The sequence below is a fragment of the Patagioenas fasciata genome, chromosome 7, assembly GCF_037038585.1.
Source record: "Patagioenas fasciata isolate bPatFas1 chromosome 7, bPatFas1.hap1, whole genome shotgun sequence".
Lineage (NCBI taxonomy): Eukaryota > Metazoa > Chordata > Aves > Columbiformes > Columbidae > Patagioenas > Patagioenas fasciata.
In genome coordinates this window covers 20,089,196-20,196,951 of record NC_092526.1, presented here as the reverse complement: position 1 = coordinate 20,196,951, position 107,756 = coordinate 20,089,196, and the positions used below count along the sequence as shown (strand labels likewise).

Below are 107,756 nucleotides of genomic sequence, written 5' to 3'. Positions count from 1 at the left end.
TACATGATCAGTTTGTTAGCACGTTTACTGAAATACAACACCCAGGTAAGATGAGAAACTGGACCTGGGTCACTTAGCAATCGAGTGAGTAACACAAGCATGAACACTACCTGCCATTTCTGCAGAACTTAGACAAAAGGCAAGATCGCATTGTTAATTGACTCTGCTGACAGATTGGTGAGCCCGCCGAACCATCTTTATAGCAAGTGATGGTTACTATGACAGTGGCCTTAATATATGTCAATTCAAATTATGATTTACTAGCAGGAACTTCTTTACAAATCCAGAACTTTCTCACCTAAATGGTGTAGAGCTCATAAAAGAGTTATTTCTTTTTTTCCAAGAAAAGGAAAGAAATATTAGAAACTTATTACTGACCAGTTTTTAATTTTTTAAAGGATATTCCCGTGGGAATGAGTTACACCTCTTAGGAAATACTAGCAATTGCTGCAATTTTGCCAAAAAAAGTTAAAATTTTATGTCTAATCTCAAGTTAGTTAAAACTTTAAATATAAACTTTAACAGCATTTTCTCCAAGACAGGCAAAGTTCATATTATAGGCAAAATGGCATCCAATTTAGGTGCTGTTGTAGGGACCTTCTGTGTCAAAAGGGAAATGCTTTTGTTACTACTCACTTTTCTGACCTACACAGCGTAATCATAAACTAACTACCAATTTATTACTTGGCTTCTTAGGAGTGTGATTATCAGTAGCCAGCTATTCTTGCGAAATAAAGCTGATATAGCGACCAGTGTTATATTATATACTAGCCCAGAAAATAATATTAAAACATTTTCCATCCCGTGATTTATTTTTGCTTACATGAAAAGTACTTTTTTCTTCTAATAAAACATGGAAGTCTAATCAAGGGGTGGGAATCTTGACTCTTAGTGATTTCACAGTTTTTTCCCACTCTGGTCAACATACAACTGCTAGAAAGGCCTTAGCTTTGTTTTTGCTGGTGTGGAATTGTTTGGGCAACAGGTTTAGCCTATAGTGAAAAAAGAGGTTTCTGGGGGTTTTTCTGCAGTATGAGTGAGTTTATCTCTGGTGGAAGGCTTGTTGATATTGTTAGTGTAACTACCAGGAAATCTCCGTGAATTATAAAGACTTGACTTTGTAACTTGTTGCAAGAACTAAACAAGATTGGTATACTTTGTATCCTGACATCAAATCTTGACCACAAAATACCAAACGGGCTCAAAAGAAAGGTATTACTATCTGCATTATCACCAGCTAGTTAGGAATGTTTATTCAATATAATCTTTATTCTGCACATTTTAGTATGTGACTCCCACGAATTAGCTATTTTAAGCAAGGGAAAATAGTGTCACCTAAGTTTTTTATATAGTCACTGCTGTCTCTACCCTACTACTGCTTGTTACCCTGTGCTGCAAGCTTTAGAGAATTTATTAATAGCTGTGTTCACCCCCGATGCCCCAATGGCATGGAACATATACATCTAAGTTTTCAGAAATTTATACAGTTGCTCATATTAAGGAGGTCTGGGGTCTGAAGCCTGTGCCAATGAAAACATTAAATAACCATCATCTCAGTATTATAAAGCCAGCTGAGATGTATTTTACAGAGTTAATCACTTACTGTGCTTGCTAATATTATTAAAGATATTTTTCATGTGAAAGCGCAGGGGCCAAGAAAATTATTTCTTATTGCTCAGTAAGGAGGTGATTAATGAAACAAAATATTTCATTTAACTTTCCCCTGAGAGAAATACCCTGGTAAAGTTTGCATGATCCTCCAGTAGCCAACACCCTCTGAGGTTAAAAAGCTGCTACTGATTCACAGCTCCTGTCCCAGCTCAGGTAGAAGGGATTTGTGCTTTTGGTGTTGGTGCTGAGTGAGTGCCAGATTTCAGCTTGCTGCTAATGCAAGATGCTTGTATACACAGAGACTTGTTACACTTGCCCATGTCTTGAATAGAATAATACTATTCTTAGATGCAGAACATTTTTAAGAACTAATATATTTCTCTTTGAAAATAAAGATGGGTATTTGCTATATGGAACTGGAGAATACGTGTGCTTACCTGGCTACACAGCCTTTAGGGAAAGAGACTACAGTGTTCTGTGACCAAGAGGAGCAGAAGCAAAGGAACTGCTGTGCCGGGTAACCAACACCACTGCATTTTCCCAGGAGATGGAAGATGTTGCAAGTGCAGAATCCAGGCCCTAGAGAACTGGACTTTTCAATGCAGTTCATATAAAACACATAGGAATTCTTGTGGAAACAAGTAAATTAAAAAAAACCAAAACAAAACAACCTTTCCAGCTACTACATGGAGTAAAACCATTTTGCTAATTTAGCATAGAAATGAGAAATCACTTTGCCCAGATTTCATATAAAAACAATTAAGTTGGCACTTCTTTTTTTAAGCATATTTTAAATATGGCAGTTTTTCTATTGGAGTACTGTACATGTTTTAAAGAGCTTCTAACCAGAAGAGTCACTGTTAGAGAGCTAAAATTCGTGCTGTGTTTACATACATGCTGTTAACCATCTAGATTTGACACAGATAAAAACTAAGATACTGATTCTTACTTTGTCAAACAAGACAGGTCTACATTTCAACGCAATTGATGTATAATAAATAAAATTTCAATACTAGAAGAACAAAAATGTTAAATAGCTTTTGAAATAAAAATAAGGAGTGCAGAATCATCAGTGTAGAGAAAAGCAGGTTCCTATACCTCCTTTTCTAGATAAAAGCAAGGCTGGCTAATCAATTAAAGGTTGAGATACAGCCAGTATTTTAAAAGTAACGGATATCCACATGTGCTATTTTGCTTGCAAACTTTGGCAGATACAGAATTTCTGAAGCTGTGTTTTCTCACTGAATCTACTCATTCCTCATTAGACCAAATGACTCTGTAAATTTGAGATCCGGTCAGAAGTCCACAAAAGCCAGTCTCATATTTCATAAAAACTGCTAAATATTTAGGAAATCTAGACACTTCCATGTTTTCCTCCATGCTTCATTTAAACTTTGATCAGCAAGACTCTGCTTTTATAAATTACCTACTGACATTGATAAACTGGGTTGGAAAAAACATACAGGTTTTGTTACAAGGAATTTTAAGATCTTACATATACCTCAGAGTCTGGAGCTATGGCATTTCTCCAAAATAATTCACAGTTTCCGCAGTTAATACATTACTGCAAAATGACACTAAAGTGCGTAAGTATCTGAATGTTTGTTGGGCTAAAAAGGTGCTGTGCAAGCTTAAGCTACTGCTTTGCTATTATTACACACAAGAAAGATCATTTTTCTTTGGGGAGGGGATATTAGTTCTCGAATGCCACTGATTTTAATTTTAATTTTAATGGAGGATTGTCTACCTTTTACCTTTCTAGAAGATGTAAACGCCCCCTTTCCGACTCTTCTGGTTGTCAAGAACAGTAAAAGAGAAAATAGTACATTCTAAAAATTTCAAGATAATTGACCAGAAATGGCATTTTTTTTTAAGAAAAAAAGGAAAAATACATGGTACTGCAGATGAAATATGGACGTGTGCTTTGTAACTAACTATGGATCTTCTGCTCAAATGAACATGCTGTTCATTTTTATCAAAACATGAGTACTAAACTACCATGAATAAAATACATACAGTACAGAACAATTAAAACTTTTTTGTTCAGCAGTTACTTTTACATTAAACTTACCATCTTTTCACGTATGTTGAAAATTAGGACTCTAAACATGATAATTTCAAAGTATCATTTTTAACAACCTTGCACAGGCCCAACAATCAAAAACACAAAGCTTTGATTCAGATAGCTTGGCAGGTTTCACATACTTTGATAGGTAGGCTACTTTGAAATCTGTTGGGTGTGGTTTTTTACTTACGTGTTTTATTTTTATCAAAAGATAGTTTGATTATTTTTATTTAAATCTTTACATGAGCTGTTTTTGTGCAATACCACTGCCAGTGTAGCTTGAGAAAACAAAATGTGTCTGGAACCTTGACTATAGTCCAAGTGTTGCCTAGCTCTTAAAAAAGTAAGATTCTAGGAAATCCAGTGTGAGTGCATTTTAATACAGAAAGTCAGTCCTAGAATAATTTTAATATTAAACAGGTACCGTTTCTACCACTGGTGATTTGATGCACTCTTCGTGCAGTCTGCTCTTTTCTGGGAGGTTTAGTGAATTCTCAGCAGGGTGCTCTTGTACACAACTGTTGCCATTCAAAGCTGAAACAAAGCCATCTGGAGCAGGACCTTTCAAGTATGAGTGGAATTCCACTTGAGGGTGACTTGGCCTATGCTCAGGGTATAAACTGTTACATGGAGCACTGCTCTCTCCTTCAGAAGATGAGCAGCAAACAATCACTGAGGGGTTTGCAGAAGGATAATGAGGGCTGCTAAAAGTTTCCTCTGATTGCCGTGTGTAGTCAACAAACTGTTCGGAAGTCATGTTGTAAGGCACCAGAGAAAGACTACCATTCCTGACAGCATCCCTTTCTGAGTAAGTCTCACCGACCTGGTTAGCAGTGCCAGCAACATGGTTCTCTATTTGGTAATACAGATTTGAAGAGTTAGTATAGTACGAGGCATTTTTAGAATGGTTTTCATGCACAGCAGTTCCATCAGAGTAGCAAAGGACAGAAGGAAGAGGCACCATATCAGGATGGGAGCCCATACTTTCTACAAAATCATCTGCTTTTTCTTCCTCATCATCTTCCTCCTCATCTTCCTCTTCCTCTTCATCATCATCTGATTCACTAGGGGCTAAACTCTGTGTGCTAGAATCTGTAACTCCACTACAAAAGCTACTCCCATCTTCCTCTTCCTCCTCTTCCCCTGGGCAGTCCAAGTCCTCGGCTGCCTGAGGATGCATAACCGCAGCCGGAGGTTCGGTTTCAATCTCAAAATTTTCTGCAATTGTGTATTCAACTGGATGGGGTCCTGGGCTCATAGAACTAGTGTGTGCGCTTATCTCACTGTGGCAGCCATTTAGTGCCGGAACTTGCTGCTCTCTGTTTTTCTCCAATTCAAGTTTCATTATTGTGTGCAAAAAGTGAGTCCGTACACGGATAGGATTAAATTCAATTCTACCTGCCGTATTGCTACACCCTTCTTTAGTGCAACCGCACGGAAAAGACATACGATCCACCTTTTAAAAAAAAGAATACAGATTAATGATACGTAGCATAAGCCTGGTGATATGACAGAACCTAGACAGCCTAGAGAAACACAACAGCGAAACAGGATTCACGGTGAGAACTACTTGTAAGAATAGTCGAAGCTAACAGTCACTTGGAAGGTCAGCCCTGGAATTCAGCACTTGTGACAGGAACAGTAGGGGACCCATACATGCAACAACGCCGCAGAGTAGGAAAAATATGATTCTGTTCCATACATGAAAGCATTATGCAGTGGAACAAAAAACAGGTAGTTTTTCTATTTATGGATCTGCTACAGATTGAATTCATGTTGTGCTCAAATCCAGGCCAAAAGCATTACCAGACTCTTAACATTTGGTAGACATCATGGAAACTAGAAACCTATTGAAACAAAATGAATTATATCTAAAAACCTCTATAAGGTCACCAATGGGGACACCTGACTGCAGCAAGTAGGAATAAAACCTCAAGTACAATTTAAAAGATATTTCAGTCAATTGTAGATGCAACATTTTGCACTCAAAATGCTGGGGGCTGAACTTATTTATCCAATAATAGCCATCTTAAATTTCTAAAAATGTGACTGAACCCACAAAATGGAGAGTTTGATCAGGTAGTTTAAAGGCTATGATTTTCATCTGCACTATAATACCTAAACATAAAATATGATGCAGAGGAGAACCATGTAATACAATCTAGCACATCTTCCCCACATGTGAAGTTGAAAACAGGAACAGCAAAGAGAATATATTATTTCAAAAAGCAGAGAAAGTTTAGCTTGGATTTAAGAGATAGTGAAAAATGCATTCAGGAAGAAAACTTAGCTGCATAACAGCGACTCGGGAGAATTAGTGGAAACATCTTTTAGGGAACATTCTGGGACTTTTACAGGTGTACACAGGACACTATGTAAATGTTCAGTGCAAAACACCTTTTCAGTCTGCAGAGGAAAAACTACCTGCTATATTAGCAGATGTATTTTTTGTTGCCTACATGCATGCATTTTAAGTATCATGCATTTTAAATAATGGATGGTGCCACAGAGTTTCATCTATTGTTTCTCATTGAATTTGGATTGTACTTCACATTTGGACAGTATGTGAATTGTCTCTAAAATAAAAGGAAATATCCCTACTGAAATCTGCAGGCTACTGATTCTTCTGTTGTCTGCATCTGCATATTTAGATAAAGGCCAAAGAGTAATATGAGGAGTTGACTATTTGAACAAAAGAACAAAAAAATACCCAATCATAAAATAAGCATAGATTTTTGAGGAGATTGCTTGTATTGCACACTTTGTACTCTTAAATCCTGGCCTTAAAAAACTTGTTTGAGATCCGCAAGTGTTATGGATTAATAATTAACTTCTAGTAGTTATAACTTTAACAACAAAAAAGTACACGTGCATGCACACCCCCACCTCCCCATCCCCCTGGATAGGTAAATAACAACAATAATACAGACGTTTACCTGACATTTTATGCCTGCAAGACTGCAAGTGCAAGTTTCTGGATCACAGAACACGCGGCAGTCACAGCCACAATCCTCTCTGGACAGGCGGATGGCCCGCAGCTCGTGTTTTTCTTCCACATCAATCTTCTTCACTCCAGAAGCTCGCAGCAATGCCCTTCGCTTTTTTGTCGGCAGGGGTTGTAGAAAAAAGTACTCATCTACTTCAGTGTTGTCTAGATCAATATCATCATCGGAAATGTCATCCAGCGTCAGGGTATTGGCTTCTTCGGATTCCACTGTACCATTCTTTGTCATCTGTTACACAGAACAATTAGCTAAGTACTTAAACTATACTCACACATATGTATGTGCCATAGATGTAAATATGAGTAATGCATTATGAATGTGGAAAGCTGTATGTAAAAATGCTGCATGACTGCCACGAAGTTCCAGAACATGATTACAGATGGGGAGAAAAGGCAGTTCTTTCACATTTAACGTGTGAATTAAATACACTTTTTTAGTTTCATATTTGTCATGAAGCTAATTTTTTCCTAAGTTTCTAATTTCTTATTTGTTCTTACATTCTTTATCGCTTGTCATTGTTTGCCAGGTCTTGTGTCTTTCTAAAGTTCCAGTCTTTTCTGTATTGTTTCGTAAGATAATTTTTGAGGCCTTAATTTATTCTAGTTCCTGTCTCTAGGCTCTTTGAAATTCTTCAATATTCCCTTTGAGATCGTAATTATACTATCAACACTGTTTCAGATTACAGTGCACCACAGATCTGTAAAATGGTAAAGTCTATGTAGTATTTGCTATCCCGTTCCTCTTTAGCCTGACAAGTTTGTTTGATGTTTGTACAGCTGAGGTCACAAAGCAATATTTCCATGTCATCATTTGAGAAGATGCCTATATTTGCTTTTTGAGTTGACAATTTTAAGCTTGGAAGTCACTTAATTTTCCCCTTTTCTACCTACATTGCTTCCTGTTTATTTGCAAGGCATTTCCCAGCACTGAGGCATACAGCTCTTCTAAAGTTCTTCCTAGCCCTCTTTCATCCCAAAAATAACCCATTTATCTTTGTGTTGTCATATACTTAAGTACTTCACTAACCAGCCCAGATTATTCCTGGGTAGTTACTGAATCAATAATCTTAGTAAAAAGGAAATAAGTTGTTAACCTCTTGTGGAGGATCTTGAGAGAAGATTCTTGCTCCTTTCCTAAGGATATGAATTTTTGAGCCTCTGTAGATACAAGTATTCTGGCACTGTTATTATTACCTATGTATAGTCTAGCTCCCACAGCCTTCAAAAATTGTTTCAAAATTAAATGGCCATGAGCATCAACCACAAACATCCAGTGCCACTTTCATAAGATAGCACACTTCTGTGCCATACTCAGGCAACTCATCTCATATAGAAAGGGGTGTATATATTCAAAAAGAAAAGAAAAAAAAAATACTGCACTGAAGGAAGGTTAATTTTCCCATTCATGGTAGAGCTCACCAATTATATCTGCCAGTTCTTCTACAGATAAAATTGCTTAAGAATCAAAAGAATATCAATTGTTAAAACACAGTTCAGAAAGATGATGACATTTGCTACAATGTATTTTCTCAATCTCAAATTACCCAGATTGAGCATTGTACTACATAGCAAATGTGAAGCACATGCAGTTACATGATTTATTTTGTGATATAATAAATTATTTTTCTTTTATTATTGTTCTATGAAATAATTCTGCTTAAAATGGAAAAATAAAAACAGATTCCCAGTGTTCACCCCGCTCTGTGTAATGTTCTCAGTTGATGAGGTTGCTGACTTACACTAACCAAGCAGCTGGTCTCACACTTCTGTGAAAAAAAGACCATGGTGCAACTAGGTAATAATTATACACCAGTGAAGTCTGAAGTTGCATTTGGATTAACAGTTGCATTAACATTGCAGAAAAATAGCCCCCAGTGAATGGAATTTGAATGTTTCTTACCTATAGCCAAATTCTTTATCTGTTTTGCCTTATTTACTTGCAGAATATTTCAGCTTGGCCTGTTCGCCGAAATACATTTTTAGACACCAGTTTCAAATGCAGATAAATTGCTGAAGTCATAACTATCATTGCCTGGTTTTTGTGCATTTCAATGTTTAGACATTTAACAATTATCACTATAAAGGTAACTCTGCATTTTTCTGCTACTAAATCCTGTCATGCCTATCTAGCTATGTTTCTTATATGTAATAAAGCAGCTCTGAATCTTACCCATTCCACTATTTCTTCTTTTATTATATTCCCGGCTGCTTCATTTTTCCATTTAAATTAACAGTTTGTCTTTTCCACAATCGTTTGGATTCTGTCATTTATGGCATTACTGAATTACTCAATGGTGAACTCCTGCTGATTACTCTTTTTGTAATTGTGCAGTTTTGTGTTTATAACAACTGTGTAAGGCAATCAAAGAAAAAAAAAATCCTGACTTATACAGCCATGTTAAAAGTGATACTCTTCCCTGTGAAAAAGAAGAGCCTCAGTGTCGTGAGTAGTAGTCCTTACATATGGTGTATGTGTACATGTTACACTGCTCAAAGAAAAATTCTCCTGAGATCAGTAATTGTCTCTTCTTAGCAATTCAGCACCATATTTAGTTCACGCAGATGCACTCTGTCACTTCCACAACTCTGCTCTGTATTCTCAGTCTTTCTCCGCAACTGCACCCTTTGCAGTTTATTAGTGCCTTCATTTTATTTCATGTTTCAGTTTACTTACCATGTCTTTTATCCCTATAAAATTCAAATCCCTTTATGTGAATATACTCCTACCTCTTTCTTTATCTTAAATTCAAGCATTTTCAAAATGTCCTCTCAAACTTCCTTCAGATTGCTTTCTTATTCTGTTTTCTATTATTCATTTCACTCTACAGTGGCTAGGAAAAGAGGGGGTAATAGTTCCCTAATCAGTTCTGCCTGGCCCTGGGGCAAAGGAGAGATTACTTACGCTGGGTATTTCAATGTATTAGTTCAGTAAGGTAGGAGAGACAACATTTGAAGTCATCATTTTTCTGTATAATCTACAGGTATATCCACGGACTAATTAAACACATCTTGAATTAGCTGTCTGAAGCTAGTGGGAGGGAATACTCTACTGTACATACAACTCCACCTGAATGTTCAAATCCAGGATGGATTTTTTTTTTTTTTTTTTTAATATAGTAGGTGAATGACCTACCTAGGAATTCTGAATGCTCTAGTTTTAAATACGCGAGGCTCAAACCACTCCTTAAGCACTGTTACTTAATTGCCTCTCAGAATTTAAATTTGAAACTGGGGAAGGGGAAGAATACTAATCCCTGCTTCTGTAACTATTATAGCATTTTATTCAGTTAGTATTTAATAAAAACAGTGTTTCAGGGCTCTTACCCATGAGGTAAATGCTGTAACTGCTCAGCTTACAAAGTCAACTATAGCACCCTACCAAACCTGTCACGCATTTCTGCTCCTCCTCCTGCAAATCTTAACAGCTTTGCCACACAGCAGCAGTGCACTAAGGAATGGAATCCGTCCCGTGCTGAACACCGTACGCATCCAGCAGGCTGTGACGTCACAGGCCTGGGCATCCAGCGGGATTAGACAGCGGTTTGCCATTCCAAAGCACCTTAGTTCCCGACTCCTTTGCTGGGTGACCTCCTTGTTGTCTCCTGTGCTTTTTTTCTCAATTTTGTCACACAAAGAACAAATGAATTAATGAAATGACTGATCTGAACATTTCTCAGAGTAGCTGGGTAACTACAGAGGGAGGAAGATTATCAAGAACCATCAGATCCATTTTCTAATACAGAACTTCAGGGGAACATTAAGTTATCTTGATGGTCATAATATTGCTCATCTGAATTAAACTTCATATGTGGATGGGTAAAATTTCTCTCATAAAGCTAAAGGTTAATGTCATAACGACAGAACAAGGCAAGGGCCAATGAACGGGAAGTCTTTGGGTGAAATTCACTTCAACTCTGTGAAACGTGAAAAATTTAGCTTAGACACCTTTGCCAGCCATTATGAGTAAACAGTAAGGCCTATTCCAGCTAATTTATTGTGATTTCTCATCATGTTTTTCTCAAACGACAACAAGCTGAAGTAAAGCATACCTTGTGCCTTTTCGACAAGACGACTTCTATGTCCAGGTTGCCATCAGAGTTTTCACACTCTGCTGCTAACAAGTGTTTATGCTGCTGTCAGCCATATTTACACCAAAGTGTTAGTGGCAAGTGGCTAAAGTCACTTGAAGAGTATTTTAAAGTCTTTATCTGCTTTTAATTAAAAGAAGTTTCTTATTTGGCTCTTCACTTTTAGCAAGGAAAATAATAAGTATTACCCAATCTTATGGAGACTCAATTCCAATATATTCCCGCGTTTCTATTTTTTTTAACAAATTCTACAAGACAGAATTCTTTCTACCTACAGGCTTGCATATTTTAATCTAATGCAAAAAATGGGGAAACTGAAATTAAAAACTATACTGAAAATGCTACTTTCTGTTTGCATAATGGTTTTAAAATAGAAAAACCTTTTTGAACAAACTTTGCCCTACCTGGTTTTCTCATTGTCTTCAGTTTTCTGTGCAGATGCACAGTCACTTTGATCCAAATCCTGCTTAGGAAATTTTCATTAAAGATCATAATTGCTGATGTCACCGTAGAACGCTACAGCATTTTGTTTTTGTGTTCATTTAGAAACCATGCGAATGACCAAGCTGCTCTTCCATCTCTATAATGGGAAATCAGCAAGGCCCAGTTGTCTTAAGCAAACATAACATGCTTGGTGCTTTACAGTGAGTCTTCACTATTTCAGTGAGTCCTGGGTTTCCTTTTGGCAGGGAAAGTGGGTTTTGTTTTATTTTTTTAGCTCAAGTGTATAATCAGGGAATCAACCAAGCTGAGTTTAATGGACTAGTTCAAAAAGGAAGTTTTCTGTTCCCTATGTCTTTATACATGATCTAGAGTGAAGAGAAATATTTTACTCTAGTAAAAAAATTTAACATTAGTAAGATATTAACATTTTTAAGCCATTCTCAGGATTCTGAAGACCTAACCACAATTTCTTAATATTTGAACTGAAACGTCGGAGCCAGCTTACCAGCCTCAGAACATGTCAGTAAACTATTCCCACATCAACTGCTGAGAATCAGTGAAGAAAGAATCCCACCACTGCTGAATTAAGTGTAGGGGAAAGGACTTTTCTGTTTGGTAAAAGGAAACAATTAAAATTAGGACAGAGGGAGGAATGCAAAACAAGCTTTCCTTATTCACTGAATACTTATGAAGAGATTTTGCAGTAACTTAATAGTCAAAGGAAAGATTATCACCCACTCAAAAAAGTGTTTGGGAAGACAGAAGAATGTGTTGTATTTGGAAGAGGAGCAAATAGTAGAGTCTATGTCCCAAAAAAAGCGTGGCCTGGAGTTAAGCTAATGAAGAAAGGAGATCCATCCCAGCCAAGAGGAGAATTATGAAAGCACAAGGAGCCAAGCTCTACTCTATACAGATGAAAGCAAAAAAGCCTCATCCAGTCTTTAGTGCTAAATAGGATCTGTGATTTTCCTTTATTTACTTTCTAGCTATAAAAAGGAAAAGTGAAATATTTGCATGCGTTACTATTCTTTACTCACTCCACTGGGGATTCCTCTCTTTGAGCTGATTCCTGGAAGTCAGCCCAGGGGTCTACACAGAGTCATTGGTTACACTGACACAGCTCAATTTGCACTTGATGCTCTGAAGAGCCTGCGATGCGAAATGTTTAGAGGCATAATCTCTCTCTAGTGATAAGTCACTAAGACTCTTTGGTTTCCAACCTGTCCAAATATCTGTCTTTAATTTGCCTTTGTCCTGAGCGGTTTTATGTTTGTTTTCATTATGACAGTTCAAATTTTATGAACTACTTAAGAATATATTTAGCTATTCAAATAAAAAATAATTAGGAGACTGAAAAAAGTAATTACAACAGTAAGGGTCATACAAAGTTCTTCAGGAGTTCAGACATGGAACTTGTGAAGATAGTTCTATCTATGGGCATAAGCTAAAGGCATTTCTTCAACTTGGAAGGTGCCAGTTTACTCTGGGCAACTGTAGTAGTATCTGAAACAGAGATACAATATCACAAGAGAAGTGGCTATGGAGCACAGCAGTTTGGTTACAATTCTAAAAACTGCACTTTTAATTACTAGATTCATCTGAAACGAAGCCCAAAATACATATAACACAAGCTATACCACTATAAAAAACAGAACAGAAATTTTGCCAACAGTTTTAAAGAGGCAGAAGGGCCACTTCCAAGAACACAATCCCCTCCTCTGTTCTCCTCTACTAAATAAACAGTTTCTTTCCCCTCCTATGCTATATTTAAAAATACAGCTTCAAAACCATAGCCAAGATTTGTTCTGACTAGTTAAAGTGATATAGCTGGTTAATTTGTCTGACACATTTCTTCTATAACACAGATATCCTTTGGTGAAACATTAAAGGCGCATAATCATATAAATCAGCACTCTGAAAAAGGAAAACATTTTTAGTATTACTGTTCCTTTTTGCTAAATTTGCTCAAGTTAGTGAAGAAAAAAAGCTGTTTCACTTCCTGTACTTAGGATGTTACCATGCCCTTGTCTAACAGGGCACTGTGCAAGGGCTCAGGAGACTTATTCTCTTCCTGGCACATCCAAACTTCTGCTGGACACCCTGGTAAGAGCAACTTCCACAACTCTCTGCCTTTGTTTTCCTCTCTGTAGAAAACAGGAATTAAACAACCTCCCTGTAAAACATTTTGAGGTACACATCAATGAGAGCTACAGCAGCGCTTGGTAATTTCAAACAAGAATGTCTTCAGTAAAATTATATTAAGAAAAAAAAAAAAAAGAAGAAAGAAAACTGCTGTTGTTTCGACTGAAAATGTAGTTGACAGAAAGGAAATGGTGTTTTTCAAAATACACACATGGGGCACATATAACTCTGACACTGCTTGTTTAAATCAATAAGACAGGGATCAAAGTCCTGAAAAATTTTTACCTTTAACTTTAGAGAATTGAGTTTTTCCTCCCTTAGGTGTTCTCTTAACATCTCCCGGTGAAGCCTCTCCTGTTCCATTGCAAATTCTCCAAGCGTGTACTGGCGCACACTGTTGTGGCGGGTGGACATTCCCAGTGTGCTTCCTCCTTGGCTGGGAACACTGGTGAAGCCTTGTCTTCTTGTGAAGTAATACACAGTAACACAGTTAAAATGGACATTTTTTGTTCTCTTCCGCTTCTCTCTCTTCAAGATTGAAGAAGCTAGAACAGATGCAGATTACAGTATGAATAACTTCCAGTCATACAGCAAATTTGTCACTTGTGTAGTTCTATTTACCTTAATGGCACCTATGTACACACTGAAGTTCAGAGGTCTGCAGTCTAAATGAGGAAATAACATTGGAAATATTTACCATCTATGAAAACCTAGAAGCCATTATAAACTGCTATAATAATAAACAGAACAGAAATTTAGAACAGAAATGCTTGGCCAGGACAGCTGTGTTTTCCCACAGCATTATAAAAATATTTTATCCTTTTACCAAGGAAGCAAATAAGTCCCAGCAAAAGAAACTTTTTTTCACAGTGTCATCTCCAAGACAGTGATCCACTGACTTGCTCCTCCTCAAACCCCTGTGAAGAAAACAGTGTTGCATATGACAGCAGTGAGAACAGCAGATCCTGTCTCTCATAGGTCTGTGTACCCATCACTATTCTGTCAGCAAGGCTTAGCTGTAGAGATCCATAAATACATCTTTAGGCATTGGATCACATTGGCAGAAAAGATTCCTATCTCTTGTAATCTGAAGTGTGATAAATTAGCATTAGAAAAACTATAAAGGCAATATTTTTAGTGTTTCAGACTGTCTCAGAAATTCATACCACCATAATCGGGGAGTAATATTGGAATAATGAGATTAACAATCAGATCCACTTCCTTTTTCTTTACCTTCATCCTTTCTGCTGCCATCCACGGAGTACGTGTATGTATATATATATTCTAATGTGTCAAATTTTGACAAGAAATTTAATCTAGTCCTGTCTCATTCTTTTCTGATTTCTCTTCCACTTGTACTCAGTTTTTCTTACACATATATGCAGTAGCATATGAAATGGATTTGTTTAAAAACAAATGCCAACTTTTAACTGTTAAATGTTGTTCTTATTTCTACAGACATTTAATAACTCCTTCCAACAACACTGATCTGTTGTTTCTCACTGGTAACAGTGGTAACCCTTTAGAGAAAAAAACAAACCAAACCAGAAAAACCACAAACATTAGAGAAAGAGATTTGATTTTTAAGTTGAGCAGCCTGATTTACTTGCTTTATTGCAAAATGACAACAGGATGTTGAGACTAATTCCTAATTGCTTTGCAGTTTACAGGTAACAATTGGGCAGGTATGAATGAAAGACCTAACTGCCAGGATTCAGGTAGTAAAATGATTTAAAAGGTGCCTGACCACGCTTGAGAGACTTGGAACCATTCTGTAAAAGCAGTAAGAGCAACATGATGTACACTGTTCATCTCACATTGTACTGTCTCTAGAGTTTGGAAGTGCTTTGTCTTCAGCACTGGTTTTGTAACAGGTCTGGTTTATTGTCACAATTAAAACATAGTTAATTCTCTAATATTATTATGTACTGAAATGTTAATCAGCACAAATGTAAAAGCCCCAAACTTTTACATTAAGTAATTCAGTCCAAAAACCAGCATAATCTACCTAACTATATTTTTTAAAAAGTATATTAGAAAATATAGCCCTGTAACCAAATTACAGACAATATGCCCTACTGACATAACCATAAAAGCTTGAAACAGTGTTATTTTTCCTCAATACTGTGAATAACTCTATAGTCATCTCTTCTGCATTACTGCTAGGAAATAGTCAGAATATATTCATAATTATGAGAACGATGTTTACAAGAACAGATCAGACAAAGATTACAGAATTTTAGTTGATTACCTAAAAACATAGATTAGGGATGCCAGTGAGAGGACTGGAGAATTGCAACCACCTCAGTAACAAAGGACACAAAGGAAGCACAGTTGGCACCACAAAGGCACTATGTTCTTGCCCTCCTGTACTTCATATAAACTCTGAGCAGAGGGCTGCCTAAATGTAATCTCAAAAAAATTGTTATTAGATATTGAATGGAAATGTTGAACATTTTCCAACATCAGGCACACAGTGCTCTATAACTCATTCAGTCCTTTTGCTCCAAGCCAACCAAAACTCTCAGACCATCTTATCGACAATCAGGGACATATGTTATTTTGCATGCACTGTACCTTAAATAGCATGTTCAAAGAAGTTGTAATTACTGCTAAGGACGCTGCTTAACTCAAGACAGAAGGACGTACAAAATACAGATATTCTGATGTATCAAAAAGCACAAACATATGCCCAGACAAAATTTACCAACATTACACAACTACCAAGCTCCTTTCAGAATGAGGGGCACTGCAAGGCTTGCAGGCCTCTTTGGAGCCAGTGCCAAAGGTTTTCCCAGGAAGCAAAAGCTTGTAATCTAAAAACGTATCCAAAGAGTGCGCAAACACCACACTTTTCCTGAAGAGATCTAGTAACAGCTTTCTTGCTTGTCCAGTCTTAAAAAAGTGCTTACATGCCATCTGCCTGAGCAACAAGTGATATCAGTGGATGCCACTGGCATCTGTTCTGCACAAAAAAGGCAATATTGACTCCAGGCACTGTCTGTGAGGCTGAGATGTGGTGTTTGAGCATCTGCTGGACACACACTGAAACTAGGTGTTTTTTTGGAAATTAACACCACCATCTTGGGTCTAGCAGTTCATGGCAAGTGAGTATGCCAGAGAGAACAGGAATATTCATCATCACCTAAAACTGTCCTATGCATCACACGTGATCTTTAACACATTTATATACAAGTCTGATATATTCCATGCAAGGAAAAATATACTGCATTCTCATGTATTTAAACGATTAATACAATATTTAGTTCCATGTTTCAGAATTATATGGAATTAAATATTTTTGACAGATACTTTAAGTATTGGAATGCATAAAATATATCAATTATCAGAAGAAAGGATGATACTGTTAAGAATATTACTGCTACAGAATGATCTCTTAGATCTGAAAAAGGTCTTCAGACACAGATATCTTCAAACAGCACCATCAGAATTACTCATCTGAAATAATATCAGCTGCACAAATGCTGATTTTTGGCATTTGACTTTTGAGTGGCTCAGTTCCTGGGTTTGCCAGAGCAGAGCCCAAGTTAACAAGCTGCTTGCGACTGGCATCCCCCTCAGGGAGCCACGTCAGGCCCTGTGGGATCATCAGCTCCCTGCCACGCAGAAGCAGCTGCTGCAGCTCCAGGGCTGTTCCTGGATGCAGCACAGGCCCATCAAGCAGCACTTTACCCCAACTAACAGCCACAGCACACGTCATCTGCACCACAGACCATTTATGGCAAAACTGGCGATTGTCTGTAAACGAAATTTCTAAAGGCAAGACCAAAAGAATTAAAGGAAATAGCAAACAATTGTTTAACCCAAGCATGTTTAACCCATCCTGGAAACACGACCTGCTCTTTGTGCTTACCCTTTTGCTATCTTTGTTCATCATGTGCCTGCAGACATACACAGTAGGATGCATTTATTGATCTTTTTCTGGGTTACTAACCCCTCTCCCTCACAACAATCCTCATTATCCACCGCAGTTATAGTTTATTTCATGACTACATATGATATTTCTGCCATTTCTATTTAAGCACAATTCCTGGTTTATGCACTTCTCTGGCTATTGAACATACAATGAATCTCTTAAGGTTTCCAAAATAAAAAAACACCTGTATCATGAGCCAAAAACCTGCAGAATGGCAGATATCACTTTTTTTTTTTTTAATCACAGCCCTTCATCTTTCAGTATTTCAGTACGGTCTTTTTTCAGTCATTAACTGTAGAACAGAACAGATATAATTGTTCGGCAGTCATTCAAGAAATTGAGATTTCAGTGATTTGTTAATAACGTTGCACATTGACATGAAACAAGCTTTGCCTAATTCAAGACCACCTTTTTTCTACACATTACCCTAACCCTAGCCCCCCACCACCTCCAAATGACGCAGACTAGGGCTTGACTCAGTAAACCTGTCTTAGCCAGCCTGTGGTTTACTAAACACAGTGAGACCAACTGTTGAAAGAACAAAAATAGAACAAACACACAAACACCATGATGGTTGTTTGCATAGGTGGTAAATGATACACATAATTCAGAACAATTTCCTACATTGGGCCACTAAGTCAAAACTTTTACTACCATCATGGTTGCAATTTAAAATGGTAATATTTCATCTGTCAAAACAAAAAGTACAATTTTTATCACCCAGTGGCTAACAGTAATGGCATAGAAGACTAATTGTTCCCCAGTTGTTGTTTTGGTTTGGTTTTTTTTTAAGCTGGTACTAGTAGGTACTTGATCAAGTGCATTAAATGGATTTTTCCAGATACAGTGCATCCTGTATGTCCGCATGAAGCAGGAGCCCCCAGTAATTAATTTTTCAAAGATATTCTAAAAATAAAACTTTAAAATCAAAACTAAAGAAAGTAGCAATGTAAAAAAAAATAATAATACAGTTTTCATGAAAAAACCAACAGCCTTAAAAAAATAAAACTGTTCTGTAAAATAGCTTCCATGGCGGCTGTTCTTTCTCACTTAGGCTGCTGTGTCACATAAATCTCCATCACAATGACAATTAATGGGAGATGGGCAAATATTACAAATAGCGGTTTGACAATAAAACTTCCCTGTCAGATCCATCCTGGCTAAAGTACATTGTACAAAGCATTGATCTCTGCTGGAATTCTGTCACCAAACACAGCAAGTGAGAAAATACTTTCTGGGTTTGGAAAATGACTCCTCAACAAAGAAGGTAAAAAGAAAAATAAAAATGAGAGCCATTCCAGTCATGTGAGGTTAGAGAATGAAGAGGGGCCTTTGTTCATCAACAGCTAATAAAAGGGAATGAAGCAATTTATATGGGAGAAAAGCTTAAATGTATGTCTAGAGGAATATGTGAATAGCTAAGGGCGAAGAAAGCTGTAGCAATACACAGATTTGTAATTTTTGTAATATATTAGTAATGTATTTGTATCATAATATCGTAATATATTTCAATGTAACTAGAACACTATGGTTAGAGAATGTCTCCTTAGCATTGTACTTATATGGAAGTTATATGGAAGAAACCATGAAGTCCTGCTGCTAAGTTAGTTTCAAATAATGGTTACCATCACCTTATTCCTACCAACAGGCTCATAATTACAAGATTTTTTGCAAGATCATCTAGTTCCAACCCCCCTGCCATGGGCAGGGACACCTTCCACTAGGCCAGGTTGCTCAAAGCCACCTTACCTTCTATATTTCAAATAAAATTTATTTTTTATTTTATGTATTATTGGGAAACTGAAGAATTTTATTACTAGCTCATTTTCCACAAGTTATTCAAAGCTAGGTATCAGCAGCTCTCTAACTTCTCAAGTTGTGTGCCTCTCTTTCCTGTCCCTTCCCCCTACTAAGGTATTTTCAAACCATGGACTGGAAAGCCGGCAACAGCGGGGTCCCGACTGAGCCCTGCAGACAGGGCTGAGCTGTCTGTCTGTCTGTCTGTTTGCTGGCTCTCCCACCCTCCACAACCACCTGAGCTAGGACGGCCCCCAGCACGGGGGCAAAGAGGGAGGACACTGGTGGGTGGCACCTGCACCCAACATCCCCAGCCACTGCCTCCTGCCACAGCTGCTCTGAAGTTCTGTAGGTGCTTCTGGTGCCCCTTCCTTTTCCACCTCAAGCTGTATTTTCTGCTCTCTCCCCTGAGCATAACCACTATATATCTATTTGTGAACTTATGAAAAATTAAAGACACAACCCCCCCAATTATTGCCACATTTGTCAAATACAGGTTTATTGTATTTATTCATAATATATTTCTCATGTTTTGGTAACACATGTTATCATGGGCCCACCCAGCTCCCAGATTCCAAGAAAAGTAATTCTCCACAGAAGAAAATCAAAATATTTACACCAGCAGTCCACTGTATCGTTATGAGAAACATCCAAGTCTCATTTATACATAAATAAATTATAACTGATGAAATAGGTAAGCAACAGTAATGAGGCGCTGGCAGACTGAAACAAAGTCTTCCTGAATTGCACTCACATACACATAACGTGCAAGACAGCTGCACTTTTCATTCCCCTTCGAACATCCTCTTTTTGCTCTCCAGGCTGTGCAGCTGCAGCAGTGTGACACTGGTGAAAGACAGAGCGTTTCCCTCTGGGCATTTCTGGCCAAAACAATCCGAACCCCCCACCTGGGAAGAGATCCCACTGTGATTGTATTTGTCAGGAAATTCAAAGACTGCTTCCTAATTTTACAAAATCCTGATAAGAATGACATTTTAAACCCATCATGTTTTTCAAACATTTTTTCCTAACAAAACTGGTAGCTCTTTGATTATGAAACATAAACGATCTCAGTTCTGGCTGAACTCCAAAGCATAAGCATTTTCTTCTGCTGTCTCAGCTATTCTCCTGATGTTGAAGACACATTAAATAAATGTGAACCATATGGCCAGCCATCAGATTACTAGCGCTCTTGAATCCGTGAGGGCAAAGCACTTACTTGTCACCAGTGCAGAAATACCTTCAACACATGAAAATTTCAAAATGCTGGACAAAAGTGTGTATGATTCAGACCTTTGGACTAAGGCTCTATTTTAGACATGAGGAAATGCTGCTTTTCTTATACTCCACTACACATTTGTCTGCTTTTTACATACTCTTAGTGCCATATAAACCACTATGGCAAGACGGATTAACACCACTTTCCCCCTGCTCTGTGACTTTCCCACACGGTGTTTCATCAAGTTTAACACCACAGAACAGCAAGGCCTAATCCATCCCGGTAATCCAGGTCAGAACATCACTTATAAAAGCAGCTCGCTTTGCACCTTTCATAGAAAACAAAAACCCGGGAAGAGGTCATATTCCAGAAACTACTTCTGTCTCCTATCTCTCTTTCTACCCACCACTGCCTCCCAAAAGATGCTTTTCTAAGAGTCTCCATACTCTAAATTCACAGATTTTAAATGCTTAATGAAGAAACACTTTTCCTATATGCCTAGAAATCCACAGTAAGAGGAAATGCTGTGACATACAATATGTCCTCCCAAAGAAACACTTGGACTTGAGGACAGGGAGGTATTTTCTAAAATACATTTGAACCTGGCAGTCTTGAAGGGAACTGCACAATCCGGTGTAAATTGAGTACTGGAAATTGGACAGGACAGGGACCACGCTGTGGAACAGCAACACCTACCGTAGCAGCATTTCACTGCTCCATCCTTCGGGTACCTTCCTCTTGGGTAAAGCCACAGCTAAACTCACCTCACAGGAGAGGCTTAATGGGAATGCTTGCCTAACGCTAGATTTATTTATGTCACATTTAGAACGGTTTCTGAAAAATACTAGCTCACAGACAATTTTGACATGAATAGGAGAGGTTCTTCATTTGTACTTTGTTAAACATTTAACCTCACTGTCAGAGTTTTGTCTACAATCTCACAGAAATGTTAAATTCTTGGGATGTATGCTAAAAGCTGGAATTTTACTGCTAAAATTTCAATGAAAGCTTTAATTTTACTTCCTCAGCAAACATAATCAGGCTGCAGGGAGAAGTTAACTGCTCTCTGCCTTGCCATTTACTCTACATGCCAGCTGCTGTTTCGTAGATGATTATTCCTGACCTTGGCCCCAGATTCAAACAGTGTGATGAGGAAAGCCGCTACCATGGATCCTTGCAGGACACCCGTGCATAATAATTGTATTTGCTGAATTCTCCTAAGGTACTACAGGCAATCCTTTGTCCCATCTTGTGGGTGATGTCTGTGAACAGTCATTTGATACAAATTCAACTACTCATTCAGCTGTCCTGACTTCGCTTTTTTGCCATGAACACCTTCAACAAAAAGAATTCGTTCTCTAAGTCAACAAAAATATCATGTAAGGTAAACACTGTCTCTCTGTTTGTATAGTACATGAAATGCACTAACTTATAGGAGAGAACTTTGCAAAAATATAGAAATAGAATTAGTTGCACAAAACTTTCTGAAAACCAGTGGGAGCCTGCCTCCTAACTCCTCTTTACATTTTTAAAAAACTGTCTCTACAATAGTTGTTATTCAAGATGAAAGTCAGCAGGTAAAACCTTGTCATGGCATACCCTGCCCTGTCATTCTGTATGAGTATTTGAACGAAAATATTGCACTACATCACACTGAATTTCTTTGCATGAAAAAAAGAATGCCTGTATTTACCTACAGCTTCTAAGTGTTTTCCCATAATAAACCAGCATCACCATTTTTAACTCCTTTACATTTCTATCATTAACCAGCAATTAACACACAGCTTAAGCTCCAAGCTCATGCTATGTCTTGTGCTATTGACCTCACACCAAATAAAACTTCATCCTTCACATAAAGATATTTTAAGAGAAGCTAGACCTTCATAAGGATTTCAAAGGATTTGATACCCTCTTCCAAGTTCTGCACAGCCACAGAGATGAGGCAATCTCAGGATGTTAGTGACTCTAGAATATTCCAACAGTACTTTTAAGGGCCTATTGAAAGTGCAATGGGGATGTATTTGTATTTTCAAATTCCTCATTACCTTTAACAACAAAATCAAAAGATGGTGGCAGCATTTAGAGATCAAAAGGTTTTCTCAGAACCCTTACTAACCAGCCACATTCATAATGCACGTAAGGCATCCAATACTCTTAAAGACAGCACCTTAATCAGCAGAACGACAGGACCTGATTACAGCTGGCTGCAGGACAACCTTCCTGGACAGTGATAATGTCAATGGCAAGACACAGACAACCGATGGAAGATAGCAACTAGACTGTGTGATGGTTCTACCTCCAGTTGGTGAAGATCACCTTATCAGATGAGCTGGTGCTGGAGATTTCATCTGTCTTTGCAGGTGGAGAAGCCTTTGCAATAAAGGCATTAATCTGAAAGTTTCAGCTACACCACACGGAAGCTAAAACAGCAGATGAAAGCCACAGCTCCTTAAAGAATGTTTCTTAAGACATGAATCTGTGATCACATGGTATGGGGAGATTTTACTGGCACCAAAGTGCAAAAGACAGGACTTAATGAGGTCTTCCCAGATCTTTCAATTGCATGCAATTCTGCAACTTAAACTTGGATATTTGTCTTTATCAGAAAAACAGATCAAGCATTTAGGGGCAGGTACCTCCACAAGGCAGGAAGAATCCCCCACACCTGAGCCGAAGTGTAGAACCCAGTGTCCCTCAGCACACAGATGCAGAAGCTGTCAGGGCACTGTACTGACATCCTGAAGGGCAATTCCAAAGACAGCTTGCTGTGGAGCCGATGAAACACGGCAGTGGGGTGCTCTAGCTCACCGGGGCAATTTAAAGGAGCTGAAACGGCATGGGGTGTGCTCCCACCCTGTATGCCATGAACCTCCAGAGAAAAATATGCTCTTAGTCCTGACTGATATGGCATATGCATGCTTGGACTGCTACTTGAGGATGAGCATCTCTCTTTCTGATATAGAGGAGGGGCTGTGAAATGGGACAGGTAAGTGGACTAGTTAGTAATATGCTTTAGCATCTATTGAGGTACATCTGTAGTGTGACTAACAGCCTGCTGAATCAAACTGAAATGACCTCAACAGACTGAGAAAAGTAAGTAAAAAAGATGGCAGGGATTATATCTGCCAGTGGTAATGAAGATACTCCATCACCACTTAATGAGAGAATGAAATACGTGCAGATCTATATACACACATACCTGACCAAATACTACCTTTATTTATTTTTTGGTTATGAACTTGGTAGCATTTGCTTATGCTTTACAGACTGTATTTTCATTTCCTGACTCAGAAGAAGACACCTGTAACGTAAGTTAGGCATTTATTTGGGGTTTCTGTTGCTGTCTTGATTTAAATTAACATATTGTTACAGAAATTGTGTACTTATCCCTGTGTAGTAGTCACAATGCAGAGCCCTTAGGGACATCTCAATCATGTATTTTCTGCGATGACGCTACAGGGTTAATTGCTGAGATCAAATCTGTCTTCTGGTGGTTCTGCTGCACCTGAACGATCCACAGCAGCTCTGTGCCTCATTAGCTGGCAGGTTAAACTGACCTTAAGCTAATGGAGCAGGACAGCTGAAAGATTCTTGTTTATCAGACCCAACACATATTGTTTCAAGGGTTGTGCAAATACTGAGATGCATCAGCTATTCTAGATAGATTTATATGCAAACTGCCTGCTTGCTGAAGCACTGAAAGAGCTGTAGCTACAAGTGATTAAAAAATCTCTCTTTGTCAGGTCAATTGGAGAGACTTAGAGGGCCATGTTAGGCTTTTTCAAAAGCCCAGTTAAAGAGCTAACATACAGATCTCAGTGGTGACTACAGGTCACCCATGACCTGCACATTTCCAGTCAGTAAAAGAGAGTTTCTACTGAACTTCAGATTTACTTATATGAAAACAGACCAGAAGGAAGACACTACACAAGATCTGACAGTGTCTCACAAACTAGAAATGGTAAAATGTGCCAGGAAATGGTTTAGAAAGATATCCTCCATCATCAAGTCACGCATTTAACACAAGCAAGGAATCTAGCCAGCTTTGTTTCTGCACTGGCTCTTTTCACTCTGTTTACTGAAAAAAGTCTCACAGAACTCTTCCTTTCCATATGCACTTAAAAGTGCAGATTCAAATATTCAACATAGGAAAGCTTCCATTTTTTATTTTGGGAGATTAATGTGTTTAAAAAATGAACAAAGCACCTTTCAATGTACACTGTTAACAGTTTCATTATTGTACAACACATCTGCATGTAGTTTTCCAGTGAGCATCACTTAGTAGTTCTGTAAGTCACCTGTACTCACGAGATACAAACACTGACAGTTTCCACCTATTCTGCTTTGACAAGACAGGGCTGAGAACCTCAGTAGGATCAGTTCATTTTTAACACCTCCTAAAACTGAAAATACGTTTTTTTTTCCAAATAATAGGTTAAAAAAAAAAAAAAAAGACATTAAAAACAAAAAAATGAAGTACATACAATGAAATGTGCTCCTGCCCTAAAGAGCATCCAACATCGCACACACAATTGATGTCAACCAACTGATACAAACCAAAATAAAAACAAATCCTGTGCATATAAAAAATTCACCAGTTGTCTATTTAAAACATGCTTTCCGGAATCAGTGCACACAGACTCAAAAAAATGTGAGGATAAAACAAAATAAAAATCCAATCTCAAAACTCCCTGTTTTTTCTAGAGCTAGTCAGATATCCGGTTAGAAACATCTCTCAGCGTTTGTCAAGTATCTTTACTCTTTTCATTTTAAATATCAACATGATTAATTTTTATTGCAAACACATATTAACTTTTCTTATCATATGTCATCACTGAGACTCACCTTTTTAGTGCAGTTGCTCTTATATATAGCACATGTGCTTAAGGCTAACTAGTGATTTTTCTAACACTGCTCAATTGGTAGATTGGTACACATATAAGTAACTGGGATGCTTTAATATTAAGAAAGAAGAAGAAGGTGGAAAATCTCACTTGCAGCATTTTAACAATAAATTAACAAATCTGACTTCCCTGTCATGTGCAACATGGAGTGTCCTTGGTAAACTTACAAAATAATGATGCATGCTGGAAGAAAATCTGGATGCAAGATGCAAATAATTAGGTAGGGATAAAACCACCTTTCTATTCTACGCTTCATCTGAGCATCAACATCCTCTATCTTCTTACCAATAAGAAAATATCACCTTAATCAAGCTCCTGCAAGTACACTGCATTACAGTAAGAGCAAAGCAGAACGTTAGGCACCGAAAGATGCTGCGTTTCAGTGGCACATAAAACTAGTCTCTGAAAGTCTTCTCCTTGAGGACCTTGAGATTTGCCTACTCAAATGTAGCACCAAGGCCACCTGTTCAATTCTTTTCTTCCCAAACCAGCCTTATATAATACTGGGATGGTTCTGTATCGATTTCTTGGAATTTAGGCTGCTGCATCTTTCTAGGTCCTTAAACAGGCGCAGAAGTTAAAAGATGACATTGAAACCAAGCTATTTCTTAATACTACTAAAGACATTTACTTGGTCACTTACTCCTTTGTGGCATTTCAATAAAATAGTACTGCATCATAAATATGATACACCACATCAAGATTGTCACATGTAAACACATTTGAAAAGTTGTGTCCATGTAACCCTTTGCACAGGAGGGTTCCATTCTAGAGCCAAGATGATCTGGACCCTCACATCCAAATCCTAGTTCAAACTGCAAAGCAGCATTTGGCAGACAAATCCATTATATGAACATTCATTTCACATGCTACAAACATGATTTCTAGGCACAGTCTAAACCAGACTGTTATAAGGATCACCTACTCCTTAGCCCAGAGTCTTAAGAAAACGGCTTTACAGCCACTGACTCCAGCGGGGAGATCTATGTGCAGGCAGAGTTGAAGGTAGCAAACCGCTGCTTTTTAAAACATGAAGTTCACTGTTAAAACAATAAAACCACCTAAACCAAATATCATAAACTACAAATATAAAATATAAATTCATTCTTTCCACATATATATGCTGCACATAATATACCTAGCTTTACTAACTTAAAAACAAATTCTTATCTGTACACAAAACCATTGCCTGGTACCCTCCTGTACATGAAGAATAGAAACTTTTGCATTAATGTGGCTATACACCATGTTCCTCAATTCCAACTAAAAGAAAGCTTATTATTTTCTTCAGAGAAGAACTCTCACAATACAATACTGCAGACAGCTGACAGCTACACTTACCTGAGGAAAATAAACAGATTTACCTAAAACACCTTCTCTACAGTACCTGTTTAAAATACCTCAAGCACAATTCCCAGTGTTAACTACAAACAGCTACATAATTCAAACAGCAAATAGGCAGGGGCTTCCAAGTGACTTCAAATTTTTACAATGACAAATAGCTTTATATAGTTAACAAGGAGACAAAAGGGTGGAAGTTTGCTAAGTTGTTTTGAGCAAGCCACAAACTGAATACCACAAAAAGTCCATTTTATCCCCTGTTCAATTTAAAATCATCATATTTATCTAACCGCAAAATTTATTTCGAGCAACAGAAAGAATTATTTAGATACACAACTTTTGTACTTACGAGTAAAATGATTAGAAGTGGATGGATTGACACTATCACCGCTGTCAGCACTTTCACTGCTAGAAATGTCATCATCTGATTCCCTCACAGAGGAACAAGGTGAGGAGCCATCAACTTCTTCAAATTTCCTCTTCAAAATTCCACTCATTGCTGCAATGCTGTCACATGCACCTGTAATAGGAACAGAGACAATAAGGCACTGAAACATCCAACTGCAGAATATTCAGTCATAATATCCAAAGACATTTTTAATTAGAAGTATCAATAAGTTGCCACTTCTGGTCTTGAATAACCATTTAGTATGAAATAAGATATAATTAATCAGAAAACAGTGAGGACACAAGAACTGAAAAAAACAGCAAAGTCATACTCTAACTTGACATTGTATGGAGATGGTTATTTTGCTAGAATAATGTGTAACACCTTGGTTCCAGGAAGTACTTTTCTTATTTTGATGTCAATAGCATCCCTGATTTCTAGGTTATGTTGTGAAATTTCCCACAAGGAAAAAAATGGGAGTTTCTTTTCAAACACCCTCCCTTGGCTGCCACAGGAGGAAGAAATGTTCATAATCAGGGATGAAATTAAATAAGAAGAAACCACTCTGAACACTACGGTTCCCATTGCCAAATATATGTGACCTAATCAGTGTTCACATCACCCCCATAAGAAATCCATCTGATAATTCCAATATTGCAGACAGATAAAAGACAATGAAGTCACAAAGACCATATACGAATTTAGTGCTCAATAAATGCCTCGAATTCAGAAACTCCCCACTCCAGCCAGAGACATCAATTGCTTCGCACACTCTCTCCTTGCCACATTAAGAAATGAGATGCCCAATATGCTACTGGGGTTGAGTAGATTATAAAGCAAAGTATTCAAGCAGAAATTCAGCATCAGAGGTAGAAATATAACATGAACTGCATGTGATTAATGAGAAAGTGTACCCCTAACTAATTGAGGAGAGACCAAGGACAGCTGGAGCTTGCTCAGAGGACACACAGCTGCCACCATGCTGCTTGCAGCACTGCAGAGGCAAGCACTGCTGATACTTACCCAGGCAAAAAGTTTCTCTAGGATTGCTGACATGCTAGGCTGACTGACTGACTAGGACACACAACCTAGTGCTATGGATCTATGACACGGTTCTGCCAAATCCCACTGAAAGCAAGGAGAGTGAAACAAAACAAACAAACACAAAAAACCACATTAATCTCTGAAACGGAACTTTTTAAATCCCTACAGCTACCTTTAGGACTCATTAATTCCAAACCAGCTGCTTTGTGCTCCACCCAGAAGCTGGACTAGATAATCTCCAGAGCCCCCTTCTAACCACCATTTGGTTGCACGTTTAAAAAAAAATAAATCTGTGAGGAAGCTAACATATGCTGGGCTAAATGGCTACTAGTAAAACCCGGTTAAGGCAGAGACTCCAGTACTGGCCACACTGTTTAACAATTAGCACATTTCAAAGTTTTGGCCCAGGCCACCTCACATTCTCCTGGAAAACACAGGTGCCAGAACTGTTCCCAGCAGGCAGACTGAATGGGGGCACCTGGGTTTTGGCAGAGGGCTGACAGCTTAGCCACAGTGGACAAGAACTGTTCCCTACCACTTAGCAGCAGAACACTGAGAATGCTGTCCTTAGCCTGCTCTTTTTTATCTTTTAAACTGACACAGAGGTAGTCTCAGTGATGTAGCTGCTATGTTCTGACCCTGTAAGCACAGCACTTGAGTAGATCCTCTGGTATCTTGCTCACAGTTGGTCTAGTACCAAGTAGCTTCAATGTCTCCTAGACATCCTCTAGATCCCTTCAAGCCCTAACACCAGTTTGCTTCCTGGAAAGAACAAAGTAGACAGTATGAAGAGGTTTGCAACCAACTTCTAGCCTGATATGAAGCTAGAACAGGATAAATAACATGAAGATGAGAGCTAAAAAAAGGGCCTATTTCAAATCATAATTCAGCAAACACTGAAGTCTGTCTATAGGAAATCCTGGAATGGAGGTGGCAAGAATACAATGGTTTCATTCCAGTGCAACAGAAGTTTAGTTCTAATCACTTCTTTTGCTTTGCTGACAAAATATTTTACATTGTCTGCCAGCTCCTAAGCACAGCAGAAGGGAATTATGAGCAGGTTTAAACTTGTCTTTGTAAGTCAAAACTAGAAATTATGGATAAATTATGAAACATGTTTATTATATTATTTAATTACAAGGACTAGAACAGAAGTTTTGTAATAAGGGAGTTCATTCAGCTCTTTAGAAGCAGAAGCTCTGAGAAGCACATACACAACTACACCACGTTCAATATCCTGTCGCCAGCAGTAGTTGGTATTTAACGCTTCAGCAGAAACCAATGGAATAAGAAATCCAGCAACAACCACTGCAGATACGTGGCTCTGCTTCCTCATCCTTGCAGTCAATTTCCCCTAAGCACAAGGTTGAAATGTCGCTATATGGTAGTGCACAGCCTCTTATCAATTCATTCGACTTGCTCTCTTGAGGCAACAAGTTTCATATTAGTTTATTGGTGGAAAAAAAAAAATATGACAAAACACATCTCCCCAAAGTACAGCCACAGACCCTTCAAGATCACAGCAGATTCAGTTTTTATGATATATTGGACAGTACACAACAGCAGAAGTGCACCAGTGTCTAGCAGCATGCTGTACTAGACAGTACTCCAAACATACGGGTACTCCCCACTAAGTGGGAATAGACGAAGAGAGGTCACTGAGATCTCCTTGCTGTTTATAGTGGCATTTCCATTACCATTGTCAACAGTGATGATACTGCAAGGGACGTGGTACTGTCCATCTGCTGATTGTGTGTGAAATTTGGTAATGCCTTTATATTTGGGGGTGTGTGCTTGCAGGGAACAGTGATAGAGACAGAATCACAGAATGCAGGGATTGGAAGGGACCTCAAAAGATCATCTAGTCCAATCCCCCTGCTCAAGCAGGAACACCCAGATGTGGCTACACAGGAATGTGTCCAGGTGGGTTTTGAATGTCTCCAGAGTAGGAGACTCCACAGCCCCCCTGGCGAGCCTGTTCCAGTGCTCTGTCACCCTCACTGAGAAGAAGTTTCTTCTCATATTTAAGTGGAATATTTTGTGTTCCAGTTTGAACCCATTACCCCTTGTCTTACCATTGGTTGTCACCGAGAAGAGCTTTGTGACACGCACCCTTTATATATTTATAAACATTAATAAGGTCACCCCTCAGTCTCCTCTTCTCAAAACTAAAGAGACGCAGCTCCCTCAGCCTTTTCTCATAAGGGAGATGCTCCACTCCCTTAATCATCTTCATTGCATGGAACTGCAGCAGTGTGTTACTCATCCCAAAGCTGAGGGGTCTGTCTGACTGCTGCAGTTGCCAGAGAGCACATGGCTTGTTACTGCCTATGGTCTCAAATCTCACAGCTGGATAACCCTTGAATGGCTGCTTCTGGGGAAGCCCCTAAAGCAGCACAGCCTCTTGTTGACACTATTTCACTTTCAATGAGGTAACTCAGGTGTTCATCAGCCAGAACAAGGAAGAGAAAGTGAGAAAAAAAAATGCTTAGGTCTGAAAACACTTCTGCACTCAATTAATATTCAGATTATTCCCAATTCTGAGTTAACGATTCCCAGAACAAGAGACAAGGATTTCCGCTAGAAGGTATCCAACTCTTGAGAACAACATGCAGGAAACACTGGTGCCTGATACACCCATCTTGAGTCTGCTCTGGGAACTGGTGCCACATTCCCGAGGGTAAGAAAACAAAAGCAAGGCGTGTGACGTGCCATCTTAACAGGTCCATGTTGCCGCATGACACAGTATGGCCACCACCAGTGGCAGTTACCCCTGCTCATTCCACACCCTGCAAAGGCACAGGGATGTACAAGTGGTTCACTGCTGTGTGTTGACTGAGAAACAGCTGCTGTCAGTTGAGAAAACAGTAACTTTTAAATTACTCCAATGCCCTTGTCTTTGAGTGGTCCTCAAATGAAACCCCCTTTCCTAGAAGGCTCTGCCCATCTGTCACCAAACTGCCTTCTTCAAAGGCATCTGAGCTTTTTCAGGGTCTCCCTTTCTCACTTCAAAGTTCCCCTAGCATAAAGGCCAATTCTGCACATACACAGAAGTTAAGAGATTTGAAATGCCTGAATAACTCCATGTCCAGGTCTCCCTGGGAACCTGAAACTTAGTGTTCTTCCAAGCAAGATGTCTAAGAACAAAAGGAAAATAGAATATGAGTGCAGAGCATGCTGAGAAGGAAAAGGGATGGAAAGACTGGGCCAGGCCCAAGCCCATGAGTGACTGTTCATGTACCTGAAGGCTGATTAATACAGTACAGCACCTGGCATGCTACCTGTGCACACTTTCTCTGAACTATGAATCTTGGCACTATTTTCTGTACAGTGAAACAGTCTCCACCTAAGCAAAGGAATAGGGTGCTCTCCACTAGGCTATAGCTTAGAAGCATCAATTACTGAACAACAGATTTAGCTCTCCAGCATCTCCCAGTAAGTTCCTCAGCTGTTAAACTACTGTGTAAATTACAGGAAACCCATCCAGCAGTAGATCTTTAAAAAAAAAAAGAGTTCTAAGACGAAGAGTGACCTATGCTCTGTTCTTGAAAAGGAAGGTTTATGTGCCAGCCTTCACTGGGCTGTGACTGTGGAGCACAGCGAGTTTCCACAGCAAACAGCTGAGCTGTGGTGCCACACTGAAGGTAACTACCCAGACACAGGGGATTAAAACACTTTGAAGCATCTAAACTAATTTCCTTGCTTTTTATTTCATAAAGCGGACATGACTTAGGGACTAATCCTGAGACCTTACTCAGAAGTAGGACCCGAGGTCTTCAATGACCACAGCCTATCCTTACTACATTAAAGAATGGTATTTCTGCTCAAAAAGAGTCATTGGAAGACAGGGTATTTTACAGCCATCTCAATACTGCTAGGGAACACGTACTCCTTGCTACTTGACCTCTGCATCAGTAAATGAGCTCTACTGGCACTGTAATTTTCCTTGCCTTCAAACACAATAGGATTCTGATAAATTCTCAAACACTTTGAAAGGAAATGTTTGAAAAACAAAGCAGATATATTAAATAAAAGGATCTCTAGGGGAATGATAGCTTGGCCTGTTCATTTTCATAATAATTTTTCTGAACATTGATCCCCCCTTCAATAAAAGACAATTCGATTGCTTTAATTTATCTTCTGGTCACCTTATAATCAACTCTGCTCTCTCAACAGCCTTAATCACATCCTTAAAACATTTTAAGTTTGCATATCACAACTAACATAATGTCAAGATTACAATTTAAATACTTAGCCAGAACTTCCCTATGAGGAAATATACCTTATACTACACGAGGTTTGCTTTAATTGACGAAATTTTAACACTTGGAATTAGAGTGCCATAGTACTTAGTTGTAGCCTACATGCTTTCTTTCAAAAATATTTCCAGCCATTATGACTTCAAATGCAGAGGAAGCGAAGTGTTAAGTGTGAACAGTGAGATTGCCAAGAGGATGGTCAAAAGAAATGGTTACAACAATTTAAATGGCTAAATAGATATAGGCTAAAAGTCAAGTTAAGGGTAAAGATAAAAATTCATACTGCCTCTGCCAGGAATCAATTATGCTGGTTATTCTGACCTCTAAATATGTTCTGTTGGAAAGGGGAACATGAAGAGCTTATTCTTATTCTCTCACTTTTTGCTCACTTTCTCTCACCTCCTTTGCAAATTTCATACATACCTTAATGCATATTTAAACTTGGCAAAAAATATTTTAAAAATTAAAAGAGACAAACTGTTTTATCTGTGTTAAAAAATAATAACAATTTTTAAAAACCTTGCAACTACAGTGGTTTGAAAACACTCTCACTCCCAAGAACTTTAAAAGAAACAACTTCAAATTTTTAGTAGAGCCTTCTCTCAAATATCAAATATGTGCCTGAGCACATGAAAATTTGACTAAATTAGTTTCTGAGAATGACAGTAAGGACTAAATAACAGCACAGTGGAATAAAACTGGAGAGAAAAACAAACAAACAAAACCCAAAACCAACTACAACACCTCCTTTTCCTACATTAGTTGGACTGTCATCCAAAACCGGCAAGTTTCAAGTTTGCTTCACTGTTTAAGAGAAATTTAAATGAAACAGCAAAGCCATGTCCTCTCACGATAACTGGATGGCAGCTATAAAGGAGAAGGTAAACAAAGCAGATACAAAATACCCACAGGTGTCCTCAAAGCTGAATGTTCCCATGCAGCTGGGATACACATCTATGCTGTGTATCTGAACACATAGCTAAGGATTCGCATTAGCTCAGCTCACTTTGAACAAGCCAGTATGATCAGCAGAAGCAGATCAGCTGTATTAATACACCCAGATTCTCAGCAGAACTAATTTGTGAAGCAGAATGCTGCCCTTATACACTTACACCATTTGCAGTAACCCTGTGAAATGTATTCTTAGCATCAACAGGCAACTCTGAATTGTAAATATACATTGCTTTGGATATCAAAATAAATACACAGTAAAGGGTCATACGATTGCAAAAATAATGCTATTTGCCAATTATTCATTGCTTAGCTCTGCAAATCTTGTTAGTCTAACACAGGTTTTCTTTTGTCACACACTGGTAAAGTTTAATTATGTATACATGTTTAGTATATCTTAACAAATATTGTTAATAAGAATTCATCACATAGGTAGCATGGAAAAATGGCCTTAGCTTATTATGCACCAAATCCTGTGCACAGGCAGCAGCCATTTCCGTTTCAGTATTGCTGCAGTGTTACACAATAGGCTGCTCAGCACGTTCCCTAGGCTGTTTCAACTTTCCTTAATTCAGTATTCAAACTCCAGCTTGGCAGATGACTTTGCCCAACCCGCTGCCTTTGTCTTGTTACATCCACCCAAGAAAAGGCACAGCTGCAGGAATATCTCCTGTGCCTGTGCAAGCACTGACACAGCTCTGGGAGCTCCAGGAGTCTCCGTGTCTCCAGTGAGGAAGAAGATGGAAACTGGTGTGGAGCCCGTGATACTACAATGGTCAGATCATGTTCTTCCAACTTCGATAACAAGTAATTTAAAACTTACAGTATGAGCTTGGTTCTTTGCATCTGATAACTTATAAGCAATGAATCAAAAGATTTGGAGTTGATGGGCTTTTCATTTTTTTCTTTTTTATTTTCTCTTTTTTTAAACACCAAAACAATAAAAACCTGCCATAACATCTTGTTTTAATCTTTGTAATAAATGTTAAAATTAGAAAGAACATAAATAACTCAATTCTGCAATACCTTCACAGGGCTCTGCACATTTTTAAGACACCAAATATATATTTAGCACAACTACTGGTAGCACCTTGGTTATAGATTAACACCTCTGATAGCCCAAAACACTTCTAGAATAGGTTACTCTCTGCCCTTTTTATACTGCGAAACTGAAAGAAAATGGTAGAAAATAAACAGCAGCTCAAAATTACCAGAAAACCTATTATTTTCTTTAGCAGAAATATTTGAGGAAGAGTGGATAAAACAGACCTCTATAAACAAAAACAATTTTGGTCACCAGAAGCCAACATTCAGTTGCCACCATTGACATTAATATAGCTCCATGACACAAGAGCAGAATCATGACTTCATTCAAGACTTGGCCTCAAGTGAAGCCAAAATCAGCAAAAATATGTTTAACTACATCTTTCTCCCTGAAGAAGAGTCAATAAAACTATTTGTACCGGAAAATGTAAATTATTAATATCTGCTGGAAGGCTGCAGTATTTTGAAAGTCCTATATTCAAAAATAGCTTTATGGCTGTAATAATTCAAGGTTTCTATCTAAATCAGACAATGAACAACCAACATATAACGTTAAAAACTGCAGGTTTACGCACACCCAAGGCAGTCCTAAGTAGGCATTCAGGCCTACAAAAAAAATGACACTTAAAAATAACAGACTAAAAATTAGTATTTCTTTCTATCATTTGCTTTTTGACTTTTCACCATACATGGTGTGTCTATGCAACCAGGAAAACCAATATGCTTATTTAAAAATAAAAATGAAGGTTTCCAGCAATATTATTATTTCAACAATAAACACTGATGAGGAAACCTACCCCCTAAAAAACCCACACCATGCACCACAAATTACTGAAAGCGGGAAATAGTGCATTTACACAACATGGCAACGGATAAGATTCCTTCTGCCACTGGCACATGTATAGAGTGTTGACAATTCACCTTTTCTAAGAACAGCACAAAGTAAAAGTAAGCTACTCAGTTATCAGCAAAAAATACAAGTAGAATTTAATTTCAAGTTTACAAAAAAAAAAAATTCTAGGAAACTAACGGAACCTGATTCTTTCAGAGATTTGTGTTTTCTGGATGGGATTACCCGAGGCACAGAAGGGAGGTTGGTTCACCAATCATCTTCCCCATGGTTGCGGTGTTTAAGCATTCCTTTGTGTGATTACTTTGATAATCAGAGATTTAGTCACAATGCAATTTTGTTTTTTCTTCACTGTGTGAACTAACAGTCTCTCTCTTTTCCATCTCACTATCCATTTGTACAATACCTGAAGATCTGCTACTTCTCTCAAATTCAGCTGACTCAGGTTAAAAAAACTAATAAGGAGAATACGATAGACATATTGAACAACACAGAAAGCATAACTGCATAAGTTTAATTTCTTTAAGAAACCAGTCAAAAAACATCAGCTATATTAAGATTTCAAATTCCTAAATTTAGTGACCACAGTATCACAGAATGAGATGGCTGATTTTTATGAAGGATGCAAAACATGCATAATCAATAAACTATTTCCCTGTAAGCCAGTAGTCTTCTCAGTAATTTAAACAACTAACAAGCTCAAAAAGGCAGGATTTTTAAAGCACATACTGAATTACAGCAAATCTTTCCAATAGTGGTGTCATACTTTTTCCCAGCAAAAATTACACGTAGGTCCTTACCTGTGCACGTGTACCTTTGCATACTGTACACAAAGGCACACAAAGGAAGGGTACATGGAGTTTTCACAACCTGAATGTGTAAAGCTTCAGACCACAGTAAGACTGACCTAAAATCGGATCCTGACTGTGTCAAAATTGAACATTGACTCTCTTCTATTTTCATAATACTAAAGAAAATCTGGAGTTTACTGCTATAGTGACTTGACATCATAATAAACATGTCTGAAAATCCCTTTCAGTTCACTTTGTAATTCAAAGCTGAAAACTCTTCCAGAGGCTGAGAGAAGAACTGCAGGTCTAATAATAAGTATGTACCCATCCAATTCCCAAGGTACTCTTTGTCAAGGAGACAGCAGCGAATAGAAACTGAGCAGCTAGCCCATTCCCAGAGCATTGCCTGACTTGTAAGCACCTTGTGACCATTCAACAACATCTTGGCCAGAGGACTCTGCTGGGATACAATTAATTATCTGCCCTATGCTCTCTGACAAAGCACTGCTGTGAAGGTATGGGGCTTCTACTTGCAAGCCGAGGTATTTTTTTATTTTATATATTTAATGATATTTTGCTTTATCAAATCTCTAATTGTTCTGTCTTTTCCAGGAGAGAAGAGATGAAAATGTTAATACTCTGCAATTTTCACTTTTCCATTTTATTGTTAAAAGATGTTTGTTTAGCAATAAGACTGGGTGAGCAGGGTACAATAGTAAACAACTAAGCAACTTAATTGAAAGCTACAAAGTTAAACCTTCAGCTACTCTGAAAGTGAATGGTTCAATAAAGACTCTGGTATTACAAGACAGCAAAACAATGGCAGCTCTGCAAGCACTCCAAGTTCCCCCAGAGTCATGGGCCTTCCCTGCCTCCCCGTAATAAAACACTTGACAAAAATGTTTGCTTGAGAATAGCCTGCTCAGCAGTCACAGTTCATGTCAGAAATAGGCAGGGCTATGATTTGTTATCCACACTAAAAACAATTAATAAATACATTTTGTGGCTTCCAGCATTTTTTTCACATTTTTTAACATATTCATGCTACATTAAAAGGAGACTTTGTTCAATTAGAGTCATAGAACAGTTTGGGTTGGATGAGACCTTCAAAGCTTATAAAGTCCAGGCCTCGTGCCATGAGCACAAACACCTTCAACTAGATCAGGTTGCTCAGAGCCCTGTTCAGCCTGGCCTTGAATGTCTCCAGGGATGGGGCATTCACCACCTCTCAGGGTAACTTGATAAAGAACTCATTTTAAATCACCAAAAAGTTCATTATCAAATTCAGATCCCTGTTCAAAAAACACCTGACTTCCTCCAGAAGTCACCACAATGCCAGCCTATTCCATCCTCTCAGAAGCACCAGCCACCTGCTCCTCAGGTGGGAGACACCCAGAAGAACTGGAGGAGCTCTGGTCCCCATGCACAGGCAGCCCAGGAGATGGGTTTGAAAAAGCAGCCCCCCCCATCTCTCCCAGCTGCGACCCCCAGCAGAGAAGCCATGAGCCCCTGCGCTGGTCTGCCAGGTCTGTCAGCTTTCCCTTCCCCACCTGCTGTGGTGGTGCCACAGCAGTTGCAGAGACACCACAGCAGTTCCTGCTGCTTTCAGGAGACAGCACTTTGGTTGCAGGGTGCTAATGGTCCCCGGGCCAGCTTCAGACCAGTTAGCTGAAGCACTGACACCAGATGAGCTGCAGCAGAAGAGGGCTCAGCACAGACCAATTTATTCTGATTTGCAGCACAGATAAAAAAATACAACTTAGTTATTAGTATGCACAGAAATGACTTACCCTAACAAATACATGTAACATGACTCCAAATTCCTCTCGCTACCCTTGAAGGGGCAGCAAGCTAAAGAAAGCTGCAATTAGCATGGAGACTGGCTTACTCTGCAGCCTTACCCTATGTAACAGTATCACTTGACTGCACTTCCACATCAAAATCCAAAGACTACACAGCATGGCAAAGCTAAATCAGTAAACGGTGTTCCATTTGCCGCCCTCAACCCTTAGAAAGACTGATAACGGTCAGGCTCCGTACCATGTAGCTCATATTTCCTACTTCACACTAGACAATAAAATAAATATGCAAATCCCTATTTGCTTATGAAAGAGTAGAATAGTAACCAGCACTAAACCGAATCAGGACATCAAGTTAAGTATTTCATGTAATAATTTATCAAGTACTAACCAAAAGCCACCTATCTTTTCATTAGAAAGCTTAAATGCAAGTGGTCCATTGCATTTCCATGTTAAGTTAAATAAGTATCTTTGCTTATATTTTTGCATTTGAACATATAAAAACCTGAAAAACTGAAGCAGCTCCGCCTCCTTTTATCCCTAATTTTACTTTTAGACAACTTACATATCAAGCAGATTTTCCACCATATTTTATGATGATACACACTTATGTTCCTTTTCCTGTTTCCCCTGTTTCATTGTGGAAAAGATATGACATAACGGAAAACTGAAGCAGAGGTCCTAGAAATGCGAAGTTTTTTGGAGGGACTGGGTTAAGCCCAGAAGAAGGGGAGTTGTTGGAGAGAATTATACATAAATCTGCAACAGGAAAGAGCCCACAATTTTCTATTTTTTTTTCTTAGCAATTATTCACAACTCCCATTTTCAGAGGTTTTATTAGAATATTGTATCCATATTTGTCGAGAGATGGAGAAATTAAAGCCATGATATTTATCCCAGAGCTGTTTCAACCAAGTAAGAATTTTTGTCTTGTGTGTATTTGTAGATGAGTCATATCTGTCTTTTATCTACATTCAATCTCTTTTTCAGGGTCAAAAAAACCCCCCAAAAAAAGAGCAAGGAAGCAACAGCAATCAAAACTTACTGGTAGGACCTCAAATAGCATCAACATTTTAAAGATGTGATGGTGTTTGGTGATGTTTTACTGAAAGAAGAGCACATTTATAATCCATTTTTTCTCAGCATCGCAACTGATTCAGATCAAGGACAAAGACACACACTGACAAACTACACGTAAATATATCTTTCAGCCAGCTTCACCAATCTTGCAATAGATTATACCTGCCTTGCTTCAGCATAACCTTCCATCTACCTGTTCATGGAAAAAAGTATCCTAAACTTCAAGGTTCAGTTACTGTAAGTACCCTTTAAGAGCAAGGAAGAGTTTTAGATAGCAGAATCACCCGTTGCTGTTCTGAGGAAAATATTTAAGCTTAAGAATGAACTTCCAAACACTTACCATTATGTACCCTAAACCATGACCTGCATGTCTGCAATTAATAATAAACTTAAATTTGATTATTCAACTATTGCATCTGTCTAAATCACTGTGTTTTGCAACAAAAGTAAATTTCTCCCTCCAATAAACAAATGAGACCAAATATCTAAGATACACATTAAACACCTTGCGTGCACAGACTGAAACATTACATACCACACTCAGGCTTCTCAGATCTAAAAATAAATTACAACTACTAGAATTAACACTGAATTTCATGAACACAGGACATCAGAATCATGTCTCTGTCTCCAAAACATCTCACGCATGCATAAAGATTTGGTTCTATTTATGATGCTTAAAGGAGCTCAACATCCAACATTCAAATTACAGCACAAAACATCTACACAAACCATAGTTTCAATGGAGTCTAGATGAGGAAAAAAGTGTATTTCAGAATTACCACAACTCAGCAGCAGCACAGAACACCTATTTGCTTCAGGAACTCTTTGCATTTTTTTATTTAAAGTTCATTAATTACTTCATACTATGAGCGCTTCAGAACATGAAATGCCTGATCCACAGAAAAAACATGTGTATCTTCGTTTCCTGTGTGCAGGTATATTTCAAAGCTGTGATTCCACTTCAACAGTGGGAATACTGTTCCACAGGGATGTGCCTATTTTTATTTCTGTTACACTGCTAATTCTATGTACGTACTTAGTGTGTGTACCTGCCTCATAAATCTAAACTTAAAACCTGCTGTACTAATTTTAGACAAATATGGTAATTAAATGATAATTGCATTACTATATGCTGCTTTATTTTCTTCATTTAAATTAGCATAGAATGACACATTTGGTGTATCTCATCTAATCTGATGGTAAATACTGCAGGTGTTACTAGAATTTTACCAGTGTTCTCCATTAAACGGATTGCTAGCTACATATGAGAAGTATGATGAAACAAATACTTTAACACATCATTTCAAATCTATTGTCTAAACCACAAACAAGCCTGTTTTCAGAGAGATGCCAATCTAGATTTGGGTTTGTTTTTAACATGAAATTACTTTTAATAAGAAAAAATGGTTCAATACAATGATTGCAAAGTACTTTTGCTTGGGTTTTACTAATACTTATAACTGGAAAATTTTGCACTTAAAAACACACCACATTTCTGAATCTCAAAGAGCGTGGGCTAAACAGCCCCCTGCCGAAGAGCCGCACAAAGATATGAGCGAGGCTAATTCTTGTTCCGCACCAGCATGCAGCAAGGCGCGGATACGCACCGCTTCCCTGAGAGCCCAAGAAGGAGCGAGCAAGGCGCAAGGTCCGCCCCCCGGCATTCTGCGCCCGCACAGCGCTCCAGCCGGGGAACAACAAAGCGGGGCATTTCCGCGGCCCCGCACCAGCCCAGACCCGCGTCCGCTCCGCCCCTTCATTTACATGGTCCCGCCCACGCCGCGGGGCATGCCGGGCACAGCCCTCCGGGAGGGAGGCTTGCGGGGCGGGCTCGTGGTTTTCCACGCCCGGTCGTACCGCCGTCCCCCCACCCGAAAAGGGGCCGGAGCAAGCACGCCCGCCGCGGTTTCCAAGGAGACACACATTTCCACCCCCCTACCTCCCCCCGACCCCGCGCCGGCTCTGCAGGCAGAGCCCGGGCTTCCTTTTCCTTTTTTCCCTTTTTCCAATTAAAGAGGGCAGAGAGTGCGGGGGGAAGCGATGGGTCTAAATTTATGCAGAGCCGGTTTCAGCTCACCCACGTGAATTAGCATCACGCACAGACACAACAGGAGCAGGGCGGGAGCACAAGGGAGCCGAGCAGCAGTGAGCGGTGCCTGCCCGGCAGCGGCCGCGGCAGCCACAGGCAACTCACCCAAACCTGCGCCCGGAGCCTCAGGCTGCACTCGGGTTTGGTACCCGAATTTACAAAGGAACAAAACAAATGTTTCTAAACTATTCAAGTTGGTATTTACAAAGAACATTTCTCAGTTTAAGTCCACATGAAAATGATATCCTGTTTTATTTCTCAATCGCTTTTCAAGGGCTCCATCTCCATAATGCTGAAATATTCTCCAAAAATCAACAGATAATCAGCAGACCTATCTCTTTCGAGACATTGCCAGCACATTTAGTTCATGATTTCTGAGTGCTAGAGAAGAAAAACACTACAAAAAAAAAGATTTGCAGATAAAAACTTTTGCATGATTAATTTTTATGTGATGTGCTAAGGAGAAATTAAATGTCTATCCTCTGTAAGACAAACACAGGCCACGAAAAATTTTGGCAACAGTTTGAAAAAAAATTGAACTAAGAACGATGAGACCATTTTTCATTAATATTAGTGACATAAATACAGAGGGTTAAACATATCATTTCCGTGTGTATACAACTGCATCAAAAAAACACATGAAACACCACTTTCAAAATTATACAAGAAAAATGTGGCAGAAAAAAAAAAAAGTGCTCTGCTCCAATGTCGTATTTTTAACCAAACACAGACACATAATTAGTCTCAAATACACAGCAGAATAACAGATTGCTGTTATTAAATGTTTTATGATATTGGTAAATGATCCATCTAGGATAAATTTAATTTTACTTCCTGTCTAGTTTTTAATGCACGATTGAAGTTTGAATTGCATAGGAATAACAGTAAAAACATTTTTTTACAATTAATCTGATCACAGAACTTACATAATTCATTTAGCTTGGTATCACATTGATGCACGTCCTTCCAGTCCCACCTTACAAAATGCAAAAAATCCTAGCTTTAATAATAATAAGGAAATAACAAAAAACCCCGCTTATATTTAAAATACTGAAGTGTGTGAAGAAGCTATAAAACAACTGACCTGTTCAAATAGTTGTTTTTCCAATCCATGCACTGTTTTTATTAATTAGGAACCAAACCAGATTGATCATCATTTTATAACGTTTGACATATTCACTGTCTTCCTAGTTCCAGCAGCATCTTCTTACGTTTCCCAGCCCTGTGTTTTATTGCTGGTACCATATGCTTTATTGTTCAGGCACAAGAGCTTCGCTCTGCACAAAGACTCATTACCTACTGCTTGCTGAGCAGCTTCAGGCTCACTGAGCCTGCCTGTGGGATCACATGGGAGTTTTCTCCGAGGAAGCCAGGCATGCCACTGATTTCACCAGCTACGGATATTTTTATCAGCTGAGGTTTACTATGAGGAAGGAATAACAAATTCTAAAGCTTCTTTAGCTCATTAAGACAGCAATCATTATGGAAATCCCCTCAACCTTTTTTTTTTTTTTAATTATTGTTATTATTACTCCCTTGTAACACAGTCTCAAGTAGAAATTCAAGAGTTGTTAAAAGTAGGTTTTTGGTTTTGTTTTTTTTTTTTGCTGGGAGGGGCAAAATCTGTGCATTGTCTGCATCGCTCCACACAGCATGCACTGAAATTAATATTCTGAAGAGATAATATTTTGCCAAGACTTAATCTGCCAATGTTTATCCTTTACATAGAGGACGAGCTTCTGAATAAAAAATTGTTCCTAAATAGCAGCCCCTTGACTTAAATTTGTCTCATCAGTCAAGGGCTTTATCCTGTAATCTTTGATCATAAAATTAGTTTTGCTGGTTTCAGTGAGACTGCTCAAGTGAGTAAGAATTGGCCATTTGAACAAGGATTAGTCTCAACTACAAATGCCAAATTATATAGTACAATGAAGTTTAATCTCTTCTTGATAATAGCTGGTGATACTAAGATTTTTGGGGTGGTGGTGTTTGTTTGGTTTAGGCTTTGGTTCTGTCGGGTTTTTTTAAACACAATTAAAAATTTGAATAACATTTTATTATGCTTAAAAAAATTTTACCTAAGTATTTTACAGTGGAATAAGTGAATATCTACATTCAGAATTACAGAAGCACTTACATAAAAAGATAAATATTTCATGTTTTTCTTCACTGATACATTATCAGTATCAGGGATCCATTTTGGAATATCTGGAGATAGCTTAACTTCTACTGCAAAGTGAATTCCCAGAATATTCTAATTTCAAAACTCTTAACATGCAGTTAGTGATGATAAACTAATATCTCCAGCCCAAAAACTGGTATTGAACAAATAATTAACCATAATGTTAACATTGCAAAGATACAGCTATTCAATAACTCAGTGATCTCTGCAATAATTCATAGCATTTTGAGAATATAAAATGGTAAAAAGAAACTGTTTTCTCATTAACATTCCACCAATGAAATACCTACTTATTCTACTTAAGATCTCCCTCATTAGAATAAATGACAGCTTGTTGCTCATTGTCGGCATTATTCTGGTCCTATGGAAGTCAAGGCAAGTTTTGCCACTGATTTGCATGGAAGAAGGGACAAGCATGACAAACACTGATTAATGCACTTTAGTGTGTCGTCACACAAATCAGTGACAGAACTCCCCGATTCTTTATTTTTCTCAGAATCTTCCTCATCATGTATTAGTAAGGTTTTCTAGCAGTTGATACACAGTCCTTGTGATTACACCGAATTATAAAAGATGGGTAGTAAAGGCTTCAGAATTACCCATAACTAAATCCGGTGATGAATATCTTAAACTCTCATATTAATTTTGTTTATTCTTGATAATGGAATTCTTTAATAAGTGCCACCATTTTTATCTACCCAAAGACACGGACCGAGCAGATGGTTTGTGGCTGAGAACCTTCTACATCTCTTAAACAGGAAATGCTGCCACATATACATTAATGAGAAGAAATGAAAGCATACTAGATGAGTTGCTAACGAACAGCTGGTTTAGCTACAGCTATGCATATTTTTTTTCCCCTGGCGATATCATTGATGATGTCACGATGCTAGTGTAGGAAGACATAAACAAAAGGCAGGCATTTTTGCTGCAGTAGCAGTAGGGAAAAAAAAAAAACACAAAACAACAAATGTTTGACAGATGGAAAGAACAAAAACTGATCAGGAAAACAGTACTATTGTAATTATATACACCATGGAGCACTTCTCAAATGCTGAAAGGACATCAGAGAAAAACATGCTCAAGGACACGATACAGTTAAACCAGTTAGCAGGGAAGTGCTGTTCCTGCAGGAGACAATAGCAGCGAGCTGTCTTCATGTTGTACGAAAGGCAACCTCTGTTAATCAGTTCTTCAAAGCCGGGGGGGGGGGGGGGGGGGGCGAGGGAGCGGAGGGGGACGGAAGCTTCAATCCTCCATAGTGGAATTTGGGATTTCCTAATTCTAATTTGACATTTTTTTGGTAGCTAAATTATATTACAACTCACACTCTTCTTATGGGTTTATTAAATAGAAAGTAGTCTTTGTCGGAGCCATTTTGTTGAATTTCTGCCCAAACATACTGTTACCAAAGTGCCTTTTTGTCACCATGAAAGGAGTTAAAGATCACCCAAGAATTTCACAGTAGCCAGAACCCAGACCTCCCTAGTCACTTCATAGTAGGAAGAGCTCCAAATGAGACTATACTTTCTGGTACCCCTCCTGTAACAGACAGGACTACTTCAGAAGAACCCAAATTTACCTCTCTTTGAAACAATAGTGGGAGAACAATGGATGCAAATGCTCAGCAGTTTCTTCTACCCAAGGTCTCCCATGGGCATTAAGGTGAGGGCTCTCTACTCAAATGAAAGGTTCCTTGTGAATCCAAATGAGAACAAAGTCAAGAACCTGCTGAGGAATTTTAGATAAGGGTAAACTGTCAGATCCCACATCTGCTTTGTAGGAAAAGCAACTCACAGGAACACTGTTATGCCTTCCCATTCCACAGAAGGTATGGGCAAAAGGGCACTGCTAAGGAAATTCAGACTCCAAATCATCTCCATTATTAGTAAGGAATAATTACATAAAGCCTAATTTATTCTACCTTATATGCATTTAAACTTGAGTACTTTTACACAAGTTACATGAAGTGAAATACAGATCTTGCACATGATTAAAAACCAAAAACACGTCAGCCCCCCCTCCCCTCAACAACTACCCAAAATCAGCCACATATTGCAAAACAGTCTAAGCCTACAATTTGAACTTAAAGTCATTCCCACCTTCTATAACCAAATTATTTTGTTAGGTATTGAGCTTAATCTGCTGTTCAGTATCCTCTATCACAGTTGGGTGAATCAGACATGAATCAAAACCATTACTGGGACAGCACCATTCAATTACATGGAACAAAAAGGAGTAACTTGCACTCAATGCCTTGAAGGGCTGAATCCTGTACCCTCCACTAAAACACAAGAGCTGTTTCTCCAGGTACACCAGAAATGCAACAACTTCCACACCAGCTGAGAAAAAGAAACTGCTGAAACTCTCTTTTGCAGCCTAGTACCAAAAAAGATCTGAAGTCCAGGATTTATAAAATGTGTTCAGTGGACCATACATGCTCTACTCCAGTTCTTAGAGACAGGAAGGCTCTCATGGCATGGTTTGCATTTTATGAGCTACAACAGCAGCAACTCCAAATGCCTCAGCACTGGCTTTAAGGTTTGATAGTAGATGGTTTGTGATCACTCCTTTGGTTAGATCTATAAACCTTGTCCATGCAAACTCCTCTAATTTAAGCTCAGGATGCAGCATAGCTGCAAACTTCCCATGGAACTCTACCATTGCAGAAGAGGTTCTCCAGAATTGAAAAATGCACATCTGTGAGAGAAAATAGTGCAACATTAATTAAAGCGCTCTATCTCAAGTTACTGTCAGTAACACTGGGGTAGGATAACCTTACAGTATAAATTCCACATATTTCTTTCCAGACCAGATATAATTTAATCAAATAAAGTTCCTCACACTGACCCCAAATGTCTTGCTTTCTCTGGATACATCACAGCCATAGCTAAACTATCTTCAAATAGTGTCACATTAACTACTCAGTTCCAAATACTGGTGCTTGATGGAATTCAATAGCCTGCCAAAAAGAATGACATACTTTGGGTCCCTGTATTAAATAAATACTAAAAATTTACTCATTCCTAAATGACATTTTCAACAAAGAAGTACAACCATATTTTGAAATAAGCGTCTAGTCAGTGAAATGCAGGAAAACACAAATTCTGTTTGAAAGGTGAGAAGACATGCTCAGCTCAACAGATGAACAGAGAAAGCAGTTTATAACTGAAGGACAGGCCTGTGAGAAGCTGGTTTGACTTCTGGCACCTTAGCAAGCTCATCTCCAAACTTCATGCAGTGATCCCTAGCATGTCAGTGTAAGGCTGCCAGTGCTACCCTTCACTCCTGTGTCTGGCACATTTGCCCTGTTGTGTCAATTTGAAGGACACCATGTATAGTTGCCTTTCTTTCTGACTCTTGAAAAGCATCTCCTTGACCAGGAGCAACTTGCTAAATCATGTGGTATAGAGCAGCCACAGCATAACAGTGAATTCTTTTTACCCCTAATATGAGGTGTACAACTAATGATTTTTACTACAGCAGCTCTTGAAAACAACCGGATTTTTGGTGATATCTCAGAGCAAAGTGCACCTCCTTTCAGACAATACCACTGAATGCTACTATGCATTAGAAGAGTTACAGAATGCAAAGAAAAATACCTTCTCCATAGTAAACATACAGGGTTTCTTCTTTCCCAACCTTTCTCTAAACTGCTGGTTAACTATCAAAACCAAAGAACATCTTAATTTTGGCACACAGATTAAGGTATTGAGAAGTATATAGCAAGCAACAAAATCTCTTGACTACTGTTGCATTAGATGATGTGACCAATGAAAGCAATTAATTTTGTGGTGTTGTGATGCTTGACACAGCCATCATTTGCCTTATGCAAGGTCCCAAATGTCAGCAGAGCATGGAGTTTCTCCAATAAAACAAAGTTCTATTTTAAAGAACAAACTGCTACTTATCTTGTTAAAGGAAAAAGAAAAAAATACTTTTAAGTCAGACACTTTAAGAGAGATTGTCTGCGCTGTCTTGTATGTACCTCATGAGCCAGATTTGCTCCAGCCAGTTTCCATGACAGTTCAGACACGGCAACATCATCCACGCCTGGGAGTAATTCAGACCTACATAGAGCTATGCTTGGTGCAGTTTGAAATCGCAAGACATAAGCAGAAGAAACAAAGGTATTTTTCCTTTATAATTAACTGACAAACTCCCTATTCCATCCTTTTTCTCTTGCTTGGTTACTAACACACCTTTTCTCATAGTACCATTTTCCAGTTTACAAATTCCACTTGGTTGTTGACCAGCAAAAAGCTAAAACATAAATAAAATTAAGAGATATTTAAAGCAAGCAGGATAGTTAGTATTTTCTGGTTTTCTCCAACTATTTAGGTCTTCTAGTCTCCCTTATACCACAGTAAACCAAAAAGAAGTTTACTGAGTCAAGGTGGTTGAAACAGTAGTAAAATCCAGTCAGGAAAAAGCAAACCATCCTTCCTTACTGGACTTGTTGTCAATAGAACTTTCTAAAGCACCACCATAACCAGCAACATTGCCTCACTCCTTGCTTTCATGGCTTCCATAGTGGAGCAGACAAGCTCTTCAGTTTTTATCATCCACTGGAAGATGAATCTTTCATTGTCATAATCTTTGACTTTGTTCCTATCTACCATAAACACAAGTATTTTAATTCAAGCAGGAGAGACAAACATATAATAGACATACAGACAAATCTAAGGAGCAACAAACTTTTTTTTTTTTTTTTTACCCTTTATAGCAGTTGGTAGTTTATGAAGCATCCAGCTTACAACATATTACAACATATTTTCAATGTACTACTTGGAATAAAATACATAGTGCACTTTTATGCTTACAGACCCGAGGATATCTAAATTCTAAAATAAGGTGTCTGGAATTGCTAAACATCTGTTTAGGAGCTCATGCCACAGGAAGTGAATCCGCTGCAACACTTCTTCCCACTTTTGTACATCCCATATACCAACTTAGAGCTGTCATTTAAAGCTTAAAAGGACACTGAATTCTGGGTTCTATAGTAACTTTTCACTGTTTCAAATAACCTTTAAAGCCTAGAAACTGTTTCTTCTTTAATAACTCTGTCCATTTCCATTTGGCCAGCATAGATTTATTCCCCTTATGTGTATCCCAACAGAGTGTGAAATTTTTTTTTTTTTTTTTTGTGTACCAGCATCACTGATAACATCGGCACAGCACTGGGAATTTTACTGCATATGTTGAGTCTCCTCTATGAGCAGAACACAAGACAAGACATTCTTCCCCCATATGTTTAATGACAGCAGACTACATTAAGAAAGTAGAAGCATTTTGCAGATTTCCCTCCCTCATACCCTAAAATCACGGCAACGATTTCACCTCCCTTAAAATCAGTGTTAAAATATTTAATGAAAAATCCTATCATATATTTTAGCATCCAAAATAAGTTTCAGAGCATATATACAAGATTTTAATAAAGTTAAAACCTGAACCACTATGCTTTCATCACAAACTTGTTACTTTATCATTCTAATGTTCTAAAAGCTTCAGAAAGTAAACCCCTCCAATTAAGAAATATGCTTTCTAAGGAACACTGACTGCCATTTCTTTCATTTAGGAAGAAGATCAATTAGCAATATTTAAATAACCACATTCACATTGAAAAGTTAATGGACAGTTCTAGGATGCACTGGTGCAATTTGATTACACAATTTTCAAATAGTGTTCAAAGACACACCGTGTTTTTTGTCTAGCTTTCTGAGAGTACAAAGGATAACTGCAGTACTCACATGCCCTGAAACTGTGCAAGGATCAACTTTTCTGTAACATGCTCAAGTTTGGAAGTTCTTTTGTAGAAGCAGTAATCATATGTCTGTTTAACATCTAAGAGTTTTACCTAAAGGGCATCAGGAATAAATATAAAGACTTTCATTAGAGCATTTTTATAGCCCAAATGTCTTCCAAGATTCGAGCATTTCAGAAACCTTGATTTTTTAATGTTGTTTTTTTTTTTAATTAAACTGCTTAATACCTACCAGCTGTGGGACTTATGTTACAGTTAGATTTTTGTTCACAGTGTTAAGTAGACAAACTTATCACCCTGACTGAAGTACAATAGCCATGGGTTGAGTATGTCAGGCTATAGTTTTCATAGACTGCAGTTTTTTCAGCCTGTTACATTGTGTTGGTGCACTTTTAGTGGACGAAAGACTTTTTTTTCTTAATCATTATTCAACACTTTTTCCAGTGACCAGCTTAAAAAAATAAATATGGCTTCCAACCAATATTATATTCAAATACTTTGAGTAAGGCCGATCAATTTACAGCACAGAAAATCCTGGACTGTAGGGACCACTGATACCACTTGATAGGAAGTTGCATCATCTGACAGTTTCCTATGTTGCAGAAAAGAAGAGATTACAACCTCAGTGTGATTTTTGGCATCCCTGCATCGAAAGTGTTTCTCAACCACATTTATCCCATTGGTCCAGCATCTTTAAGAACTAAGGGTAACATTGTCTCAGTCACGTTTTTTGTTTTAGGAATATGAAGACCCTGTTTATTTCTGCTACAATAAGTAGAGATAATACTAGTCTTGTCAGATACATTGAGTGTAGTCGAGGTGTCTTTTCTGACCTACCAGTTTAGGGTAAAGCTGCAAGCTGACAGCACCAGCTGTCGTTTGCTGTTAACAGACTTCTACCACATCAACAGCTCCAAGCTCACAGAGGAACTCACCAGTTTTGTGACTGCAGAGCAGGACATTGAGGTCCTGGACTGTCTCATTTATCTCCTTGGTAGGGGCAGATTTCAGTGACCTGGCCACTGCTCTAGCTGCCTCCCTAGAACTGCTCTCATCCTGCCCTAAGTCAGCTGTCAGCAGTAGTTCTGTAAGTCTCCAAGATACAGCATCATAAATGCAGACTTCAGCCATTTAAGATTTCAAGAAGTATAAAGATTTGCCAGGGCCAAGTATTCTACTTTTCCAGAGCAAAAGACATTCTCCCTGCCCTGGATATCTTAGACTTAGAGACAGAAGTGGCTCCATTTACATTCAGAAAACATATTTCATGTCATTTACAACAGCAATGAGTTCATAACTGTGCAGTGCATATCCTGCAGTTTTCTTATTATCTCCAGTACTGTGAGAATTCCTGAAAAGTTGTCATATTTAGCTTGTAACATACTTAAACCAGCAAATTGGTACATACTCTGTGCTGATCTTATTAGTTTCCTGCAGTTGCTAACAACTCTTAAAAAAATTACATTCCTAATCATACTGGAACAGACCCAGATCAACAGCTGCTAGCCTTGTCATGACATTCAGTGTGTCAAGCAATGACAGAGGCAGAGTTTGCAGAGAAAAGCCTATCTTTAAGTAGGCAAGCTGAGATGACTAGGAGAACTGAACCCTTTGAGGACATGAGAAAGGGTTTATACACACAAAAGCCTGTCTATTTTTCTAACTGTAAAAATTAATCTAATTAAAAAATACTAATATACCCACAAACCTTGCCTGCTGGTTATCCCTACGTTATCATACCACAATAATGACAGCATTAACAGCCTTAAAGGTATATATAGCCTTATGGATAGCTTTAAAAGGCTCTCTGATATATAGCCTTAGAAGCTAAATATCTTAAATCTCAAGCAGGAAACAAAGGTGGATTCAAAGAGCTAGGATTGCAGAGAAAACAAAGAGATATCACTTGTCATCTCGTAACAGTTATTTTTACGTGCCAACTGAAAAATTGATCCACATTATGATAAAGGTGAGTTTTACAAAAGAGTTTAAAATCCAATGAAATACTTTTGCAGGGACTGCTTCAAAACATTAAAAACAGCGTGGGAGTTGAAAATTTTAAAAGTTACCAATATTAATGAATACTGACATGAAAGTAGAGAGGAAAAGACAGAAAGAACATGCCTCTATTTCAAGAGGCAGAGGCAAAGAATATACATTCACAGTATCACAGTATGTTAGGGATTGGAAGGGACCTCAAAAGATCATCTAGTCCAATCCCCCTGCTGGAGCAGGAACGCCTAGGTGAGGTTGCACAGGAATGTGTCCAGGCGGGTTTGAATGTCTCCAGGGAAGGAGACTCCACAACCTCCCTGGGCAGCCTGTTCCAGTGCTCTGTCACCCTCACTGAGAAGAAGTTCATTCTCAAATTTAAGTGGAGCCTCTTGTGTTCCAGTTTGATCCCATTGCCCCTTGTCCTATCATTGTTTGCCACTGAGAAGAGCCTGACTCCATCCTTGTGGCACTCACCCTTTATATATTTATAAACATTAATAAGGTCACCCCTCAGTCTCCTCCAAGCTAAAGAGATGCAGCTCCCTCAGCCTTTCCTCATAAGGGAGATGCTCCACTCCTTTAATCGTCTTCACTGCCCTGCGCTGGACTCTCTCCAGCAGTTCCTTGTCTTTCTTGAACTGAGGGGCCCAGAACTGGACACAATATTCCAGATGGGGTCTCACCAGGGCGGAGTAGAGGGGAAGGAGGACTTCTCTCGATCTACTGACCACCCCCCTTGTAATACACCCAAGGATGCCATTGGCCTTCCTGGCCACAAGGGCACAGTGCTGGCTCATGGTCATCCTGCTGTCCACCAGGACCCCCAGGTCCCTTTCCCCTACACTGCTCTCTAATATGTAATTTCCCAACCTATGCTGGAACCTGGGGTTGTTCCTGCCCAGATGCAGGACTCTACACTTTCCCTTGTGAAATTCCATCAGGTTATCCCCCGCCCAACTCTCCAGCCTGTCCAGGTCCCGCTGGATGGCGGCACAGCCTTCTGGCGTGTCAGCCACTCCTCCCAGCTTAGTGTCATCAGCAAACTTGCCGATAGTACACTCAATTCCCTTGTCTAAATCATTAATGAATATATTGAATAATATTGGCCCCAGTACTGACCCCTGAGGCACTCCACTAGATACTGGCCTCCAACTGGACTCCGCACCATTGACCACCACTCTCTGGCTTCTCTCTTTAAGCCAGTTTGCAACCCACCTCACTACTCTGTTGTCTAGACCACACCTCCTCAGTTTAGCTGTGAGGATGCTGTGAGGGACTGTGTCAAAGGCTTTACTGAAGTCAAGGTAGACCACATCCACCGCTCTGCCATCATCCATCCACCTTGTTACATTCTCATAAAAGGTTATGAGGTTGGTCAAGCATGACTTACCCTTGGTAGAGCCATGCTGACTGCCCCTAATGACCCTCTTATCCCTGATATGCCTTGAGATGACACCAAGGATAAGCTGTTCCATTACTTTCCCAGGGACAGAGGTGAGGCTGACCGGTCTATAATTACCTGGGTCCTCCTTCTTGCCCTTTTTGAAGACTGGAGTGACATTTGCTTTCCTCCAATCCTCGGGCACCTCTCCCGTTTCCCAAGACTTGGCAAAAATGATGGAGAGCGGTCTAGCAATGACTTCAACCAGCTCCCTCAGCACCCGCGGATGCATCCCATCTGGACCCATGGATTTATGGATGTCCAGACTATTTAATTGTTCCCTAACCCAGTCCTCATCGACTAAAGCAAACTCCTCCATTAACCTGGCTTCATCCGGGGTCTCAGGGGTACAGGGTTCCCCAGGACAGCCTCCAGCAGAGTAGACAAAGAAGGCATTCAGCAATTCTGCCTTCTCTGTGTCTTCTGCCACCAGGGCACCCACCTCATTCATCAGTGGGCCTACATTGCCTCTGGTATTAGTTTTATCTGCTATGTATTTGAAAAAGTTCTTCTTGCTGTCCTTCATGACAGTAACTTAAGAGTGATGCTAAAGAGGATACAAAGACATGCATCAACAGGTCAAAGTAACAACCCCTTTGAAGTGTTGTTAGATACACGTGAGAACACTGTAAGAAAGCATTTGTTAAGGCCAGGACTTAATGATACTTGCAATGGAAAATTCTAACAAGTCCACAAAAGATTTTTTTTGCTTCACAGCTGAGTTCAGTTAGCTATCTTGAAGGAGAAACAAACTGCTCACTCAAAAAAATCTTATAGTAAAAGCTGAGAGGGATACATCTATTGTTAGCACAGACATAATAAATGTATTTTTATTTATTAGCCCAAAAAAGCATAGGTGGAATTAAAAAGGCCACTAAAAATACAACTGTATAGAAAGTTGTAGGATGGGGAAGAAGAAAACTAAGTACCTTTTTCAAACAGAAACTGAGTAGCAATTAGAGGAATAAAAGAACCAAGAGCGGAAAAAAGCAAAGGCAAGCCAACATTTCAGAAGATTAAAATACAGTGAACTTTTGAAGATGGGTTGTAGAAGATGAGGCCAAAGTCTTTGAGAACTAGGAAATACATTTTTATCTATTACATATATGCAGAAAATAAAACATGCAAGTCCTAAAGTAACTGAATGAGAGACTAAAGTAAATAAGTAAGAACACCAAAAATATCGCAGTGTGACATGGACTGCCAACATTTGCTAGGAACATAATTCTATCCATTAAAAGAGAAAAAGTAATAGAAAGCAGTTCCCTTGCATCCAAACCCTCCAGCAAACTCAGAAGCAAAAATCACAAACTGTAATATGTGGTGAGCAAAAAGTGGAAGATATGAAAGGTATCATTGCTACACAAAAATCACAGAATTTGGTGAAAATTTTATTGGTAAGTAACCTCAGACTATTAGGGGTGCGGATGGGGAAAGCCAAAACCTAAACTATTAAACAAGCTGACAGTTGAGTCAAATCTTGCCTGAACCAGAACTGGAATGAAAATTCCTCCCTGTCCACACATCCCATGTTTTGTTCAATCTAAGCATATAAACGAGGTGACTCTGCTAGTGGTAGGAGGACTGGAACCCTCTATCCAACACACTGTCATCAGCTAAAGCCAAATCTTCAGAAAACAAAGCCAGAATTGAGAGGTCCATGTGTACATTAAACGTCAGATACAATGTATGGGAATTTTTACTAGACAGCGAGTAACCAACAAGGACTCAAGCCACAGCCTGACTGTACAATTCAGTAGTAGGAATAAAAACAACAAATAGCACACATTCTTATTAAATAAATATTATGAAGAAACTGCCGAGCACTTACTGTTGCATAACTTATTTTCACTACACAGGTATTATTAATACTTTAACCACTGGTTACATTTAAAAAGTTTTATCTGTATTGTAAAATAGAGAACCTATCTAACTGCTAGCATTGGACTGGTGGCAAAGCCCTGAAATCAGTTTCCATAAACAGTTAAAAACCTAAAAGCCATTTTTAATAAGTAATTTTGTAAGACCTCAAGCAGTTTAACTATTCCATGCCTAGCTTCTTCATATTAAAAAAAAAATATTCAAATAACATCTTATTGTTACTTACCACACAATTGTGCTCTCAGTCGTTAAAAGGTATACTTCAAGACCACCATTTAGAGACAATCTGTCTCATTGCACAAGTCAAAATACTTAGAAGAAAATCAATCAGGAGTTGTTTGGCACTATTTTCAACAACAAACTAAAAAAAAAAAAAAGGAATATTATAGTGGCAAGTCTGAAAATGTAGGCCTGATATGAACTTTACAAATCTATTTCTAAGTAACAGGAATAAGTGAATGGGAAAGTACTGGGTTTTCTTCTTATACGGTGTGATATTTTATCACTTAAATTTATTTAAAAAATTCTTCAGATAATTCTTCTTAATCATCTAACATTATTTTAGTAGACACAAAGCACCTACAAGTCACTTAGTTTTCTTCTCAGGGATAATCCCTACTAATTGCTCTAGTCAGGGAAACACATTCTGTGGGAAAGAATGATGAAGACTACTTGTCAGATTGGTGATGTCATCATTTCGCTGCACAATCCAAACAGTACAGCCTGACCCATTCCCAGCATGCTGAATATCAGCCTACAGAAAAGGACCCATGCATAAGCCATTCTGACCTTTCTTGCTGGTTTCTTCTGACCTTTCTGACCTCATTAGACTGCTATTATGAAAATAAAGGAGCTGTTGGGCACTCTTGCTGGATTAGAAATAACAAGAATGCATCTAGGACTGACTTAAGTACTAAAGTGGACGACTGAAGTATAATACTTTCCAAACAATCAGAATGATAATATGGACGATGACAAAGAAACAACAGTAGGGAGAAACATTGTTAAAATATTTAAGTGTGAATAATATGCTTTTTTGAAATTGTTCATCACTATCCTTAACCATTTATTCTGTGGTGATTTTAGATGGTTGGATTTTTAATGCCTCATTTAATTGAGAACAGATATTAAAAAACAATGGTCCAAACACAGTTATTCTCATTAAGCACAAATGTAACTTAAGCACCTTGCTAAAAGAGGGCTTTAATCTCTCGTGGCCAGATTTATTTAATAAATTCTTTAAATTCCCAGAGGAAAGAAAATCTAGAGCTTAGAATACAAGGCTCTGATGTCCCTGTGTCTCATTTCAAACACTACATCACATTACCAACAAAATCTGTACCCCCACAGACAAAAGGGTAAAAGTGTTTATTCCCTACCTAATATGCACGTCCTCCAGTGGAATTACTTGGGATTTTTAAACTGGTTCCGAGTCCTGACATGGATAACTCATGCACTTTTATAGTTTACTTAATAAGTACAAAATATATAAATCAATTTTACTCTCTAAATATTAGCATTTGCCATCCCCAGTAAATAATTTTATTTTTTTATCTAATACTGGTATTTAAGCAAAACTCTCAGAAAGGAAACCACAGCCTCACAATGTACAACGCAAGCCCCTAGTGCTACAAGAATAATTTTGTAGCAGTTGTTCTCAGAGATGGAACATGTGACAAATGTTTTTTTATCTTTTTTAGTCTGCAATTCTAACTTCTAGGGAGGAAAAGGCTCTGATGGAAGTTATAGTTACATAAATCTTCCAAGTTCCCATATATTGTGATTTCTGATTAAAAACTCTTGTACTGAACTACTGGAAATGTTGAAGAGAAGAATTTTTGTTTATATGCTTAACTACTCCTGAAAGAAGACACTAATAGATGGGCTGACCTCAGCCAAAGGGTTCAGGCTTTATTATGCTATGCATTAAAATGCAGACAACCATCACATAAAAATAAATTACGTTCTTTTTAAAAATAAGACTATGCCATTTGTTCATGAAATACCCTCTTTTCAGTTGTCCTGCCATTTTATAAATCCTGGCATGAGAAAACAGTTGCATTTGTGATAGCGGAGATCATCCCCTTCAGAAATTTATAGCTCTTGGTAAATCTCTGCATGTCTCACATCTCTCCTGCGCTAAGCGAGCACACATGCTAGCACCAAGCCAGCACCACTAAAAAGGACGTATATACTGCATTTGTGCAGTGACTCTCACCAGGGTTTATCCCCACCATCTAAAATGTCTTAAAGCAGCCACTGGATCCAGATGCTGTGATACAACATAGAGCCAAGTTAGACGACACGGTTAAAAAACAACTTAATCAAGTTTCTACTACAGATTTCACAGTTACTATATCTGGGGAGCTGTTCCAGCACAATTAGCGATTTATGCTGTCTCTCCACTCCCCCCCTGTTTAAGACAGTGGACTGAGATTTGAATATGTACATTTTTCATCTCCATCACTATTCAGACCTTGTAAATGCAAAGTCATTTCAAGAGGTGCAGTTGGGTTAGATGGGGTTTGGTTTGTTTGTGTTTGTTGGGTGTGGTTTGTTTTTTTTTTTGTTTGGTTGGTGTTTTTTTTCTCTGTTGTTAGCCAGAGATTGGGGTGTGGAGATACATGGTAGACAGGAACCCTGTGTTTGGACATGGGGGAAAAAAGACCAACCAACCAACCAGAAGTAGAATTGTTATGAGCTAGTAATTCCTCCCTCTTACGTATAGTAGAGGCAAAACCTGTTTCAGCAAAATTGTATTTGTCATCTTACAGGTATGCAGAAATTTCTATCACTTGTCTGTTGTGTAACTGAAAGAAATTCAAATCCAGTAATGTGCAGAGAGAAGAAACCACTTCTGAAATAGAAAAATGGCTCTACTTGATGGATCAAAGTGTATGCCTTAATACACTTGCTCTTTTGAAGCTGTAATGACTGTTGACAATTCTGAGGAGGGCAGATCCACAGAGAGAAATGAAGTGGACACTGTTGTGACAATGTATGGGAAGGGGCTGTAGAGGGGGTGCCTGCAAAGCATAGAAAAGATCAGCTGCTCCCCAAGGAAGAAGGCACAGAAGTGACAAGATGCTTGAACTGGCAGACTGTCATTAAATAGTTGCAGAATAACCACATCTAAAGCTACTTAAAACTTAACTGGTTAACATAAAAGCCTTTGCAAAAACTCGAATTCTGTGCAGACCTCACCTGAGGTTAAATTTTTCATTTTCCCAGCTTGTCCTTGGTTTTGGAACTTGCTTATTCCTGTGAATTAGCTACAGCAGTTAACCTGCTGTTTAAAAAAGCACATAGAACAAAACTCCCCTTCACAAAAGGAAGGGCAAGGAGAAAAAATATCCAAAAAAGCCAGATAACTGTTCCGTTATCATGTTATTTATTTATGCTATTATCTCATGCATTGGATAGGTTACTTACATTAATTTACTAAATAAAGCTTAGAAAAAAAAACTCACTTCAACTGATATGTTACATAGTGCAAAAACCTAATTATGAGTACGAGGGGGAGAAGCAGGAAGGGGGTGGGAATTCTTATCCTTTCTCCATGTCTCAAATCAGAACAATATGACAAAAGCTTGGCTTCACACTGCAGGGTTACAATAGCAGACATAATCAGGAATTAGTAGTAGATAGTAAATGTGTTCCAGCATCTAATGATGACCCAGAATTTTAGGTGCAATTGTATCAACAGCTTTTGCAAGTCCAGTAACATTTAGGTATCCAAGAAAATCATCCAGAAATGTTTGTAGTGAAAAGACAATTTTAAACAAGTCGATGATTCTCATCAAATCACATGGTAAGTCAAGGATCACGTGCTTTCCTCATATTCATTTTTGTGAGAATTAGAAAAACAGGAGGTCTTCTTATCTAAATATTTATTCATTGCAATGAATGAGAACATAAACTCCTATACTCAGTGGCTATGGATTACTAGCAGGCAGGAGGACTACGAGTCCACATTGCTACAAGAATTGGGGACTCCTCAGTGGGGGCTGTCTAAGGTTATTTTCTTTACCCACAGATTTGGCCATGAGTCTAAGGCTGTCTTGGATATTACCTGTACAGAAACAAATAACAATCTTTCTTGTCTGCAAATGAGTTGCAAGTGACTCCAAAAGTTTAACACACTGAATCTGCAACACAGATCTTCTGAGTAAAATGGGAGCATGGGACATGTACAGCATGTATCATGTACAATTGCACTTCACAAACAATGCCACTGTTTGCATTTGATTTAGGTTGTTTTGCAGGATTTTTTTTTTCTTATTTCCATTTTCAGCAAAACAATAAATAGTAAAATACGATAAGCAAGACAATGGCAAGTATTACCTAGTAAACTGAGGTTATGTTAGACATAGAGCTCAAATGTACTGCAGCAGAATCTAAAATATTACTCTTACCAAGAAAAGGTTGAACAGTGTGACTGGACATTATTTTACTAAAGTTTGATTAAAATACACAACTGAATGACAAGCCTTCACTCTATCAAAAATGAGTCTGATTCCTAAACCACGTGCTTTTAGGATTTTTTTATTTTATATAAATAGGAAATATTTGAATTAAAATGAATGTTAAAGCTATGTTACAGTTTGTTGACAGAACAGAACTTAGCGCATTGGTTTTGGCCATCATAATGTTATGCTCTGGAGGAACAATGTAAAGGATTCTGTATGTTTAGACATGTATTAATTGCCAAGCCTCTTTACAGATTTGTTATTGCTAGTGAGTCCTGGCAAAACCTCCTCTGATCTCTAAAACCCATTAAGAGTTAATGAAGTCAAGGAAGGGAAAGAGGGAGGAGGAAAAGGGGGTGTGAAGAAAAAAAAGGAAAAAACCCACACGCTCACCAGAAGCCTGAAAAGAAAGTTATGTGTAACAGCATTAATACGTAGATACTAAGCCTCATTTTCAAGTTTTTCTCAATAATAACTGTATGATTAAGCCTTATGTTGCAAGATTTAGTTATATACCATATTTCAAACAGTTGAAGTTATTATTATACTGCAACATAAACTCAACACGTGTCTGAAGATTTTCCTAACATTTTACATATTTATCGTATCTGTCTAGAGAAGGGCACAAATGAACAGTGAACTATTCAGTTTGCTTTAATTACTTGGAACTTGAAAATGCCCTACAACCCTCCCTCTCTGATGCAGCCACTAAAGGACTATTGGTATACTACCTTTCTAAATCACATTTTTAATTGCACCCAGCAGCAGCGCAATGGTAACACCAAGGCTAATTTGGAAAGTTTTTCTGCAGCATTTACCCATCTAACATACTGGAGCACCTCTTAAGTCAGCAGTACTGTTGTCCAGGTTTTCTTCACTATAGTTCCACATTACTGCATGATAAGCACACAAATAAGAGGAACACACCTCATATCAACTGAGTACAGTAAAAGAAAAATATTTCTATATTGAAAGTGTTACTCTTCCTCAAATGAATATTATGCAAAAATTCTGATGAATTCATCTTCACTTACGTACTAAAGATGAAGAAAGTTGGGCCAAGTGAGCCTTCACTAAGCAGTGTGCATCCTCCACTGTAGAAATTCATCTGATAATCAAAATCAGACATAATATATGGCTGAAGCTACTGAAAAAGAATCAACTGCTAACTGCCTTCAGTAATGTGTGATAAGGATAATTCAGATAAGGTAAAAAGAAATCATATACGAAATTCATTTGAGTCAGGCTATAAACACATGCAACAAGGTAAACAGGAAAAGGAGATCAGTAACTGTGGTCACGGACTACTGCCCTACATGTACATGTCCACATGATGCTGTATAAAAGCAGCATGCTACGATATTTAGAGCCACAGTCACTCATGAAAAGCCAGGTTTAATGTCTGCACTCATATCATGGTTAACCCATAATCCAAACAGACCCTTCAGAATAAGGGTTAACTACACTTGTGCTTTCTGATTTTCCCTTCATCAGCACACGTAGCATTTAAAAATAACATTTTGATAACGATAACACCTAAAAGATAACAATTTTACACATTGTCCAGTATTGGAGCAAAGCTTACAAGAAATTCTGAACACCTTACCCAAGAGAAGATGCTATCATCCTTGCTATCAAGCGTTTTAAATTACTTTGCGATGTTATTAAACTACTATACTGATTACACACCGTTTTCTGAACACATTTACTATTTGAGATGTGTTTGCTACCTCTTTGTGGCTGAATAAATCATCTCCATTACTTCCAGTCCTTGGAAAAAATAAAACATATTATGAGGTGACAAATTAAAATACAAGCTTTTAAAGCACCTCCTTCAGGTAACTTTTGTGTTTCCTTTTCTGAAATATTAAACAGCTTATATTTTTGCAATTATGTGAAGAAAGACACAAGTATGCAAAGATTAACTGATTTACAAATACAGGCAACAAATTCATTTTTTCCTGTGTAAATCTAATTACATTGGAAGCTGTTGATGTATAGCAATCCAATAGGGTTTAGTATTAATTTTAATCATTTTAAAACAAATTTTCAGCTGTAAATTGGAATTTTTTACTAATGTTGTTCTAAAATTGATTTAAAAAAATCTCTAAAGACATGTAAAGTATCATGTACCACCAAATGGTACAAAATTGAAATTGGGCCTGCATAACTGTATAGATATATGTATGTAAATAACTGCTGCTGTACTACTGACCTTGTGATCTCAAAGAATGCCAGTTTCTCTTGGGAGATTTTTAGACCTCTAAAATAATGTTTTCAGTCTGTAGACATTTCCTGTCTGTCCTTAAAAAATGAAATTTACTTCTCATTACTGTTAAAATTATACCAACACACTTTTAGAATTGCTATCAAAGTATTAGCGAAGTCTTATGCACACTCACAGAATAAACAGAAAATTCAGTTTATTTGAAATGAAAACTATTACCATATTTGGGGAAAAAAAAGTTAAAACAACATGTGAGTCACATGTATGAGTAAGCAACAGAAGATATTTTACCAAAATATGTAATTACTGCAAACAATTACTAACTTCTAAAATATTTTATATTTCAGAAGAGCAAACCTGAATTCAGTATAAATCATCACGCAACCCCTGAGCACATAGCCAGTATGCACATTTAGTTTCTGGTACACATGAGCTACTTCTGCTCTGACACAACAGGGAATCTGAAAACCTCTCTTCCACCGAGCAGAACAAAACTCAGTAACAGCAAGGACAATTAAACATTAATCCTGCTTACCAAGGCAGGTGACAGACTTGCCATCTGTTGAAGTCCTTAAAGCAAGGTTTGATATCCTTCTGAAAGACATTTTTTTATATAGGCTTTGAAAAAAAACAACAAAAAAAACCCTCAAAAAATATTTGATCCATACCACACACTAGTGGACATGGCTATGGTAAAGGGAAAAGGGACTGGTGTCACAAGCCAGTGACAATTCTGGCTTTGCCATTACAAATGCCTGTTCGTGCTACTTACCATTTTGGCCCCTGACACTTAAAATCCTGCTTTAAAATAACATCAAAGTCTAATCTTAGTTCAGTATTTCAGCTCACCTTGCAGAGGATCAGAAAGGTATATTCATTTCAACATTTCTGAATGTAGAATCTGGTTTCTGTGGTTTGACTGATCATTTTTCACCTGTGGCACTGACAATTGAGCACAGCTAGAGATAGGCTTATGGCCAGAAGCAGCAGAGTAGAGCCTGGAAGGTATTTTGTGCTCACAGCTAGTTCATAACAACGCAATTACGAAGCAGCTTTGGTACAGACTCCAGTTAGACCTCTGGCAATTTTCATATCCTCCTCTCACACGGGTGATGAATCTCTGGGCATACAACTCCTACATTCAGTCTTTGCTATGATCTTAAGCATCAGTGGTGCAATGCTTGCTATTGTGCCATTCTCAATTTAAGACATGCTTAAGGTTTTTTCAGAATCAAAGTAACTTGAGGAAACAAAGTTATTGATCATGAAACAGGAAGTTTAGGTGACAAAGTCTGCATCATGAAGGCAAACTAGATCAGCTCCCAAAAGCACTTAGTACAGGCTGTGTCATACAAGTAATTAATATCTCTTGTCAATACTACTACTGCTGTTTGTGTAGGCAGATGTACACAGTGCATACAACTCAAGCTTTCTGGAGAAAATAAGGAGGTAACAAACAAATAAATTTTTTTTTTTTTTTTTTGAGGTATGCAAACAAATGAGATGGTAGCTAATCTAACAACATGCCTGAAGTAATCGGGCGTAGCATGTCACGCAGTATAGATCAAACTGAGCAAGCTGTACGAACTTCAGAGCAATAAACAGTGCTACAAAAGATGTGTGGGCACAGAAGAGAAAGTGGGAAACATACGAGAAATTAGGACATGGTTCCATTATCAACTGCAGGATGCATATCATCTTGCATATGTGAACAGTGAGGAAGCACTACAAATAAGGGCAATTATGGATCTGTACAGTCCCACCTCAGCCTCTAGTAGGCCCACCAAATGTCATCATAAGAGACTAATGGCTACGTGCAAGGGTTTCAGTAGTTGGCGGGTGGCCCATAAAGTAATGTGGGAAAATACGCTTAGTCCCAAACAAGTCCATATTTCAGCTTTTCCATCTTTAATTTCTGTGAAACTGAAGATTCATTTACACTACAAAGTACAATAAACAATTCCAACTAGAACAGGGTTTTTATCTAAATACCAACAAAGCCACCCAAATAAAAAAAAAAAAACAAAACATGAAACATAAATCACTTCTATGAGAACCTGTTTTAACAAAATTATCTGAAAAGGGACACCTGGCTCATCTATAAACTGAAGTTCTAGACAAATCACAAAACTGACGACTTCATTACGCACATGCTCTAGCCCAGCACTTACCCTTCTGTGTTAATCTCACTATAAGAAATCAATATTTTAAATGCCAGCTCAACCTTTATTTCAAGTGTCACACATTGTCCTCTCTTCTGGCTGCTCTTTTCTCCAACTGTGTCTGCAGTATATTCTCGATTTTTGAGAAGATTCTCACTTCCTTAAGGGTGACAACAAGCTGAATTTACTAAAGCCAGAAGCATTTTTGATGCTTACTCAAAAGTCAAAAATTTGAGTAACTTTATTCATACAGCAGCCTTCTGACTCGTAATGTTAGTGCAACACATAAATTTACAAGAATAAGACTTTCCATTACAAGCCATTACAGACCACACACTGGTAGCTATAAAAATAATACATTATAATGCACACTGTAATTAAGTTGCGTTATCTTCTCCCTAAAAACATACAATCGGGCATGACAAAGGTAACAATTTCTACCATTTTAAGTAGTATTGGGTTCATTCCACAATCAAAACTAAGAACACTACTTAAGTAAAACAATATGTAAAAGATGAAAAACAATAGTAGAAATCAATAGGTGTGCTTCATTAAAAAAAAAAAAAAATCACAGAAACTTTAACACTTTTCAGTAAAATGTAGGTCACCTACAGTTTCCATAGTAACCACTGCTGAACTATAGCTCTGCAGATGACCACTGTGCCTATGGCTGCTTTCTTTGCTAGTAAGTGATGTACAAATACAGCCATGCCTCAGTTAAAATAAGAAAGAGCTAAAGAAGTGCTTGCAATTGTCATTAGGTTACTTTCAAACATAACTCCTGCTTTAACATTTCAAAAGCATCCCATAATATCTGGTTGAACAGAGAGCTCCAGCTGGAATTCAGGAATAAAAGGAGAATTTGTAACCTTTGGAAGAAGGGGCAGGGAACTCAGAAGAACGACAAGGATGCTGTGAAGTTATGCAGGGAGAAAATCAGAAAGGCCAACACCCAACTACAGCTGAGCCTAGCTACTGCTGTAAAAGGCAAGAAAAAATGCTTCTATAAATACATTAGCAACAAAAGGAGGGCTAAGGAGAATCTCCACCCTCTAGTGGATGAGGGAGGGAAACAGTGACAGAGGCCGAGGGAAAGGCTGAGGTACTAAATGCCACCTTTGCCTCAGTCTTTAATAGTAAGACCAGTTGTGCTCCAGATACACACCTCACTGAACTAGAACACAGAGGTGGGGAGCAAAATGAACCCCAATAATCCAAGGGGAAATTGTCGGTGACCTACTACACCACTGAGACAAACACAAGTCTATGGGGTCTGATGGGATCCACCCCAGGGTGCTGAGGGAACTGGCAGAGGTGCTCACCAAGCCACTTTCAATTATTTATCAGCAGTCCTGGCTAACTGGGGAGGTCCCAGTTGACTCTAAGTTGGCAAATGTGATGCCCATCTACAAGAAGGGCCGGAAGGAGGATTCAGGGAATTATAAACCTGTCAGCGTGACCTCAGTGCTGGGCAGGGTCATGAAACGGATCATCCCGAGTGGCACCACATGGCATATACAGGACAATGAAGCAATCAGGCCCAGTCGGCTTGGTTTATAAAAGGCAGGTTCTGCTTGACTAATCTGGTCTCCTTCTATGACAAGGTAACCTGCTTAGCAGATGAGGGAAAGGCTGCTGATGTTGTCTACCTAAACCTTAATAAAGCCTTTGACACTGTTCCCCACAGCATTCTCCTGGAGAAACTGTCTTGGACTGGCATACTCTTTGCTGGGTAAAAAACTGGCTGGATAACAGGGCCCAAAGAGTAGGGGTATATGGAGTCAAATCCAGTTGGTGGCCAGTGTTCTCCACAGCTCAGTACTGGGGCCAGTTCTGTTTAATCTCTTTATCACTGATCTGGATTAAGGGATTGAGTGCACCCTCAGTAAGTTTGCAGATGACACCAAATTGGGTAGAAGTGTTGATCTGATGGAGCGTAGGAAGGCTCTAGAGAGGGATCTGTACCAGCTGGATCGATGGGCTGAGGCCAACTGTATGAGGTTTAACAAGGCCAAGTGCCAGGTCCTGCATCTGGGTCTCAACAGTGAAAAGTGGCTTGAAAGCTACCTAGAGGAAAAGGATCTGGGGTTGTTGGTCGACTGGCAGGTGAACAAGAGCCAGCAGTGTGCCCAGGTGGCCAAAAAGGTCAACAGCATCCTGGCTTTTATCAGGAATAGTGTGGCCAGCAGGACTAGAGAAGTGATCATCCCACTGTACTCATTGCTGGTGAGGCCCCACCTTGAATCCTGTGTTCAGTTTTGGGCCCCTCACTACAAGAAATACATTGAGGTGCTGGAGTGAAGGGTCTCAAGAACAAGTCTTACGAGGAGCAGTTGAGGGAACTGGTGCTGTTTAGCCTGCAAAAAAGGAGGCTCAGGGAGACCTTATCACTCTGTGCAACTACCTGAAACACGGTTGTAGCATGGAGGGTGTTGGTCTCTTCTCCCAAGTAGCAAGTGATAGGACAAGAGGAAATGGCCTCAAATTGCACCAGAGGAGGTTTAAATTGGATATTAGGAAAAAATTCTTCATGGAAAAGGTTGTCAGGCATTGGAACAGGCTGCCCAGTGAAGTGGTTGAGTCACCATCTCTGGAAGTGTTGAAAAGATTAATTGATGAGGTTCTTAGGGACATGCTTTAGTGTCAGTATTAGGTTAATGGTTGGACTCTATGATCTTGATAGCCTCTTCCAGCCAAAATAATTCTATGATTCTATTAATATCCTTTTGTAGATAAACTACTTAGCAACACACAACACCTAATTTTCAGTACTAAAAATCTACTCTTCATCTGCATCTCAAGCCTGGAGTCTCCAAAATGGAGACAATCAATTTTACAAGAAGCTACAAATAAGAAAAAAATATTTATACAGAGCAATCCACTGAATGTCAGTAATACAGGAGTTCAGAAAGCACTCATTAGGTTAAACTGTCTTTGATAAGCACACAGTGAGTTCTGTGCTGGGACATTCAGTATATTCATTGCAAGTGGGAATTAACGGGCTGGCGTATTGTTTTGCACACAAGCACATAGTGAAATCTAGTCATGTAACAAGGCTGGAGCCAAGGATAACAGTTAAAGCCTCACTTGGGAGAAAGCGAGTCTTCAGTCAAGTCTGACGGTGAAAATCCCCTTCTCACCACTATTACTCTGGGGCATACAGAATTGATGATGAATTCAGTAAAATATAAAAGATTCCACATTACAAAAAGACTATAATACTGTAATTGGCTTTGACAGTGACCTGCGAAATAACAGGACAAGTCAGTGTACTTGACAACTGCTAACTGATTTTTCCCTTCAGAACAGAGTCATTTCACTATTATGTGGATTCAGACTAAACCAGCTACTTACTTTTTGTTTGGCTGTGTGGTTTTCTTTGGTTTTGTGTGGGTTTTTTTTATTATTTTGGTTTGGTTTTTATTTTTGTTTGTTTGGTTGGTTACAGGTGTTATGAAAACTCTCAAATACAAGCTTTGAGGTCTGGATGCTACCCACACGTCTAAATGCTATTACTACTACAACTAAAATGCAGCTGAGTAGCATCAGTATTCACATACTTGAATAATACCAATGAAGATTAATGTCCCCTCACTTGCTTTAAACTCTTGCAAGCTCAAAAACACTGGTAGATGAACACAAGACACCACAGCAAAATTGCTGGGAACCCAAACAGACCAAGGTATCATGGAACAGAGAAAGTTTAAGAAAGCTGCCTGATTTCCACCAGAGCTTTAGCAAAAAAAGAAAAGAAAAAAAAAAAAATCAAACAAACAATATAACTCTTTTTACTTCACTGAATTGGCAAATTCCAAAGAAATAACAGTTTGTATATATTCTCCTAGCTAGAGCTGCTGAAAATGTCACTACGGTATTTAAAGGGGATTGATAATCTGTTTCTTTATATTCCTGTAAGGATCAAGATCTTCAATACACTTCATGCTTGGTGCACACCAGTGGACTGTCGTGACATCTCAGCAAACGGCAAGACTGTAACACACATGGGAGATGAAGCTGGTTTCCAGAGGAAGAAGAAAGCAAGAAGCCAATACGGGCTCCAGAATGCAGAATACCCTTTTTTCCTCATGTTTCAAAGTTCTTTAAAATTTTTTGCTCACAGGTCAGCAGTTTCCATGGATCCGTTCCTCTCTACAGTTCTACATTCACTCTAAAAAGCTTGCTGTCTTCTAAGACTGTAAATTATCTGAGGAAGTTTGTCTGTATTTTCTGTATGCAGATGGAGGTATTCATCTTAAGCAGGTCCAAGGCTAGGCCAAATAGGGGCAAAAAGTCCTAGTAAAAATGTAGTTGACACAATAAAAAAAAAAAATCAACAGATAAAACTCTTGATTACTACAGGTCAATAATTCTGTAAACACAGATAAAGATGCATCTTTCCTGTAAGCATGAGTACAGTTTCACCACGAAGTACCAACATACAACTGCTTGATAATATAAGAAACAACCAACACACATAACCACACAACCAGAAAACCCAAGCAAAACCAAACCAAAACCATCCAAAACCCAAACCACACAGAAGGCTGTTTCCAGATCAGTGCTAGAGACTTAAGATCTCTTACAACATGGTAACACAAACAACAGATTTGGAAGCCAGTATCAACTGATAGGGAAAAACTGTGCAGCAGGAACAAGGCACTGGATGGAAGGAACCTAGACAAGATGATCCACACCTTTATGTCACTGTCCCGTTGGTGTTAACTCCCCTCAGTTGTGCCTACTGCTAAATCAATTGCTTGTGAGAACAAAGAAGAGATGAGCAGTGTTCAGCAAGGAGAAAAAACTCCCCAATGGCTCATGTATTGAGGGTGGTACATACTGAAATTACTTATATACTCAAATTACTTATAAAGTCTACAGTAATGGGCAGTAAGACAATATAATTTGTTAGAAGCACTAATTCTAACTTGGCTTTAAATTTCGAAACCACTTTAAAACCATCTTTAAAGACTGGTAGTAAAAGCTGTAAACCAGTATAAAACGCAGAATACACACGAAATATAAACATGGCATTAGATACAAAGAGAGGATATTGCAAGAGTCTTCCTGAAGCTTTATCTTCTTTGTAAGAGCACAAAGCAAATTCAAAGAAAGCTGCTGAAGGGGCAGTTGCACTAACTAGGTACAAAAGCTCATGTTATGATAGCACAGTCTTTAGAAAGCAAGCATAAAGAAAATTTTTCAGACAAAAATGAAACTACTAGATATTATAAACTGGTAAGAGAAAAATATTTTTTCCCTTCTTTATAATTTGATTCAGTGATCTTACTACAGAAGCTAATGTAATGATATCAGGCCACACACAGCTTTCACAGTTGTCATAATGCTTCTTCATGTCTGAAAAGCACGACAGCTACTTTTAGTACTCAAGATATCTAAGGTTTTTACCCTTAGAAACACATTTTAAAATTCTGATATTACTTGCCAAAGACCATGGAGCAAGTCTTTATTAAAATAAAGCCCATCTACATCCCAATCTTACAGTTTCTCCAAAAAAGTATGTTGGGTAAGACTAGTTCAAATCCAAGCTAGAAGTTAGCTGAAAATAAGAACTTCTCGAAGGCTTTAAAGACCATGGGCTTAGGTACATTCCTCTTTATAAAGAAAACCATGGTCATCTTGATTTTGTGTTTCTAAAACTGCAAGCACATGCCACAGGTGAGAAAAAAACTTCACATTCTAGGTCTATAAATTAGACTGCAAAGTCATTAAAATTGTTTTGCATATCACGATAGGGTCTAGAGACATCAACTGCTACAAAAAGTCTAGAACTAGTGGCCAAGATTCAATCCGGTAGACTACTCCAGTTGTGAATCTAGCTTTTACTCTGCATCACAAATCAAAGACAAAATATAACCAACATCTCTAATTTTCAGCAAATCTCACAGACAAGAGTCAATCAGCATATATAATTTCATACATAATGCTAGCATCATTTCGAACTAGGCATCCCAGATTGGCCTGCAAAAGATGGTTCCAGACCTGCTTACAGTACATACTCTTGAATATGGACCAGGATTTATACATACATACTTAGTGCAAGGTGCTTGTCTCTAACTAATAGACGCAGAACAGATCCAGAAGTGCTACAGAATCCCAGTCAGTAGTTCCCAGTAATTTTCTAATGTGTTTTTGAAATATGTTCCACACACATCAATGTAGTCACAGAGGATGAGTCACTTTCACTAAGAATTTGCAAACTGCTGGAACATTAAATTCCTTTGATCTTGATAAGCTGATTCATTCTCATTCTGTTCATTAGCCGTCTCTCTTTTCCCAGTTATGAGCCAGCCAGTCTGTAGAGCTTTCCGCAAACTGACATATTTACCAAGTAAAATCTGTTACCACCGCTTCCTTGTTCTTACTGAAAAGCACTCTGTTGCCTGTCAAGCTCCTCTTCTCTCAGGGCATCTCCTTCTCTCTTTTCCTTCATACATGCTATAGTCAACAAGCTACCTTCCCACCCTGATCAGCTTTTGATTAGCTCCTCTCTGTATTTCCCCAGTAAATACTAATTACTCACCTCTGAGTTCTGACCCCTCTGTTCTCTTACAATCCAGCAACTAATGTGCTCTTTCCCCTGTCTATTTTTTTCCATCGTTAGTTCCCAAGTATCATTTTGCTGATCACTCACAAAAATTGCCAAAGAATCTCAGAAAACAACTGGTGTGTTGCTATGAGCCACGTCTTGATAAGTACATTTCTTTCAGCGTTACCATGTAAATATCTACATGATTTGAAAGTAAGAATGTCTTGAATTGTAAGTACAAATTATCATTAATTTTCCAGAAAGTTCTTCCGCAACAGTAACAGGGCTATTTTCTCACCTGTTCTATCTGAAAAATTAGCATACATGGAGTCTGCTACAAACAGGTATCCACATTTAGGCAGCAATTCAAATACAATAATGATTAGCAAAAAGCATCTTGATGTTTTCACTCTGCTCCTTTGATGGAAAAATACTGTACAGTCCAAAAAGAAAAATCGGTTGGCATTTTATCCTTCACCAATCAAAAATCACAGTTGTCATAGAAACTGTTAAAACTGAAGTCAGTCATGACGCAACTAGAAGATAGCAGAAAATACCCTGTGGCTCAGGTTTTCATGCTGAAAATGATTCAGTGAATCTAACTACGAAATCAAGCAGTTCCCCAAATCTAACACAGAGTCCCATAACAACAAATATGATTATTGTTTTTAAATAATCCAGTAGGAGTCTGGACAGTAGTAGTATTTATTACTCCTGCTTTACACATTGGCCACATTAACAGCAGTCAAGACTCTTCCCAGAACATTCCATATAAGCCTCCCTGCTTAAGGGGACTGAATTTATTTGATTATGTGTGTGAGAAACCATGGGAGGGACTCTTGGTCAGTGTTCTCAGCATTCCTAAGATCCAATTTTTGGCATTTCAAATGAAGGCAAATCGCTTGGAAACAAACAAACAAAACAACTAGTGCCATTAGTTTCTACCTCTTACATATGCTGTTCAGAAAAATAATTATGATCTGCAGGTCTCTGCCCCAACCCAAGGTGGTCCATCTCTATGCCAAACATTATTTCAGGTTCATTCCCTATGACATTAAATGAAACTCAGTAAAATAACACTCTGCTTTGACTAACAAGGGTTACAAGAGCCTTTCATTCTATGTCTCCCAGAGCCAAATCATAGACCAACTCCACACAGAAGAGTTCTTCCTGCCTTTTACTGGAAGCACTTGACACTTCATAATTACTGACAGGACTGGATTACTGCAACCATTTGCCCTTTAAGCAGAGACCATCCTGGTGAAAAGAAAATAATCATAATGCACAGGAACACTGTTGGACTGGAGTCACTGTAGGTGAGCAAACTGAGTAGCTTCAGCATGAATAATATGAAAAGCAGCAAAGGGAATGTGGAAGTATTCAGATATTAAAAAAAAAAAACAACACACAACAACAAACTCAGAAGCCTTGAATTGAGTTTTATGGAGAAATTATGGGGACTAGTTTTGGTTTACAGATAGTTTCCCTAAGACATATTTTCACCCTGTAGCTTAAATTTCTCCTTTTGAATAGATACACATAGTTTAAATAGCAAGCAAACAGCTACTGCTGTTCCCTATGCTTTCCCAGAATTATCTTAAATACAAAACTCTGGTTTATGATCGCATCTAGCACTTTCCAAATCTGTTAAACCACTTCACTGACCTCCTCCATCATCTTGCTCAAGAATTATATTTCATGGCAGGAGTGTGCACAGTTGGTCTGTAACAGACTTCACCAATCCACAGAAGGTTAACTGACATAAATCAGAAATCACACCTGAGCAGAAGTTTGGGCCAGTACAAATCCACCTGTCAACCTCCCTAACCATGAGTTCAGCAAAAAAGTTCTGATTTACAACAAAGTGAAATCCTGATTCCAGTAAAATGAGCAGCAAACAATCCATGAGCAAAACAGTAAAGTTTCTTCAACCAACCAACCAACCACAAACCACCTCTACTTAACAAGAATTGCACATCAATTAATTTGTTGCCTGCATGTAAGAAGCCTGCAGGCTTCTTACTAGAAAACAAGCACCTGATTCACACAAATCCTTATGCCTTAAGAGGAGTGAGACAGATATTTCTTCATTTACCGTGATTAGAAACCTCGTCAATATGTATAAAACCCTTCTCACTCTTCAGTTATGTGGCATTCTGTCACAAGCTTTACATTTAAAAATATCACTTGACATTTCTGTATGCCATTATCAAATTTACTGCACTCATACATACAAATGTACAAAAACACATATATATATACACACACTTTTTCAAATTACATATATACACTCATGTTTTCTTCAAGCTATAAATATATGCAGATATGTGTACACATGCACACAGATCCATATCCTTCTTTACTAAAACAGTCACATTCATTTCCATGCTGCCACTGAGGAAATGAAAAGCAGTACAACACTACTGTAATCATTTAAGTTATTTGGTTATGCCCAACATTTATTTTTTAATATAACATGCTACCACAGGAAAATAAATATAAAGATTAATGCAAAATGTTGAATTATTAACTATGGTCTTAATCTACATGCATCTTATAAAATAATGTTATAATATTACATTCCACTATATAAAGAATTACTGTGTACTGACAGGTATTACTGGAGCTCATGGTATAATAGAGGACTTTTTAGATTGCTGTTCTGTGTCTCAGCAGTCCATCGGAGAAGCAATGAATCTGCACATATACTGATAAAGAAGAGTAAGAAGAATTTATATGAATCTTTCTAGATTCTTTTCTGAATAGTAGGGTGGCTTTGGGCACACAGCAGGAGCCCAGACTTCAGGCAACATGTGTACAGAATAAAAACATTATTGCATAAAGTGGGCTGAAGAGGAAAGACTTTGACATTAATTTCAGACAAGGCTAGAGCAAACATGTCTTACATATTCTAAAAGCCTGCTACTATGTGTATAATGTATGCTAGTGAGAATAGAGCTGCCTGCAAAAGCAAGGCATGTTTTCTTGTTTTGCCCTGTATTCAAACACTATACAATCCAATCCAGCAACTTTCGCACACAAATATGTGTTTTTGCAACTATTCTTATTGATTTCCATTTGACATCTAGAGATTTTGGACTGTTAATACATTTGCCATTTGGATTTTACAGAAGCTGATGACTAGTAGAAAATAACAGAAGACAGGAATCTGAAAACCACTACTACCAGTACCTGATTGAAAAGAAATGAATTCTGATACAAAATATGCAATTCAAGGTGCTCTGAAAAACCTTTAGTAAGTAATCTGTTGCAGCAATCACTTCAATAAACCCACTGTCCCAGAAAAATATAAAAGTACACTTCCAAAACCACAACAGATGCTAGTAAAATTGAAAAAATAAAACTTATATAGGAATTACCAGATTTTCTTAAGGTAAACAAACAGGAAATAGCCAGAAGTTCCTCAGCTAATTTATGTGAAATAATACATTATATTGGGCTATAGGTCTGATTCTTCACCACCCTATATAAACACCACTGTAAAAAGAAGTAGGTATGGCTTTGTTTTGACACCACTAAATTGTAAAAGATTCAGCTATGGAGAACCACGCTCCTTAAATTCAATCTTTGTTTATTTCTGCTTCATGAAAGCACTTAAGATGGTTTATTTATTTTGTGATTTATAAAGGCTGCTGTTGCAGCAGAGCAGTTTTAGGATGTTTGGTTACCCCTCAAAAAAAAAAAAATCTTAAAAAGCACCTACCTAGACTGAGCTGCATTTAAAAATATTGCCATTGCCTACAGAAACTCGAGCAAATAGGTTGTGGCTTTGTCAAGAATGAAACAATGGAAGTGAAAAACAAAAATCTCCAACCCCAAAAAACACATAAAAATGGAAAACAAATGAAAGCTAAGCAAAATAAATGTATCTACATCATGCCCTGAAGCCTTTTCAGTATACAAAAGCAGTGGCAGACTGCCAAGCAGAAGAAATTCCATGCTGAAAATCCTGTCACTAAATTTGGGGAGTTCAAGAGCCAACACCAAGAGACTCAAACACAATCAAAGCAGAGTAATGAGTTGGGGAGGGGGAGGGGACATCTCACATCTACCTGTGTCTCAAATCATCCCAGTCTTTGTTCTTCCCACCAGCACTCTAATTCAGCGAGAAGCTTAGAGAAAACCCAGGCTTCTCAAAACCACTCAGTACTGGCTACCATCTGCACGCACAGAGGTGAGGGAGCAAAATGGAAAGTATCAAATCAGAACATGGGATGTACACACAAAATTGGCAGTGGAAAGTGGCAAACAGATCTTAGAGCTAGCAGAGATCTAAGCTAGTAAATTGATGAAACAAAACAAAGTTCCTTACAGATTTATCAGAACAGGCCCAAACGCAGTCTAGTTGAGGCTTTACAGCACTGTACAAACTGTTTCTGGACACAGTTGCTGCTACTATTCTCTGGTTGCCAGTGAACCTGGTTCTGGAATAAGAATAAGCTATGCTACTCCAGTTCTTGCTGAATCTCTGATGCACATAAAACCACAAAATAATTCAGGTTGGAAATTACCTCAGCAGGCCTCTAATCAAATCTCCTGCTCAAACCAAGGTCAGCTAGGATATCAGACCAGGCTGCTCACAGCTTTAGCCAGTCCGGTCTTGGGAACCTGCAAGGACAGACATTATACAGGCTCTCTGGGCAACCTGTTCCAGTGCCTGGCTGTCCTCAAGGTAAAAAGTTTCTCCTTACATTGTCAGAACATCTCTCATTTCAATCTACATCCATTGTCTGTCGCCCTTCAACCACAGACCAGTGTGAAGAGCCTGCCTACCTTCCGCATAAGCTTCTCATAGGTACCACATGGTACCTATGGTAGCCCTGGGTTCCCTCACAGCCTTCCCTTCTGGAGGCTGAACAAGGTCAGGTCCCTCAGCCTCTCCTCATAGGGCAGATTTTATGTGTATACTGTCAGCCCATTCCACTAGCCTGTCTAGGTCTCTCTGAATGGCACCTTTTCCTTAAATGGCATCAACTATTCCCCTTGGTGTGGTTTCTCTGCAAACTTGATGCAAGTCACTCTGCCACCTCCTTCAGCTGATGGATAAAGATGTTAGGCAGGACAAGTTCCAGGTTAGTCTCCTGTGATGTCCCCTTGTGGCAGAGGACAACCTCTTCACCACCACCCTCAGCTGAGCATATAAGTCCTCAGTGTGCTTTTGAAAAGTTCACTCAAAGAGAAGGTGGTACAGAAGCGTCCCATAACCTGAGGAACTTTTTTCCTGTCCACATAAGGAACTATGCTAACCCTATTGCCGACTGTAATTCACAAATAGATCTTGCCTAGCTTTGTTAGACAGACAATTTGGGGAGGAAAAAGAAAAAAAGACACCCTTCTAGCTGCTACATACTAATAGTCAGAAGCTGCTACTCATTTATACACATGGTTTACTGCAGATATAGGACTTTATGTAGGGTCCACAAATTATGCGACTTTATTAACCAGTAACCTTATCTGAGAAGTCAAAAGAAAAATATGCTGTAAATTAACTACTCATGCTCAGATGGTTGGAAGAGAAAATGATTTGTCTTCTTCAAGTGTTGCATGGAGACATCAAATATGAATTTAACATCTTCTCAGGTAGAATTACACATTTCTTCCTCTGTTTACTTCTGTAATATTTGGAAGAAAAGGATTGTGGGCTGTGTGGTTGCACTGGCTTAGGTGGCAGGATGAATCTAGATGTGAATGATACAGTATAAAAGTGGAGTTTCCTCTGAAGCTTACTTTGACATACAAATTTTTACATAAACAACAACTACTGGAGGAAATAAGTTCTTCCTCACACTGTCAGCATTTAAATATAATGAAACAGAAAAAGGCTTCAAAATAAAAGCAGATAGCGTACACTTCTTCCAAGTAAAGAGCTTGTATAAAAAGGGGCATCATGCCTGAAACACCACTTTTGTACTTACGAGTAAAATGATTAGAAGTGCATGGATGGACATTACTTCTGCTGTCAGCACTTTCACTGCTAGAAATGTCATCATCTGATTCCCACACACAGGAACAAGGTGAGGAGCCATCAACTTCTTCAAACTTCCTCTTTAAAATTCCACTCATCACTGCAATGCTGTCACATGCACCTGTAACAGGAACAGAGACAATAAGGCACTGAAACAACTGCCTGCTATCCAGGTCTTCAATTTCATTTATCATGGAGGAGCTTGTACATAAATCAGGTACTACTACCTGTAGCTAAATGGATTCTTACCAAGAGTTTTAAACAACTTTCCAGGAAGGAGTAAAAAAATATTTATCATCAGTATATTCATCATTTCACTGACTTTCTTATGGGCAGTCTTTTCTTCTTTAGACAGAAAGTAAATGCTACCTGTATTGTACTAGTGTATAAAATTTTATAACCAATCTCATGCATAAAAAAAATATAAATATTTCAGTTATGCAGCAAATTTGGAGCAAGCATAAAGTAAATATAATTCAATATAATTCTGTAGAAATGTGCCTTTATGCAACACTTAAAAAGTTATTTGGCACCAAGAAACATTACATGACAAAAATCAATTTTTTTTTTCTGAACTGTATTTCGTAGTAAATAAAGTCTCTTTTGATTTATTGCAAAGGTCTTATTTATATATAACTCAGTACTACCAAGTGCCCACATTCTGATTTAGACTTGAGAACATAAGATACTTAGCATCTTTTCAGGCCAGGCCCTACAGACACAGTTCTGGCTCATTTTGTCATTTTAATTTATTCACAAGTTTCTTGCAGAGCTTTTGTGAAATTCAGATATGAGTACTGGCACACATGTAGACTATTTCCATGCACACAAGTAAAGTATCAAGGGACTGAACCTATCCTTATGAACTTGGCTTCCTAATAACACTGCCCAGGAAAGCCATAGTCATGTTGAACATTCCTTATTATTTCCCTTTCATATGTAACAGTTGATCTTTTTATCTCCATTTATGGACCACCAAGCAGAAAGAGATCAAAATATTTTAAAAGCAATTCCTAGATCATGTTAACACATCCGATAGGCTGAAACAATTTTATCTCTATCTTTAATTAAAAAAAAAAAAAAAAAACAAAACAACAAACAAACAAACCCAAGCTTAAACTTCACTGTCACCATCGTTACTGATTACATTCTACTGAAGACTGAAAATTAATTCTAAGATCTTAATTTGAAAGTTGCAGATAATATCTACCCTCTGACTGCACTAATCAGCAGAATGTTGCTGTAAATAGCTAGGGAAAAAAGGCTGCTGTTTGATGCTTTCAAGCATACAGTACCAAAACTTCTCATTCTTCTGAATGCCTCTGGCCTTCAGCTTGTTAAACTGCCAATTCAATTCCTGTTAAAACGAAGCTGATTTCCTACAGTAAGTTTCTTTCTACCTTTAAGGACATAATTTAGAGAAAAGATTTCAGTATGGACGTGGAATCACGACATAACGCTAAGAACAGATGCTGCGTAAGATCATCTTCAGTACCAAACTTGTCCGTATGCAGAGCACACTAAAAATTAAATAACAAATATACTGAGTTTTAACACTGTCAGTCACACAGACAGCTTTAAACATACATGCCTGTCATGGTGTTCTCAGCTTCTTTACTACTTATGAAAAAAACTCTTTCCCCAAAAGGGATTTCTTCAGGCTAAAGACATGGCTTAAACAGACCATGCTTAGATCTCAACTTTTGCCCTTTTGTCAAAAAATGAATTAGTATAAACTACAAAGAAAACATTGTATTTTTATTTTGAGGATATTATTTTGTAATAACCTTTGCAAAAAATGTAAGAATACATGAAATTGTTGAGCAACCTTTAATAAAAATCACATTAAAAAAGGCTGAAAAGAACAAAATACATGTGCATACCGAAAAAACACAATAGAGAATGGGCAGAACCCCCCTAAAAAACAGGTTCAGAAACCACTCCTCTGAACTGTCCCCCCACATCCTCGCTGTATCTCTTGCCAACCACCTTTTGCATTGCCTCCTGCAGCGCTTACAGCACTTAAATCATGAAATCACCATTATTTCCATGGCAACAGCCTGCAACATCAAAACCACAGGATTATAGCTTGACTGCAGAAGAGGGTAAAGCAGCAGCTGGAGTACGAGAAAGAAAATGCTTACACTCAAACATCACAGTGAAGAGAGTGAGAAATTGGCTGACAAATAGTTTATCATAGGAGTGAGACCTAGGTCAAATCCATGTCTGAGCCCATTGAAATCGTGGCTACAGGAGTCAGGAAGTTCCAGGTCCAAAGAACCTCAGTCTTGCCACTGCAAGGCAAACGTAACAGATGCAACCATCACTAGTGTGCAGACTTTGAGCACAAGAACTAATTTCATAGCCTGAGGTGATTTCCAGACAAAAGCCTTTTTGTCAGACATCTTCTACAAGTATACCACACAGCAACTAGATGATTAACATGCATCTTGTACATCAGTAAAGTTGTTGCAGATAGTGAGAGTGTCAAGACCAAACTGTTTACAGTTAGTAGCAGAAACAAATATTTTTTTTACACCAAAAGGTTTTAAGTTTCCTTGCATTTAGCATAGTCTGTTTGCACTATGTGTCACAACCTGGTAGCAGTAAAACCATTTCATTAAGATTTATGTAAAGAGCCATAACAAATGATTCCCAGGATCCTTGGAAGTGGCATATGCTTAGCTCTACACTCAGCTAGCTGATCAAGATAAGCTAGGAAGTATGGGAATAGCACAAAACCTGCTTATCACCACAACACAAAGAAAGCATAGCTATCCATTATAGTATCAGTGTTGCCCAATTTTTTTCTGAACCTCTTCCAGGAACACTATCAAGAAGGTTGTTTGACAAAGTAATAGCGATAAAATTTCGGCATTGCCACTTGCCTGAGATTTGTTGACTCTAGTCTCTCTGCTACCAAGTCTCCCAGAAAAACAGTACACAGGGGAAAGGAGACATTTCCATTACTCAAGAACTCGGCTATCACAGAGATAGACTAAGGAGAACCTAAAACTGTTTGTACATACTCTGTATCAGCAGGAGATGCCTTTAGAATAACATCTGTATAAACAGTTGCTGCTCCATAAGCCAATATTCTTCAGAAAGAGGCGCATGCGCACAGTAGCACAAGGTATGTTCTATCTGATACATCTAACCCACACCTTGTTTACACAGGCATCCGGTAGTACCCGACTTAGACCCACATCTCCAGGAACTAGGAGATAATAAATGTAGTGACACACAGCACAATACTGTTTATGAAAGCATTATTTTGCACTCTGTTGACGATGTGATACATCGCAGTGAAAGACAAGAGGTCAACAGGAAAAAGCAACCATCACATTTCTAACCGCCATGAGGCCACGAAGTTGGTGATATCTCTAAAGGTTCACTAAGTTCAAAATCAGGGAACCAGGACAGAGAACTCAAATTGAACTGTTGTTCTTTTTCCTGCATCAAAGCTATGACTGAATTAGTAATTTCAGATTTTGGGGAATCAAACCGAAGCAACTGCAGTCATAAAGACACCTGAATCCAACCTCATTTGAACCAAAGACTCTACAGGTTTGGGGGACCAGGCACCAAAGACTTACACAAGTCAAATTTTCAGTACATTAATGGAAACTAAAACTATACATAAACCTCATATCTGATAACAGGAATCATAACAGTAATATAATTACACTACCATTTTGCTAACACAAAAGGCACTTGTGGCATGCAAGACAGTACCATTATTTAGGATGGGAGTAACCTCAAACTCACAGAAGTACTATAGCTATATGTATATTCTGAAGAAAATAAGCAAGTGTATTTCTGCATAGAATCCAGTACACAAAAGTCCATGACTGACTACAGGAATTAAAGAACATCACATAGCTGAGAAAACCAAATGCACTAAGTGGTTAATCAATATTCTTGGACTTTCAGTAGGATACCAGTGAGGTCCAGCTTTCAGAGGCAAACTCTGAAAAACAGCCATCAGCTATAGTTAGAGTACTGCTACATCAAACTGTCAGTTCAGGTGAAAAAGGGAGAAAGCTGGCTTGCAAAGTTCAATTAGAAACAGACCTTTCTGGATAATTATTAAATAGCTGTCTAGAAGCTAGGATTGATTTGAAGCAGCATCCTACTGATTCACACAACTGAGTAGCAAGAAGGCACCGGAAGCTTCCCTGTTTGTTGATGGATCCTTCACAACAAAAAATCCCCACACAGTGATGTGATATATCACCCTCTGCCAGGTTTCTCACCATGCTAATGTGGCATTAATCCACAGTGAAGCAAAACAAAGCTGAAGCAGCAGGAATAGTATTAAAGCAAGGAAAATCAGCTATGCAGATGGTTATGAGCTCTAGGTCAAACACCAATTGACTGATGCAGTTAAGGATTCAAGGAAATGGCAACTTGCCACAGCAAAAGCATACAATGGATGTGGGCTGGGAGACCTATCTTAAACACCCCCACTCTCCTTTCTTTCCTAGCTTTCCTCCACCCTGAAGAAACTACTGCCACAAAGAGATCATTTAACCACTTGCTGCAGGTACACTGACTGGCAAAGCAAGTCCACAAAGCTCCATGGCAACCAGCTTTGCCTTGCTATGATGCCAGATAATTGTCAGGCACTATACACTTAAAAAGTTCAGAGGCAACATGTTATTACTAGAAGACAAAAATCCCATGTAAACACAGGGGATATATTTCAAACAGTCACAATACTACCTGGAACCTACAAAGTAAAATAATGTAAAAGCCTGGCTGGATTGATTTTCTCTTGTACCTGAAAAGGCTGGAAATTTTAGAAAACCATTATAACAATCTCCAGATCCCAGAGAAAACCCCCAAAAGAGCAATGTTAGAATTAGCAAGTGGAGGGGATGGGTGGCAGTGCATTCATTACCTATGCTCCCAGAAAAATATTCTTCTCCGTAACATACACTGCCAAACTTACTCTACAAAACCTAACTTTGCCATATCCTTAGCATTTCACTAACAGCCATGGACAGAAAAAAAGTAACACAAAAAAATAATCCACAAAACAAAAGCACCAGGACCACATTGGACAGGCACTGTCGGGAAAGGTAAAAACATTTCTCACAACTTCCATCTCAGCTATTGCTTTGAAAAGTCCTAAAACATAATAATAAAACAGACAAGAAGATAAAATACAGAAATAGGGAATTAACCAAAAAAACCCAAACACACACAAAACAAACAAAAAACCCCACAACAAAACCAAACCACAAAACAAACACACACCACAAACACATACCCCTGTGCAGTGACAGAGACAAATCCAAAGATGTTTCATTGTGGTCAAAATCTTCAAATAAATGACTGTTTTACAAAATTCAGCACTACAGTCTACAGCTCATACAACATATCACATGGAAAATTGAACAGGTATATGACATACCTGTGAAGACAAACATCAAGTATGTAAAGTTCAAAAAGGACAGGGAACTGCTGGAGAGAGTCCAGCGCAGGGCAACAAAGATGATTAAGGGAGTGGAGCATCTCCCTTATAAGGAAAGGCTGAGGGAGCTGGGGCTCTAGTTTGGAGGAGACTGAGGTGTGACCTTTTTAATGTTTACAAATATACAACCAGTGGCAGGACAAGGGGTAATGGGTGCAAACTGGAACACAAGAGGTTCCACTTAAATATGAGAAGCTTCTTCTCAGTGAGGATGACAGAACACTGGAATAGGCTGCCCAGTGGGGTTGTGGAGTCTCCTACTCTGGAGACATTCAAAACCCACCTGGACACATTCCTGTGTGGCCTCATCTAGGGGTTCCTGCTCTGGCAGGGGGATTGGACTAGATGATCTTTTGAGGTCACTTCCAATCCCTAACATTCTGTGATACCGTATGCAGTAATCATAACAAACCCAATATGAAATAATAAAATAGGACCCTGCCTCAGATTATATGTCCTCATTATTTAGAGCAAAACCTCACTATACGAATCAGTTATTGACTTAATACAGGAATCAGTTATTGACCAAAGCTCAGGAAAAAGGAGAAAAAGTGGAAGAGCACACTGGCATTTGGGGGGGGGATCAAATTAATTGCTTCTTTCATTTATTTATGAAACCTTATTTTGTACTACTTCCTTCTTGAAAGCTTATCACATATCCTGATGAAATCTACCTGGACAGAAATTCTTATCTGAAAATAAAAACAAAGATAAAAAAACTAAGGCAGGCAAGCCTTGACCTATGAGTCACACTGAGTTTTGCCTTATCCCAAAAGGAAAAATTCAAACAAAATTTGTAGTAGCAATACAGATTCACTTCAGAAGAAACACTTCTATGTGAATGACTACAAATGGAACAGGAAGATGCGGAAAACAGATGCTACACATAAAACACTACTGCGAAGTACTCATCACAATCAACTCCCACCCACTGGCCAGTCCGCACTTACTATAACATGCTAGGGAGAGCTGGCAAATAATTTCACAGTTAAATAATTAATATTCATGCTTACAAGCAGAGATATTTGGATTATTTGTTGTGATTAATATTCTTTTTTTAATCTAGGTCCTTTTATAAGCTTGCAAACAAAACTTCATTTTTTAAAGACATTTTTCTTACCTGCTGAATACATGTCAGCAGCAGAGATCATTGTGAACACCAAGGTGTTTGCTTGGTTCCACATATGGCACTTAAATATTTTGCTCTTTGCGTAACTGACAGTTTTAAGTGGGGGGAGGGGTGAGAAGAGTCAACCCCAAAAGCATCTATAGAGACAACATCACTCACACAAAGAATATAATTTGCTTGTGAAAATGACTATTCATCTAAAGGACCGCATTAATGCAGACAAAAATCCATTTGCATGAATGCTTGCAAACAGTGAACAACAGAGGTACATGAACATGAATAAAACAGCTGTTCAGAATTCAAATTAATGTTTGCAATACACTTTTTTTTTTTTGTATTTGGCAGCTCTAATCACAAGTACATTTGCCAGAGGTAGGATCTGATAGTTTCACAACTATAATATGTAAAAATTAAAAACACATAGCAAGCTAACTCCACTTAAGAGACTGCTCTGTATAGGCACAAGGAATATGATTAGTATAATCTTACTCAAACTTGTGCTTACAGTGGTGTTCAACTTACACAGACACAAACTAAGAAAAGTCTTTCTCTGCTTGTTTGCTTTTGTCTAGCTAAGTCCATAGCACCAAGTAAATCCTGCAAGATAAGGCTGCACAATTCAACCTGGGGAATCTGTTCTGGCTTCGCAAGCCAAATACCACCAAGTCTGCTCTTCGCAGGGCTTCTATACCATCACTTTACAGCACTCCTGATTTCGCACTTGAGTACTAATCCACTAATCTCTAGGCTGCCTACACACTGTTGTACGCTCTCGCATGCCAACTACCTCCACCAGCAATGAATTTAGAATGCAGAAAGGATGCTGGCATATGCTCACCTCCTGTCTCTACATGCAGCACAGATGCAATGGTAGTGGATCTGGCTCCCTTAAACCTCCAGAAGCATCCCAAAGTCCTACATGCACCAAGCATGTAAATGTGCCCCTCTCCATCATCCAAATGTAAAACTCCTGCATACAGCAGTAGCAAAACAGCCTTCTCATGCCTCAATACAATTCTTAGCTACATCAGCTGATGTCAACAGTTAAATGAAATGCTGATATAATTCAGCCAATAGAAGAAAATCCTAGGCTAGTTCTCCTAAGTCTTCTCTCAGCACGCTCTCCACAGAGCAGAATGAGTAAGATGTAATGATAATTCAACCAGGCATCCAGGAGCTTAGTATTCAGGTCTCCAATGACAAAGGCACAACCTGGGAAAAAGGGATTCAGAGACATTCAGCAAGAGGTCTTTTCTGTCAAGATGAGATTTGTCTACACATACTGTTTAGTTTGAGCTTGTCTTTTATTTAGAACAATTTTCTAAGCTTGTTGAAGCAAGAACTGCATAAATGACACAATCCTAGGGGCAAACAGGAGATTCAGGAAAAAAAATCATGCTAAAGCTAGGTCACAAACTCAGGTTCACAATCCCTAACCTCCAAGTCATCTAGAACACTTTTAGCTGGGCTTGTCATGAAGTACTTTCCAAAGTCTTTGGTAACACCTCCTGAAGACCTGGTATTGGCCACTTCTCTTTTAGGTTTTAAGCTTTGATGATGAAATTTCATAAATTAAAATCTCTTCACCCAAAATCTCTGTGAAAGATTTTCATCTCACTGTTTGAATGAATATATATATATATATATAAATAAATACATACATACACAGTGCAATGTATTTGACCTGCACTACAGAAGTATCTGTATACCGGAAAAAAGTTTGTATGTGTGCTCCCAGAAAAGACTTACTACTTTTTAGACTGTATTGCAGGACTGCTTGCAGCAGAGCTCTGACCAGGAGATGTCACAACTCTTCATAAAATTAAAATATGAAAACAGAAAAACACTGCCAGTAGTCCTACTGACTTCTACAGATGTACAGCCTTTTTGAGAGGAGTGAGGATGCAGGTGATGGGAAGAACTGGTTCAGCTGCTATATGGGAGACAGTATACTAAGAACACATCCTTATTGCACCTCTTTGCAAAAGAACAAAGAACATTTGGCTTGCTCAGCCCCTCCCCAGCAACTGGAATTAGATGCTGAGACTGGCAGCAGTGTTTTCAGCATGTTTTTGGCACAGTGGCTTTGCATTATGCTACTCCAAGCTACAAGCATGGCAGTAGGGTCCAGCTCTGTAGTGGAGACTGGAAATGCCATCAACTTAAAGAGTGCTGGAAATAACTGGTCTTTAATACAAGTTTTGCTCAAATTAGCCAAGTAGTAATATTAACTGGCACACTGTGACCTGCCTTTTTACTATGTCAGTACTGATCTTCCACACTGCTCTCTCATGAATATAAATCTTGTACACTGCCTGCAAAAAAACTGCACAACATGGTAGGATATCTTATAGATCTAAATATGCTTCTGACAAAGTAAAGCACAGTCAAGACTGGTATATGCCCAAGAGGCCTTCACACCTCTACGGCCCTGACACATGCTACTTAACTGCTATTTAACACACAGCCTGGTTGTTCATTCACTGTTGCCATCAAAGCCAGCACAACCATCATGAATTCAAGAGCTCTCCCATTTTGCCCCTTGATCTCTGCATCTTGACACAGGGTTTGCCATTCTCTGAAATACGTAGCGTTTAGGGTTTCAAAAACACAAAAAAACCCAACACGCACACAAATACAACAACAAACCTCACAAAAAAAAAAAAAAACACCAACCAACCAACCAAACAAAAAAAAACACAGTACCCCCAAAACAAGAATATCTGAACTCCAAGAGGTACAATATGAACTTGTAACACAAAAACATAGAGGAACATATTTACAAAAGTAACTCTTAACTAGGTTTTTCTCTTCTATCTGAGAAGACAGGAGCGAACCCTTCCAGCTTTAATAGTTTCTGTATGGAGGGTTGTGTGCATGTCCAAGGGGGGACAGGGGAGTATACTTGCAAATTTTAGCTAAGAAAGGACCAAATCCTTCATACTTTGCTCTTGCCATAATTATTGAAATTAACGGTACTACTTATACGTAACAAGATTAAAAATCAAACTCATTTTGTTTGGGAAAGACTTTTCAGGGTGATTGCGTCCAACCATTAACCTACCACTGCCAAGTCCACCTCTAAATCATATCCCTAAAAAATTCATCTATCCTCTCTGCTTTTAGGAGTTTAGAAACAAGATGAATGGACAGTTTGGGGTTTTTTTGGAGAGTGACAAATCTGTTAAGATAATCTGTCTTCACCTGCATGGTCTGATATTAGTTATATAGGACAGGCTGAAAATTGCTGGAAAAACATAGCCTGGCAGACACCTCAGCTCATTTGCCTGCAACTTGTAAAACAAAACAAACCAAAAACACTCCACAACACCAACACCCACAAAAAAATCCCCAACAACAACCCCACACAAAACACCCACCAGCACACCAAAAATGCAGTACTCTCTCCACATTATCATCATCATCTTCCCCAACCTAGAAATAATGACAGGCAATGTGCAACAAACTCTCTCATTACTATTTTCAGCAAATGAAAACTTCTGCTTCTATATCCAGAAATCAAAGGATTCATATCAAATTGGTACAACTTGTCTATCGCTGTAAAATACACAGATGCTACTTTCACCTTTACTTCCTCAACGATGTTTAGATTTACTTATTTTCTCCATGACATCTTAAATTACATACTATAGGAAAGGAGTCTTTAAAAATAAAGCAATCCAGGTTTATTCGTTAAACTTTATTGTTATCACAAAAAAGTTTCTATAATTCATTTAATAATCTGCCTTATTAACATGTAAATAGTCTCATATACAATTACAGATACCAGATTCTTTCCTCATACCTATTTCAATTAATAAAGGTAAATATTCAACATTTACTTTAAATTACCTTTGGTATTTGTGTTTTCATCTACAAATGGATTTCAGTATTAATTTGCAGAGGATTAATTAGAAGTGTAACAATACTTTGTAATATTATAATATTTCCTATGAGACACTGCAGAACAGGAAAAATACCTCATTCAATAATGGAAAAATCAACCATCAGTTTTGATCCGTGCTACAACAAATCACATATATACCAACAAAAAGAAAGAATAAAAGAAGCACATGTAGCCCACCACACAGCACTGAGGAGATGTCTGCCATTTGTTCAGTTCTCTGGGCACAAGCAGGAAGCCATCCAATGGAAACGGAGAGATCAGAAAAACAGTCTTGGTATTTTTCATATATACTGAATATCAGCTAACAACAAAAGAAGTTGTGATAGGTAGAGAGTATAAATAATAAAGAACTGAGAAAAGAAAGTGCCTATGCTCTCTTATCTGAAATGAACTAATTCTTTAAATGATTAAATTTCTTAATAATGCTAAGTAATGCAATGCTATTTCTTGTTTATAATGAGTTATTTAATAATTTACATTTTGGCTTTTGTTGAAGGTAATTTAATATTTGACTTAGGATGGTTTGTGGATATTTAAATCACCTACACATAAAACTGTTACGGAAGCATTCACTAAAGATTCTTCAATTAAAAAACAAAACAAAACCACCTTTTACTTAGAAACTGTTAACTTACAAAGGTAGGGCTTCAGCATAGTCTTCATACCATTGACTTCACTGAGAATATAAGCCTGTATCCTCAAATACTACACAACACATACCTGCATCACCACCATGACTTTTTCCAACTTCTGTCTGCTTTCAAACTCTTCACCTACCCTGCCTCCCACTCACATGGTCCCTTCTTAGTAGGGTCTGCAACCCAGGCTAATGAGTTTCTCTCATTTCCAGCAAGCTGGTGAGTGCTGGCAGCAGCTGATAGGGAATACTGGACAGAAAATGCAAATCTCTAGTTCATGCAGAATACCTGAATCATTAGGGAACTTTAAAACTAGTGACAACACAGTAGTTTTATTCAGTATCTTTCATGCTGTTGTTATTAAGTGGCAGATATTTTTAGCCACCAAAAGCCAAATCCATCTGCAGCAGCAGTGTTTCCAAGGAGACAGAATAATTTAAATACACGTGGAACTAGATCTCCATTTTCATCAACTCCTCTCTGTTACTGGAGCTGCTTTGAGTGAGATTTCTCATTTGATGAAGAAAAATCAAAATGACTGGAATACGTAGATTTGAGATTGTAATTTAACAGTTGTGCTTATGCTTTCAGATAGATATCCATTCCCTACAAACAACAAATGTTAGGATGCAACTCATCTGTTTTCCAGGTAGTATTTTTTAGCAGTGTTCACATTCCAGTATATATATAAAAAAAGATACAGTTCAGTCTTTTAGAATATTTTTGTGAATTGCTGACATTAACTGTAAATTATTAATTTTTTTGACTGACTGCTTGTTTGGCAAATAGATCAGGTTCCATTCTCTGAAGAAACAGCTAGGAGAAAACTCCAGATGCTTGTAGCCAGTAAGGTGTATAAATAAATAGACAGAGAACAAAGCTTCTTCCAGTCCTCTGTAGTACTCAAGAGTTTTATTGACCTTGTCCAGGTTTTCTTTAATAACATAACTTAAATGAAAACTAAATTCTAGTGTTTTAGCTTTATAAATGTATTTTATTACTATATACTCTCAAACTGAGCAGAAAGCTTCTAATATTTTCCTTTGTTTCAGTGCTATATAAATGGACTGTGACAACTAAATAATCCCATTATTATATTTTCAGTGCAGAATAAAGAATAACAATTAACTACTTAAAAACTACTTGCTCACGGGATAACATTCCCATATTTTCTATCAATGGATTAATTTAGAATACAGTATTCAAAATACATGGACAACTGTCATGGGAATTAATAACTGCTTTATACTATTTTAAAAAGGAACCTTTTCCATAAAATGTATTAGTGATAATTGCTTATAGGATATTTTTTAGTAATACATTATAATTAACTTCAAGAAATTCCAGAAAAAAGTCACGTTAGAAATATACAGTGGTTACCTAATTATCTTAAAGGAGCTACAGCATATACTCAAGAGGTTAAATTCATCAAATATATAATTATCTAAACCAAAATACTTCCCATCATTATGCTATTTCCATCACTAGTGTGAAGTAATACAAATGTCTGATTGCTTTAAAAACAAAAACCCAAACAAAAAACCATATAAAAACAACCCACCACAAACACACACCCCTATACACTGGCAACAGTTTACAATTCCAATGTTTATTTCAGAGAAGATTTCTGCTTCAAACCAGCAAAACAAGGTCCTGTAGCTTAAGAATCATTTGCTACATGTGAAAGGTAGAAATAAGTCAATAGAGAGCCAACACATTGAAATTCTTGCCCCAGGTAGGTGAATATCAAAATTCCTCCAATCCTTTCAGTGGGGCCAGGACTTCTGCCTGTAGTCCTGTAATCCTCAAATAATGTGGCTCGATAAATGCATTATTTTCTGTACCAAGCAAATTATTTTCTACTTGCCATCCCCAGCATCTCTGAACTAAGAGCTGCAGATAGCATGTAAACTCAGCAGAACAGTTTCCATACAAGCCATTTCAAGTTGATCAAAATTCGTATGTAACTGCTGTAGGTACTACAAGATTTATCTGTCTTGTACACATAATTTAATTATATGCATCATGCTTTCTCTTTTTGACAAAGACAATACCATGACTAAATTAAAACTCAAATTTATTACAAACCTAAAAATAATGCAAAAATCCACAAAAAGCCTTTAAGAGTTGCTCTGAGGAGCCATTTTACTGTATGTTCAACACTAAATAAAACACATACAGTTTTAGAAGCAGTTTAAGTCCTTTTCCTATCCAAACTCAAAACATTTTTAGATCTTTCAGCACTATTTTCCAGCTGGTAGCATATAGTGTATTTTGAACAGTGAGTATTTCCATCACACAAAAGACCTCTCTCCCTACCTACAGCTTACTGAACAACTTCAGCATCAGGAGACAATGCCTATAGTGTCACATGCGAAAGTTGTCAGATAGCATCAGGCATGCCTGTGATTTCACTGCCTACAGATCTCACATCGCTTGAAACCTCCTAGGCAGGAGTAATAATAACCTGAAAGGCTGCTTCAAAGTCATTAATGAGGAACAAACAGCAAGGCATTTTTTACACCCAATAAATGTTGTGGCAAGGATCAAGAATAACTGTTCAGAACAGGAATTTTTTTTCACCTTACCTGTAAAGTGGGTTTCTGTGTTTCAGCTCCGTCAGTGCAGACTGAGAGGTTTACTCCCCCTTTCTCCATCCATCAGACAGCAGTCTTCCAATAACTGAAGTCATCCTGGCATGCTCTGGAACATGCTCTCTCCCTCAGTTCCCACTCCCCACCCCCATCTGCATGCTGGCAAAACAGGAAAACAGCAAGGAGAACACAAAACAAAAATCACATCTAAAAACCAGCTTTAATGAGCTACTTAGTAATTAGTAAGCATGCTCTGTACTGGAAAGTAATAAAATATAAAGACAAGAAAAATCTAAGTCTCTCTATTAATAACTTTCAGCTCCACTAGTGAATAGCTGTTCTCCCTTTCAGCTCCTTTATATAAGGAAAAAAAACAAGCAAAGAGCTGTAGGAACATAGTTATTGCCTGGATACATTATTAGAGACTGACTATGAGCTGCTATGTATTTAAAAATTTTTGTAATTATCAAAACGGTGGTGTTTTTATAAAAAGCAAGAATTTGAAATCTCAGTGCAAATTAGAATAATTTAGGGATGGATACCAGTAATTTCCTACTACAACACCTTTTATTTCTGCTTGAGGCAGTATTTATGAAATACCTGAAATAATTACCAGATGTTTTTTCTTGAAGTTCTACATATGTAAAGATCTACCCATGTAATCAGCACATGTGCATTTATTTTACTGTCTTTATAATACAGTAGCCAAAATCCAATGTGCTGTCTGAACTTTTACTACACAAAACTTTCTACGTAAATAAGAATTCAAATGTAAAAAAACAACTGCATGAACCATTTTCAACTTGTGGGCCTCAAGTATAGTAAGTCTATTATAGCCTCTTAAATCTAGTTGAAAATATGTTTTCCAAGATTAGGGAATTTTTGTTTTCTATATATCCATATAAATCAGGTATCAGCTCAGCTCAAGACAACAGCATCAGATTTATCCTGAGAATTTAATTAAAATCAAAATCAAGAGTGAGTCTTCAGCCTTAGCTAAGGTAACATTTACTGCCACATCAAAGCATTTGTACTCCGGGATTTCCCCTTCAAAGTAAAACGTTACACAGCAGAAGCTGACAAATACCTTTGTGTTTACAAATTTCAACCTTCAGCTATGGTTTCCCAATAAAATTAACTGTGAATTCCTTTAAATAAGAGCATCTGTCCTCTTCACCAAGTTATTGATCTTTAACCACAGCAAGACTATACCAATTAGCATATTTTCACTACAAAGTAATAGCTGTTTCAGCTTCTGAAAAAATTAGCTGTCAGTCTTGTAATAGTGAACTGCCAGTGGATTCTGTGCATAACGTTTAGATTCTATCTTAACAAGTAGGTGTTTTTTTTAACCAAATTACCTCAGTTTAACATGAAACCTATTCCTAGATGCCCAGAAAAATGCAAATCCATTCCTGCAAGCATTGAAAAACTAAAATAACTATTAGGATTTCAAATCCAGACAATCAGTACAGTTTTCTTTAGAGGGAATGAACAGTGAGGAACACCAAGGAAAATCTAAATGGACATTTTGCCCTTGTAAGTAAGTGGCTGGAAGACATCTTCAACTTCTTCATCTGTAGAAAGAAATTTGAAGTTGAGCACCAAGGCTTCATTTCTCATCCAGCCTGACTGTTGAGGGATATGCACAGACATATAGAATTGTAGTCTAATAACTGGATTCAATAAAAATCTTTTCAATACAGATGGAAGGTGCAACACTTCCAGCCCTGAAGCACTATTAGAATAGCTAATCACAGAGAAACAAGCAGCGCAAGCAAGTAAATCAGAAAACCTTGCAAAATCTGCTATGAAAAAAGGAGGTTATTAACAACAAAAAAAATCCCAACACCTCTAAAACAGTCCCAGAATGAAGCAACTCTAATACAGCCAGTGTTTCTCAAATAAAACACAAATAGCCTTGCTACAAAAAATGATTAAGGAGGCTGATGTTGCCCCTGCACTTTACACAGCCCTGCACACACAAGCCTCACCAGCAGAGCTGTGTCTGTGCAATCTCTGTAAACTACAGTTGCCATTTTCTTCAGAATTCTATGTAACATTCAGACAGCCCTTGTGCAATTCTCCCCGCTTTGTATATCAAAAATTAAGTAAAGCCATTTACTTGATAAATGCATTTTAAATATATGAAATTCACTTCTGCTATTATAGTATGTCAGAGGGCTGAGGACATTCCCATGTGCCAGAAGGGGAGCTCTGGCTGCCTTGGCACAAGTCCAACTTACAGAGGGCCCAGCTGGTGGCATTGGCCAAGGGGGCAGAAGCCCCACTGTGAGCCTGCCCACCCTTCCCCAGGGCACTGCTTTGAAATTTGGCCTCTTGCCCCCGGTCCCTGCCTGAGCTATGCTACCCCTCTGCTGCATTCATGCCTGGACCTTGCCAGGCCCCACCTTGACCCACAGTTTGAGGCAGGGACCTCAGACTCATCGCTCACTACAGGCTGGACACCGGGCTTGGCTCAGGCTGATGGCCATGCCCAGGCCAACCCACTCGGTCCTACTGGGCTGCCCTCAGCTTCTAGCTCACCCACTGCCCTGGCTGCTCCCTGGCATGCAGCCTGAACCCCATCATTCATCTCCAGAGCCAGCACCTGTGAAGCCTTCACAATGCTTTCTGGCTCCAAAGTGCTATTATTGGACTAATTAATCACATGTACACAGAGATGGAGAAAGGGAAATTGGGTCCCTTTTTGAATCCAGGTTTGTACCTAGTCCCTGCTGTGACTCCAGTAATTAGTGAGTGTGTTTATATTCGTTTGGCTATTTCGAAACTTTCTTTTAACTTCTCTATACTTAATACTCCTTACAACATACCATTTTTTGTGTTTGTTTCTTTTTTCTCCAGAGCTATTACACTGGACAAAAGGAAGGCTTCATCAGGAAGAAGATTCCTGCAATGACTTTCTTTACTTCTCCTTTCCCCGATTACATCTATTGCTACTAAAATAATTGCTTTAATTTTCTCTAACTCTACAGGAAAAAAAAAAAAAAAGACACTTCTTTTGGCAATCCTGTTATGAAGGATAATATGCTACAAGATCACCTTCCTCCTGAAAAAGCTTCAGCGCAAAATATTAGAAAGTATATATAAATTACATCTCAGTAATCCACTCTGCTTTACGATATAATGGTACTGATGGAGTAAAATAAAAGAATGTAAGTAAGTTGAAATCAGAAACTGCAAGACTGCCCTAGTCCTTTGACTAAATCTATATAGCTGTGTCGTCAGGGCTGAAGGCAGTTCCTAACTTGGGTTGATTCATTACAAACCAATCCCAGTTCAGGTTTCACTAGCAACTCACAGTTCTTTGTAACATCCAGGCTTATCAGTCAAGATATTTACTTCCCACTCCAGAGTTAATGATAAGGTATGGTAGACACAAATTTGGAAAGTGCTGCACAGACCCACAAAAGATGCGCAACATGACACTCATGTAGTATAATACAAGTTATGATGATGATTAAACTATATACTGGTGGATGCTGGGGAAAATAAAAAAATAAAAAAAAAAAAAAAGAAAAGTTTATTCTAACACTTTAGAAAACCCTAATCATAAAGATAAACTGACAGAGCTTAGTAAATAATTAGAACCTCAAACAAATTTATTGTATTTCATAACATACACTGGTAAAACTAAACATAATCCTTCCCACAATATCTACTTCCAGCCTCTTTCTTTAGCAGAGCTAATTGTTCCACTCCCCCACTTTGGTAGTCTCTATCAGTGGTCCAGTTATCTTTCTCCATAGGTCTTATGCTTTTTTTACCTTTTTTTTTAATTAAAAAAAATATTTGCAGCTGTTCTATTTTCTCAGATTATTTTTCTCTTTCTCCTTTATTCTATCCCATATATTGTCCAGACTTGCTTCTTTAGTGCACATCCCAGTTTCCTTCCTAGAACCATGAAGGATTTACTTAAAGACAGAGGAGGTAAAATTCTTTTACGCTATATTGATAATAAAAACTGTTTGCAACAGTGTTCTACATCAAAGAGTATCCTCAATTGTTAAGTCCTGCATCTGTTTTTTTGCTAGGGGCCTTTATTTCATTGTTTTGGGTTTTTTTGAGGGGAGAGGGAGAAAGGGGCAGATTCATACAGCGTGGGACTCCCAGCAGCCAACCTCAGGTTATGTAACTGTGTGACAGCTGAGCACATAGTTCTTCATTAGAAACCAGTTACTCTAGATCTCTTCCATCAAGTGTGGAATCAGCTCTAACATACAGCTTAATGAAGACATTGGCAGAGCTTCATACTTACAGAAAACTACAGGCAGACATTTGGGATTGTTACCTGTTTGCTCAGCGTCATTAAGAAACATGCCAGCATGATCCTGAAGCAGAGTAAACACTGACAGAGAAAAAAGAAAGCGACAAAGGTACCATGTATGACTTGCTGGTGTGCACTCAGGGGTGGTTCCTGGAAAAATCCTGTCTGGTCAAAAGAACTGGAACCCATTGGTGTTTGATTATGAAACCCAGGTGAAGGTTCCCTCAATTTGAAGCTGCTGTCATTGCAAGGGAATTATTTATGATTTATGGCTGCAAACAAATGGAGAACTGAGGTTTCTTTCTCCCAAATGGGGGACAGATGCCATCACCTATTAGTCTTAAATCTCTCAATTCATGTAGGATTCCAGTGGTCCAAGGTTTAAATAGTGAGAAGCTATCAAATAGGATGTGGGTGATACAGTTTCCATGAGTCTCTGAAGAAACTAGAATTCTGCAGTCAGAAATAGCAACGTATTAAAATGCAAAAGCCATACAACAAGTTGTATTGGCTACAATGCCCTACTGACTAAATTTAATGAAGCCTAAGGGATGACTATTAGGGTTGGAGAAGCTGCTGGATAATTATGGGTGATGCACAGTGAAAACACCTCACCCTATAGTTTGAAAATCAAAATTGCTTCAGGAAAGAAGAATAGGATTACTTTACCACAGCATTCGTACATTTTTACTCATTAATAGAACCTAGCACTTCTGTTATAATAGGCAAGTTTTCTTTACTCCTTTATAAACAAAACCAAAACAAATTCCCCTTTCCCCTAAATATGTATATTTATATATGTAGTTTGTGTAAAATCAAACTAGAAACCTCTATGAAAATAGTGCCAGTTGGGAACAAATCTCAGGGCAAAATTGTGAAACATATTCAAGGCAGGCTAATTTTCACCTCTTAGAAATGCAAGTTACATAAATTTCAACTTCTTCAGACTCCCACCCACTTACCAACGTCCATTTATACTCCTTCAACCAACTCAAGAGTACAGTCATCTGCCTTCAGTGAGAACAAAAGTGATATAATACATGACACAAAAGAGAGAAAAGGTAAGCAAAGAATTTCTGTACAACAGCAGACACAGATTTTCATTAATTCATATGTAACTATCTTATAAAGCAGATTTCTAGCATGGAAATTATTTCCAATTTCACTTACTTACATAGCAACAACTAAGCCAGTAAGTTCTTCCCAAAAATCAAGTATTGACTTTTTGTAACTAAATAATAGTACAAACCTAAAACATCGGACTTTAAAAACAAGTTTCTTTTGAACCATAATGTAGACTTCATGACTGAAAGACAAAATTAAGCCAACCTGAACAAGTTTACTAATTAGTTTTTATTTGCTGTAAAAAAAAAAAAAAAAAATATTGGTTTTCAGCCAAATCTGCTCCAGTAAGAAGCATAATGCTGGCACAGCACTGTCAGAAAAAAAATGAGGTATTACCCCTTTTGAAAGAAACACAGACACAGAGTGACAGCTAGCTAAGGGAAGAATACCATTTTTCACAGCTATGACAGGCACCTTATGAGATTTTACTTAGTCACCACAGCTGAGTACCTGAAAGATTAATACGGGTTCTTTTTCTTTCTGCTTATTTTGCAGGTTAGATGAGTTTCTTCTTTTATTTATATTCCTTATTCCTTTACTAATGCACTGACTTGATTAAACCTTTATGCTGATCTTAAGTCAATCCAGTTCTGACCTAGCTGGCAATTATGCATAAGAATGCCTGAAGAGAAAAAAAAAAAATATGTTTCCACATGTCCCAGGTTGCCTGGAGATTTTTTTATTAATAATTACTTTAATAAATACTAAAGACCATACATGGAAAGTATAAGATATATTCCCTCCTCTCTTTTCCGGATCATGAATAAGAGATTTATTTATGAAGGAACTACAACATTAGTCTTTAATATCTACATTTCTGCCATGGGATCAAAGTTCCTACTCAAAAGCAAGCACAGTTTACATGGAATGCTCATGTTAACTGATTCCTACAGATGTTGTTACTGAACCTGCATTTAGAGAAAATGCTTGAAATTTGATTTGAGATTGTATGTGCATGTGTGTGTATTCAAATGTTCTTGGAAGTTTATTAAACAGATATAATAAATAATAAATATTTTGGGTTTTTTTTGACAGCCTTTAGTACTTCTTTCAGAAATCTTCATTGCAGAGGGTACAGCATAATAAAACTTGCCAATACATAAATGTGGGAAGCTGAATATTCTGAGCCTAAACAGCTATATTTCAGTTAGCTACAAACATCTAATTTAGACAGGAAAGGTAGAAAAACATTAAGAAAGGGATAATACCAAAATACACTTCCTCCAAACATCTGATGCTGGCCCCATGTTAGCATTGTAGGCATCTCTCATTTTTCAAGGGATAAAATTTAAAAATGGCTTAATTTATATTTGAGAAATTATGCCCTGTGTGCTACCATCCTGATTTCAACCATATGCACAGTCTCCTAGTCTGCTTAATTTGGTTTTTCCCTACACCTTTCTGCTCTCTCCACCCAGCCCAGCTTCATGCATGATTCTACAATCACCCTGTACTCAGCCTCACATATTGATCGCATTCATTCAGAAGTAGCCTTCTATCCCTGCACAGTTAATACTGAGGGGATCACCCACAATCAGTCCACATACCTTAATAGCTCATAAGACTATACTAATATCTGAAAGTCACCATTCTTCTGTATCAGATTTTGGATTTTCTGCATAACTGTATGCCAACCAGTTATCAAAGAAAATGGACCACATGGTGAATATGGTCCTCAAGTACATTATAGAAGCATAAAACAATTTTTTCATAAACAAATTTCTGGTCAAGAAAACCATACTGTTGCTTTACATTTCTACCAATACAACTGCTACATTTTAAAACACACTTGTGCAAAATTTAGTTCCTGAAGCCACTGAAAGAGCTACTCCTTTATCCCATGCACACTTCTAAGAAAGGCACTGATAGTACTCATTGCCTATCCTCAGTGCTGCTGATGCACAACTCACCAAAACAGGGAAAGAGAACATTTGAGTAAATCGTGTCCAGTCCATAAGGACACGTAACTAAACAGTATTTACCAGTCTTTCAGTAATGGTGCTTTCTTGGAGCCACTCTTTACCTGTTCCAGTTATGTTTTTATAGTCTTTTTTTAAGACCATAATTAGCTCTTTAAGGTAAAATTCACCACGGTACACACAACAAAGAACCTACATATAACATAGGCACTGGGTAAAGACCTTTAATCTTAAAAATTATCAGTACACCATTAAATTAAGCTGTTGAATTAAAAATATAAAAATATAAAAATATAAAGCTTGTAAGCAACAGAGCTGTTAAAACAAACAAACAAAAATTTTTTTAGGGGGTGGGGGGCAAGGTGGGAGAAACCCTAAAGAACTTATATGAAAGATCAGTTGCCTTTTCAGAAATTCAGCAGGTGCTTGGTTTGTCATGCTCATTGCAACAAGAACGGTCATTATTTACCTTTTTGCTCTATCATAGCTAAGGTGGAGTTCAAAACATGGGTGCATAATTTTGCTGATAAATTAAAATGTACTCACTCCCCAAGTGATGTGAAACCATATCAAAGAAAAGTGCTCTGCAAACGATCCACCTGTTATCTTCACATACAAATTTGCAAAAGCCTTCTAGAACACTCACTTGGAAAGGAACAGGAGTCTAGTCCCTATTTCCAAAACAACTTTTGAACGAGAAAGCCCAGATACCCCTCCACACAACTGAATGGCCCAATATTAGGTTAGCGTTATGCCCCTTTTCATCCAATATCACCCAAAAGAAAAGACAGACCACTCCTTAGCACTATGTTCCTGAAATTACTTTACAGCCTAGTAATTATGGTACCTTTCTGGAAGATGCAGGTATAGATTTGAACACGTTCAGGCCAAGGAAAGAACAGTAACCATGTGTCTCACTTTCTTAGGACATGCTCTCAACTACAATAAACAAGTACATGTCTATCATTGGCAAAAGAGAAAATCCTATTATCTTAAGAGTCCGCCCACAGAAGAGGGATCAGTGCGTTGGATTCTCAGTGCATGCAGTTGCCTATACTCTAAAGCAGCTCAGATATTCAGACATCCTACTGTTCTATATCCATTTCAGCAAGGTGGTAACCCCAGTGAAATGTGGGATGACTGAATTTCTCTCTGAATATTTTGCAAGGACACAAGCTCTATTTTCTATGCTAAAAACACTGTACGTATTAATTTAAAAGTTACTGCTGCAGAGAACCATCAAATTGATTTCCTGAGTTGCAAATGCCTTTTTAATCACCTTCAGTGCAGCAGCAGGCCTGCAAGAAAATGCTTAGCAGAATCATGAACTTCAAAGCAACCATACCAACAGAATGTCACGGCTGGTAATGAAAAGCAGGACAGTAGAAAGCAAGTACCGGGAATTATTAAAAGAAAAAAAAGCAAAACAAAACAAAAAAAAAATTTCAAGACATGTCAAACAATGGAAGATAAGGATATTGTCACTGAGCAAAGATCTCTTTTCAGACAGATCAACTTCTGATGAGAAGTCCTGGATGAAACCTGAAGTTGTATTTAAAAACAAAATCATAATTTCTTATAAATTGTTAACCCTTGGTTAGGAACAATTTTTAAGACAGTGGCAGAATCTGCTCTCTTTTCCATCATTGTGAACAGATCATAGTTCTGGCGCAGTCAATGGGCAGCTGAAGGATGGGCTTTCATTCTCAGAGACACAAAGTCAGAGAGTCATATACAATGGAAGTCAGTTAAGCTTTCCTATGTTTAGAACTTGTTAGCTGTGTTTATATTGGGTAAATCTGTGTAAAGGAGAGGTATATGTTAGACAATGGTCCACTTTAATCTCTACAGTCTTCCTACTCTTTTACAGATGTTCTTAGACAAGCTTGATCAGAATTTGTCTTAAAATCTGGCCAGGCAGGTAGCAATATCAGGTAGAGTGTTTAATCAGTAATATGCCAGTTATTGACAAGAAACCTAGATAATGGTCAACACAGGGACTACTCCAAGTCTTTAAATTACCTTTATGAAGCACAAAATGTGTTGGATTTTTTAAAATCAGTATTTTTATCAGACTACTCCTAAAAAACCGTACCGAATTCATTACTTCCAATCATTAGCTGTTCTTAAATTTAATCCATGCTATATTCTGGATGCAAATGTAGGAATTTTCTTTAAAATCCCTATTCATAATGGAGGTACAGGAATCAAAGAACTTCTCAGGGAGAACATCAGTCTGATCATGCACTGACACCTAGTGAATACCTGCCGTTAAGAAATCCTGCTGCTTACTTTCTCATTACCTATGCAGGATAAACATTACAAATAATTTAATGCTGATGAGATGTTTCACATACGAGCTGCTTTTCCCTTCTTCCAATTAGACATTAGGCTGGGCAGTATTTCTGGTATACAAACATCAGAACACAAATACATGCTATGCAGTATCTGATGTGCTCAAAAAACGGGTATGTCCCAGTCAGTACCTCATTTTATTTTTCATCCATGACAGCCTAGTGACTAGCACATAGCATGTCAATGAGATCAGCCAGACAAACAAGTTCTTTAAAGACAAGATGTATTTTGCAAGCCTCCATCTCCACTTAGGGAGTCAGCTGGCTCCACACAGATCATGATTGTTTTGTTTCCATTATGTAGCAGATGGAGATTATCTGAAAAGCCCTTAAATGTGAACAGCACATGCTGAGGAACAGTGAAGACTGCAACCAGAGGATTTATAGCCGAGAACAGACTAGGGTCAGTGATAATGTCATCGCATTGTCACTCCACCTAATGCATCTCAGAGACACAGAAGCTGTTTGACCTATTGATCAAGCTTCATGCAGAATCACCAGCCCCACATCCTCTCCATACACAATGGAAAATATCTGACATTGCAACTCACAACTCTTGTTCTCAAGCATAAAGCCCAAGCTATAGTAACTATCTTTTCTCTTGAATTCTCAGGGAGCACTGGACAAATTAGTCAGTGAAAAACTGCACTGCCTAGTATTACAAGCGAACCCAGAAAAAACAATATCAAAATGAACCTTCAAGCTCTTATAAATGGGTTGAGGTTGCTTGGGAGGCAGGGAAGGAGGTAGTATGTAGTACACGGCCAGATGCTATTAGTTGCCATAAATCTTCGCAGACTCATGTTCAAAATTCCAGTATTCATACCCTTATTTTCTTGAATTTCCAAACATAAGGATGCTCCAGAATCACATACAGCATTCTGAATGATACACTACTGCAGGCTATAAGCACTTTTTCAACAATAGCACTGTACTGACTTGAGAGCTGATCTTCATGAGAAGGGTGACAGAGGTCTCAACTACATGCACCTTACCGTGCTTAATCCACCTCTGAGAAAGCCACTGCAGGGGAGAGACAAAAAAACAAACCAACCCACCCCACCCCACCCAGACCACACCAGTCATTTCAAAACCTCTAACTTGAAAAATCCAGGACTGTTGCACACTTCAATACATACAGGGTGTTCATGCCTAGGTCCGGGTACAAAGCTCAATTTTTCTCTCATATACACATTATACTATCATAGCTATGACACACAAACAGATGATGATAGCACTAGTGAAAAAATCTTTTACAAACAGGTATTTGGATGAAGTTATCACCACCGAAATATACTGTACAGTACTTCTCCAGCAGAACTGCATGTCTTTGGATAAGTAGCTTCAGCAGCAGAGATCAATGTGGTGGTTTTTCATCTTCGTGATTCCATAATAATCCTACACGTATGTGTGGTGACAGTGGCAGGGGAAGACAAAGGTCTCCCAGCCCAAACCACATGAAGACCAGCAGGCCACTGGCAGCAGACTTCACTTTTGAAATTTGCTTTAAATGCATCTCTACATTGCCTTTCATGTCATGAAGATTATCTTTCTCAGTTGTACTATTCAGAGGTTTTTACAACATAAATAGTAACTGCCTACTTTACCTATGCTGTTTGTTTCAGTAACTACATCACTCCAATTTTATCTTTTTTTACCAGTTCCCCCCAAAAAACCCAAAAACTAATGAGGCTGTGGAGGGAACCTGACTAATTGCAATTGGCTTCTTTTTTTGGAACAAGTGCTCAACTAGAAAAACATCACCACCTCAGCAAACATACCTAATGTACAGAAAATGACCCATGCCCTAAGCATGGTTACATAATTATAGGCTTCTCCTGTAACTACATCCCATATCACCTGTGTATTCATCTGAGAAGGTGAGAGATACAGACACACACAAAACCACACAAGATTATTGCCACTGATAACAAATTTTACTTCATGAATCAAGCACCGTATTTTAAGATTCTTTCATTAAAATGTATAGGTCCATTAAAAAAAAAAAATAAATATTTTATGAATGCATCCAGGAAACAAGTCCAAGCCAAAGTAAACATTAGCAGAAGCCAATGAAAATCCTGAGCAACTTTAACTCTCATTACTTTTTATATACATATACAATGTTCACAAATATATACATACAAAAATGTATATGCATATAAAACAGCCCCCTGTTTGTCAAGGCTTCACCTGAAAGATGACACATTTACCATGCTTATCACTACAGTAAGCCTTCACAAGTTTTCCACCATTTCTTATCCTATGTCAAAGATGAGAACAGGTAACTGTATTCTTGTCAAATAGGAATTTATATTTACATGTAATCTTATGGGCAAAACAAAGATTGTTAAGGGGAGAGATGGGACAGGGGGACAGCAGGATGCCTGATCAGCTTTCATGGACCAGGATTTCTTCTGTAATAAAGAAAATGTATACCCCCTCAAACCATACACAGTATTCTGCTTTGCAGATCAAAAATCCTTGTTGCCATGGGAACTGCACAAAAAAAAAAGCCAGTCATGACATAGCAAGGCTATAACAGAAACATGTCTGCTGGGAAATTACCATTAGTCTAGGTTTTCATGTCAAAAAGCTTGCATATTTTCAAGCTGAAAATGAAACACTTCCTCAAATCTTACTTCAAAACACTCCTTCCACAAATATTTTGCATATTTTCAGTAAAACCTTCTCATATATATATAAAATAGAAAATAAGGTAAACAAATTAGCGTTTCAGATGTAGTTATGCGGAATGAAAGAATATACTCCAGATATACTCGGTACAAAAAATGCCCTAATGATTTACATTGCTCAGTCCATATATACATAGCACAATAAAAAGATCTTTCAAAAAAAAAAAAAAAAAAAAACAAACACCAAACACACACACATCAACCAAAAAAAAAAAACAAAATACCCCACAACAACCCAAAACCTAAAGTATTTGACAAGAAACACACAAAAATGAATACTGCATAAGCTAGACCGTATAAAGCAAGATTTATAATGGAATTGTTTAAAACAGTATTTCAAGGTTAGTTATACATGCAATTTGCCCTTTGCATCTTTGTTCTCCCCAGGTAACAAACAGCAACATTTGATTACTACAACAGACTATCATTCCTTTGAGAAAGATATTGACACTTCAAAGCAACGTAAAAAATCAGTGTCAAACCTAGTCATGCAACTCCCACTTGCATACAAACTGTTCCAAGAAGCATGAGTAAAAAAATCCAACACGTTGATCAAAGGATCCATGTAATAACATGAAACTCATGCTATCAAACATACCCTTTTCAACACCCCATTATAATCTTATAGAGATGCTAGATTTATTTTCCTGTCAGATATGTATACGATAGAAAATGTTTCAAGAAGACCACATTAAAAGTACTACACAGAAATGCTGATAAAATGATGTAATCTCTGGTCGATGTGCTGATTTGTAACATAACAATGAAGTTGGGTAGAATCCTGAAGAAAGCAGTTTTGCAGAACTGTATCTGCAATAATTGCTTTTGTATGTTGAAGCAGTCTCAATTCATATTTTAAAATATTTTTTTTCATTTAACAAAACACATTTTTTAATATTATAGCTACTTCAGTATCAGATTATGGCAAACTACTTCAACAACAAACCTTGGAAACTGAATACAAATCTCATCTGCAGACTGGTTCACGGTTCCATGTGGCTCTGCAGAACCGTTAATTAGGAAATACATTCTTTTTCATCTGTTCTTAAACACATACTTTTTTTAATCTATTCCAATGACACTTGCTTATCAGACAGCGCATTATACAGGATGTAGGACCACTGAAACCAATTAGTTTTGATTAACTCTTCATTTCATCCCCCTCTCCAGAGCACAGATTAGGGCAGCTGCCCACAAGTTACCCATGCCCATTCCCTTTTTTGCCCTAGCCTGCATACCCTAGCACAGAACCACACACGTCTTGCGAAATGCTTGGACAAATCATCACATAACTGAGGATATTCAGAGTAGTGGAAGGCACTCCCAATGGAGAGTATACTCACCTGGGAAATGTAACAGGCACCAAAGCGAAACTTGCAAATGTATTTAAATTGCTCTCAAGAAGTCAACCAATTTACAACAAAGTGAAACAGTTAAGCATGCAATACTTTTCAAGGTAAAATTTTATATTAGTAATAGTATGGCATTATTAATTTGACAAGTTTTTACAGTTCACAAAAACAAAAGTGTCTTTTCCTCAGAGATGACTCGTGAGGAAAAAGGGCTGTGGGATAAGAACGCAGCTAATATACAACAAATTATACTAAAAATAGCAAAAAAGCATTACAATATTTGACGTTCTAGATAATTTTGCCTGTATGTATCAGTCCTTCATTTAATACTGCATTTATTCAGTGAGTCAAATTATTTCAGTAATATGGATGCTCTGCTTTTCTCAGATTGATACAGCTGTTAGGCAGACATCTTTGCTGCCAGGGACCTCCAGCTCACTGTGTCTCTAAAGTAGTCACTATCAAGCACCTGCAGGAGATTACTCTCTTTATATTTACCTGTTTAGAAAAGAAGCCAAACTACAATTCAGCTTCATTCACTCCCTTCTCCACTTTGAACAAATAGATTGATGTATTACATGAGTGCTGCATCATCTATCTGTGGTTAAAATGAGCTGCTACTTCTACTACTGCACTATCAGTGTGACAAATACCAAACCAGGCTGTATTCTGATCTGTAGCCTCTCTACAAGGCCATTTGTTAACGAAGTGCAACAATTTACCATACTGGATGTATGTTGTAACAACCCAATTACAACCTCCTGCAGTTGCATATGAGTAATTTCCACTCCCCCTGCACCAGCCGTTGCTATGCAATCAAAGTCAGAAAAGAATTCTAAATTGTCATTAGAACGACCTGACAATCCAAAATCTAAACAGTAAGGCACAAGACATTAAACAACGATAAATTCACAGTAAGGTACCACTGCATGCTGCTAACACTATTACACAAAGAAGAGATCCCACAGAGTGAAGTATCAGAAGCAGCCAGCCTACGTCCAAGTGGTTTATATTCCAGAAATCTGAGGCAACCTAACCCAAATTACAATTAGATTTCTTTAGGTTCAGCCAAACTTACACCACACACTGCAGGAAGTTCTGCTTATTTCATCATAAAAGCTAGATAGATCTCAAAAGCTACATCTAAGATATCTAAAAATATATTCATATAGGATGCTTAGTCACAAACAAAGATAAATAGAAACAATCTCCAAGTTCTCTAGTTTTCCTACTCTTTACTGCATTCTCTGTCCTAAACGACAGATGAGATTTTTAGCAAGTCACCTTTAATGAGGTATGTCGCTGGGCTAGCCTGAACTATGCTTCACACAACAAACACAAAAATAATATATTAAAAGCCACAGTTAAGAACAGGCATACAGAAAGGGCAGATCTTTCCTTTTAGCCAATTTTTAAAAGTGTTATTTTAGAAATCACAATTATTACAGCTTGCTTTCCTCTGACAAGACTAAACAGCACAAAATTTGTCCTGAAGTCACCCTAGGGTTTGCCACTCTGGCACCTGTGCTCCTGTGTCTTTATTTACCATTTCTCAGAGTAAAGATATTAAAATTTACAAACTTCTTAGAGCTTTATTTTTTCACCCACATACTATGTGAAAAATCCATTCTCAACTTTGCACACAGATGAAACAAAGGTGACAAATGTGAATGTGCAATCATTTATGGTGGACTTGAGTTAACAAATCTTCCTCCAGTAAAACACATCCTCATGCAGAACACTGCAAAATCAGGTGGGTACAATTCACCAGTACAAGTGAAAGAACATGGGAAACTGAGCATGTCCTGCATCCTGAAGTAACCTGTTTAGCTTTACGAGCCTGTGCCAGCCCCCACCCAACAACTTGCCTTTCTCGCCTACTTAAACCAGAAGGCAAAAAAAATAACTGGTGATATCCAGAGCCAGAGCTTGCTGTGCTAGGCAGGTTCAGAATACAGCTTCTCAGAGAGGACTAGCACAATCTTGCAGCAGCACAGGATTTATCCAGAACCACAAAGTACATAGAAACCCCATGAAACATTCCCCATTTATGCCGCTATTCCAGCAGACAGCTGTGGCTATGACCTGCTGCCCGCGCAGCCCTCTACACCCAGCTCTGTCACAGGACAGCATGGCCATTTCACCAAGGGGCTCCGAGCCGCTCGGCACCGCCGGAAGCGGAGTAGTACCTGCAGCACTTGGGGAACAGCTAAAACCCATGGAGCCCTAAAGGGGTATCACAGGCCACCTCACCTCGTCGCTGTATGCCTCGGGTATCACAAACACCAGGAAGGACAGTTTTACAGGCAAGGATTCGGTACGCCTTTGATTTCCACACAGCTGCTCCCTCTGGACAATTTACAAAGCCCTGGTGCGACTGGAGTTCGTGCTCTTCCCCACAAAGAAACCCCCGGCTGCTGAGCTAGCAACGGGTGCACCCTTGCTCCACAGCCTCCTCGGCGGCTACAAACACCCAACGCGCCTAGGGGTCCTCACGTGAAAAACTGTTATTTCAACTAATCCTGCCGCCGCCGAAGTCACCGGTGCTACGCTGGCAGTTACGAATAACACAATTAACAGGAACACCTGTCTCCCGGCCCTCCATCGCCCGCGGACAGACCTGCATGCAGCGATTCACGAGCCGGAGTGACACCCCACGGCTCCCGAAGGCCGCTGCCTCCCTCGCGCCGCCCTCACCTGCCAGCGGCCGCGGCCGCCGCTCGCCGCCTTCCCGGGCCGCCCTCGCCAGCCGTTGGGCCGCCGCGCGCCGCCCTCACCTGCCGTTGGGCCAGGGCCGCCGCGCGCCGTCTTCCCGGGCCGCCTGCAGACGCGCCGCGCGGCCCCCGCCTCGCGCCCGGAGCTGGCTGCGTCCCCCGGCAGCCAACCGCCCCGGTACGCCCGGCTCGCGGCGCCCTCGCCGCACGCCGTTCCTCGCTCTCCGCTTACCTGTCCCCGGCGGCTGCAGACGCGGGCGCGTCCTCAGCCAAACGACGGCCGCCGGGCTTGGAGCCGGCGCTCACTACCTGCCCGCCCGGGAGACAGCCTGCAGCCGCCGCTCCATGCCGCGCCTCGCCCGACCGGCCGAGCGGAGGATGGGGCGGCGCTGGCCGAGGCGCACGGCGCGGAGCGGCCGGGGAGCGGCGCTGTGCCGGCGTTGGCGGAGCCGCGGCAGCTGACTCCCGGCAGGCAGCGGGGAAAGCCGGGCGGCCGCCGCACGGTTAGTGCCGCCCCGGCCTCAGGGAGCGCTCGCTGCGGCTTGGGAACCAGCAGCAGGGAAAGGTTAACGGGGCTCCTTGACCGCTTGTTTCTCCCACGCCTCAATCCAGCCCCGATTGCTGCGGGGGCAGAGGGAAGGAGGGGACGCTGGGATCTTGCTGTAACCAATTGGATAAAATGTGGGAGATTGCTGTAGTGAATAAACTTGTGTGTAGTTGGTTATCAGTGTGTTAGCAGGTGTTTTTAGTAAGGCTACAGAAAAAAGAAGGGAGACGCAAGCAAAAACATATCTGCTTGTCCGGTTTGAGTTGTTTTGTGTTTTCTCTTAATTGTACTAGTTTTCTCTTAAGTATAAATCCCTGCAAGAAGCCTATTAAATACTTTCCAAATGGTCTAATTCATACAAATATATGTATCTGCATTTTCTTCAATACCTTTCCCTCCACAAAATGCACCATCCAGCCGTAATTACAGAATTTCAGATTCTCTCATCTCTTTGTATCTTAGACCCTACCCTGGCAACTCTTTTCTTATAGGCAGAGGTAAAAAATGTAATTGCAACGCTGTGGCCTTAGAGCTTGCTACACGGGTATAGCAATAATCTTGTTTGGAGTAAATAATCTCAACAGATCACTAGTAGCTGAAAACTCAGGAGGAAAAAGATGCTCCATTCGGAAGTGTTTCTCCCGGTGTGGAGTCCGCGCCCAAAGCCAGGACTTCCACATCACATCCCTGAATGGGTATGTCTGGTTTTCCTGATACTCTACAGAAATATAAGTCTGCACATCGATGATGATTATTAGAGTTTGTGCATATTTTTCTTAGCTTTTAATTTGTTGAGAGTATATCATACCTTCGAGGCATTACTTTACAACAGAGAAAATTTCTTTTTAGAAATAGCACTGAAATGTGATTACCACCTAAAAATTCAGCTCTACTGCCTTCAGCGTCAAAAATGCTGTTTTATTCAGAACCAATTCTGGCACGTTTCTTTAAAAGGATCAGAGATGACTGTGCAACAATGGAAATGAAATCTCGTTTTAATGCATTGAGAAGATAGTCATATGTCACAGTCAAAAGAAAGCCTAATGACAATTATTTTCCTTCAGTTTTTCAGGACACTGCTTTGTGTCTCAAAGTATAGGAAGCACTGCTAGGGGAAAAGAAATACTTTTATACCAGGCATTTTCCAACATAATTCCAAGCAGGACTCTGTAAGGTGGCAATAGACTAGGTAATTTGCATGACAAGACTTTTATTTTCCTCCAAATTCAAAATCCTTCTCAGTGCCATGGCTGCCACTCCTGCAATGCCTGTTCTACAGCTACCTTCTGCATTCTTGCATCAGCCCTTCCATGCATGCCAGCCCCTGACAGGGAAAAGTACTGTCTGTAAATTCACCAGAGAAGTTTAAAATTTACAGTATTTTTCACATTTTAATTCCATTCAGCACCCTAAGATTTAAAAAGCCCCTATGAATTTGATGCTTTACCAAAACTTCCAGCAAAGTTTCTGCTGACTTCTACCCCTCATGTCTTAAAGCAAAATAATA

General features: G+C 38.5%; 1 protein-coding gene across 6 annotated transcripts; it reads right to left on the bottom strand.

Moving 5' to 3' along the window:
* Positions 1-228: 228 nt before the first annotated feature.
* CSRNP3 (cysteine and serine rich nuclear protein 3) lies at positions 229-106,090 on the bottom strand. 6 transcript variants are annotated; one of them, XM_065841064.2, is made up of 6 exons: positions 105,935-106,090; positions 75,458-75,628; positions 26,902-27,072; positions 13,640-13,899; positions 6,613-6,909; positions 229-5,132 (listed from the first exon to the last, which is right to left on the bottom strand). In XM_065841064.2, the coding sequence occupies exons 2-6, from the start codon at positions 75,603-75,605 to the stop codon at positions 4,089-4,091; spliced, it is 1,920 nt and encodes a 639-aa protein (XP_065697136.1). In that variant the 5' UTR covers positions 75,606-75,628; positions 105,935-106,090; the 3' UTR covers positions 229-4,088. The 6 variants fall into 6 exon arrangements, with proteins under 6 accessions (XP_065697136.1, XP_071667101.1, XP_071667103.1 ...); XM_071811000.1 differs by lacking the exon at positions 105,935-106,090 and adding an exon at positions 89,249-89,323; XM_071811002.1 differs by lacking the exon at positions 75,458-75,628.
* Positions 106,091-107,756: the final 1,666 nt, after the last annotated feature.

Coding starts and splice junctions, on each gene's coding strand:
- CSRNP3 (XM_065841064.2), bottom strand. CDS start 75,605: ATGAGTGGAATTTTAAAGAGGAAGTTTGAAGAAGTTGATGGCTCCTCA. Junction 27,073..75,457: donor CACTTCTAATCATTTTACTC/GTAAGTACAAAA, acceptor TTCCTATTACAG/GTGCATGTGACAGCATTGCA. Junction 13,900..26,901: donor CACTTCTAATCATTTTACTC/GTAAGTACAAAA, acceptor CATCTGTTCTAG/CTTCTTCAATCTTGAAGAGA.